The sequence below is a fragment of the Tachysurus fulvidraco genome, chromosome 14, assembly GCF_022655615.1.
Source record: "Tachysurus fulvidraco isolate hzauxx_2018 chromosome 14, HZAU_PFXX_2.0, whole genome shotgun sequence".
NCBI classification, from domain to species: Eukaryota; Metazoa; Chordata; class Actinopteri; order Siluriformes; family Bagridae; genus Tachysurus; species Tachysurus fulvidraco.
The window spans coordinates 23,971,185-24,086,184 of record NC_062531.1 but is presented as its reverse complement, the minus strand read 5'-3'; the positions used below and the strand labels follow the sequence as shown (position 1 = coordinate 24,086,184).

Here is a 115,000-nt window from a genome sequence, read left to right as displayed (position 1 = left end):
TTCAGTGAGAGACCTGTGTTTTTCCTCTGTTCGTAACCTTACACAGAATTTTAGCCGTCCAAGCTAAACACCTTCCATTTTAGATGCTTTTTAGATGAACGAGCACTGGGAGCATAGAAATGTTGTTTTGGGACTTTTATCATGAACATATTTCCCTGAGCAGACTAGAGGAAAAACTTACAATTCTTAAATCTCTTTAAATAATGATAGATTATTTGAATTGTTAACCGGGGGGCACGGTGGCTTAGTGGTTAGCACGTTCGCCTCACACCTCCAGGGTTGGGGGTTCGATTCCCGCCTCCGCCTTGTGTGTGTGGAGTTTGCATGTTCTCCCCGTGCCTCGGGGGTTTCCTCCGGGTACTCCGGGTACTCCCCCGGTCCAAAGACATGCATGGTAGGTTGATTGGCATCTCTGGAAAATTGTCCGTAGTATGAGAGTGTGTGTGTGTGTGTGCCCTGTGATGGGTTGGCACTCCGTCCAGGGTGTATCCTGCCTCGATGCCTGATGACGCCTGAGATAGACACATGCTCCCCGTGACCCGAGAATTTCGGATAAGTGGTAGAAAATGAGTGAGAGTGCGAGAGAGTTATTAACCAGAACTCTGGTGTGAGACCTGACAACGATATTCAATTATCAACATGAAGAACAACAACAAAAACGATTGCTAAATGCAGACTTTTCTCTGTAAAAGCTAGTCATCATTGCTAGATTTTGTTATCTAAATTGTAATATGCAATTGTTTAAACATTTTATTTCTTCTACACTGCAAGACACATTGACACAGGAACAGAGAGCAAACAGAGGAGGAGGATAAGACTGAAGTTGTCTGTAATTGCTTTGGTTTTGTGACGTGACGTGACTGTGGTAACATTAACGGAGCTTCGTGAACAAGCATGCCTTTACCAGCGTGTACAAAGAAACACTTTTGACTCACCTGACAAAGCGTAGCGGAAACGATCTGTTTTACTGAGTTGAAAAATGAAAAGTACAAGAGAACTTCAGCAACAACAAATTTATGATATTATTTCAGACCCTGGAGGGATGTGATGCATTTTTTTTGCATTAAAAATCCAAAAAAAACCCCAAAAAACCCCACAACCTTTGACACTTTTTCATTGTAAATTTGAACAAATGTTTTAAACTCATGGTATCTTAAGTATGTAACCTAGTGAGCCAGTATTAATGTGTTCATTGCTAGAGATTTAAGCACTTATATACGTCGCTCTGGATAAGGGCGTCTGCCAAATGCTGTAAATGTGATGCAACCAAATCATGACGAAATAAAGTTTCTTCAGGACCATGAAGGTTCTCCATGAAGTAGCATTATATCTCAGTCACTTGGAGTTTTTTTGTCATTGTCACAACCAAAAATTTCTTTGCTGTCCTTTTTCAAAAATAGTTTTTTTTAAACTCCTCCCGGTAAAGACACCTACTGTATGTAATGACTTTCTATGGTAGCTGTACTCATGTTCCACACACGTGAATCAAAGATATCTTTGGCTGAATGAAGAAGAAGACAACAGGTTAGCATCGCGACGGCTCGACCGCTCTGCTACCTCATGACGTCACATGACGCGTCTGTGCTAATTTTGAAAACTCCTAAGTTCCTCCAAAAATATGAGCTGATCTTCTAAACATGCTAACTACTGGCCTTTTTACACCCGGTCACTTCACGTGTTGTCTCTGATCCGATAGCTATCAGATTTGTTAAAACTGTTCCATTTACATCAGGCCACATAAACGCGTCTCGGCGAATCGGATATCGATCCGATCTTTCTACTCCCGCCCGAAACGCTAATATATTTGACCTCATTTCAGGGGTAATTGAAATTTGGTGTACAAAATGGCTCTTGCTACAAAAAACAGCATTTACTGTTTGCTGCATTTTCGCTGACGGCAGCAGTGCATTTTAAGACCTAACGAGACGCCTGGGTGAAAGATCGGAGCCAGCGCTGGTGGGAAAACATATTTGTTTCTGGCGCGATGCACGACTCGCAAGTGACGTACTTCCGTTTGGGAGGAGTATAGCGCTGACGTATGTGGTTTGAACAACCACATGCATTTACACCTGTCCAGTTTCATCTGAAATGCGTCCCAGACCTCCTTCTGAAGGGGTTTGAACGATCGGATTTATATCCGTCTCGAAAACGTTTCGGAGGGCATTTAGACCTGGTCTTTTTACCATCACATAGCTATCTGATCACAGAGAACGCAGGAAGTGACCAGGTGTAAAAAAGCCCCTAAAAGTGTTAGTTACCTAATGAGGAACTGATTGAACAACTCAGAAACAAATGCATATGAAGTCAACCTGAATCCATTCAATGTAAATGTGATTATACTCTATATATAGTAAATTTAGTAAATAATCAGTACATAATAATTATTAACTATTATTATTATTGCAAAAAGTTTTAGAACCCCTGTATTTAAGGCCCCCAGAAGTGCCAGAAGCAGCACAGCATTCAGATTAAGATTCTTACCCCGAACCTGCGGTGAAGCTCAGTGTGTGTAATTTATGCGTTATACACAGCCTTTCTTCTTTCACCCCCTCCAAAAAAACAGTGAATATTCTGATGATGTGATTCAAAGCGTCAGCTAATCCTGCGGACGCCATAATTGACAGATTGTGTTTGGAAGCTGAAGAGTAGAGACAGGCGCTGCAGGCGTTTGCACAGACACACGAGCGTTTTTTGGGATTTATTTATTTTTTTTTTGCCTTTTCCCGAATTTCGGCATGGGCCGAGACACGGGGAGTTTTTTTTTCCCCTCCTTTTTTTTCTTCTCAGATGTTGTCTCTTCACCCGAGGCTTGCTTCTCCCTTTCATGCAGCCACATGTGGAGCGCTTCTCCCTCTGAAGTTGTGTTTGGATTAGCCAGAACAGAGGAGCACCACTGAGGTAGCTCACACATACACACACATACACACACACACACACACACAATTTCACCGTCATTCACTGTTTATCCAAAAAAACCGAACTGTCAAATGAGACAATTCTGTTGGGAGAAAAAACTTGGCGGAGGAAAAAAAAATCAGAAAGAAAAGAAATCAGAAAAGAATTGACCGAGGTCTCGGTCCACCTTCACGACATCTTCTAGAAGAATGTCAAACAAGTGCTTTCTAGAAGAACCAAACAAGTGTTCATTTGACAGTGTTCGCACAATACAGTTCACATGCACAGAGATCTGTGACTGAGTGTGACCAGATATTGGGATTGGGACCAGATGGAAACCTTGATGCGAGAAAGACCTTGATGACAGAATGGGAGATTGTCCAGCACCGTGTTCCGAAAACATGTTGGACTTTTGTGAGTCCTGTGCCAATAATATCCAAACTCTGAGGTCTCGAGGAATCTGCTTTCCAAACCACACGTTACTGCGTCCTGCCAGTACGCTATGGTACAGTGGTAAACTTTGTGGTTAACAAATCTGCAATTAAGTGCAGAACCGCTGTGGAGAGGCGTCTTGGCTGTATGTGTACTGTACCGATGTTAGTAGAAGTGCCTCAGTGTGTGTGCAGTGGGAGACCAATAAATCTCTTCATTTTAGCTACACAATAAAAACGATAAAATAAATAAAAGTTGTAACGGATAAACTCTACACCTCGTTATTTATGCACCGATCTGGTTTGTTTAGTTTGTTAAGCAGCTAGAGGAGCAATTCACAGGACATCCACAATCTGGACACACCGCAAAACTGTGCATAATGGAAACGTGGCTAGGCAAAAAGCAAATAATGCTTCTCTGGTCTTAAATAGGCCCTTTCACAAAACACTGTGCTGTGGAAACCCAGCACTGATCCTCACTCTGAGAACACTGTTACACTTCTGCTTCTCTGTACAACCTCCATCTTGACCTTTCTCTAAGCAGTCAAGGTTCTGCAATATATTTACATCTTTTTGAAATAATAGAAATAATATTGCTAATATTAGGACACTGGTGGCTAAAGTGGTAAATGCTATGGGTTGTTTATCAGGGTTCAAGCCCGGGCAAAGGAAAAAGGTACCGAAGCAATCGGGCCCTCACGACCAGACTGCGTAACAGCTTCTTCCCACAAGCCATCAGTCTTCTCAATAACTGAACTGTACTGTACTGAGCACAACATACACACACATCATCTGTATGGACTGCACAGACCCTCACAAAACACACACACTGTTTTGCACACTTTTCTGCTGTTTTTGCACTTATTGTACAATATCTCAGCCATTTCGCACATACTATACGATATTTCAGTCATCTGCTGTTTTTTGCACAACTCTATATATTATCCAAAGGACCTTCTGCTAAGAACCTGCTGCTGTTCATTCTTTTACTGCACGAAATATTGTTTGAACATACAGTATATACACCGGTCGGTCGGTCGGCGCTGTTTCTGTTACTGTTTATTGTCTTTTGTGTATTGCATTTTTTGTACTTTTTGTATTGTCTTGTAACTATATGTCTGCACTTTTTTTTGTCCTACACTGTCTTTTGTCCTGCACTGTCTTGTTTGTCTTGTCCTTCACTGTTTGCACCAGGTTGCACAGTTGCACTTTATGTGGCTAAGACTACTTACATGTCCTTAGCCCTGTCTTTGTTTTATGTAGCACCTTGATCCTGGAGAAACGTTGTCTCATGTCACTGTGTATTGCAACAGCTATATGTGGTTGAAATGACAATAAAAGCTTCTTGATTTGACTTGACTTGAGCACTGTCAAGCTGCCACTGTTGGGCTCTTAAACAAAGCCCTTAACTCTCACTGCTCCAGGGGTGCTGTATCATGTCTGACCCTGTGCAGTGGAGGTCTTCACGGGTCCACTTAGATCCGAAAACCCGAGGTCCGACCTGAGACCTAAAAGTTCTAGGTATAAAAGTTTCACATGTGCCTTTGACACGGGTCGGGTATAATAATAGCGACATCGGGTCTCGGGTAATTTAAAATGAATATGTTTTTAACGAACGGACCTGAGAAGACCCGAACTACTGTATCTCGTGTGTGTGCATGGACTCGAGTCCTTTTCGAACCTCTCCTCTGTTTGCCAAGACCGCTTGTGACATCGCGTTGCTGGAGGTAAGCTAATTTTCGTTGAAACAGACCTGTCAATCAATTTTGAATCCATGCTGTAGTGGTTACACTAAAGTAACATTCGGGTCCAGTCGGGTTAAAAAAAAATTGCCGTCGGGTCGGATTCGGGTCTAATTTTTTCGGGGTTTGTCTCGGGTCGGGTCTTTCTTAAAAAAAAAAAAAATAAATAAATAAATATATATATATATATATATATATATGCACGTCCTTTTGGGTGCATATATGATTTGGGTCACTTCAGGTCGGGTAAATTTTTTTAGACCCGAGAAGACCTCTACTGTGCAGTAACCCCAACTTCTCATACCCAACTTGGGGTATGAGAAGAAAGAATTTCACTGTGCTGTAATATTTGTGTGACAAAATAAAGGTTTCTCTTCGTATGTGTGTTTTGATGCCTCCTTGGTCTTCATGATGCTGTTTGTTTAGGTATGTTCTCCATCATGAAGAAGACATTCCAGCAAGACTGGAGACTCCTTCCAATAGCACTAAAGAAACTCATCTTACCAGAAAACTTCAGATTTGTCGTGTGTAACTTCACCTTATGGACAATTATGTGGTAATAATCAAGAATCGTCGTCACTGGAAGCAAAAAGGGTCAGTTTCAGTCAATTCAGCATTCACTATTGAGGTCACTACAAAGTCATTTATCATGCATGTGTATTTGTCCTTCCTTTGTAGTGATTCAAAGTAAATAAAGCATTTCCTTGCAAGAGATATGGTTTTATCAGTAAGTAAACACGATAAGCAAACGTCGTTCTTTGTATTTTGCTAAAACGACTTTTTAAAGCGTTGTAGACATTTCGCTGGGACACAAAGGATCTTTGCAGAAAATAAAACCAGAGAGTGAACTAATGAGTCACTTTTTGTACCCAGATAATATGGATGTGCTTCCATTGCCTCAGAGAAACACCCTCACACACACGCACATGCACACACACACACACACACACACAGAAAGAAACATCTACGACTTGACACCTGGCTAAGTTGAAAAGAGCAGAGGAAAATGCCTTTTAATCTGTCTCAGATATGGTTTCATTGCTGTGAGCGCTTACCTCATCGCTCCCCCTGCACTCGCTCAGACACGCACACACATGTACACACGCATACACACATATACACACACCTGTGCACATTCCTCTGGCTCTCATATCAAAACACCCTCAAATCACCTTGACTCGCGCGCACACTCGTATATACACGGCAAGAAAGACCTAGCGGCTCATTCTTGAGGTGAGAGGGAGCAATATACCCCCGTAGCCATGACACCTTAGAGAGGCCGAGCCCTAAAAGATATGCTCATCTGTGCAAAGAGGTTCCTACAGTCTACTAGGTACGGCACAGTTGTTGAAACCATTAACACAGAAGGATGACTAACACAGTTTACACAGCAAACATGCTAGTTCAGTTAATTAGCTAGCTAGCTAAATAGTTTTATCCCTGCTTTAGTGAGATACATTTATAATTCACTGTTTGTCAATGAATTAGCATGTAGTAATGAATAAACATGACAGGTTATGACAAATGGCACCCGAAATGGTTTCTTTTCATTTTAAAATGCTGATTAATTCCTTCGCAAACATAGTGACAAGGAGCAGCTAACATTATATAATGTAATGAGTATATAATGTAATAGGGGGCACGGTGGCTTAGTGGTTAGCACGTTCTCCTCACACCTCCACGGTTGGGGGTTCGATTCCCATCTCCGCCTTGTGTGTGTGGAGTTTGCACGTTCTCCCCGTGCCTCGGCGGTTTCCTCCGGGTACTCCGGTTTCCTTTTTTTTAAAGCGCTGTTATACCTGACTGCGTGAAAACAAGCGTCGTCCATGTCAGATTATCATCAGCAAACCCAGACCAAAAATCACACAATGTAAACACTTATGGTGGAAACGACTTAAACTTCAGTTTCATTTAGGAGCTAATAGCCTCCATCAGCCCCCTCTGTGTGGGCGGAGTCAGGTGCTTTGATTGACATCTGTGTGACACAAATCACACAGAGACAAAGAAAGAAGATCAACAAAACCCGCCAAGACAGAAAGAAACGGCTCTTATCTGTCCGGAGCCGATGACAGCGGAGTGCCACATCAAACAAAACGAAGGATGACACTCTTTCACAGATGAATGTAAGATGCCGCTTGTTTGTGTCAAGGTTGAACGAGAGAGGCTATGTCTCGCTGACATGGGACAAAAGAGAGAGAGAGAGCAAGAGAGAGAGAGAGAGAGAGAGAGAGAGAGAGAGAGAGAGAGACAGAGAGAAAGAGAGAGAGAGAGAGAGAGAGAGAGAGAGAGAAAGAGAGAGAGAGAGAGAGAGAGAGAGGATTTCTGTGAAAGTGTTTCCTCTGGCACCTTTGACTTTGGCGGATCTCCCGAGTGTTACTTTCTCTCTGATCTCCTGAGTGGTGTCTCTCTCTCTCTCTCTCTCTCTCTCTCTCTCTCTCTCTCTCTCTCTCTCTCTCTCTCTCTCTCCTCTCTCTCTCTCTCTCTCTTTCACTCTCATATACACACACACACACACAAACATACACACACAGAAAGCTGTTAACCCTGTGGGCAATTGTGCGTCTCTAAGAGCTAATTGCTCTGCTTGCAGCCCTTTGCTAGGTGTGTTTACCTGGCCTGAAAGACAAACTGTAAAGAGTTTAACTTCTTTGGTATGAATGTAGCCTCATGTGACTTGTGACACATATAGAAGAACCTTTTTTTTTTTCTTGATACTTCTTCCAGATTGTAACATAATAATATACGGTCAGATATGTTCTATTATTATTTTTTTTTTGCTATAGATGCAACGGATACGTTTCTTTAAGTCCCTTTGAAACAAAAGTCTTTAAAATCTTCGATTACTCGTACGATAATAAGCCGATTTCCTAACCGCTTTAACGTCTTTAACGAGGACAAAATGCGCACACATCTGAGAGACACTAAAACCTAAATTTGTCAAAATACCACGCCAACAACTGGAGGGGAAGAACAAAGCAAACAGAACGATATTGTTGTCCCATCTGTGGCGGGGGCGTCAGAAATACTCAGGAGGATGTGCAGTTAATATCGTCTTCTGGTTCATATCAGATTGACAAAGTGTGAAGCCAACGCTATGCCCATATAAGGAAATCGATGAAAAACGTCAGGACGGATTATATTAGGAAAGACAACCGGGAGTAATAACAACAGGAATATAATAATAATGCATCTGTTGTCGATAATAGAGACTCTGCCTTGCTTCTGGAAATCTACATTAACCATCTTGTGAGTGAGTCTGAGGTGTCTTTGCTTTTTAACAATCAGAGGTGAGTTTTCTAGCATGGGAAAGTCTGGAATGGAAAGATTTCTGTTCTCTTTTTTTTGTTAGCATGACATGTATTTTTTTTATATTTAAATGTAATCATACAGTACTGTACAACAGACCCGTGGATGTGTTTTTACAGGAAAATAATTCATTTCCAGTGGTAACAGTAACTCTGCTAAAAATGTGTGGAAGTGGTTTGTCCGAGGTTAAAGCTTTGTGTCGAAGGTTGTGAGTTCAAATCCCAGGAATGTCTGAAGTGTCGAGTCGAGGGTTTAGAAGGACTAAGTGCTTAGAGCGGATGCTACCTCAGAGTGCTTAGATACTACCTCACACCTCACAGATCTTTTTTTTTTGCCTGTCGTGTTATTTTTATGTAGTAGATTTCTACCAAAATGGAACCAAACTGGAACCAAGCACCTGCTGCATTTACACATACACACACAGAACGGCCTGTAATGGCTATCCTGTAATGGTTCTCTTTCTTTTTGGTCTTGGTGGCTTTCTGCCACTCACATGAAAACCTCCCCTCGATAAGAACCCGCCACTTTTTTTCATCTGTTTAACAACCGACGAAAAAAAAGTCTGCGGTGCTCTGGCTTTTATCCTGAGGAAGAAAGATAAAGACTCCGGAATAAGACGGAGACTTTTTTTAAACCCTGTGAACATAAATATAACAGATAGGATGTGACATCACTCGAGAACATGTGCAATCAGCGGTGGTGATAAAGAGTGGGGCGGTGATGATGTTGTATATACCGTTTCCTGTTTCCATTTGTTTTTGACAAAGGGTGTATCTATAGACATCCAATTTCACCTTCTGTAAATGAGATCTCTTCTCCCAAATGAAGGTTATCTGAGGACTGAAAAATTTCAATCAAATTCAAGTTTCTATCTGTCCAGCATACTTGAAGATCTATTCAAGGCAACCGATAGAACAATCTCGAGACTGACCGAAGAAGAATAACTTCAAGGAGTTTAGTATTTCATCAGTGTTTCTGTTTTTACTTAGCGAGCTAGGGAAAATATATTCATAGAAAAGTTCCAAAGAAAATAACTGTCATATTATTCACACAAAAGTTTCTATCTTCAAAGTAAAGCTTGACATCAAACCCATTTCTGCTCTCTGAGACGCCTAAGTTCTTGTTCATAAACATCTCAAATTGGAAGGTGTTTATGTACAATTCCAAGTCCTGATTCATTTTAGAACAGACTTTGAGAGATAAAATGATAGAAAATAGATATAATGATGGATAATGTCCCATAAGTCAGATCCAGTACTGGTAAAAGGGGTTAAGCAAAATAATACTCTAATAATTAGTTCAGTTTAAATGCAGCTCTATAAGTTATAGAAAGGTTATGTTTCTGCCTCACGGTGTCAACCCCCATATCCTGTGTCCTCTCTACACAACTACATGACAGCTTTGTAAAAAAAACAACGTTATGTTTTTTGTTTTGATTTTCTTCTGAGAACAAATTATTCCTAGGAACGAACATGTGTCCTTAATTTCAGCAAGGCTTTCGTCCATATGTTTTTGAACCCAGAGGTCGACGTCTGCCGCTGTGGACACACACGGGGACACAGATGCTGGGACTGGCTTTGATGATGTGTAAAAAGGAGGCATCGTTTAAGGTGACACACATCTGACTTATTGGGACTGGCGGTAATGATGCAGTTAACAAGGATATACGAACAAAACACACACACACGCTTCAAAAGAAGCAGGAAGGAAGCTTTTGACTTTAGCTGGCTCTTTTATGTCTTTGTGGTTTTATTATTTGTTGTCATTAAAGTTTTTTATTGTCGCTGTTTGCCCCGTTGTGTCTCTTGTTTCTGAGCCATTGCTTTTAGGGCTGTTTTTTTTTACTTCTTGTTTTTTATTGCGATATGATCCCTCTCTTTTCAATGAGCAGCTGTTCAGATTTGAACTCTCCCGAGACACTCTGATGTCTTTTTCTGTCTCTCTAAGGCCAGTAAACACTCTTCTGTCCTTCGCTGAAAAGGGAATAAATACGCTCTGTTTGTTTTTCGGGTAGGAATCTCCTCGAGGGGATGGCTCGCTTTTGAAAAGTCGACTCCACCCGACAAAAATGAAGTTAAAGTTTGCATAAGCTCAAGATGAATAGACGCCGACGAGGAGCATTCTGTCATCGTCCGCATTCACATCCGCATGAGTCGGTGAATTCAAATAAATGCCTCTTTCAACAACATCTTGTTCAGACTCCAAATGCTGTCAGTCTGGGCGTGGGTTGTGCATTGTACACAACCTAATATATCCCAATATCAAGCCAAAATTCTAGCATTTAATCATACAAAATGATTCCACAGATCGGCAGGAGCCACCTCGGTACTGGATGGACGTGGCTCCTGCCGATCTGTGGAATCATTTTGTATGATTAAATGCTAGAATCTCATGCTAGTGTTAGTTTCATTCGATTTTTGACTGTGTGTCACAGGCATAAATAAATAATTTAGCGCACTGCATTAACTTATTTCGGTGCATGCTCAGTATTCTTTAATCAAATTTCTTTCTTTCTTTTTTTTTTTTTTTACTGATGAGTCATAATGTCAGAGTAGTTCCAAGAGGCTGAGTTAAGCATTAGCATACATTACAATGCTTTCTATCCAGTGTGTAAAAGTGTGTCTGTAGGGGGGGTTGTGTGTGTGTGTGTGTGTGTGTGTGTGTGTGTGTGTGTGCCATCATGCTCACACTTCCAATAACCGCGGTGAACACAAAAGAGGACTTCTAGCAGTGTGTCATTCCAGAGCGAATACCAGGCCATAGCAACCTGCAGGAGAAAGAAACGGGGGAGTTGGAGTTAGCTTAGCCGCGCCGCAGTGATCGACCCCCGTGTGACCCTCCAGCGCTTCACAATCGCTCTCACCCAGCTGGAGATGAGGCCTGTGAGTGCATATGTGTGTGAGAGACAGAGTGTGTAAGGGGGTTATGGGTAGGCTAGTGAATGAAACCCAATCAGCTCAAGTTCCTGCTCAGCATGAGTCCCGGACACAGAGAGAAAGAGAGCTGCACAGAGAGAGACTGAGCGCTAGCGCTGCCATGACGAGACGAGAGGCCCTCTCACACTCTTGCTGTTAAACACACAATTTCTCTCGGTCACACACATTTCAAATCTGAGTGGTTGGAATAAAAAATAAAACACTTTTACCTCATAAAATGTAGAAAACGAAAGTTTTGGCCTGTAACGATTGCTAGTTCAGCTTAGCACCGGAGCTAACGTTGCTAGTAACTGAAGTAATGGAAGTATAACTGCCTGTTTAACCATGCACAAGCTAAACGCCTTCTAGATATGTACTGTATTATCACCTCATCCTTCGGCTAACTCCACAGAATCATCTTTGCTACCTGTCAAAATACGTAGCGGCCGTGTCTAAGCTAGCCTTTCGCACGAGCAACCAAGTGACTCTGATTTCACATTTATTTGTTTTGGGCACAAAGATGAATTCAGTGATGAAAAAAACACACAGAGTAAAGTCATTTACACAGTAAATCGTACATTTTGTCTAAAACAGTTACAATTTTTTAAAAAAGCTCTTCAGGCCATACTAACAAGCATTAACCGCTGCTAACGTTTTACTGTATTATGTCGAGTACAGACATCCGTTGCTTCTTTCTAACAAGAAAGTGAAAGAAAAAAAACAAACAAGACAATAGAAATTGTGATACGTATTATTATTCCAGTCGTACATTTAGATATTACATTTGTAGTGTGTGCTCAGCTACAGATTTAAACTTTAAAGATTTTCCTTTCCATACTTTGGCAATATTGTTCTTCATATAGTTATTTAAGTAAAGCTAGTTTGAATTGAACTGCTTTGACAGAAAGAGAAAGAGTTAGAGAGAGGGAATATTAAAGCGGCTGTGTGTGTGTATGGGGCTGTAATGCCCCGCTGATCTATTAGCATATCAGAATCGTCACGCAGCGTGGGGCTGCCACGCACACACACGCTGCTAGGTGGCACTTCTGAGAGACGCTACGCTCCCTTTGAAGGCGCGAGCAAGAGTGTGTTCTGAAACCCTTAGAACATCCGAAAAAAGCCAAAAAGTTCAAACTCAAAAAATATAGAGAGTGAGAAAAAAGCATAAAAGTTTTGCTTTTTCTTTACATTATATTATATTATTTTTCCATGTGTTTTTTTTTTCCAAGCGTTTCATCTTTTGCTCTCTCGTCTTTTAAAACTAACGATTTGAAAGGTGAGGTTTAATAATTCTCTGTGATGCTGTTTACAGGCTGTATCGACGGATCCTGCGGGATTCCCATTTGTAAATCGTCAGAAGGCGTAAAAAGTGATGCTAATTTTTTTTTTTTCAAAAAAATTAAGCGATTACACAAGTGACCATTACTCTGCACGAACAAAGGGTGAAATTAGAGCTAATTCATTCTGATTGGAAGCTACCAGCGACAACAAGGCCGGTGTATTACCGTTCTGTGTTACCTAAAGAGGCTAAAAAAAAAAAAACACCTAGCTTATCAGATTTTTTTAAATGAATAAATATTCAATCCAATATGAAATCTTTTATTCACTTTTCACCATTCATGTAAACCGAAGCCTTTCCAAGATGGCTAACTGAGTAAACAGTGACGTGTCAAATTCAACATAGCATACACAAAAGATAGCATGCTAACACACTTTATGCTTAGGCTTGTGTTGAACAGTAAAGAGAAAACGGTTGTGAGTGGGACCACGTGGTGTATGTAATTGTTTGATATCTTGATTCACAGCTTTATTCAGTCCCATGAGAATTTTGCATAATTTTTTGTTGTGATGATTGATTGTGGCTTAAAATTCTTTTGCTTGAATGTGTAACTACTCAAACTGGCAAAATGGCAACCACAAGATTCCTCCTTTAAACTTCTATCAGTGAAGACACCTACTGTATGGAACGACATTCTATGAGATCTTTCTATGTGTGTTGTGGTGACATCACAATCTGAGGTAATTTTGAAACTGAAACTCGAGTTAGTTTGAGTTTGTGCGCGTTCACAAAAAACGAGCCACAGTCTATTGCTCTCTTCTGAACGTCGGTCGCTAAAATAGTTAGCTAATGAACGTGAGTGAGAGACAAACAGCTTGGCAGAAAAATAACATCACGCCATCTTGCACTAACCAGCATCTTCATCAGGCATAGAGCCTTTATTTTCATTTGCTGAAAAAAAAAAAAAAACAGGTCAGATTTCTCTCCTCTCTCTTCTTTCACCCCCTCTTTTTTCCCTTACTTTTTTTTTCAGGGTTAGCCTTGAAGTTGGTCTCCCATCAGTCACGAAGCGCAGCTCTATTGACGGACTCCGGGGTGGGTATTGACGGCTCCATAATTTGGGCAGGGGAGTACAAAAAAGCCGTGCCCCCTGCTGTGCCCAGCACGGCACCACGGGCAGCGGGAGCCCTCGCATTTTATTAGCCTGGGAGTGCAGCAAATAAAGCACATTCAGCCAGCCACTGATCTCTGTCACCGAAACAATACCGCCGTATCTCACGGCGCTCCCTCGCTCACTCTTTCACACACACAAGGAAAGAGAGAGAGAGATTGTCTAACTCTATTCTCAGCTCTACTTTCATGCGGTTCTTTTTTCTTCTCTTGTTCATCTGTCTTCTGTACTTCAAATATTAATCAATCTCCATCTCACAGTCTTTCTCTCATTCTGCCTGTACCTTTCACTCATTTGCGCCAACCTCCAACGCTCACTCTTCTCATCGTGCGGCTCTCGTGGTTTCTTTTCCACTGGCTTTGGCCTAATATATTGCAGCTCACTAAAAACAAGCAATATAAAAAAATTGTACAGTAAATATCATAACAACTAGCTTTAACCTTTCTGGGATCTTTTCTGTATATAAACATGAAGTTCAGCTGATAATGAAATGCCACTTAGTGTCCAGAGTTTCTTTCTTTCCAGTTGGTTTATCCCTGAAGCTACAAGCTAGTGTAGCTAGAAAGTAAACACATCTTATGCTAGTTTAGCAAAGCTGGTATCATCCTGCTCGAAGAAGCCAGTAGGAAACCAAGGAATGTTTCTGCAACAGTCTATCACCTGCTCCTACTAAAGCGCGGGCACACACACACACACACACACACACACACACACACACACACACACACACACACACACACACACACACACACACACACACACACACAAATGGTTAAACTTAGAAAACAATGAATTATTTTAAATTTCATTTTTGAACATGAGTTCATTATCCAAAACTTGTCAATTAAGTTAAAGAGAAGATATAAATTCACATAATATTAATCAGGTTTTACAGCGACACACACACACACACACACACACACACACACACACACACACACACACACACACACACACACACACACACACACACACACACACACACACACACACACACACATACACATGCCTACACACATTAGGGTGAAGTTACAAAAGTCACAGAAGTGAAGTGTCTCAATAACTTTGGCGTCTCTCTGTCCATTAAAAGTAAAGGTCCAGACAAACAGACAGAGGGCAAGGGGCTCGATTTTTTACACCACATGGTGTCCTTCTAAAATATTATTGGTAAAAGGATCCTGCCTATAACATACTCTGTGTGCATGTGTGTGTGTGTGTGTGTGTGTGTGTGTGTGTGTGTGTGTGTGGGTGGGTGTGGGTGCACGCATGCTCACTGAAGCACTACTCCACACACTGAGACAACTGTGTAAACAGTGACATGAAACGCCCCTGACCTGACCCGGGGGATTTCGAACATGCACATGCTTGTTCATGTCTGATGAGCGGACATGACCAACCTTTGGTTTCCTGTTGTTCTGTGTATGTTGTGTAGCTCAGGTGTGCTTTCTCACACGTACATTCAGAATGCTTTTTGGACCAGGCTTTGATCTTCAATTTAATTGCAGCTTTTTACATAAGCATCGAAACAGATTCTGTTCCTAATAGGCAAGCCGGAGGTGTAGGCTGTAAGGAAAAACTCCCTGAGATGATATGAAGAAGAAACCTTGAGTTGGGTGATTTGGAACATTTTGGTGACACTGGACAGGAAATAATGTAAATGTAAATAATGTCCTTTCTACAACAATTTGTAGTCAAGTGGAAATAAACAACCAAGTAACTAACAGATCAGCGCAAATTTTGACTTCACCATAGACCCAACACAAATTTCCTCCTTTCGAGGGCCTTAAATGATCGTTGATGATGACCCGAACAGAAAGCTGACTGACGCAAAGGTAGCTCAAAGACGGCGTGACAGTCTCCGGGCGGCCCCATCCGCAGCAATCCCATGAGTCACGGGCTGTACATGCAGATCTATCCCCAGCAGAGTGTACGCCAGGCGACGGGACTCCAACCTGGGCTAAGGCATCAATGGCCATAAAGATCATCAGCATCCAATGATGTGGGAGCCTCACTGATTGAAGGAAGGAGTCTCGAGTTTCAACGAAGGTGTAGAGAAAAAAAGTATAACTAAATCTACTAGTCACGGACCCTGCAAACATAGTCACGGACCCTGCCATACGTTCAGTTTGAAAAAAAGGACAGCTGCTTTTTCACATAAAATTGGCGGCGTAATTCAAAGTCAAAGACGGCAAAGAACTGATCTACTTGTAATTATCGAGCAGGAGTGCAGAGTAATTACAGTAAGCGCATAATTAGCATAAATGGATAATTTTCTCTATCAGGTATTAAACCTTTATAGGGAGTTGAGACTTTAAAAGCTTTTCCCAGATGATTTTTATAATAAAAACGATAATAATGTTGAACAGAGACAATTTATAAAGTATCAGTATATAGAATATATAAATCAGTACATAGAAAAGAAGAAGCGTTTATTTGTCACATATCGAAATATAAAGTGAAGTGACATACGGCTAAGTACGGTGACCCATACTCAGAATTCGTTCTCTGCATTTATCCCATCCAAGTGCACACACACACATACACACACACACACACACACACACACACACACACACACACACACACACACACACACACACACACACACACAGCAGTGAACACACACCCGGAGCAGTGGGCAGCCATTTATGCTGCAACGCCTGGGGAGCAGTTGGGGGGGATTCGGTGCCTTGCTCAAGGGCACCTCAATCGTGGCCGGCCAGAGACTCGAACCCACAACCTTTGGGTTAGGAGTTAGGAGACTGCCCCAGTCTAGCATAGACTATATAGTATACATAGTATAGCAGACTGAAATACTTTTCTTAATACTATATGCAAGAAATTAGTCTTCTTGTTAAAGGAACAAAATGTGCAAACTAATAAAACTTTTCATGGCCCGAGAAGACAACGTTGTGAGCGCTTGTGTGCTTTAGAGGCATAGCAAAAGATGGCCTTTACATTCGCTTTCCCCTGAAGGTACTTTAACCCATAAGAGCACACAGAGAAATTAAGAGAATACATTAAATAAAAATCAAAGTGACAGAGAACAAAGAAAGGTTAGGGCGAGAAAGATGGAAAGAAAAATGGAGTACAAACAGGAGTGAGAGAAGAAAACCAGGCGAAAGATTAAACAGGAGCTACAGAGGTGTGACGATAACTAGGGAAGATGAATAAAAAACCTGGCTACTGTTTTATTAATGACTTACAGAATTAACAATAAGAGACGTGTATGGAAAATACATGGTTGGATACGCAGTCCACGTTGTTCCTAGTACGCATACATTGTTCCTAACAGCCATTTTATGTCTAACATACATTTAAATTATGGTGTACACTTTAATTCTATTGGCTATGTCAGTTCTTGTAGGCTTTTAAATCCTAGAACACACCCGATTTGCAACACGAATGTTATTCCTTGTGGGCATTTAGATTGCAGCCAACACTTTGGTTCCTGAAGTTATGTATGTAAACCTAGTAAGCACTAAGATTGCTAGCAGCCATGTTCATTTCTAACAGGTGTTTTATTTACATTAGTTATTATATTTCTACTACACATTTCATTTCTCACGGTCACTACAATCTGTTTATAGTCAATCTGTAACACTTATGTTAGTATTTATTCTTTATTGATCGAAGGTTCTTTATTGATCGAAGGTACTGTATTTTATTCCGCACAGTGCCCCTAGTGGACACACCGTAGCACTACATCCATCACAAATAGACAAGTTAACAGACATAACAATTGTTAATCCATTCTGTGAACTTTTTATGCGATGATTTAAAGAATAGGATTATAGGGGGAAAAAGGCTCAGCATTTTAAATGTGATTACTCAACCCAAATCAGACGTTTTAGGCATTAAAAAAAGCAGAGAGCCTGTGAATCTATAGACATTTATTGCCATCTAGTGGCCAAACCTATCAAATGTATGATTTCAGCATTTAGCTGTTTATTCTATTCTAGTTTTGATATAGCTCAAGCAAAAGTATTATTATTATTATTATTATTATTATTATTATTATTATTATTATTATTATTATTATTATTATAGTATTTCCTCCCAAGTTATTTTATATCTTAGTTATAACTTTAATAATATTCTAGGTGTATAAAATATCACCACTGTAATTAGTATTTAGTATAATGGATACCAATGATATTTAGGATGTGTACATGCTTTAAACAGATATTGTGTGGAAAGTTGTTACTCAAGGCTTTGGCTTAGTACATTTACGGCATTTAGCAGACACTCTTATCCAGAGTGACTTTAAATTATTATTATTTTTCAGTTTATACACATGAGCAATTGAGGGTTAAGGGCCCTGCTCAGGGGCCCTGCATTGGTGGACCTGGGATTTGAGCCAATGACCTTCCGATCAGTGGTCGAACACCTTAACCACTGAGCTACCACATAGTAAAGAGGAAGGTTATGAGTACAAATTCCAGCACCACCTCAAGCTGACTTTAAACCTCAACTGCTTGGATCATGTGATATTAGACTAAGTGATAATCAAACACGTCTTTGTCAAGCTGATAACAGAGACACTGAGAGAGCTCCACTTTCTCATACACTGCAATGTTTAAAACCTGTAATCCTATCAGTGCTGAACTTTAAATTGGTTGCTATATGATATCCAAGAGTGTATCCTAAAGTGTTTACCTGTTCTGTTCTGGATTTTTTTTCTGTTGGGGCTTTTTTTTTTTCTTCCACTTTTTTCTCTTCTTTCAGGTTTCCTGTTTTTGACTCTTGCCCTTGTTTACGTTTTCTGATTATTCTGACCTCTGGACTTCTTCGATTTTTTCCCCCCTTAATAAGAAAATAGAGGGCACAAGAAATAAATTCTGGAAAAATAGAATCTGATTCGGACGATGAATCTGAGCCATGTTTTTGTGCTGCCTTCCACCTTAACCAACTGAATTAGGTTTTTAAGCTTCATCTGATCACGCCACTAAACCTGTCTGACTCCGACAGAATGTGATGCATGACCTGTTTTGGCCAAATTCCATTTTAGATCATAATCTACATCAGCATTGAGTGGTATGCATTGTGGTAAAATAAAACTGTGTATAAAAATGAGATGTTGTGGCATTAGTAGAGAAGAAAATCTGGGGAATTTGAAACATCCTGGAATGTCATACTGCTTCACCTTCCTCATTTGTGGTGGGAAAAAAAAACACCAGGGAGGAGTTTGACTCTGAAAGCAGGAAACGATGATGTTTCTTTTTGATATTTTTTTTTTCCTGAGCTATACAGTCTTATGAGCACACATGCAGACATGAAGAAACTTTTTGGTAGCGTTTTACTAAGCCTTCTCACATTTGTATCATCTGCCAATGCAGGTACGTTCTCTTTTAAATGAAATGAACTCTGAGGCTTAAATATTTGGTCTATACAGTAGTATATGTGTTAAATATAAAATACCACTATCATTTATTTCAAGACATGCTGCTATAGGAAAATAATCAATGTTTATATCACAACCTTAACTAGTTATTAGTGGTGCTACTATAACTAACAACTTTGTTCCAATGCATACTGACTAACTACAGGCACGTATTACGATAAGAAGAAGTTAATAATTGTTTGTCAGAAACAATATTGGAACACAGCCCTGATTTGTTGCCCATCACAGGTTCCCACTCTCTGTGCTCGGTGGCGACGTTCGTCATCGGAGAGACGCCTTTCCCTGAGTTCACCGTCCTGATCATGCTGGATGATATAATAGTCTCAAGCTATGATTCACACCAGCAAAAGACAGTTATGCGAATAGACAGAGCAATAAATGATGAAGAGCAGTATTTTTCGAAATTGATATTCGGAGCACTGCACAAAGAAATGCAAACACGAGCACATCATCTGAAGCAGCACTTCAACTGTTCCAAAGGTAGGTGAAGTACAGAGATACAATCTAGTTAGAAGAAACACAAGTGTAGCCTTGAATATAGGAAAAATACAACCACTGTGACTTTTTTCCTCTAGGTGTCCATGTGGAACAGAGGCTGGATTGTTGTGAATTGCTGAGCAATAACGTGCAAGGACAAATGAAGATGATCGATTCTTTCAACGGCTTGAGTGGATTTGAGATGGACTATAATATACACCAGCATTCGCTGCACGCCGATGTGACGTGGCCTATAGCCTTTGATACGTCCAAGTATGACTATCACAAAGCATTGTACCTCCATGTCCTGCAACCTTTATGCACGACAGCATTACATGAATTACTTAAAACTTTGAAGAACTATGTACTGAGGAAAGGTAAATCCACTCTCAGGAATTCTGTGTTTGTTCAATCTTTGCTTTTTATCCCCCAACTTATCATTTTCAATGGAATGGCTTTGGAGGGGTTTATCCATGAAAAGTTTTATTATAGTGAATTTATTGATTTTTATTGAAATATTTATCATATATAGTATTTTTGGAGTGGGGGGCACGGTGGCTTAGTGGTTAGCATGTTCGCCTCACACCTCCAGGGTCGGGGTTCGATTCCCACCTCCGCCTTGTGTGTGGAGTTTGCATGTTCTCCCCGTGCCTCGGGGGTTTCCTCCGGGTACTCCGGTTTCCTCCCCAGGTCCAAAGACATGCATGGTAGGTTGATTGGTATCTCTGGAAAATTGTCCGTAGTGTGTGAGTGAATGAGTGGTGTATCGTGCCTTGATGCCCGATGACGCCTGAGATAGGCACAGGCTCCCCGTGACCCGAGAAGTTTGGATAAGCAGGAGAGAATGAATGAGTGAGTGAGAGTATTTTTGGATGTTTACCAGGATTTGTTCTTTTCTTCTTCTTCTTCTTATCTACCAAGTGAAGCCCAAAGTGAGACTCATGAAACAACTCAACTCGGACTCCGGAGGTGCTCGTCTGACCTGCCTGGCCACCGGGTTTTACCCACGACACATCAACGTGGCGATACTGAAAGATGGCCAGGGCGTACCTGAGGACCTCATCACTACAGGAGATATTTTGCCTAATGCAGATGGAACCTATCAGATGAGGAAGACTGTAGAGATCAGTGCTGAAGAGCTCCAACAGAAGCACAACTACACCTGCACTGCTACGCACCTCAGCCAGGACAACAAAATGAACGTCTACTGGGGTACGGCTACATCTCTCTGTTCAGTGGCTGTCAGTTCCTCATGTATTAGACAGTCAAAGGAGGTTGTTTTGTTGCAGAAATGCTGCTCACAGATGACAGACCGGGTCCAAACATTACTGTAATCATCATCAGCGTACTATTTGTGTGTGCAATCACTTCAACAGTCGCCCTGGTTATATGGAAGAGAAGGGGTGCGGGTAAGAACTCATAATGTCATGAATATGTTCATGCTTTCTGAAGCTATGAAATATAACAAATATAACTGTCTTTTGCCTGTATTTTAACTTCTAGTTTCTCAGGCATCCTCTCAGACGGACTATTCTTCTGCCTCGAGTGAGTGATGTGTTCGCATTTGCAAGGATCTCTAACACACACACACACACATACACACACACACACACACACACACACACACACACACACACACACACACACACACACACACACACACAAAGAGTCTAACTGCCTGAAATAAAAACAGAAAGCATTATGTGCGATTTGCAAACATAAAAACGAATCAGATTATTATTTTCTTGCTAAATAAATTCCAAGTTAAATCAAATCCTGTCCTTTTTTATAGTCTTGTTCTAACAACTTGGGTAAAGCCTACAGTGGGGTAAAGCCTATTTACTTGGGTAAAGCCTATTTACTGATTTTGTATTTTATATATATATAAAACATAAATATATAATATAATGTTATATAAGGGGTCATTTAAATGAGTAACAGATCCCATCACACAGATATGTTCAACTTACTGAAAGTTTTAGATTTTGGTTTTGCTCCATTTAAAAGTTTGAAATTCATCCTTGTGTGTTTTTTAATTTTCAGCCACGGAGGATGAGACGTGTGAAAAGTAGGACAAGAATCTTTGGGACACTGCAACATATTGTATAAGCTGTGTGCAAAGCTGAAAATTAGTTTTGTATTCAGTTTTTTATGTTTCTTTTTTCTGTTTTTTCTTTTTTTTTTTAACATAAATTGCTTTATTTATTTATTTATTTATTACTTTTTAAGCTTATATGTGCACTACCTTAAGATTAATTTGGTATAACTTGCTTGTTCATATACATTTTAAAAACAGTATTAGGTTTAAGCACACGTTTAGCCAGCATTTATGTTTATTTGTAAGCAAAGTTTGCCCTAGAGCATAATAATAATACAGCTATTTGTATAATACAGCTATTATCCCTCTTCTTCTTCATCTCTTGCACTTGCATCCAATCACTTACTTCTGACCGCATGTCTGCTTGTTGCCAAGCAACAGTCTCTCTGTCGCTGTTACCTAGGTTACGGGTGTCTGGGTAGCTGCTTCTGTAAATGTCGTTGAGCTATAAGATGCTAATTGCTCGGATAAGCTGTTTTGTCAAAGCAATACAAAAGAATACAATTATTAAAGGACTTCTCTGAAAGGTTTGGTGTTCTTTCTTTTTAATAAAAAAAAAAAAAAACCCAAACAACTCTAATAATAAGTGTAACTAGGCGTCTCTAAGTTTATCATCGTCCCCGAACTTCCTCCCTCACGATTCATATGATTGGTCAGATTTCCTGACGTAACGGATCTTTTTGTAGTCGCCAGATTTATATGGATACTGCTCGGTTGCCTTGTAGCAATATTTTAAAATCCCTCCTACTCCGCGCGTTCGTTTTACAACAGTAACTGGAATAAGTGTTAAGATACAGATATAAAAGCATAATTAAGTTAATAATTTACATAATAGAAAACTCTTATATTCTCAAAAAAAAAAAAAAAAAAAAAAAAGGCCATGGAGAGTAGAGTGATATAAGGGATCGGTGCCAATCTGGCAACACGCAGCGTAACGGCAGGGTGATGCACCTGTAAGGCGGGGCGCCAGGTGACTCCCACCTGTTGTGATGCAGGTTTATCCCTCAGGAGAAAGCACAAGTCGCAACAATGCAGCTGAATAACAGCGATACGAACCGTTTATCTGTCTGTTTTTAAGGGGAAGAGTTTCACTTGAACGAGAAGTGGCTGTTAATAACAGTGTACAATGAGTGCAAATGATGAGCGACAGCTTCGAGAAGGAGGGACAGGGAGATAACGGTAAGGGTGATGCTGTGGTTCCTCCTCAGGCCTGGACCAGTCCATTTAAACATCATTACCGTCAGTATTACCCTTAGTTTAAATGCTTTAATTATGTAATGATACGTGGATAATAAAAGTAAATCATATAAAAAATAAATCTGCTTTAGTTTATTCTTAATCAACAGTTTACTCTCCAGTGAATGATTACATTTTGTATGGTGTTAATGGTGTCAGCCATTTTTGACCAGGCCTCACTGTTTACACCTTAATTAATGTTTCATAATTGTCTTTATATTAAGTGTGTTTATATTGTGTGTGTGTGTGTGTGTGTGTGGGTGTGGGTGTGGGTGTGTGATGGAATACCAAGAATACAACATTATACGTTAATAATTATGAAAAAGTGTAAAGGTGATGCTTTTTATAATATTTGAATAATTATGTTTTTTTTTTAATTTTTCAAATTTTGCAAACCTGCTAGCACAGCTTGCTAACTTCATATTATATTATATATAAAAATATACAATATTGTATATAAAAATACAATATTGTATACTATTATATTGTATATAAAACATGTACAATATTGTCCATAATATTGTATTGTATGCTATTATATTGTATATTAAAAATCTACAATATTGCATATAATATTATTGTATACTATTATGTTGTATATAAAAAAAAATCTACAATATTTTTAAATACAAAATAGACTACACAAATATTGACAGACTCTAAGTTTTAACCAATTATAGAAATGCTAGTTATGTTATGTTATGATTTCAAGAAGTAGATTTATTTCTGTTCTCGGGTTAGCTGTGACGTGAAAGGTTCTTTTCCCAGGTATCTGTCTTACTAAGATTAGATTAAAACTGCTTTGGAGGTACATTGTAGCCCAAAATAAAGTTAGTCTTCAGATTTCCATTATTTTATCCACCTCCTGTCATGATCTGTCATATTTAAGACATTATAATCATTCAGAAAGTCTTATTTATTCGATCCTATTTTACTAAATCAATGGATTTTTTTTTAATCTGTAAAACATTTTCCCGTAATAATGAATATATAATTAATTAATAACTGCTGTAGTAATAGTAACTCATTCAAGTCAGATTTAAAATGATAAAAATTTTAAGGGAGACGATCTTAATTGTTATCCTTTTTTCCCACTGAATACAGAATGTGTTGATTCTGGAGCGGAAAGAACGCCCAACTGGTGCAGCTACAAACTGCTTGTTGATCCGGTGTTGGACAGTGGAAAGGAAAAGCTCTATCGCTATGATGGACTGCATTTCAGCTCGCCTGTGAGTTTTAAACAACGTTCCTAGTAGATGATGGTTTGTTTTTTTAGGTTTTTAGCAAGACAAATACAGCTGTTTCTAGAGCTTCCAGATCATCAGGGATTTAAAAGGGAAAGCAGGAATTTACCTGAGCTTCCCTGAGCCATGACATCCCTCAGGTGCTAAACCACACTGTTACGTTTATGCTTAAAATCATCCATATGGCAGAAGGCCAGGGGAAGAGGTATTTACATTTAGTCATTTGGCAGGTGGTGGGGTCGTAAATGGTTTAAGCAAATCTAATCTAAACACAGCGCTGGTAAACAGGTCGACTGTAACCTGAGTTTCCACGAGCCGTCACTCAGCTAAACTTTTTAATGCTGCGTTCTCGATCGTGTACGAAGGCTAACATGGAGCCACTGATGACTTTCTACTCACGAATCTTTTAAAGAAGCGGCTTTCGTTTTCATCGATTTAAGTTTATGCCTAAAGAAATAAACCCTGGAAGATTTCTTCTCTAGGTTTGCATAACATATTCACTCGTTCGTTGTCTCTTATAGCATTTACGGTAGTACTTTAATTCAGCTTGTCATGGTTGCTAGTTAAATGGTTGTTTTTGTCTAATGACCACTGATTAAATGTTGTTTTGAACTTGTTAATTCGATCCTTGTTCCTTGTTCGTAAACTCCTACCTAAATAGTATTCGTCTAAATAAAACAAGTCGATGCGATTCTACGTCTAAATGCTAATCAGACCGAAAAATCTAATTTCTTTCTCGCTTTTGCTAATACGACTAGTGCAAGGTTACACATGTGATGGATGTGACATGTGAAGTTATTGACTTGCAAAATATCTCGCTGCCTAGCACCAGGTCATGTAACCGCCCGAGCTCATAAACTGAAATTCAAAACCAAGCTATTAATTTTTATGTCAAAAATGCTTCTGAGTTCTTAATTCAGAATCGGTCAGAAGGTGTTGACTAATTTCCAGGCAAATCACTGTGTATTTCAGTGCGCTTGTTTGATTATGTCACAGGTTCTGTAGTAATGCCTCATTAACAGGGAGTTTCATGGTTGTCTTTACATGTAATATAAGTGTAATAAGCAATTATTCGACACATTATATAAATATACAAATTTGTGTAATTGTTCATAAAGTGAGGTTTTATGGAGCCCCCGGTGTCAGAACAGCTTTTTAGGTTGAAGTGATATCATATACAAAATCGTTTTGCAGATGTTTCACAACATTTAATGTAACTTTAAATGGATTAAAAAAAATATGGAAGTGGTTTCCATTAAAAAAAACTGTATGGAATAGTATAGACTTCTTGTTACAGGAAAGCACACAAGCTCTGCATGCAAAATTATATATAAAGAATTCCCTTAATCATATTTAGCATCTTATACTGTACCTCATTTTAGTGTTCTGAGTCTCATTGTCCTATGTAAATAAAAGAACTCAGAGAGAGCAAAGCCTAATGAAATAACACACAAATAATTTTCCACAGAATCCTGGAATTCATCCACCAGAAGTCAGAGACCCCAGAATTGCTCGTTTTTGGACCAAATTTAAAGAGACGAATCTGCCGGTCCCCAAGTTCAAGGTTAACGCATCAAATTTGTACAATTTTTCTGTCCCATCGTTGGTGTAATTATTTGTTTATTAATAATCCGCGAGAAGGAAATGACCCGTTCACGAGTAAATTTTTTTATAGGTTGATGAGAATTATGTCGGCGCACCGAAGGAGGTGACGTTCAGCAGGCTGAACGACAACATCAAGGCCTCCTTCTTAACGGACATGTGCCGAAAGTTTGGAGAGATCCAAGAGGTGGAGGTTTTGTTCAATCCCAGGAATAAGAAACATTTAGGAATAGCCAAAGTCGTTTTTGAAACCGTCCGAGGAGCCAATGAGGCGGTGCAAAAACTACACACTACTTCAGTTATGGGAAACCACATTCATGTGGAGTTGGACCCAAGAGGTAAGAAAAGCGTTTTTGTACCCCTTAGTTTCTAGTGTTTGAATTTTTAAAGATAAAGAATTGGCAAAATTGACATTTTTACAATATTCTCGTCAGCCAAAAACACTGTTTGTTGAATATCTTGATCAGAATAATTTATGTGGACAAAATTGGACAAAAAGACCTTTGTGTATGTACATTTTGGCAAATGTATGTGCACTTCTGACATCACATAAGGGGATTAAATCCCCTTTTATCTGTTATATAATAAGCTCCACTTTTATTGGGATGGCTTTCCACTAGTTACAGGAGTGTATCTGTGCCCATTAAACAACATTCATTCATTCATTCATTCATTCATTCATTCATTCATTCATTCATTTCCTACCGCTTATCCGAACTACCTCGGGTCACGGGGAGCCTGTGCCTATCTCAGGCGTCATCGGGCATCGAGGCAGGATACACCCTGGACGGAGTGCCAACCCATCACAGGGCACACACACACTCTCATTCACTCACACACTCACACACTACAGACAATTTTCCAGAGATGCCAATCAACCTACCATGCATGTCTTTGGACTGGGGGAGGAAACCGGAGTACCCGGAGAAGAGCTCGGGGAGAACATGCAAACTCCCCAAGCGGAGGCGGGAATCGAACCCCCAACCCTGGAGATGTGAGGCGAACCATACTAACCACTAAGCCACCGTAAACCCCCCCCCCCCTCCCTTTAAACAACATGAACAGTGAAATCAGGCACTGATGTTGGGATGGTGAGGAGGTCTGATGTGCAGTCAGTGTTCCAGTTCATCATGAAGGTAGTGCTCTGTGCAAAGACACTTGAGTTCTTTGTCAACACTCTTGGCACACCATGTCTTCACGGAGCTTGCTTTGTGCACAGGTGCATTGTCATGCTGGAGTAGGTTTGCTCCTCTCGTTTCCTGTGTATGGTGTATGTATTCCAAATATGGTGATGGTCAGGGGTGCACATACTTTTGTCCATGTTGCATATGAACAAATATTCATTTGTTATATTTGATTTTTTAGTGGACTGGTTATAATAAATAAATATAGATAAATGTGATTTTTTTATTAGTGAGCCAAGAGATGGGCAAAATCCTTGGGTCAGATAGGGGAATTGTGTCAGCTTCATTTTTTAAACCTGAGATTCTACCGTAATCTTTGCTTTCAGGAGAGAAGCGGACACGATATTTCCAGCTGCTTGTCAGTGGGTTGTATACTCCCTTTACTCTTCCTTTAGGGGAAGAGGCCTGGGGACCACAGTCACCAACCTACAGCTCTGACTCTCACAACGTGAGTGTGACACGAATGCTTATCTAGCAGTGATGAGTTCTGTCAAATTAAATGGCGAGTACATAACAAAACATACCACAAAGTATTTATTCCTATCGTTAAGAAATCACAATTAAGGAAGCTATATCTTATGAGGTGTCTTAACACTTAAAACCTCACCCTTCCTGGTCGGTAGCTGTCGCATGATAGAGGAGAAATGGTCGGGAAGTGGCAGACACCAAAATGGGTGAAAACTGGGTTCGAATTTTGCACCCGCGGTTCCTCCGTTTTATTTGGAACGAGGTTCTGCACCAAAAAAGAGTCGGTAAACATCTTTAGCCATGCTGCTCACACTCATTAGCATTAATCACATCACTCTGCCTCTCATTTGCATGTAATTGTTCTATTATGTCATTCCACCCACTTCGTAAAATTTTACCGCAAAGGAAAGTTTTACTAGTTCATGACGATCGTTAACGTGTTAATTGTCGGAGCTTTTCAATTTCAGTCTTTTGCTGTATTCTATACAGGAGTATGACCCTGTGAAGCGACTGTCTCATGGATTTCTGTCTTCATCTTCTACGCTCCTCGGCTCCACCCCATTTGATTGCTCCACCCCTATGTCCATGGACACTGCCTATTCGAGCATGCATCAGGACACTCCGTGTAGTTTCTGGCAGGACACTCCACATGGCTCGCCGACATCTCACAGTAACCCGGGAACCCCGCCGCACTGCGAGAGCCTTGCGAACGAAACAACAGATACGCACACTGATACACACGCTTCAAAACAGTCAACTCCATTCATCACCTCTGAATCCCAACACACCTATCACAACCCTCACTTAGTCCAGCTAACACCACATACGCCAAATACAAGGGAGGGGTCTTTAATAAACGTTACTCAAATTTCTTGGACCTCTAAAGGGCACATGGTATCAGGAGGCCAGTCCAACAAAACAGTTGGCAGGGCTTCTCGAGGCGGGCACAAGGATCGTGTATGGGGCACTAAATACCAAAATGCATATAACCGTAGACCGGAGCATCACTATGTGCACAGACCTGTACTCAACAGATATCGCTATCGTTCGGGATGCACGAAAAATCTAGTGCCGTTAGTTACATTTCAAGGATCTTCAGCTGCTGAGACACAGCCAGATAAGTCTCTTATTCACAGTAGTAGTAGCACGAATATACCTACAGGACAAAAATCCATGGAAGCGCCTACAGGTAGTATTGACAAGGAACCAATTCAGCCAGTACCCGAGAGGGGAAACTTGTGTCAAATACAAACATTGTGCTCACAGCCATTGAGAAAATCTTTCGATGTTCTTCAAAAAACTCCTGGTAACATCTTTAACTCTCCTCTCAATGTTCCTGATGTACAAGAGCATGACAAGGCTGCAATACAAACCCCAGAACGGTGTATCTCCCCTGAGCCAGAGCAAAGTCCCTCATCAGGGTCGTTTCCTCCGGAACAAGTGCCAAGCAGCCTGGACTCTCGTATAAAAATGCTCCTGGGCACTCAGAGTTCAGATGCAGAAGAGAATGAAAACTCAGAAGATCGGGTTTCCCTAAACATTCCTCAACTGTCCTCCAAATCTCGTCCTCCTTCTCCACAATCCCCTGATTCCTCACCTACCCGGAATTTCCATGCAGCTTCCAGTCACTCTAGTTCCACGCAACACACTTCATCTATGTCGGGTTTTGAGGACGTGAGTCCATTTCCACTCCCGGACTCAGCAGAGGAAGTAGAGGAAACTCGACCAAGCAACGAGGATCTGTCAAACATACCCGTCATTTCGAATGTCTGTCCAACAACACGGCCGGCTCAGGAACCTTCTCACCAAACAGCTATGGTAAAAACTCCTTTATAGTTTTTTTTTCTATATGTGCTTGTCACTGTTGCCTGTATTAGAGATTTTACTAGAAAATGGAACCAGGGCATTAACAGGAGGCTTAGTGGTTAGCACGTTCGCCTCACACCTCCAGGGTCGGGGGTTCGATTCCCGCCTCCGCCTCGTGTGTGTGGAGTTTGCATGTTCTCCCCGTGCCTCGGGGGTTTCCTCCGGGTACTCCGGTTTCCTCCCCCGGTCCAAAGACATGCATGGTAGGTTGATTGGCATCTCTGGAAAATTGTCCGTAGTGTGTGAGTGTGTGAGTGAATGAGAGTGTGTGTGTGCCCTGCGATGGGTTGGCACTCAGTCCAGGGTGTATCCTGCCTAGATGCCCGATGACATCTGAGATACTGTAGGCACAGTCCCCCCGTGACCCGAGGTAGTTCGGAAAGCGGTAGAAAATGAATGAATGGTAGAAAAGGTCACTATTAACAAGTTTTCCTGCCAGAAAATCTTCCAGGCAGCAGATCTTGATTAAAGCTTGCAAGAAAATCCAATATATAATTAAAAAATCCGAACATTCCATGGTGTTATCCTGACACCATATTCTCCAGGAGTCTCCAAGTGTTTCTTTGCGAATCTTGATAGTGTTTTACAAGTGCTTATTTATTTATTTATTTTTTCCAGACTATGCTGCCTCTAAGACAAGAACCTTCTGAGCAGCCTATTGGACCCGGGACCTGCTCTTCCCCTGCTGCTCCTGTATTCCCGTTACTTCCTCCACCTGTTCTCCTACCTCCACCAGCCTTTCCTACTCTACCACCACCAGTTCTGCCTCCTGTACTGGTTCGAATCCCTCCTCCTCTTCCTCCTCCATCAAACCTCTCTGTATCTCTATCACCGTTCTGCTTAACACCAAAGATCCCTGTAGGACAAATGAACAGGCCCTCCAGGTGGACTAACCCTCCAGCACCTCCTCCTTCTGCACCTCTTCCTATCCCGACTAGAATAACCCAGGGGAAATCCCACACTGTTTTCCCACCTCCTTTTTCCATTCTTCCTCCCCCGACACCCTTTACAGTTGTGGATGGGGTCAGACATGCACCATGTCCAACTTTTAATACGGCTGTCATCCCTGGCTACAGGGCGCCATGGCCTCCCCCACACCTACCTGTGTTTGACCCTTCAGTGCCGCCTCCGGGTTACGTGCCTGTGACCAAGTCACTCCACAAGGCTACGGTCGATGGAGTAATGGCTGCTGTAGCTGCAGAACTCAGGCTCATAGTGAAGAAAGACATTCATCGTAGGATGGTTGAAGGCGTTGCCTTTGCAGCATTTGACCAATGGTGGGATGAGAAGGAACACGCCGCTAAGGTAAAATACATTCGTAACCGATACTCAGACCACAGGGCTGTTGAATTCTTGATTCTGATAGGTTTAAAAGGTGTTGATTCATTATCTATAGTTTGTAGCTATGTAACTACATGCCCTTTTTGTGATGGTTGTCTGAAAGATGACAATATTTTTTCATCTCTCTTTTGAATGTTGATGCAGACAACGATGGCTCCAGTGAAATCTGGAGAAAATAAAGAGAAAGAACCTGTGAAGAACAGAGTTTTGGAGCCATGGCAGACTGCAGAGGGGACAGACGGCGTAATAATAGGCACAGGACTGGGGTTGGGTCTGCGCTCTGCCCTCAAACTGCCTTCGTTTAAGGTACCACCAATCATAAAGATTTCTGTTTAAACGAATAATGCACCGCTATACAGAAAAAAAAGATGCCTTTATATTTCAATTATAATATACTTTATTTAGAATGTCCATGCAATTGGGACACAGAATAATAATATACCAAAAAAGGGCCTGTAATAATCTCAGAAACAATCGAGGTTGTGGATTGTCTTCAGTTCCAGGAAGTATTGAGACCACCAAATTCAACACCAAATTTTTGGCTGCAGTTTTAGCTGCCGTTGGCTCGAATTCATATAATCAACAAGAAGTGGGTTAATCTGCATTACTGCTAAGTTTGTTCTGAAACAAAATAAACCACAGAGTGATTTTAGGTGGGGAAACAGTCTTCTTTTCCCTTCAGGGGTCGCCACAGCGAATCGTCTCTCTCCACCTATCCCTATCTTCTGCATCCTCAACACTTGCACCCACTAGCTTCATGTCCTCATTAATTACATCCATATACCTCCTCTTTGGCCTCCTCTTTGCCTCCTGCCTGGCAGCTCCATGTCCAACATTCTCCTACCGATATACTCACTCTCCCTCCTCTGAACATGTCCAAACCATCTTAATCTGTCCCCTGACTGTCCAACATGAGCTGTCTCTCTGGTGTACTCGTTCCTAATCCTGTCCAATCTTGTCACTCCCAAAAAGAACCTCAACATCTTAAGCTCGGCTACCTCTAGCACTGACTCCTGTCTCGTAGGTGGGGAAACGGTGAATGTTTAAAAAAAGTCTAAATTTTTCAGTATTCTGCCTCCATCATTATTAACTGTGTTGGTAGGTACATTGTGTTTTACCTTTGTTTTGGGTTGCTTACATCTGGTATTCTTATTGCTATTATCGTTATGTTTAGGTGAAGCGGAAGGATCCGTCCGGCGAGGACTCCGTAGAGGCTAAAAAGTCACGTCCGTCCTCTCCGCCTGGTCACACACACTCAGAGGAAACGGGTCAGTTCAGTGGTCTCAGTCTGCAAAAAGCAGGACAGGAGACACACACCCACGATGAGGAAGCAGACGAGCCCCAGAAGGAACCGGGAGTGTCTGAGATAAAGCGGCGCCATGCCAGACCTCTGGAGCTGGAAAGCGATGAGGAGGAAGAACAGGAAGAAGAGGAGGAGATGAAGAACTCTGGGAATGAGGAGAAGTTGGGTTCTGAGCAAGAGGAGAACAAGAAAAAAAATATTTCAGATACCAATCAGGTATAACACACCTTGCTGAGATAATAGTTTTGTTTCATCAGATAACGGCACTCTTACAAGTTATTTTCTTCTCCTGGTACAAGGATGATGATGAGGGAGAAGGAGAAGGTGACAGAAAGCAGGGGAGTTGTTCAGCTGTAAAGGGAGAAGGAAGAGAAGAGAAGCTTTCAGCTGTGAGAGAGGATGAAACTCACTCAGACAAAGGTATCAATATAGCAATTACACAATACACTTGAATCTCAGGCAGTAAAAATACAAAAAGTAGTCAGCGATGTTTACACAATTCTACATTTGTCATCGTTTTTCAGAGGTAATTAGCATAGCGTCTTCAGAATCCTCCTCCATCGCAGATTATGAATCCACACACTCCTCGAGATCCGATTCCAGCTCGTCTGACGAGAGTCGTTACTCTTCCGACTGCGAGGAGTCTGAGGAAAACATCGAGGATGATGGAGAAAGTCCGTGTTCTGAAGCGCCACAGGAGGAGAGAGCAGCGGAGGAGATTTGGATCTCATCAGACGATGATGTTGAAGAATACGTATCTCACACCCCCTCTCGATCTTCCCCAAACTCCTGGGAGGACGAGCTCGCCCCGCCTCTGACTCCATCCGCTCCGCTGTCTAACGATGGTGACCCAGATGACGCGCTACTAGGTAAGAAATAGAATTCAAAGTTCTAGGACACTGTCATCTGTAACCACGAACTAAGCCGAACGCTGTATCGATCGAGAGGCAACAAGGCCGACATAACTGTCATCTTGGCTAACGGCGCTTTTTATTTTAACAAAATTAAGTTTCATATAGTGCAAGGTGGCAAGCATGTCACTATAAAACTGCCTACTTGGTGGTGGCATTTCATCACCTACAACATCTAAGGTCCTGCCTCCAAAACAACATGATTCTGAAATTCATGATTCTGGCCGGACGGAAAGTGTCGATAAATTAATATAACTCTAGAGAGCTCAATTTTTTTTTTTTTAAATGAACGACCCAATTGCCGTATACTTGACTAATACACAATAAATAGGTTTTACAAAAAAAGATTTGTATAACTAAACACACAAACAGACTTTATGTTTAATGGATGGACATTTAATGACTCGTGTTTAATGATCAATCAATAATAATAATAATAATAAACTTAGGGTCAGACATGCATGAAATGTATTTCTATCCTGGGGGCACGGTGGCTTAGTGGTTAGCACGTTTGCCTCACACCTCCAAGGTTGGGGGTTCAATTCCCGCCTCCGCCTTGTGTGTGTTGAGTTTGCATGCTCTCCTCGTGCCTCGGGGGTTTCCTCCTCCGGTCCAAAGACATGCATGGTAGGTTGCTTGGCATCTCTGGAAAATGATCAGTAGTGTATGAGAGTGTGTGTGTGCCCTGTGAAGGGTTGGCACTCCGTCCAGGGTGTATCCTGCCTCGATGCCCGATGACGCCTGAGAGGCACAGGCTCCCCGTGACCCGAGTAGTTCGGATAAGCGGTAGAAAATGAATGAATGAATGAATTTCTATACTTTACAGACATCGATCCACAGGAAGAGCTGCGAGTGGAAGTGTTTCTTCACAGCTACGGCTGCCAGGATCCAGTCACACAGCACTTGTCAAACAAACTCGAGCTGTATGACCCGGCTCTGGTTTCTCCAGCCCACGAGCCTCTGGAACTGCAGAGTCCACCATTGACAACTTATAGAGAGTTTTCCTCTGGTACGATACAAACGAAACTAGCTTCTGTAAAAAACATTGTTTATATTGTTAATAAGTGAGATAATTGAGACTACTGCATTTTTTTTTTGGCATATTCACAGATGAGGGGTCGGACACGGATACGAATGTATTACTGGAGGATTCTGTGAACCTCAGACCCCCCACACCAACAGGCTCTCTGTCAAGTGAGCCCGAGCTCGAGCTAAGGTACGGGCTATCGCTCTCTGCTCCCGATGACGTAGAACTGCCCTGTACTCCCGGAGGCAGTTGTGAAACAGAGACAGGAACTCTCGTTTTATCCCCTGCTCCTACTCCGCCTCTCCCTCCTCCACCTTCTCCTACTGGCTTCTATCTAATCTCCTCTCCTACACTGTATTTGTCTCCTCTTCCTCCTGCTCTCTCATCCTCCTATCCTGCCTATGAGGAAACTCCTAAAACACCAGGCAGAACTAACAGAGAGGAACAGTCATATCATACAGCAGCGATTACGCGAGAAGCAGTGCTTAGGATGGCGACGCACAGCCCGTTCTCTCCTTCCTTTCTCTCAGTATCACCGTACACAGGAAGCGGGGTCCCCAGAACTCCGGGACGGGAAACTAATCCGTCCTCGCCTCTTTCCGAGGACATCGACGTCCATTTTCATCAGCGGGAGCACCGGACATATCGGAGTCAAAGCTACTACTCACAACAAATCCACATCCACAGCACCAGCTCCTCTCCTCACTCCTCAAGTGATTCCTCAAGTTCAGACACACAAGATTTGAGCTTTTCTACACATCAGCTGACTCGTTTTGATGATCTCGGGAAGAGAAGAGAGCGGATGCAGCGCAAAAGGAGAATGATCCTGTCACAGAGAAACAGACGAAACAAGGACGATTTTCAACACATGCCTGTGCTAGTTTCGTCTGCTAAATCATCACCATGTGATGCGGCTCCATGTCTGAGCAAGGAACTAGCAGATCAGGCCAAAAAGCCACTGCAGGGACTCGAGAACCGATTAGAAAACAGGCTTCAACAGGAGCCACAGGAGAGCCAGAGATCCCTAAAACCGCTGTACCCGTGGAGAAAGAGAAAGTCATGGCCTCACACTTCTTTGTTTGCCCCTCGGTCCAGACGGAGAGAAAGGCTGCTTATCGATGCCGTCTGGACTAAAGGAGTGAACATGGAGGAGATCAGCCACCTGAAGGCCACATACGAGAAGATGCTCCTGCAAAACAACACCTTCGACTGGCTCAAAAGCACACACTGGGTTCCTCATCCTCATATCCTTATTTAGACTATCTGTCTGCATCCACAAACAGGGTTTCAGAGTTTCAGAATACTTATCAATGCAAGGCTAAAAATCATTCACATTTCTGCATTTAAAGATGCAAAGTTCTACATTTTAGAAACCTTTAGTCTAAATGAACTAAAATGGACTTAAATGCTACTGTATATTCAGAGTCATATCAGTAAGACCTCATATTTCCCGCCTTTTGCACGTGCAGACAATAAATGTTTATCAGACCAGAGAATGTCTGGGCAAATGACGATTCAGACTGTGCGCTGTTGTCGCCCTCTGCTGGCAGGCTGTCTGTGTTACAGCGCGGCCTGCTACATGAGCATTACATAAAACTGTTTATTTTCAAACAACCCTATTGTACTTTTTTTTTGTAGCTGAATCTCAGTGCTAATTCACAAGACCTAGTGTGTGTATATGTGTGTTCCTTGACTTCATCTCACCAAGCAGCGTTCCTCTGGAATGGCCACCAAAACTGCCATGCGGGTCTCGTTATCACACGACTGCATCCGCACGCACAGAGGGATTTTACGTCATCAGCAAGAGGGACAAACTGCGCTACCTCAGACACACACACACCGCCTCAGGAGAGCCGACTGCAGACACTCAGGTGGGAATTGTGAGTGAAAGCAAAGTTGTATTATTACTGAAGTCTATCCAAACAACCTAGACAACAAAGCCTTTGCATATCACATACCAAATCAGATGCTTGCTATTCAAATCTTATTTTTTTAAGGCTACACAACATAATATAGAATGCACTTTGCTATTTCTAATAATGTTTAATAATAACCAGCAGAACCAACTCATTTTATTTGAACTACGGTAACGTATACAAATTTGATGCAAATGAACTCACATAACCTTTACGAAACGATACATACATGGCTTTTGATTCATTTTTATCAATTCTGTGTCCATGCAATATCAGAATGTGTCAGCTCAACTTCCCTCGTCATCCCGTTCCGGTTCGGATTTCCGAGCAGAACAGCGGCGCCTGCTCTCCTCCTTCAGCTGCGACAGCGACCTGCTCAAGTTCAACCAACTGAAGGTGGTACTCACATGACAAAAGTCGCAATCCTTTACCAACACATTTTATCGTGATTAAAACAATTTTACGCTCTACTCTGTACTGGTGGTTTATTCACCCCTGTCACATATACATGTCTAGTTATTATTATTATTATTGTTATTATTGTTATTATTAAGCATACATGTATTGTGTTTTTGAATTCAGTTCCGTAAGAAGAGGCTGCGCTTCTGCAGAAGTCGCATCCATGACTGGGGATTGTTTGCAGAGGAGCCGATAGCTGCGGATGAGATGGTGATCGAATACGTCGGACAGAGCATACGGCAGGTGAGACGAATGAATGTTCATTCATTCATTTATTCATTTTCTACCGCTTATCCGAACTTCTCGGGTCACGGGGAGCCTGTGCCTATCTCAGGCGTCATCGGGCATCGAGGCAGGATACACCCTGGACGGAGTGCCAACCCATCACTGGGCACACACACACTCTCATTCACTCACACACTCACACACTATGGACAATTTTCCAGAGATGCCAATCAACCTACCATGCATGTCTTTGGTATGGCATTGGAGGAAACCGGAGTACCCAGAGGAAACCCTCGAGGCACGGGGAGAACATGCAAACTCCACACACACAAGGCAGAGGCGGGAATCAAACCCCCAGGCAAACCAATGAATGTGTCAAAGCTTATTCCTCTCTAAAAACGTTTTCCCTTTAATAAACATATCTAGAACATATATCTAGATCTTCTTCATATCCAGTTTCAAGGATAGTTTTTTGTCTGGAGTTTATATGTACAGTATGTAGGCTAATATAGCAAATTTACTATACAAAAGTCCTAGTTAGTTCAGAAGCTACACTGCATGACAACATCCTAGTACATTCTGGATGTTGGCTGAGGTTACAGAAAAGAAAGTTTTTCCAGTAAATATAGTTGGAAAAAGTTGGACTTAATGTAACTAACCCTAACAATCGGAATTGGAATTTTTATATTTCAGATTTAGAAGCTAATTCCATTTAAAGCATCTTTTATCCCCGCAGTGAAAAGAAATGTCGGCCACTCCTCTCGGACGGTGCATATAAATTAACTGGTTTATATAATATACTATTTAAGAACTAAGTTAGAAAAGATAAAAAAAGAAGAGTTAATAGAATGTAATGTTCAAGATGTTATATGTAGTAACAGTACAGAATGGAAAGTAATGTATTTAAAAGTTTTCATTGTAACTTGTGAGACTTCTCAGACGAAGTCTTGTGTGAAAGATAGTGGCTGTTTTTTTCTGGAGCTGCTGACATTTGAACGCTGTCATCAGGTGATAGCCGACATGCGAGAGAGGCGCTATGAGCAGGAAGGCATCGGCAGCAGCTACCTGTTCCAAGTCGACCAGGACACCATCATCGACGCGACCAAGTGCGGCAACCTGGCCAGGTTCATCAACCACAGCTGTAACGTGAGTGGTGATTAGTACTTTGGCTAAGATTGAACCCAGAGTCAAACTTTATCAACAATAACAAATTGAAAACCATGGGATTTTCTTAATCATCCGTTTATTTTCTCCTGTTCACCTTCAGCCAAACTGCTACGCTAAAGTCATCACTGTAGAAGCCAAAAAGAAAATAGTCATCTATTCTCGCCAGCCGATCAGCGTCAACGAAGAGATCACGTACGATTATAAATTCCCCATCGAGGACGAGAAGATCCCCTGCCTGTGCGGAGCCGAAAACTGCAGAGGAACCCTGAACTAGACCGTCGACGTAGACCGATTGTTCCGTGCTACATGACGCCATTGCTTTTTTTGCATCTGACTTTCTCTAGTACGGGACACAAACCCTCCATGACTCATAAAGACATTGCAATGCTATTTGAATCACCACACTACAAGTGATGTAAGTTACAGACTTGTAATAATGTGGTTACTTCTTTTAACTAGATGATTGTAATAATTCTTGACACAGTGTGACTCACATCTTCACAGATAGACATCCTAAAAAAGAAACGGTTATCTAATCAGAAAAATTAACCAATCGCTATCTCTCCGGAAGGATTTTATATTAAATCCATAGATTCTGTGTACGCTGTTCATTGTTATTTTTCTTTAACATGCATAAAGCATTTGAATTCACACGTGATCTTCACACATCACTGTGTGGTATTACACTTGCAGGACAAATAAAGTATATTTTCTTGCAGGAAGTGAGTTCATGTTCATCGTTTTTTCAGACAGAAAAGATACGTTCCATCGTTCAGGTTAGTCACTTTACCAAAGGCAACACATACATACTCATTCACACCCAGGGGAAATTTAGAGCTTGCCTATTGGCATGTGAGACGGAACCTGACATCTTGGAGGAAACCTACAAAAACTCGAGGAGGACTTGTAACCAGCTCTGGTGGAAACCTGGAGTATTTAGAGTTTTTTAAGGCATAATATTAAGCGTTTGTTGGTTGTGAGAAGAAAAATAAATAAGTGGAGAATGCGGGCATCGATCCCGCTACCTCTCGCATGCTAAGCGAGCGCTCTACCATTTGAGCTAATTCCCCGGATGATGGGGGTAGCTGTCGTTCTATCCTTTTTATTGCTATAGACGCATGTACGAGCTGGTTTAGGTCGCTAGGTGTGTATTAGTCTACAAAATAATTTTGAATACTATTATGAAGATAGATAGATAGATAGACTCGCATAGTGTAGTACCGTAGTACTGGAGCTGCATAAGAGCCTAATAACCAGCTAATCGTATGTTCGTATGAGTTCACTAATATACATAGCGTTATTGTAGGAATATATAAATAACTCGTGTTAGTCCACTAACAATGCATTAATCCTAACAACTTTTTAATACTAAAATGTGAAATGAGCAAAATGTGAAATGAGCAAAATGTTCATTGGAGAATGCGGGCATCGATCCCGCTACCTCTCGCATGCTAAGCGAGCGCTCTACCATTTGAGCTAATTCCCCGGATGACCGCTTAATACTACTGTTTGTACATTTAAGCTATATAAACAATATTAATTCTTAAAGTAAATTTTAAGAAATGTTTAGAATGTCCGATATGAAATTAAAACAATAAACAATGCTGTTAATTCATGTTTTATTGTTCTGTCACAATATGTCATATAATCTGTCACAATATGTCATAATCTGTCACAATATGTCATAATCTGTCACAATATGTCATATAATCTGTCACAATATGTCATAATCTGTCACAATATGTCATATAATCTGTCACAATGTCATATAATAGGTATGATTGTCCAATTAACGCAAATGTATAAATGTCCAGTATACAGAGTAAAATGGCACATGCACTGCTGATAAGACATTAATGAAGACATTAATATATTATTTTGTTTCTCATAATAACCATAAGGCTCTGTCTTTATTACTGGCAATGCTTAAAAACAGCTGTTTGGCAAAAGAGCAAGATTTGTGGATAAAATACAAGACACACACACACACACACACACACACACACACACACACACACACACACACACACACACACACACACACACACATATATAAAATCAAACCAATCTTCAAAGTTAAAATGCATCATAAACAATCAGAAACTTTTCTTTATTATTATTATTATTATTATTATTATTATTATTATTATTATTATTATTATTATTTAGCTATTTGTGATCCACTTTATCTTGCAAAGCCCTATACATTATGCCTCCACCACCATGCTGCACCATGAACTAGGTGTTAATTTCATGATGTGCTTAATTGTACCAAATTTACTTTTGAAATTATGGAAATATTCTTCTTACATGATACAAAATTGGATTGGTTCGTTCTAAACACAGTCACATCGCCAATTAGAAAATATATATTTATATAAGTGATACAGTGATACAGGCTCAGTGATAAAACAAAACATTTACAGAATCACAGCTGTCATATATATATATATATATATATATATATATATATATATATATATATATATATATACACAAAAAAGATGATTGGATTTGCTGGTAAACAAGTCCTGGGTTAGATTTCCACAGATGTCCCATTGGGCATGAGGACAGTGAGGTTCCCTCTGGCATGCTGGTCTGCCTCAATTGCCTCAAAAAGAGACTTGAAGTTTCCAGCACCGAAGCCCTTTAACATTAAAGTTTAAGACATTACATTATAACACTTCCTTCTCTCTCTCTCTCTCTCTCTCTCTCTCTCTCTCTCTCTCTCTCTCTCTCTCTCTCTCTCTCTCAGCAATTTCTTTCACTATCTTTCATTTAACATGGCAAAAAATTTATAACCATAAACTCAAGACATTCCCTTATTTGAAAACTCTAAAGAGAGTTTTTGTATACATTCTACAATAGTATGTAATATTTTTTTAACATCGTATATCTTTGTCAGTTCAGATTATACAGACCTGGTGGTTGTTCCTCTGGATGACCTCCAGGAACACGGTGGGCCGATCCTGAACCGGCTTGGTGAAGATCTGGAGGAGGTAACCGTTATCGTCGTAGTCCACCAAAATTTGCAGCTCCTAGATGAACAACAACATATAGTCGTTTCTGTGCTGCATCGTTAAATGTAGTGACTGGTGTCGAGACCAAATGACTCCTTAAGAGAAACTGACCTCTAAAGTGCTGAGGTCCTCGTTGATTTTGACCTTCGAGTTTTTTAGGTTCTCATGGAGCTGCTCGTAGTAGGTATTTGGCACAGACATGAACTCCATGCCACGCTCCTTTAGATTACGGATCTTCACACACACAAACACACACACACGTCATAAACGTGGAAGGACCGTGCTCACTAAACACATCTGAAAATATTCCCTCAGATGGTGCGTTCTCAACACAAATACCACCCAATAAATTTTCTTTTAATTTGTATTTTGACCCAAAATTTACATTTTGAGTCACATGACATGATAAATGCTTTTTTACTCACAGCTTTGATAATGTCTGAGGTGTTCATGGCAATGTGCTGAACTCCAGGACCATCGTAATATTCCACATACTCCTACACACACACACACACACACACACACACACACACACACACACACACACACACACACACGCACACACGCACGCACACACACACACACACACACACACACACACACACACACACACACACACGCACACACGCACGCACACACACACACACACACACAAATACTTCTGTAACTAATGATATGATCTTTATAGTTGCTGTAGTGATAACAGGGACATATTTTGGATGGTACCATTCTAGAAAAAAGAATGAACTTTGGAGTAGTAACAGTAACTTCAGTCCACTCTGTTGCTGATTGCTATAACAGCACTCCCAAAGTGTCACAATGACCGGAAGTGTGTGCGTGTGTGTGGTGGAGACATGTTCTACCTGCCTGGATCTGGGACTTGCGTTTACCAATGGCAGGCTCATTGATAGGCATCTTCACCGTCTCTTCGTAGTTAGCGACCACGATGGAGCGCAGGGCGCTGAACTCCGTCTGAAGCTGTTTGTCATCTACAGACCAGAATCGGTGGAACAGGAGGTTCTTCTGGTACCTGTATATACACATACACACAAACACACACACACGCAAACACACACATACATTTTGAAGAACTTTCTGTGAGCTGTATTAATAATTGTCACCCCCACCTCTGTCTGTTCTTAGAAAGTGTGTGGTTGCCTGATAACTGGTGTAAATGAGGTATGTTTAACTGCTTCCATATGCAGACTGACACCCCCGGGTTTTTGCTCAGTCAGAGCTTGATGTAGACTTGCCCCTTTCTTGAGCCCCCAGAGGCAGCTACAGAAACACACCCATCTCGCTCTTTCTCATTCTTTCTAGTCATTATCTAACTGCAGCCTGCATCACTCATCACCACTCGTTTACATCGAGTAAGCGGTTACACACAGCATACATATGTGCATTTAAACATAACCATATGACCATTTTGGAACGGACACATAAAGCTTTCAGTACGGAGAAGATTTGAGGTTAGGGAAGGTGCACGAGCTGCACTCTGATTGGTCAGGACAAGAGCGGTAGGTCTCCGCCCTTTACTTAAACCCTGCTTTCATTTATGGTTTTTAGACTTCATTGCATTTTGTTTTATGACCCAGTGATTAACACATGACCTGACTCTGAAGCCAGGGAGGTGTGGCTTTGTGACTGTCAATCACAGTGTAGTAGGTGTGGCTATATGTCTATCAGTGACTGTAAAAAAAAAAAAAAGGAGGGGTCTTTGTGTCTAAAATGATTTATAATGTTGGCAGATTTAAATATATATTACACTCTGAAATGAAATATTTAGAATTCTTCAGAATTCCTTCCAGAATAGTAGATACATGATCAAATATATGAGTCTTGCAAAAGTTAGACACATTTACTTCCTTACCATTCCACCACATTCAACATCTCGTTATCGGGCTGGTTTCCCACCACATGATCGATAAAATCTAGATGTCCGCACGGCCTGCGCAAGACGAAAGCACGGTTTAAGCCGTTATTAAACGTAAAAAATGACGGAGACAGCAACTGCTAAACATCATGATATGTCGTGTTTTCAGTGCTTTCTCACTCACAGCTGATCCAGGAGTGGATCACGGAAGAGTGGAGTGTGGAATCCTGGGAGAAAAAGTCCTGTATATCCGTTTCTTTCCACCAGTGTGTGAGTCGTGTCTCCATACTGAAGAGAGATCAGGTCGAGCAGGCAGTGTTTATATGGACCAGTTTCTTCTGCACTAATTGATTATTTATCTTTTAATAAATCCCAGAATTATTAGAACACCAGTGCTGAGTAACACACATTAAATAAATGTAAATAACTTTAATAGAAATCTGATAACTGTTGGTTTAGAAGAATAGATTAGATTAGATTAGATTAGATTAGTAGCTAATGATACAAAGCCATACATACTGTCTGCAGCACGGCCAATTTCACGCTGCCAAACTCATCCTCCAGCACATGAGGTTCCTTGAGGATGATGGCACCTCGCTCTCTGGCTTTCTGTACACACACACGCACGCACGCACGCACGCACGCACGCACACACACACACACACACACACACACACACACACACACACACACACACACACACACACACACACACACACACACAAGATGTTACACACATACACACATCCATATAAGTGCTCTCTTATTCTCACACACACACACACACACACACACACACACACACACACACACACACACACACACACACGTTATACACATACACACATATCCATATAAGTGCTCTCTTATTCTCTCTCTCTCACACACACACACACACACACACACACACACACACACACACACACACACACACACACACACACACACACACACACACACACACACACACACACAAGATGTTATACACATACACACATATCTATATAAGTGCTCCCTTATTCTCACACACACACACACACACACACACACACACACACACACACACACACACACACACACGTTATACACATACACACATATCCATATAAGTGCTGTCTTATTCTCTCTCACACACACACACACACACACACACACACACACACACACACACACACACACACACACACACACACACATTCAAAACTTTGCAGTACGTTTAGCTCATTTCAGTGAATCAAACCATTTGACTCATCTTACCAATGAGTCAACTCCTAAGTGACTCAGTTCCATTTTACCTCTTTGTTTTTGCCAATTAATCATAAATCATAAATTAAATCTATAATCTCTCTCATAAAGATGAGAAAAAAATTCTCTTACTTAAGTCTTACTTAAGATTTGCACAATATCGTCACGGTGAATGAAGAGAGCTGATGAGTTCGCAGGCGACACATCGCTAGGATGCATTTAAGGCTGTGTGCTCATCAGATAACTGAAGTGACTCGATAAAGAAGTGGAGAAGTAAAGCGATGACGATCTTTACCTGCACGAGGAAATCACAGTCCTCTACAGTGAAGGCCACGTCTTTGACTCCATCTCCGTGTTTCACCAAGTGCTCCCCCATCTCTGATTGGATTAAATCAGAGTATTATGGATTTCACTTGCACTTTCAGATCGTTTTAACACACCGAACACATTCCCATTATTCTCTGTCTATACTCCATTACATTATATCTGATTGTATTTTAATATATATTTATAACAATATTATATTATGTCTCTCATATTTGACTATATTCTATTTTCCTATATTTTATTATCTTCTGTTTCTTCATATATTTCTTTTTCTTTTCGCGTAACTAAAAAAACATTACATCCTACATATACAAAGAGCATTGAAACCTTGTCCAGAAAAAAAAACACTGTGGAATAAAAGAAAGAAAAGTTATCGCAAAATAAAGAAAGTAGAAAATAATCTTTTTGGTTTTGGGGATTTGATTATTTTCTTAAATAGTGTTTTATTCTTTACACTTTTATTGTGACGCTTGATGTTTGCAGATGCAGAAACTACTAGCATGCAGAGTTCACTAACCTTTGTTACCAGGATTGAGTGCAGAGGAGAAGACATAAATAATCTGCATTGGAGGGAAAAAAGAAATGCGAATTAACGTTGAATCAGTTTTCCAGACTTAAAAAAACGTGAATAAGGATATTAGCAGTAAGCACCACCTTGTCTTTCTCAAGCATTCTCATGCACAATGTTGATTGTCCACAATAACAATATTAATAAAGCACATTCATTCATTCATTTTCTGACGCTTATCCGAACTTCTCGGGTCACGGGGAGCCTGTGCCTATCTCAGGCGTCATCGGGCATTGAGGCAGGATACACCCTGGACGGAGTGCCGACCCATCACAGGGCACACACACACTCTCATTCACTCACACACTCACACACTACGGACAATTTTCCAGAGATGCCAATCAACCTACCATGCATGTCTTTGGACTGGGGGAGGAAACCGGAGTACCCGGAGGGAACCCCCGAGGCACGGGGAGAACATGCAAACTCCACACACACAAGGCGGAGGCGGGAATCGAACCCCCAACCCTGGAGGTGTGAGGCGAACGTGCTAACCACTAAGCCACTGTGCCCCCCACAATATAGCACATGTTTACAGAAAAAAAAAAAAAACAGGTAGGATATATTTGACAAAAAAAGCTAGAGAAAAAAATCATAAGGAAATTATAAGCAAATTTAACAAAACAGGTTTTGAAGTAAGCAAAATTATTTTTTATTTTATTTATTTATTTTTTTTTATAAAATTGAGCTAAGTATTATATTTTAGTGCTTTTTTTGACATACTGCATGTGTCCTGCTTATCTTTATAAATCTTTGAGTAATGTTTACTTTAAGCATCTTCTTCACATTCATTTATGAAGTATTAATACTGAAGTCTGTCACAATGCTGACAACATTTTACACAGAAATATGTTTCTCTTCCATAGAAATATGTTTTTATACCAAAAAAAATTTACCATCAATTAAAATATCGACTATTTATCCGCTTTTTATTTATCTTTTGCTCTGCATATTTCCGTCTCCTTTACATCTCGTATCATGAAGCGTGTTAGTGCTGAAATTTCATTACTTCTCACAGTGCTGACGTGCGTCAGTGTGAATCTAAATAAACGCTAGAGATGGTTTTTCACAACAGGAGATATTTAATGTCTGACCTTTCCCTGCTTGACCACGTGAGAGACGACATCACGGCTGCCTGTCTCCAGACCGCGGTATGCCAGAGGCTCAAATCCAAGCTTGTTGCAGTAAAAGGAAGCGGCCTGGAAAAAAAAATACAACAGAAAAAAATCATTCATGTGGAGTTACAGGTCAGAATATGTGTGTGTGTGTGTGTGTGTGTGTGTGTGTGTGTCCCCACATCCACCTCTCATTTATCCACTCGGAGTTTTTCGGTTTAATGTCTTTGACTAGATGACGGGGTTGATGATTTTAAGGAATGAAACGTGTGTGTGTGTGTGTGTGTGTGTGTGTGTGTGTGTGTGTGGTGTCTTATGATAGACTGGTGTCCCATGTTTCTTCTCTCATTAATTATAATAATAAAAAAAAATTAATGAGAAAAGAAACATGGGACACTAGTCTATCACAAGACACCACACACACACACACACACACACACACACACACACACACACACACACACACACACACACACACACACACACACTCACACACGTTTCATTCCTTAAAATCATCAACCCTGTCATCTAGTCAAAGACATTAAAACCGAAAAACTCCGAGTGGATAAATGAGAGGTGGATGTTAGAAAAACTTCCAGGATGGATCAAATTAGGCAAAGGATGGAGTTTTCTCTAACTTCGACATCTCCTCCCCTCTGGAGAGCCAATAGCATCCTTCAGCACAGAAACTCCTCTGAGGTTCACTGGGTTTAATGCACAATGAAGTAAAAACAGAAGAAACCACGTCGTTATTAATAAATAAGGCATACCTGCTTAGCATTTCCCACCCAGAAAGTGAGGTGGTCGAAGCAGATGAACTTGCCCTGCTCGTGCTGACTCAGAGAAAGAATCAAACAAATCAGTGGGGAATAAACAAAACATGGAATAAACACTGGTTCCGACAGATTCGAATTGAATTATCAATCAATAAACATGAAGGGAAAAAAAAAAACGAACTGGAATTATTTAATGACAAATAAAAAAAAGAGAAATAAAACAGATTATACAGCAGACATCATCAATGCACCTACTTTTTCACCTTTATCCGTGTAGGAAGTCTAAAAATAAATAAATAAATAAATAAATAAATAAATAAATAAATAAATAAATAAATAAATAAAAGGAATCAGACTCAGCATTTTTAAGTTCGTCTGTATCTTAGATAAAGAGAATATTTTAAAAACGCATAGAAGAGGAAAAAAAAAGTCGGCTCACCATTTTAATGTTCTGCAGCTCCTGAGATTTCAGGTGAAATTTGTGTTCTGGTCCCAAATATAAACAGAGGGAGGATCTCATAGCTCTGCCTCAGAGAGCAGAGAGGGCGGGTCATATCCCAGAGATCATATAACAGCTCAATTACTACCCTGACCACGATATTTGGATGTAAAAACATACATATTAATGTTGGGTGACTCAAAAAGTATCTATATTTTAAAGCAATAAACATTTAGATCTATCCCTGAAATCTAAAACATGTCGATCTTCGTTACGTGTTTGTCATCATCGGATTATATGCTATATATTAAAGAGGCAAAGATTACGGAGGACGTTAAGGAAGCGTCTGCATGTGTATCTTGAAATTTGATGATACTTTTCAGCCTACGTGTTTGAAAATAAGTAAAGAGAGATGGCATTTTGATTAAAAAAGCATGGATATTGTATAAGCACGGCATCTCTCTTTTTACGTCAGTAGCAGCTTTTACATGGGTTTTTATGGACATCCAGCTGTTTGCCCATATGGAGCACAGAGAAAAGAGGAGGTGCAGCTGTTCTGGTTTCTCATTGGCTGGCTGGATTTTCTCCTTTTTGCTTCGTGATGATGTGGACTATAAAAGATATAAGATACGAGTTACCCTTCAACACGTAACTTATTCTGGCAACTTTCTTCTCAGAATGCACGACTGCTTCGTTCGTTGTGTTCGCACTCGTAATACGTTCGACTTCACAGATTACGAACATGAAGAGGTTTTTGGAGGATCACAGATAGCAGATGCAGAAAGTGCAAAGTCATTCTGCAGACACACTCCTCCCAGTCACGCCACTCTTCAGCTCCATATGTGTGTTTTCTGTTGTTTTTCAGAGTGTCTATACAGTCTAATTGTCTATAATGTCTCGCATTCTGCTCCACCTGATCTCTTTTTTCTCCCCCTATTCCTCAATGTTATTCCCAGGAGCGTTTGTACCCTTGTGTATCATGGGACTTCATTATAAGCGGTTATTAAGTGCACTTCTTTCAATATGGTGTTACACTGGTTGAATTCTGCATGTGAACTTAATAACCCAGCATCACTCTGGCAGTAATCTCATTCCATCGTAATCTCAGCGATCGAGTATAAAAGCAAACAGAGATCTTAGTTCTGATGCAGAAAAGATAATGACACCATGGTCTACAGAGAGTAGAATGTAGCACAGCTCTTTATGTTGTCCTTAGAGGTCAAATTGAAAGGTCTGGAGTTGAAATGTGTATTTGAGGGGAATTAACCTTGAAGTGCATTAGGTAATGATGTATTTCCCCTGAGAAGAGTTTGTAAGCTTCTTAGAAGTGTGTTGGTTAGGTGGCATCTCTGTGGGGAATAAGTCCCTGTTTGGTTACTCCATCAGTTTTCACGCTATCACAAAGACACTCGGGAAGAAGAAAGGGATCAGTGAGCAACTCAAAAGTACGCGGAGAGAATAAAAAGATATAGAACAACTCATCATGGGTGAAAGGACGGCCGAGAACGAACTGACGACCGTCCCTGATCAGCTCGAAGTACAAGTGGAGGAAAATAGCAGAGGAGAAGTTGAAGGTGAGGAAAGGGTACAAGTTGGGAAAGAAGGCAACGTCACTGCTATTCTTGCTCTCGAACTTGACCAGATGAAGGTAGACAGTGAGGAACAGTCTGCTTCCATGTACAAACCAGGAAGAGTACAGTCTGTTTTCTCTCTAGTGAGAAATCAGATTCGAGCGCAGTCATGTCACGAGGCGAGCAAGATGGGAATGCTACAGCTGGTGCAGCAAGTCACCAGGCATCTGGACAGGACCAAAATGGAACAAGATGGCTTGGAGGACAACTCACCTAGGACGGAGGTCGAAGAAACTCAGGAAATCAGGGAAGAGACGTCAGAGGAGTTGGAGAATGAGCAGACAACGGAGGAGAGCAAAAAGGATGAGTGTGTGATTCTTCTCAAGCAGATTCTGAACAGCATAGACGGTCTGAGGAAGGAAGTGGCCGATGAGTTAACCCTGCTTAGACAGGAGTCTCGGAGCAACATGGATAAAGTGTTACAAGAACTATCTGATGCGAACACAAACACATCTGTTTCTGTCCCTCCACTTCCAGGAGGGCCCAAAAGACGCATCCTGAGACGCACCTTGACCAGCGTGGCTCCAAAGAACTCCACGGCGCAAGCATTCCGGCCTCGCTGCATGTCCGAGCCCGTGGGGGGCCGAAACGCTCAAAGCACAAACACCAGGAGTGGCACTTTACATATGTCCAATCTGCTTCCATCCCTTGTTGTTACTCAGCATGGTAAGAAGTCTGTGTACTCTAAACCACATGTGAACAAACCTGGAACTTAATGTTAAGGAGCATAAGATCTTGCTGAGAATGCAACAAAATCTCGTCACAGAGTCATCATAGTCATCTTATATGTCCATGATTTCCAGAACATGCTCCATGGTGTGGTGAGATGAAGCCTAACATGTGGATGCAAACATACAAAAATAGAGATTTACGCAGGCAAAAGTTTATATGAAGATCAGCTCACGGTGGAAGATATTTAAAAAGCCTAAATTCTGCTAAATCTTGTACGGATAAACAGGCATGTCGCATATTGCTTGTAATGACTGTGAGTCTGTGTTTGTGTTCTGTCGAGTGTCCCTTAACGCTAATTGTTTATTGAACATGATGCAATGTGTTCTGCCAGAGCTGTTTTTTCCCTGTAGTGATGTAGCGTAAAGGCTAAATATACCTAACTAGCTAATAACTACCAGCCAATAATATATCATTTTCACTAAAGACACCAATAATGATGGATAAGTATACGTTCGGAAAAGTCATTGACCGCATGGTGGACAATGTAGGTGTTTCTTTTGTCGTGAGTAGCTGTAACTTTCATTGCAAACATATTTTATAGATAATGACTAAAATAGTGCCGTTGATAGAAGAAACGTTTTAAAATAAAGCGATCACGTTGCTTGTTTTCAATCATTTTATTCGCAGTTTCGTTCACATCTTTGAATATTTTGGAAAGTAGCCAGCAGGAAAATAGTAGGTGATAATAGATGATGGTGATGGTGATAATGTTACATGGAAATAAGCTGTTTAGCAATACATTAAAAAACTGATATGTACTTTATATATATTATTTGTATTTATTTTCAATCCAAGCACAATTGTATTTTACATTTTGTGTTATTTAAGATATTTTAGTTTCACGATCGTGCTCTCGATCCGTGACTGTCTTGTTAGCTAGTGAGGTAAGTTTCCTAGCAAGAAAAGCTAACTGCGAAGAAGTTGCATTTTTATTTTTATTTTTTATGACTTTTTAGGACATGTTTTGGGTCACATTCTAGCAGAAATACAGTATAGACATTTCTAAACAAACTTTCAACCAGCACTGTAAATGTTTCAATACCATTAAATTGGAATCAGTTTAAAATGATATTAAGATGGCATTTTAAGCTTTAATTAGTTTAATAAATAATAAAAATGTACAAAACCTATATTTGGCACTGTAACAGGAAGAATGTTGATTGAATGCAATACAGCGATGTCTAGGGCGGGTAAACCTTATATACCTGCTGTGTCATATTTGATATACTTATATTCAAAACAATTTTACTATAACATTCTGAATAAAATATGACTTTAAAATGTGTTGCCTCAATAAAGTATATGTTCAAATTAAACAATCAGTATCAACATATGTTATTATCATAACTTTATCAAAATGAGCAAAGCAATTGAAAAGCAATTTAAGCAATTTAAACTTACTATTTGATTGACAAAGACCATGATTATATTTTTTAAGTAAAAGGTTTTATGTGTGTGTATATATATATATATACGTGATATAAAACGTGATATAAGAAAGCTGGCGAGCTGGATTGGTGAGCTGTCAAGTGACATGTATGATCAGTTACGCAGCAAAGCTAAACTTTTACTCTGTTGCGCTTGTGGAAAGCGCACACAAAAATGACAATGCTCAGCCGGCCATTTACGTTTTCTCATATTTTTTAAGAGTAATAGAATCAGCATATGGTGATGTACTGTACTTTTATGAGGTACTGAAAACACAGCTTATAGCAAAAATCTGTTGTAAATGGAACTTAATGACTTGCAGTGCAACTGTGAGCTAAGGGCTAAATTCAGAGAATCAAAGTTAAAACCAAAGACACGATGGGGCGGTTCCTGAAAGAATGACCTCCACGTGTGTAAATATCTGGCAACGTTAAATTTAAGTATGGTCAAGTAAAAAGTACATCTCCAAAAATATTGTGCTTTCTTTTGTGCAAATGTTACAACGACCCTCCTGCGAGATGTTAAATAAAGTACATCTCCAAAAATATTGTGCTTTCTTTTGTGTAGATGTTATAATGGCCCTCCTGCGAGATTTTAAATAAAGTACATCTCCAAAAATATTGTGCTTTCTTTTGTGTAGATGTTATAATGGCCCTCCTGCGAGATTTTAAATAAAGTACATCTCCAAAGATATTGTGCTTTTTTTGTGTAAATGTTACAACGACCCTCCTGCGAGATGTTAAATAAAGTACATCTCCAAAAATATTGTGCTTTCTTTTATGTAAATGTCATAATGTCAATCTCAGCAGTGGCCACAAGCAAATGTGAGTATGATACCCCTGGCCTAAAGCCTGCTACTGACTGCAGAGCATGGGTAATTCTACTAGGGGCAGAAGACCAGTCTCAGATTGTATACAACAGGTTTCTGAGGAAAGTATTAATAATGCAAGTCTCAGAAACTCATGTATCAAATATGATACATTTGGCGTTATAGGATTGGCGTTAAGTTTTGCTTAATTTTATGCATATTTATTTTGTAGTTCAGTCTTATTGTTTGACCTTTACACAAAGGCGACATGTCCCCACCAATATCAAGGGAACACTGAATTGTCCCTAGCAATAATTTGAGTTTTTTACTATTTTATTTAACATTTATTTAATCCAATAAACATTTAAATGTTTAAAAAGATTAAACATTTTTCACAACCACGTTCTGTGAAATAGAGCAATTTGTGGTACACAAACGGTTAATACAGTAGATCTCGTTCTCTGCAATGAGTCCAGACCTTATTTTTCTATAAGGTGTAATGTAGGCTGCAGGTATATTCTGTTCTATGAAGTGCCAAATCTCTGTCAAGACGCGATGTGAATGATTATACAAGCTACCGGTAATACCAAGGCGAGCAAGCACACTGTCCTGTAACTGGTGGTGCATTACAGATCAAAATTCTAGAAAATTCTAGATAGTGTTGATTTTCAGCTTAGGGACATGTTCAATCAACCAAATCTAGATGTTCTGCAGAAGTTAGAGGAAACTCTACTAACTGGAAAAGTGAGTGACATTGTTGATCAGAATTCAGAACTGAACAGGGACAATCTAAAAGTCCAGCTAGCCATGTTTCGCTCCTGAAACACTTTTAGATCTAGCACTGAAGTGGCTAATATCCTTAGAGGAATGTCAGTTAAATTGAGAGGCCTGTTTGAAAGGTCAAGTTGAAACCGTTGTCAGGTTGTTTCCAGCCGTCCGAGTGTCATCAGCTGATGCCGAGAGAGGTTTTTGTTCTCTAGGCCATGCACTAGGTGCCTATACAGTACAGGTCCCTAACCTGTCGACATATCCAGGTCTAAATCCTGTCTGTACAGCTCTTTCTACACAGAGACACCCACAGTATCATTTTACTATGCCACTCTAATAAATTTAACCATGCTTTTCTGAAAACTCTTACAACCTTACAATTATTTTTGCAGTTATCTCACCTCCCACGTGTCCAATTGCTCGGCTCACGGTCAACTCCCGAGTCCAATCACGCTTAGGGCCAATTTTGCGGTTTGAGGAGAAGTTAACAGCCTTCAATGCTCAAGTGCTCACAAGCCTCCCTGGGAATCTAAAAGTTTCAAAAGCAGAATCGTGTAAAAACACCACCTTCTTGTGGAAGTTTTGAGTTTTGAGAAATATAAAGTATAAAGTATCACACTGATAGGCACGGGCAAAAGTAAAAAGGTTTCACAACTTTATTGTGTGCTGCTGCACAACAGGAGCCAACACTCCTTGTGTAGCATTAGTGAGGCAGCACCCAGATCATTGATTACGTCCAGATTTTATATGCAGGATTCAAGCAAGAAACCATTTAGAGGAAAAAAAATCATTAGTCATTGGCTTACATGCACAACGCATGCTCACCTCCCGATCAAACTAATCTTATCCTTACCAAGACCTACTAGAAGACCTACTGTTTACGAACCTAAGTCATGACAACTCGTCTCCAGTCCCCTCTGTCCTTGTCATTTTCTACAAAAATAATCACTGGAAATAACAATTTCTAGTCACAAACAGCTACCGGTCACAAGCATAGAAGGATAGAGCCTTACAAACAACCACAGGTCCACCCATGGGCGTAAATTTCAAAAAATAAATATAACATTTCTCATGAGCAATTTTTGAAGGGGGACACAGATAATACTGTCTAATTGTACTTATAAAGACATGTCCCCACAGTGAAAAACTTTGCTTTTATCATTATTATTGTAGCATGGAGACATTATGCGTCATTACGGTTATTTTCTCTGGTTCACTGACAGCAGATTTTTCTTCAAAACTAATTTATTGCATTGTTTGTGTTGTTTACAGTTAAGCCATCAACATACAATAAAATATAAACATGACTGTTATTGTGAAAAATATATATAAAATAAGTAATGTTTTGTAACAAAATCAATTATCAAATAATCACTTTACAGCAACTGCTCTATGTATAAACCAACAAAACGGCTTTGGCGTGTTAGTTACAGTGTACTATGCAACAAGCTATTGTAAACAAGCTAACGTTAACTAGATAAGTAATATGTTAATCGCTAATATAGCAGATTCACGGGAAATTACATCGGTAATCAGCATTTTTGCCGCAACTAATTTATGAATGAGTCCGCTTTAATTAAAGCGAATAAAATCCCCTACTTAATGGAGTTCAACATTAATTGAGCCACACACCTGACTCGTGCGTCAGTGAACATTTTTTGCGTTTGTTTTTTTTCTACTTACACAATTATTTAGGTATACATACTGTACATATATTTTTCACAATAGATAGTGCGATATTTTTTAAATAAATTTTTTTGGGAGGACAGCCCTCGGATTGGGGGGGGACGGACATGTCCCCTCCGTCCCCCACGGGATTTACGCCCATGGGTCCACCAGAGTTCTCAGAAGAATAAAAACATGGCTCAGAACAATGATGACACAAGCGAGACTGAACAGTATTGCAGTGTGCCATGTCCACCACGGCAAACTAGACAACATTAACCCGAAACAAATATTCCAGCAGTATATTTCTGGTAATTACAAACCTACACATGTATTTGGCAAGTTCAAATAAGTAACAGTACAGTACACACTAAGCTGTCGGTTTAATTCAACTACAAAATGTATTAATTCCTTGTGATTTGTGATATAATGAGTTATTTTTTTTTAAACTGGAATAAATCTAATGGTTCAGTTTTTTACTTGACCTGTCAGGATTCTTGCGGTCTTCATCGTGTAACCCTAATAAATACGGTTATGTCACCAAAAGTACTATTTTAAACGTGCTATCCACTAAGCCACCATGTGGCCACTTTACAGGAACTAGTATTATATTTTGTTAATAAAGAGAGAAAAAATGCTTTAATAGCAGTAAAAAAAATTGAGGACCTGTCTATGTATTTAGAAAAAACGTTCACAATTTACAGAACAATCTCCCGTCTAATAATCGTTGTGATACGATGGAACAGACTCATGAACAAATCCTGAACAAACGGTGACATTGCCTAGACATTTGAGGTTGTGTTTCTGCATGCTTCATTCAGCTTGTTGTTTCCCTTTACATTTTCTTTCATGCCTACATGCTATCAGTTGTTCTTTATGGACAATTAAGGTTGTGTTTGATTAAATGAATTCTTGCACAGGCATCCAATTCCAGACCATGCCATGTCCAGGTGAAAGCTCTCAAATAAAAGTATGAGAACAAAAATTAGTAAAGAAGATTTTATAACTGTTTTTTTTTTTATGTGTAAAAAAACCCCCCAAACTATTAGGTTTCGTTTATGTTCATTTTTGAGCTGGCATTGAAATAGAAAGCATTAATACACTCTAGCGATGCTGGTTTGATGGAATGGAAGGTATAATTATGATAAAAGCTTCATGTTTGATGTTAAGGCATTGTGCTGATGAGGATGAGGAGCAGGATGATGGATGCGTGCTGGTTTAGAGCGGCTGTGCTTGCAGGGGCAGAGGCAGGGGCAGGGGCAGAGGCAGAGTCGATCTTTACTGCAGATGACACAAAGATTTGACGGTTCAAGCTCGGCTGAATGAATCGATAGTTTTCCACCAGTAACTTCTTCGCAGTGTCGCTCTTATCCGTGTAATACAGACGTGTGACGAATGGCAAATACTGAAAGAGCAAAAAGATGGGAAAATCTTTCTCACTTATTTCTGATTGACAAGCAACCAGACAGGATAATAAGGAAAAATTTAAATTTAACACTGAGGCTTCCTCAATATATTGATAAGGAGACAGTTCAATGTTTGTTGAGCCACAAAATGCTGACTGTAAAACAATAATCAATGACAAAATGGGGAAACAGAATCACAGTCTGTGAGTTCCTGTAACATCACAGGTGTTTTGTTCCTCTTACACCACAGTAATTTGTGCCGTGAAATTATTATTAATCATAAAACATGTTGCTTTATTTCTTTTCTTTTTACAAGGTACCACATCAATTTTTTATCCATTTATAGCTACAGATTTACCTCAGTCTGGTACAAAGACTAAATAAAGACTAAAATGCTAAACTAGATTTGTATAGTTTGTTGCATCAAACTTTGATGTTGGCTTTGACGGTGCAAGTATTCGCAAAGGCCGGTGCTTTTTGGAGGCGAGTGGACATACATGTAAGGGTCAGTGTTACTTTTGGAAGCTAGGGTGCCAAAACATTCGGAGGTAAGTGGAGACGACCATGTGATGTCATCCAAATACTCTTGAGAAAGTTCTCCTCATTATGCTGAGTGTTTTGATATGTTACAAGTCCATGTTGTGCTAATTTTAAATTTTCACGTGACATCACGTAACATCATCAGAATACCTGTGAGGAAGTTCCCCTCATTGTTCTGAGTGTTTTGATACATCACATGTCCATGTTGTAAAACGTTTTTTGATTTTGGGGGCATATTTTGGGGCATATTTTGGGGGCGGGGCGAAAGGCCAGTCGATACACCAATTTAAAACTTTGTTATTACCCTAAAGGAGCTGGCCGAGTTTGGTGTAGATATTTCGAAAGCTTGCAGAGTTATAAACCTCCAAAGTTTATAATGGGAGTCTATGGGAAAAAGGGCAATTTGAGACCCGGTACCGGAAGTACCGGTACTCGGATCGCTTAGAAAAGTCATAGCAACAAACTTCAAACCAGCGTCTACAACATATCCGAATTTGGTGCATGTGGCTCAAAAGCCCTAGGAGGAGTTACTCTTGATAAATTTTTGTCTAAGCTTAAATAGGAAAACAGAATGTTGGCTTCTACAAAGACAACATAATAATTCAATGTCTCTGTACCGAAAGCATCAACTATTTATTTCCTTTTCTTCCTCTGAGACAACCTGACAAGAATCGTAGGACAAATAGTTTAACGCCCCTTTAACTGGGATTCATATATAATACAATTATTTGTTCTAACCTGCTCTCTGGAGATAAAAATGGGCTTCTCAAATACAATCCAAGTCACGGTCTGGAGGCAGGGCGGAACGGTCTGGCCTCCGTTATACTGATAGAATTTATGGTCCTCAGGAAGGAGGTCTGACAGTGCTGGAGGAGTCACGTTGAAGGAATCACCTGGAAAACAAAATGATAAGTGGGCGGAGTCTACAGAGTGAACGATTAACACCGATTTGTGCTTGACACACAACGTTTCAGCTCACCTGGGTACATCACATTGGACACAGCATGAGATAATGCTTTAAACGCTTTATTCTCAGCGGAGGCGATCTAAAAAACACAAACGTTAATAAATAATGCAGCACAACCTTCATTCACGAGATAACTTTCTGACAGTCTGTGACTGTAAATGCTCATTTTAATATTACAGTTTTTTTCAGTTGCTAACAAGCACTGTTCAATACTGAAACCATAATTTCAAAACTCTTCACACAGTCTGCATTACCAGCATGATTGTGTGCCAAACAGTCAATTTCACCTACAAAACTCACTCAGACCAACATACACTGGCAACAATTCTCATTCAGAAAACTTCTCATTTCATTCACAACACACTGACCTGAAAAACACTAACAACAGGAAGCATTACATAATTGATGAACTTTTATTTTTTAAAGTTTCAATGATTTTCCACATAAATCAGTTCTTCATATAGAATACTGTAACACAATCTCATTTTATTGAAAGCATTTGTAACATGAATGAATCAGAAATTAATCCAAATTTAATTTTTTTTATATGAATATAGTACTTTTATAGTCTGACTCGTAATCCTAAGGTTACGGGTTTGAGTCTCGGGCCGGCCAAGACTGAGGTGCCCTTGAGCAAGGCACCGAACCCCCCAACTGCTCCACGGGCGCCGCAGCATAAATGGCTGCCGACTGCTCCGGGTGTGTGTTCACTGCTGTGTGTGTGTGTGTGTGTGTGTGTGTGCACTTTGGATGGGTTAAATGCAGAGAACGAATTCTGAGTATGGGTCACCAAACTTGGACGTATTTCCCGTCTGGCTTCCATCTCCATTACCCTCTAAAATGCAGACAGTTTCACAGTAATTGACATTATGCATCAATGTGTATGTACCCTGTTTGGTTACTGAACAGACATCTTACCTGGACATATTGATATCAGAGTTCTTTCACACATTTACTGTTTCTCTCAAAGGGTACAGTGTACAGTTGCTTCATCCTTATTTTATGTTTCTCTATGACTCTGACAATTGTTGTTGTGCTAATCATATTCACATTTTCAAAAGTTTTATTGCATTGTTTTCAAATACCATATCCACAATGGCAATTTCTTGTGCATCAGAACAGATTCTGCCTCTTTCTCCTCTCGTGGGTAACCTTTGGATCATTTTGTTTTTTTTTAAATTGCAATTAAATTGCATTTAGCTTGTAATGATTTTTTTTTTTTTGGCTATAAAATTGAGAATATTTTAAAATAATCACTGCATAAATGCATGGCATTTGCCATCATTCTGTTTTGAATGTGTTTTTAATAATTTTGAATGCAGTGTGTTAGCATTAGAAAAATGTGCTGAAAATACATAGTATTTTGCATGTTGCGGAGTACGAATGGGAAAAGAGTTCCTGAATTTTGAAAAGTGTGGTCACTGAATGCATTTTGTCTGAAGGCAATGAAAAATGGTTCACAGTTTGGTCTGCATTGACTTATGTTTCACTGATGTGGTTTCAGTATTGAACGATGCTTGTTAGCAAATGAAAAAAAACTGTAAATCTCGTCCGACTTCTTATTTTGAATATTAAGCCACGCCCACACACTTCTCTGATGAGTCTGATCAGAAAGATCAGCCTGTGTTTTAACTCCGCATCATAAAAACATCTGTAATATTTTACACCATACTCTCAAGAACCGGCTTGCCTCAACTGAATTTTTAAGTATTAATATTTTTCCTTTTCAGGATCTGTGAAAGTTAAAAAAAAAACATTAAAAGATCATGTTACATCAATGAAGACTCCCAGCATAAGCAGGCCTGACTGATTAGCAGAAGCGGCTTCCACATCAGCGAATCCAGGAGCGACACCGACGATTTGCATCTAATAAAAACACACACACAAACAAAACAATTTACTGATTCATGCATTGTTTGCATAGCTGAGTTAATTTGCATTCGGGTAGGCGAGAATATATCTATGTGTGTGTGTGTGTGTGTGTGTGTTTACCTCCATAGGAAACCTCCGACCATCAAGTTTATGCTCTGATCCGTTGGTGATATTCGATCCCCAGTGGAATCTCATCTCAACGATTCGGTAATTATGATTTATACTGCCACCTTTCACACTCATGCCTGCTTGAAACTCCACAACAACTAATCAAACACACACACACACACACACACACACACACACAAACACAACTTACATTTACGGTATTTGGCAGACGCCCTTTTCCAGAGCCACATACAACAGTGCTTTTAAATCTATCAATGAATACATTAACACTGGTTCAGTAGGTCAAAGACTGAGGATACCATCAAACTAGAACTCTGTTCGGGTTTGTTTGTTTTTTTTACACACATAAAACAAACAGGGAAAAAGTGCTAGTTGAAGTGTTTCAGGAAGATGAAGGTCTTCACCTGTCGTTTGAAGACAGTCAGTGACTCAACTGTTCGGACATCTAGTGGAATTTCATTCAACCACCTCAGTGCCGGAACAGAGAAGAGTCTTGCTGTATACCTACCTCTTACCCTGAGAGATGGTGGGACCAGTCGAGCAGTGCTGGTAGATCTGAGGGACCGAGGTGCAGTGTGAGGTGTGATAAGAGCTTTGAGATAAGGTGGAGCTGGACTGTTTTTGGGTTTGTAGGCAAGCATCAGTGTTTTTTCGAGGGACAACAGCAGTGGGGCGGTGTTTGAGAATTTAGGCAGGGTGAAAACAAGTCATGTGGCTGTAATTTAGATCATCTGCAGAGGACAAACTGCATTCATAAGTAGACCTGACAGCAGTGTGTTGCAGTAGTCCGGTCTTGAAATGACAAGAGGCTAACAGTTGATAGCCTATGGTTACCCGAAGGTTGCAAAATGTGGCTGAAGTGTAGATCAGATTATTGTCAAGGGAAATCGCAAGATCATGACCTAGGGATGAATTACATTTTGTTGACCAAGAGAAATCTAACCACTAACATTTTCTGTGAAAAGAAAAGAAAGCTCTATAATAAAAACAGTACCGTTTGCAACACAGTGATTATTAACATGTTAGTATTATTTCAAAAAAATGTGAAAATTCTTGTGCTTTAAATGCTACACTAAGCTTTACAGTGTTTTTACAGCCAAGACGTTAAACATTCATAAATGGTGGTGCGTACCAGTGTCACGGGCATTCCTTACAGTCCAGGAACTCTGACGTACAGCGAAGTCTCGCAGATCCAGAGGATTGATAGAGTTGTTACTAATAGCATCATGTTTCAGGTTGATGGGAGAATGCAGTGTAGAGTCTTTGGTGATGCAAGAAGGAAAGGATTTCACCCACTGATATGGACCTGTCATATAAAAAGAGCCATTTTATATCATTGGCATTCATTAGAGAATATAAAAAAGTGAAGTCTATATGAAGAAAGCAGCTAACACAAAGACATGACACGAAGATAAATAAAACTAATCATTTAATTAGAAATTTGACAAAGATAATGTGATGCGTGAATGAGTTCCAGAAATAAGTTAGCAGTAGACTTGGTTAAGTCATCAAGTCAAGAACGTTTTATTGTCATTTCAACCATATATAGCAGTACACAGTGAAATGAGACAACGTTTCTCCAGGATCAGGGTGCTACATAAAACAAAGACAGAGCTAAGGACTTAAGAAGTAAGTTAGTCCTAGATACATAAAGTGTATCTGTGTGACCTGGACCAGTGCAGGACAAGACAAACAAGACAGTACAGGACAAAAAATACAAGATGTTACACAAAAGACAATAAACAGAAACAGCACTGAAGCGTGTAAATACTGTATGTTCAAACAAAATTGCGTGTGCAAAAATACTGGAATGAACAAAGTGTTATAGCAGCAGTTACATGCAATATTGTAAAGTATTGTGCGAAACAGCAATCGACTGAAATGTGAGACAGCATGTGCAAAGAGCAAAGTAAACAGCATGTAAACAGTTTGATGGATGTATATTGGAAGTGTGTGTATTTGGTGTATGGTCTGTGCAGTCCATACAGTTGATGTGTGTGTGTGTGATGTGCTTAGTACAGTTCAGTTCAGTTATTAAGGAGTTTGATGGCTTGTGGAAGTTGTGTTCATCTGCGAGAATGCGTAAAAATCTTGTTTGGCTTTTTGTTGAGTGAACCAGGGCTCGCTTTTGACTACTGATATTATATATATTATTAAATATTTTTACTGGCTCCAAAGGGAATCAAATGACTTACCATAAAAATCATGTGTCTTCCATCAAAAGGTGCCATGCTCATCGAATTTTTTTTAACATTTTAAAATTAAAATTAAAATAAAGCTGTAATTCTGATTTGTTCTCTCATATTTCCCCAAAACAACAAGGGACTCGGCCTTGCAGTTGCAATGCTTTCGGAGGGGACTGAAATATGCACACAAATCAGAAAATCAGAAACCTGGTGGAATTTTTTTGGTTTTGCTTTAAAAAAAAAATAAAAATTAACCAATATTGTTATCATCAGTACATGGTCATGTGACTTTGTAGGGTTCTGAAATTATATATGGACTGAAATTCTGATGAAAAGTGATTAAAAAAAAAAAAAGGCTTAGGATTTAGGATTTAGGTGTTTAGGTGATTAGGATTTACCGCAGGGATCTTCTGTGTAACAGTAATTAAGAGGTGGAACTAAAAATACAAAGCAGACAGACAGGGTTAGCAAAAACAACAGCAAAATAATACTAAGATTAGGATTTCTTTTTAGCAACAAAAAAACTTCAGCTAATAAAAACTCTTTAAGTCTTTAAGGCTAATCTGGTTTTTAATGATATGTTTTATGTAAATTGATTATTTTCTACACGTGTTGAGCAATAACCAAAATCATGCACAAACCTTTATGTGCTGAAGTTCTGAATGGATTTAGTATGAGGACAGATAATAGAGCAGGTATCCAGGACTCCATACTTCACCCAAATTCCTGCTCAAAATAATGCTGTTTTTACGCATGTTGCCTCAATAAAATAACAGAATAATACTTAACATCCTGATAACAATACATTGCATACCTAAGAGTAGATTAGTATCAGGGGATTGGTTAACTAAAAGGAGATATGTTACAGTACTAAAATGATGGATTTTTCGAATGGTGCATGTTTTCTTGGCACATTTCGACGCCAAAATGTACCCATCTTCAAAATGTACCCATGTACTTCCTTAATACTACTACTTCTTTGTCTACTATGGGCTTTTCCCGTCATTGGTCTAGACACACCGAATCATCTGTTTCCACCTAACTTTATCCTCATCATCCTCTACTCTCGCACCAATTACCTTCATGTACTCATTTAACACATCCATATATCTCCACTTTGTCTTTCCTCCTGACTTCTTAGCTCCATCTCCAACATCCTTCTACCAATATAACCATCTCCTCCATCTGTACATGTCCAAACCATCTCATTCGATCCTCTCTAACCCATACAGCAGGGGTATTCAATTAAAATTCAGAGGACCAGTTACTAAAATTTCTTCCCAGCAAAGGTCCAAATCTTATATTGTCACTTAAAATAGTGTTAATAAAATCAATAATGCACATACATTTCTATATTTTATATATTATATAATTTATTGTTAAATTTCAAGTGTTTTCACAGTCTGAACTTGTATGGCACTTGAATGGAAAACAATCCTGTAGTTGTCTTTACTACATGTAGACAACAGACGCTGAATTTCTTCTGAATAAAATAAATAAAAAGTACAAACACAGCTTTGAGCAGCCTGAACTTAGGGCCTATATTTCAAGTTATGTAAAAGCTGAGCTGACCCCTTTTTTAAACTAAGATTTATATTTTTATTAATATCAAAGCGCTTATATAATCTTATAATATTATATTATAATAAGGAGATGCTTAATATGATGATATTAGCATTTTAACGGGTCCGGGCAGACCAGTCACTCGGCCCGGATCCGGACCGCGGTCCGCCATTTGGTGATGCCCGCCATACAGCATAGCTGGCCTCAAGATTGGCGACTCGAGTCATATGACTTGACTCGATTCAGACTTAAGTCGCAAATTTGAGACTTGCACATGTGTGGCTTACACATGTGTGGCTTACTCCCACCTCTGCGTATACTAATAACAATGCACCACGTCACGAAAGTCTGGGCTTCAAGCACCTATTTAAGAAGGGGACAATGTGCATAACACGGATTGAGGGGTTTTGTCTAACAGCGCATCAATTCTTCATGAAAAATAAATAAATCACACCCACATAAGTCATGTTGCCGAACGAAACGTGTTACGATTATGCGTTAAAAACAGCGGAAATCTGGGAAAACAAATGCAGCACAGAACTGATCGTATTTATAATGTAAAATCCGCTTGACTCATCAATCTCAGGGGACACGTTATGTACCCGAATGTCGCATTCGATGATAAAGACACAAAGGCACCACACTGCACAACCTATACATACTGTATCACGAGCTAACGACCTGCCCCCTCGCTGATGCATGGTTTTGCTGGTAAACCATAAAAAAAAAACATAAACCTAACCAATGCACCAAATAAAACATATCACAGACTTACTGCGCACGATTTTATAATCGCTTGTTCTGTTGACGCATATGTGCGTAAAAAATCCTCTTTTTTTTTTTTGCTTTCTATTTTCTGGCACTGAAATTAGGGACGTGGTTCTTGTAGTATTATGTTACTTACGGTAATGTTATTGGGGTTCTTTCGGTACTGTGAGAAAGGAGAATAAAAAGTAGTGATGGCCAGTTCGTGAACGAATCGTTTTTTTGAACCAGTTCTTTTCAGTGAACTGGATGAACCGGTTCACAAAATCGGACTGATTCGTGTCTTGAATCAGCGCTGATCCACAAGTTACTAAAGTTACTCACTTTCGGTCATACCTGACAGTCAGTCCGACTCTAAATAAACTAATATCCCGGAGTATATGTAACTCCTGTACACTGAACTGACATGTTGTGCTGAGAGAGAACTGTGAGCGCGAGCTGTTGATACTGCGCATGCGTGAATTACTGAACCGATACAGCGAATCATCAGTACACTGAACTGAGAACTGTTGATGCTGCGCATGCGTGAACCTTCAGAGCAAATTATACATATTGGGATATGCATAGTAACTAGTCATAGGCTATTAAACATTTTTATTAAAAAAAATCAATATATGTCACTCAATATATGTCAGTTAATTTTATCATTGACTATTGTGCAGGTTAGTCTGTATTTTTATATGCCGCTTTTTGTAAATTGATGAAGATTAGTTTATTAACTTTATATCTTGAAGACACGTAAAACATCCACGTTTGCACATAAATGCCTGTACTGCGTGTTTTAGTTGCAAAACTTAAATGTAAGAAACGTTATTCAACTAAAGTTATGATTACAAAGAACTTTTCGAATGTGTTAAATTGATTGTATTAATATCTGCCGGCAGCGGGATAATGGAATTTGCGTCATTACGTCATTGTGAATGACGTCTTTACGTCAGGACGTAAAAGTTACTTGTGAACTGGATTTTTGAACTGGTTCATTAAATCGAACTGTCCGAAAGAACCGGTTCGCGGGAAAGAACCGAACTTCCCATCACTAATAAAAAGTCCATTTCGGTTTATGTTGTACCTATTAAACGACAGAACAGTTCTGACGTTGTTCTGACGTGTTCTTTTATTTTTATTTTTTTTTTGTGACTGTGTTTAAAAAACAGCCTGGATCAGTTTTACTGTGTTTATAACTCAAATATCAAATAATGAAGGTTCTGAAGAGTGAAGGTGTAAATAATAAATTAAATAATTGTGCAGTCAAACAGGGAGGAGTAACATACCTTTGATTTTCATTTATAATATTTGACAGATGGAGATCAAGTGATAGAATTTCTGGTAGAAACCAAGTAAAAAGACTGGCACAGGTGAGACTGGCACAGTCCATCCAAAGCTGTCTGATGTTGTATGCAATACTTTAATATTTTTTAATACTTGATGCATATAAATAATAAAATAATCTTTTGCAGATGTCTAATGAACCACTAGTCGAAACCTTTCCTATAACAATAATGTTTATGCTGAAGTGTGCATTAGTCGAATATTATCAATTAATTATTATGTCCTGTTCTGTTCTTCTATCCATCTTAATCCACCAACATGCCCGGATACCTGAACAGTGTTCTAATGTATGATTATATAACTTAAATTGAACTGTCAGGTTTTTTTTTGTTTTGTTTTTTTTCAACAGCAACTTCTAGTTCTATTTTCCTCTCCAAATTTTCTGCATTTGATCTTCCATAAAGCTCTGCCATCAGGATTGAATAATTTGCCTATTCCTGATCCAATTCTCACTGAGATGTCATTTAGCATAAAATTAAACAGAACAAGGCTACAAACACCGCTTTGAGGGGTTACATTGTCTATGGACTTGCACATAATATTAAAAAAACAAAACATTATCCAGTTATTTAACCTCCCCCAATGCCAATCTGTTAATTAACGGCCTTATCATTATCAAATAATACTCCTATTAACAATCACACACCAATCACACTATTAGTTTACTTATAACTCAATTTTACACATATGGAATATAGTAATTCCTTATGCGTTTATGATCAGTGTTGAGCAGTGGTGGCTCAAGTGTTTAAGGGCTGTGGGCTGTTGATCAGAAGAACAAGGTTCGAGCTTCAGCACTGGAAAGCTGCCACTGTTGGGCCCTTGAGCAAGGCCCTTAACCCTCTCTGCTCCAGCGGTGCTGTATCATAGCTGACCCTGTGCTCTGACCCAAACCTCCACAATTTGGGATATGTTAAGAAAGAATTTCACTATAGTTTAACCATTAATGTATATTTTTGTCTTTTAAAATATGTCCAGGAGAGGGTAGTGTTGTATAACACTAAGCCCACTGGAGATTCACGATGGTTATCACTTTCAGCACCACCTTCAGGGGGTAACAGCTGTGGATGTTGTTCTAATCCCAGAGCAGGTTGAGACTCAATGGAAAGACTGATACAGATTTACTGAATTTATTTAACAAATTTTTTTATCTTTGGTCCAGTCAGGCTGGAGTGGGCCTGAAAGGATTAAACCCAAGCACTTTATCAGTGTAGTCTTATAGAAATGATGGCTTACATCTTAGTCCAATCCAGTTATCAACCCACTTAACACCAGCCTCCCAATGTGTGCGATCATATAACACATGGTTCTCCCAGCTTCTGAGTAGAGGTTTGAACGTTCTCTTACGGCTTCTTCAGTTCACTCCAACTTCTCAAGCCGGTAGGATGATTTGCACAAAGGTTTGTGAATGTGTGTGTATGGTGGTGTCCTTTAGGGGACCGGCATCCCGTCCATGGAATATTTACGCAAGAGTGCAGTTATACTGAATATTGGCATGGATCTCTGACCTCTGCCAATATTCACTATAAAGGAGCGATTGAAATGATGTTAATTTCATATGACAGTTTTATAAACAAGAATTTTAGATAGAGTAAATGACAATTTTTTTTAAAAGTTTTTGCTCCTTGAACAGAAATAGGTCCTGAGGAAGCCACATTCACTTAAACACAAAGTAGTTGAGTAGGTAACTAGCAAGTTCATTCAGGTTAAAGGTTAGACAAAGACAAACAGTGCGATACAAACAAAAGGTCACATTAGTGGACCAGAACTACCTCAAATCCCTAGATATTCTCTAGATCAACTGCCAGTTTGACTAGGATAAAGTAATTACTGAAGACAAACGAATGAATATAACACTATAATAACAGGTCACTGCATTATAATCCTGCCACTTTGGATTTGTGAAAGACTCACAAACACATCCAATGCCAGAAAAGTGCATATTTTTGAGTATACAAATTTAGTTTTGGTATACAAATCACCAAGAACACATTTTTATTTTTATTTTTATCTTTTCACAGTAATGCTAATTCTCAGTTACTGATTTACCTATTTACTAGTAATGCTAGGTATCAATTACCATGTTTACTATAATGCTAGTTTTGCTTACATTTTCACTAAAATGCTACGTTTTAGTTACCTATTTACCGTAATGCTGATTACTGGTTACTCAGTTTGCTGTAATAATTATAATAAGTAATAATAATTTTTAGTTATTTTGTTTACTGTAATGCTAGTTCTTGGATACCTGTTCAGCTTAATGCTAGCATTATTGGTCATTCATTTTTATTATAATGTAATTTCTTGGTTATCTTTTCATTATGATACTGCTTCTTGGATACATATTCACCATAATGGTAGTTTTTTGTGACAATGCCAGTTTTTGGTTGTTGTGTTCACTACAATGCTAGTTCAATACTGATTACCCTGTGCCCGATAATGCTAGTATTTTGGTTCACTTCACATATTCTTAGAAAAAAAAATACTTAAAGTTAAAGTCAGATATCACTAAGCCCTAAAGATCTGAGAGTCTCACTGCATTTTAACGGACACCACCCTTGAGATGTCTCTATTTATTCATTAATATATATTGGTATGCTACACTGGTTCTCTCTCTCTCTCTCTCTCTCTCTCTCTCTCTCTCTCTCTCTCTCTCTCTCTCTCTCTCTCTCTCTCTCACACACACACACACACACACACACACACACACACACACACACACACACACACACACACACACACACACACACACACACTTCCCCTCATTTTGCAGCTTTGATGGGGTGCCAGCCATCTCTCACACTGGAGGTCTTTTCATAGAGGCACCTGTCAGGAAGAGGGGTGGGAGGGGTTGTTGTTACAGGCAGAGGATTCACAGATGAGACAGGTGTGTTTGTGTGTGTTTGTGTGTGTGTGTGTGTGTGTGTGTGTGTGTGTGTGTGTGTGTGTGTGTGTGTGTGTGTGTGTGTGTGTGTGTGTGTGTGTGTGTGTTGCAGGATGTCTTAATAGGAAAGAGAACAAGCTGTCCTTGCAAAAGCCTCTAGCTTGTCACACCTAAAAACACTAGCTTGTCACACCTATGCAAGTCTGTGTGTGTTGTGTGTGTGTGTGTGTGTGTGTGTGTATACGCATAACATGTTAGTTATAAAATTTGCCGCATGAGAATAGAGGATTGATGAAGATGCATGAAAATGTCTCTGTGTGTGTGTGTGTGTGTGTGTGTGTGTGTGTGTGTGTGTGTGTGTGTGTGTGTGTGTGTGTGTGTGTGTGTGTGCGTGCGTGCGTGCGTGTGTGTGTGTGTGTGTGTGTGTGTGTGTGTGTGTGTGTGTGATGAGCACCGGATCTGGATGCAGAAGGAACTCATCCTCCTCCACAGTGGCCACAAAGGGTCTGTTGATGCTGTGCTGAGAGACCAGCATTATGAGCATTAAAGGGCTAAATAAGTCTCCTGTCCATGTCTCAAACCCACTGCCAGTCCAGCTGCACACACACACACACACACACACACACACACACACACAGAAACACACACACACACACACACACACACACACAGAAACACACTTCCTCCCACTAAAACCATCTCTGGATGCGAGCACATCACAATCCAGATTGGGACATGTGAATATAAAAGTGGGATCGATTGAGGAGGGATGGAGGGATGCAGGAAGAGAGAAGAATCCTGCAGAGATTAGCATATGTACTGACTAGCCTTTTTGTGCCACGTTAGTAGATACTTTGAAGGTTGAAGGACCGTTAAATACACATAAGTGCCTGTGTGGGAGCTTAACTGCTTCTAGTTTACTGACAGTTGTATTACACAATGCAGTAGACTTTCCATGTCCATGTTTAGCATCAGTTACATCTGATGAGCCAATGGAAACTTAACATTGGGTAGATGAACTACGTACCTCAGGTAAACTACTGATACGTAATGTGATTGTTAGCCAAGCTAATTATCTGGCTAATACTGGAGCTACTCTATGCTGAGGTAATTACATTTTTTATGCTAAGCAGTATGTTAAAAGTACGAGGTAAGATTAGCCTTTTATCTCAGGATCTTTAATATTTAGGTGAGTTTGCGGCCGAAATATTCTTAATGATTAATATGCTTTATCATCCAAACACACACATACACACACTGTCTGAAGTTATGCTTTAAATCGGCTTTTGGTCTTTTAACCAAGGTGCAAGTGTCCTTTGTTTTGTCCTAGACTTTTAAAAACGTTTACTTAATGATTGAACCACAGGTTTAGAAAATGTAATGAATGAGTGCATTCCAGTACTTTAGACACACAACATCGGACCCTTTTCAGCTGTGTGTGTGTGTGTGTGTGTGTGTGTGTGTGTGTGTGTGTGTGTGTGTGTGTGTGTGTGTGTGTTACCTGTCAGGTACAAATGCCACAATCCTGCCTGAGTTCATTCAGCCTGCAGGAAACTGCATGTCTAATCCATTAAGCAGCACAATGAGAGAGGAAGACCTGAGCGTTCTCAGGGCAATCGGAGAGGGACCTCTTCCCATCTTAACTTACACACACACACACACACACACACGGGTGCCTTTGGCAACATTCTTTCTTCTCTTAAACCATGCTTGGCTGTATTGATGATTAAAACAAATTAAATGGTACACACACACACACACACACACACACACACACACACACACACACACACACACACACACAGACACACACACTTTGTTTACAACCCTGTTCCAATATTTTTGCACAATGTACAGTATGCACACTGGTCTGTGCTATTTTGTCTATGTGTCCTGTGGTGTGTGTCCTGTCTGTCTGAACTTTTTTTTTATCTCACAGTTTGCACACAATGCACTTTATTTAACCTAACATACGGTTATAAATGTCTCCTAGATAAAGCATTAAATTCCTATCCGACTCTTAATGACTCTTAATCATTAAAACACTTCAGAAATCATATTATTTATTGCATTATTTTGCAAATCCGTTTGACATTCAATTCAAGTTTCAGTTCAATTCAAGTTTATTTGTATAGCACTTTTTACAATAGACATTGTCTCAAAGCAGCTTTACAGAACATAAACATAGAACAAAAGGTTAATATAAAGAATAATATGAAGATTAATAGAATGCAAAATTCAAGATAATATTAGATGGATTTAGTTCACGATATCCCCTGACATCTCATACTTGAAGTATTATTTTCCGTGAGTTGTCCGTTGTATGAAATTTTATTCCGAAATTTTTAGTCCGTTGTATGAAACACTGTAACCTGAAAAATTATGAAATAATTAATACAATTTCCTTAATAAGAAAAAAATGCCGTCATAGTGCCTGTTAAGATCCAAATTATAGACTGAATGGGAATTTTTTAAATAATATAAATCATTTAAATAATAAATTCATTTACATCACAGCTCGATAAAACAAAGCCATATGTTAATGCAAACATTTAGTGAAATGATGATTTACTGAGACTGAGATTGAAAAGTGACAGAAAACACGTTCAAAAACATAACAAGCTCAGTCCTCAGAGGCCCTCAGGTAGTTCAAAACCTTTGATCGGATGTGACCAAGCAGTAAAAAACAAAAAATATGCAGCGATTTTGAGACGCTATGCTTTACCGAGTCAGTCCTGCTGTGTTTGTGCCCCAGAGCAAGACATTTAACCCTAAAACCCAAGTCTGCTGCAACATGTTTCCGTGGCTCTTCTTGACAGGAAAGGATGCAGGCTCGTATAGTTGATTAGTTTGACAGCTTGAGATACAGCAAAGGGCAAAAGACCATGACGAGGCTGATAAAGATCTGTCCTGGAGCCAGAAGAGTACAATCAATAGAAGCACTGAATCGAACTAATGCTACTCTATGTAGTATATTCAAAGGAACCATGGATGAATTCCTGATCTTGTGCTGTAAGCCTCAGATTTGTGTCTGATAGAAGTGAAAGCCAAAGAGTTGTTCTGAGGGAGAAGCCTCTCATCCATGAGGTTTATGGTGTTATGCATTCAGAGATCTACACGACGTTTCTTCCTGTATGGCCGATGCTCACTTGATGCTTTTTTTCTTGTTTTTTTTTTTCTCCATTACACTCTTGTGTTTAAAAATCCAAGATTTAAAAATACTCAAATGAGCCCTTTTGATAGCCAATAATAAATAGAATTGTAGAGAAGAAAAAATAATAATATGGTAATATGAATATTTAAAGTCTGATAATGTAAAGTGTAAATTTGCACTCAGCTTTATAACTGTTTTCCTAAGGTAGTACACAGGCTGCAAAGAAGCTGTGTTTTTTTCCCCCCGATTTATTTTACTTAATATATTTTTCCCAAAATAACATATTAAAAATATTGTGTGCACTCCTTTACCACAGTCTCACATACACACACAATAATGTCGTCCTGTTAAGAGGTTAAAATTTAGCATGGAATATTTACCCGATCCACATCACGGTATAATCACGATAGATAAAACACACCAAGCCGAAAGGAATGGAGTGAAAGGAAGGCGTTCGCGCCTTTTTTTCTCAGACGTGAAACGACAGCAGGAGTCCAGCAGGAGAGTTAGCGGATCCCTGGATTGGTTATTCGTTCAAGTGTTTTGTCGTTGCTTTGCTTGGATCTGTCGGTATGGATGTGTGTATTGGCTCTCAGCTCTTTCTATTGTCATGGATGTGTGCAGGATAACAGATCAGCGAGCTTTCTTTTACCCTAATGGCCTATCATAGGGCGAGTCCAACTGAGAAGCCAGAGAAGCCTAGAGGGAAAAGGACAGCACTAGGGGCAGCTGTGACCCCCTCTGGCTCAGCATATGGGTCTGAACCAAGATTTGGAGTGGAAAAGTTTAATTTACGAGCGACATCTGACTCTGAGGGAGAGATAGCATATCAGGACACTCACGCTACTTGTTAAAATGGACCACGCATACACACACACACACACACACACAACTGCGAACTTATCAATGGTGCCATTTCACAATTCTTCTGGTCGCTCCACAGGTGCTCCGTAACGGCCAAAACGAATCTTTAACAAGGTATACGCTGTGAAATTGCTGGATAGTGGTCTGCTTTCAGACTCTTAAATCTTCTTCAGGACCTAGTGTTAGGGTCGTCTTTTTTCTTCGTTTTTTTGCTTCTCTTGTCCCTTTCTTCCTGTCCATGGTCATGTGGCTTGTAGCACTGCTTGTCTCTAGATTAGTGGTCTGGAAGCTCATTAGGGTGTAAACAGAGAAGGTGAAGAGCTCACATGGAACATCAAACGAAAGCCTAACCACAGGGAAGAGAAACGAAATGGTGGTAGGTTTTGGGGGTTGAGGGTGGTGTTAAAGAATGATGTTCATGAAAAAGACATGGAGCAGATGATGACGATGATGATGATGATGATGCTAACTTGATTAAGTCTCTTTTAAACTTGGATAGAAACAGTTAAATGTTCTTTACAGTTAAAAAAAGCTTTCTACAATATCTGAACCCATCTCCCAAAATGTGAATCCCTCTGTCAGTATTTCTCCACAGGTACAAACACATTTTTTATGTTAGACATCACCTTTAGTCAGTTCTTATACACGTCCAAGATTAAAGCTGTGCCGTTTCCAAAGCGTCTCCTCTCTCATAGACCTTTTCCACTGGCCCTTATGGGTTTGCTTACCAAATTACCCATAATCTTCCAAATTGCTGCTGTTTTCAGTGCTGTACTGTTTTTAAGTATTTGGTTACGCTCCTTACCCAGGTACTGTACAATGAAGCTGAAATCTTGCTTGACTAAAATCGGTCTGGATTTGCTACTTTACCAGCACATAAATCTTCAGCAGAAAGCTTTTTAAAAGTCATTTAAATGTGGTTTATTTGAAGAGAGAAAAAGGGATGATGTCGGGATAAGTTTTTATACATGTAGCTGTTTATAACCTGATTTATGTGTGTATGAAAACTGTCTACATGAAGAGAACACTCTAGTGATATTAACAACCTCATAAATAAAAAAAACAAAACAAAAAAACAAAACAAAACAAAAAAACCCAGAGGTTACAAGGGGTGAGACTCATCACTGAGACTCTTCAATATAGCAGAACTGACGAAGTTAGTCATCAATTTTAGTTTTAGCCATGAAATGTCTTTCTGTAACAATTTATCAAGACGTCTGAGGGAAATGTTTATAGGGCTCTACTCACCAGAATTTAAAAAATACTTAATGTTTAAGTGTAATCTAGCCAGCTTTTGCTAGTTGGTAGCTACTGCATTTGTACAATTAATTATCGATTATATTAAATCCGCAAATTAATTTGAACACACCTCATGGGACAGAGAACACGGCGCAGGGCATCAAGTGTCAATATTTTCTGACAATCAAAACAATAGCATGTGTGTTGAATATTAGCGTAAATCGTTAGCATAACAGCTTATCATAAATTATATAGATAAATTTATATAGATAAATTACTTCAGCTGAGTCGCCATTCTAATCTCACATTTATACAGCTGTGTAACACACACTCGCTGATTTTCCTTTCTAGCTCTGTAGGTGTGTGTGTGTGTGTGTGTGTGTGTGTGTGTGTGTGTGTGTGTGTGTGTGTGTGTGTGTGTGTGTGTGTTTGTGTGTGCTTGAACAAACTCATGATCCAGCTTGGCCTCTTTGTTTTGATGGATAAGGGGTGTGTCTAGTCTATTGTCTAGACGAGTTTTCAGCTTGGACTCACTCTCTCTCTCTCTCTCTCTCTCTCTCTCTCTCTCTCTCTCTCTCTCTCTCTCTCTCTCTCTCTCACACACACACACACACACACACACACACACACACACACACACACACACACACACACACACACACACACACAGATTACATTAAGTTATGGATACGGTTATGTGACTCAGTAATGTGGTGTGTGTATCAGATGACAGCTTGCCACTCTTTGATGTTCAAAAGTGTGTAAGTACAGAGGTCTGGGTCATCTAAACGCACACATACACACACTGTCTGAAGTTCACTTCTCTAGTTTAGCTAGTGTAGTACACTGGAACTATAAGGCTAGCCAACTAATCACAAGTTCAGTGACATCATGTATCTGAACTTTAATTATGGAGACGGCCATTTAAGAAATTAAGCATCACTTTTTGTCCAGTTTCACCATAAGCCTTTCATGTCTCCCAAACTGTAGCAGCAAAATAAATGACTAATATCACTAATTAAATTATTGGTCTGTTTCATAGTCTAACAGCGTAACTTGATGCAACTGTGTGTCTGAAATGTTTTTTAAAAAATAGCTGGGTTTGAGGCTGAGATAAATGTAATTAAAATAACTATATTAGCTTCATCACTGCAGTTTTAGAAGAACTTGGTTGATTGAACATTTGGTTCCTTTATTCCTAATAATCTGCTGTTATGCAAAAAGTGGTGACAAAACTTGAAAAATTGTTCTGTGGACGTTGATGGAGGAGGAAACATGCTTCTGGTTGTCCTCATGAGGGTTTGCAGCTGTCGAACACACACACACACACACACACACACACACACACACACACACACACACACACACACACACACACACACACACACACACACACACACACACACACACACACACACACACACACACACACACACACACACACACACACACACACTATGAGTTCACATTGTAATTGGTCTGTAATGAACCATGAAAACACACCTAACCAAGTTAACAATACAGGAGTTACTTGTTTTTAATGACTGCTTTGTTCTTTTTCTGTGTGTTTATGTTTCTTCAGATTTCTGCTGCCTCCCCTTGACTGAAACCTTCTCCTTCCATTTTATCAAGCACAGATAACGTAGCAGAAGCAGAAACTATCATGCATATACATACACACACTCACATGCACATTCAAGCCGTAGTAAGATCACTACTAAGTCCCATCGGTGCTTGGGTCTCTATTGGGTTTATGTGGAAGCAAAAAGGCAGTAGTAAATATGAACTTTACTATTTGTTTCTTATGCTGCCATCACGGTAAGATCTCCTCTGTGGGATAATAATCTATATCTCCATGCTCTGATTTTATACTACATTTGATGTTGAATCAGTCGATCCCCAACCACGTGAAGCAAAAACCTGCTTCATTTGGATGTGTATCAGAGAATATGTGATAGTTTGGCATTTGAATTTACAACCTTATAATCACTGAGAAAAGACTTTAATCACTGAGCTATCATGTCATTATGCCAGCCACTCGGTGTGAAAGTTAACGGATTAACCCCACACCGAGCTCAACATTAAGGCTTGTTTTCTCAGATGACATCACTGACCACATTTCTCGAATGATTTGATTACCTCGTTACGTCTTTGTCTCCTAAATCGCGTGTGCATGTGTGTGCTCCTCAGACAAATTGGCCAGAAACAATCCAGGCATGTTTATCTTGGGATTAACACTTCTCACCACGGCCAAGTTCTGTGACATGGGTGAGAAGCATTCTGGGTTTCTCCTTCATCACTTTGATCTGGAATTGATGGCAGGGTCTGCTTTGGTGTAGAGAGACGAGATTGCTGGGTATGCTTTTAGAGTGTGCGTGTGTGTGTGTGTGTGTGTGTGTGTGTGTGTGTGTGTGTGTGTGCGCGCGTGTGTGTTTGATCCCTCCCCCTTCTGTGCCTGCTCATTTGTCTTTTCTGTGTTTCTCAATATACATTCGTGTTTGTTTTTCTGTTCTTATGTACTAGCTTAAACACCATTTTTTCTTCTACACAAGTCTGTTTCCAGTTCTGTAGAACTTAAAACACACACACACACACACACACACACACACACACACACACACACACACACACACACACACACACACACACACACACACACACAAAATCTCAGAATCCACTGTGACAATATTTACTGATGTAGTTCTGCTTTTGATATTTAGCTAGACTAGCAGATACTTTTTGGTAATATTAGCCAGCTAGTAATAGCTTCCTGTGGTAATATTAGCTTGCTGTTAATAATCTTAAATAATATAATAATATAATAATCTTTAAAATAGTAATAATCACCTTTTGTATAAGTGGATAGTTAGTGCTAACAATCTGTTTCAATCATGTATCTATAAAGTTATAATATTAGCTACTTATTCATAAGCTCGTGTTGTAGGATTAGCTAGTAATTAGTTAGCATTATCCTTTTGTAAAAAGGCAAAGCTAGCTAGTAGCAGCTTCTTGTAAAAATTAGCTTTCTAGTAATAAGCTCCTTTGGTAAAATTGGTTATAAATACATGCCTGTAGTAGAATTATTATGCTAGCAGTAACCTCTATTTGCTAAAAATAACTAGCTAGCCATACCTGTCTGTGCTAGATTAGCTAGATTTTTCAGATTAAATGTTTTAGCTCAAGTTTCCACAGGATGAACTTGCTAGTTAATTAACATTTTTTTCTCAGGAAAGCTAAATATACATGCATTTTAGACATATCTTATACCAGAAATTCAAGTTTTAGTATCCTTGGTGTTAAGAAATGGCTGTTAACAATCAGTGATGAAAAATGCTATGTTACAATACACACACACACACACACACACACACACACACACACACACACACACACACACACACACACACACACACACACACACACTGGAAAAGGACAAGGCTCATTCCAGCTCAAATCTTTCTTAGCATGGGTGATATTAATCACTATCTTCTTGACCACATGCTGTGTGCGAGGGAGGGAGAGTCTCTGTCTACATTCCTGTTGGACCTGATCTTGACCTGGCGTCTCTGGAGAAGCAGGCTAACTACACCCATAAGGTTTCTGTCGTAGACAGGAACAGGAACGGTTTCTCTGCTACCCTTGAACACACACAGTCAAATTCTAATCAGACCTTTTAGAAACCACTGACAGAAAATAACACCAATTGTTCAAGAAATATTCCTCAAACAAACATTTGAACTGTGTTAAATTACAATAGAGTGATAGTATAGTTAAAACTAATAACTCGATTTGATCATCAGTCTAAAACACACATTACTGATTACAGCTCTAATCATGCGGTCATCAGTACTAATTTTTAGTTATTTAACTATTTACACTGAGGTTCATTCCAGAAAATATGAACTGGATTGTAGAAAAACAAAAGCACCTACAGTGTCTCATAGTGTCTCTGAATGTAACCTGCACCATCAATTGTCTTTAATTGTTAATTTTGTTAAGAATTGGTTTGTGAGTCAAAGAGACCCAGAACGAAGTCTCAGCACTTTTAAAGAATGTGTGTGCTTGCAGGACTGGATTTGATGGAGGGGGGATGCGAGAGGACTTTTAAAACAAATGACATAAACCATCCCCCTTGTAAAGCGAATGTTCCTCCCCGGTTTCTCTCTTGAAAACATTTTATATAAAATGTGCATTTTCAATAAACAATGTAAAGCAATGAGGCTTTGTCTAACAATCTTATGGATTGCCACTAATTAGGCGAACTATCTGATTCAGGTGTTTTATTTTTTTTTTATGACTGCCAGGAAACATTGCTAGCCAAAACATATTAATTGCTAACCAAAGTTTTTTACAATTCAGCTACTATATGCTTGTGGTTTTTAAACGTTCTCGCATGTCTGTGTCTGATAAATAGCCCCCTCGACCGAGGTCTTTAACCGAAACATTAACTGATGATTACACCCACACTCACACAGATGTTTTTTTATATATATGTGACACAAAAGTTGGCTTTGCTTCATAATATCTTTAATGCAGTAGTTAGTTACAGAAAGATCAGCAAAAAATAAACATTTCATGAGCCCTACTTTATCTGGAGAGCACCGCCACCCTGGCACCTCCTACCGTCCTCACCTCTCTCCCTTTCCAAGAGACATTTGTCAGCTGCCATCTGTCTGTCTGCCCCGTCTCCTCCTCCTCCTCCTCCCGTGTCTCTGACCACTCTTTAAACTATCTAATTAAGCTACAACACCTTTACTTTAGTTACTTGCCCCCCCAGCACACACACACACACACTTTGAAGCTTTCGTCAGCAAACACACAAGCAAAGGCAGGAAGAAGGGCTCATTAAGCAAACTCATACATTTCTAATCATCGTTTTACACAAGTGCTAGAGATGCTAAACGTGTTTTTTGAAGTAGGAAAATACTGTACAATTTGTATCTTAGACCAGCGTACATACACACGCATGCACACACACATTCATATACAAGCCGTAGATTTCTCTGTTATCACCTCAGTGGAGTTGAAAACTGAAGCCCAGAACTTTCCTTACAATTCCTCCTCATACAATTTGCATACATCATTGTTCCTACAGTAGATTACACAAGCCTGGGAGTATTATTTACAAGCTGTACATATAATGAACTGGTTCTTCAAAGAGACAGAGAGAGATAGACTTAAAAGTCCAAAAGTCATATAAATGTTCATGTTTGAGGCTCAGCCTGGATGAGTGAAGCCACCAGAATGGTCCAGCCGTCTGGTCGCTCCCCATTTTTTCTCTCACCTCTGTTTTTTTTTTATCTCTTTCTGTTCCCTTCTCCTCACACTTTGGTGGCAAGCGAGTGCAACTCGGACTTTTGGGTCTGTGCACTGAGTGTGGATGAGGCAGAGCTGACATGACCATGCACAGCCTTCTTCAGGCTGAGCAGGCAGAGGCACCGTGAGCGGAAACGAAGGTCGAAGAAGGCATAGAGGAATGGGTTGAGGCAGCTGTTGATGTACGCCAGGCAGGTGGCATACGGGTGCGCCAGCAGCAGGAAGTGCAGGAAACCACAAGAGGTTGGAGCCAGTCCCAGGTATGACAGCGCATCCATGCTCTTCAGTACATGGAAAGGTGTCCAGCAGAGGGCGAATACCACCACAAGAGTGGTGATGATCTTTAGGAGGCGCCGCTTCTTCTGGTCCTCTTTGCGAAGGTGGCCAAAGTGGCGTGCCACTGTACAGCCTATCAAGCAGTAGCACACAGTCATGGCCATAAAGGGGAGCAAGAAACCAAGAGCTGAGGAAGACAAACTCAATCCGGCAATCCATAGTGACTCGTGGCGCTGATTCAGAGTCACCAGGCTGAAGTCCATAGCACAGGTGGTGCGGTTGCTGATCACATCGTCCACCGTGGTGCGAAAGAGCAGCGTAGGTGCTGCGAGAGTCCCGGAAAGCAGCCAAATGGCACCGAGTGATACCATCACAGTGCCTCGTGATCGAAGATGGTTGCTGCTCAGTGAGTGCACAATGGCCAGGTAGCGATCAAAGCTCAAGCATGTGAGGCAAAAGACACTGGCATACATGTTCACCAGCACCACATAGCTGCTGATCTTGCAAAGTGCCACACCGAAAGGCCAGTGGTACCCGAGTGCCGTGTACGCAGCCCACAGTGGCAGGGTCACCACAAAGGTCAGGTCTGCCAAAGCCAGGTTGCCGATGTAGACATCTGCAGCACGGCGCTTGGACTTGGCCGAACGCCACATGGTGAAGATGACCATCCCGTTCCCGGACAGACCTAGGATGAAGATGAGCATGTAAAGGACAGGGATGAGGGAGTAGGATGGCTCCCACTCTGAGTAGTCGCAGGTCGTCTCGTTGTCTTCATAATAATCGTAGCTGTCAGGGTATTCCGTGGGATCCATTGGATAAAGGTGACGGTGTCTCGGTTCCACAAAGCTTTTAAAAAGTCCTGCTTGAAGAAGTCTTCCTTTCGTCCAGGTGCGCTTTTAAAACTGAAGAACCAAAAGTTGCTGGGCTGCAAAAGGCAACTTGTTGGCTTTCCTCTGTGAACAGAAGTCTCTCTGTGAAGTTCTGCACCGTGCACACATGGGCCGCAGGATAGAGAGAGCAAGAGAGAGTGTATGTTTAAGTGAAGGGGGGAGAACCACCCAGCCTATTTAACCTCCTTCCCCTCCTCATCCCTCCATCTCCGCCCCTCAGACCCCCCTGTTTTTCTAAAGCACTGCCCCTATATCTCACTAACCCACCCCCGAGCCCCTGAATCTCAGCCAGCGTGGAGTGGGTCAACACAGCAGGAGTTAACTCTTGTTTTTCTTCTTAATGAAAAAGTAATGGTCTGTACTTCTTTCAAGTCAGGCTTGAAATGAGAACTGACCAAAGATCCCTGGGACTCTTTAATATATGCTAAAACACTTGATTGCACTATAAGTATTTTAGGTGTCACTCAGGATCGGATTAAGATATCCAGATGCTCACAATAGTGTGTCTTTATTTCTTTTGGGAATATTTTTTTTAGCACATTGAATCTTGTTTGTCTGTTTTTAGAAATAAAATGGGGGACTGAGGGTAAAGTGGTACCTGTTCTTATTTTCTGAAATGAATGAACGAATAAATGATGAATCTGTTATCAAATAATTAAATTCAGAAATATAGCTGTAACTCTGAAGCTCTGCTTAAGCAAGCCTGGACAGGTTTCTATAACGAAACCGATCTCATTTAAATGTAAATGGTCTCTGCTCATTTCCTATATTGGCCTTTAACTTTCACATAAAGACTTGAGACTAATCTGATGTAGTTGCTGTGACCAATAAACAAATAATAAACAAACAAACAAACAAATAAATAAATAAAATCAACAATTGGCAGTTATTCCAAAAAACTCATTGCATACACATTAAAAAAATATTATAAAAGTGAAAAGACATACGGCTAAGTATTGTGACCCATACTCAGAATTCGTTCTCTGCATTTGACCCATCCAAAGTGCACACACACAGCAGTGAACACACACACACCGTGAACACACACCCGGAGCAGTGGGCAGCCATTTATGCTGCGGCGCCCGGGGAGCAGTTGGGGGGTTCGGTGCCTTGCTCAAGAGCACCTCAGTCATGGCCGGCTCGAGACTCGAACCCACAACCTTAGGATTACGAGTCAGGGCACGACTTGCCCCCATACATTATATATATATATATATATATATATATATATATATATATATATATATATATATATATATATATATATATATATATATATATATAGAGAGAGAGAGAGAGAGAGAGAGAGCATATATAGCATATATATACCCATTAAAAATAACACAGTTTAAAAGAAATAATCGGAAAACAGTTCATTTCTTTAATGAACAGCATGCTAAAATAGTAAACACTATTGCATTATAAAATAATGCTCAAACACGCATTTTTGTACTAAATAGTACGTATATATATCTATATATAAATAATAACCTACGCTCACCTGACATTAAACACTGTCACGTTGCCCACCTTCATTTTTAGTAGTTTAGTAGAGGCGTCTCAGCGTAACCATGGAAACCGACGAGGGCAAGAGCGCAGACTCGGCTTTCTCTTTTGTTATTATTTTAATGAATAAATTAAAAATAATAAATGGCAGGCGCACTTTTAAAAGTCTTAAAAGTTAGTATCGCGTGTGAGCGCTATGTCGGGGATTAATTAGCATTAGAAAGTCTTACACATTCACCTCTGAGTCAAACTAAAGGAAACGGCACATAGGAGTTACACAGAGTCGTTAAGGGAATGTTGTTCACGCGCCACACCCCAGGGCAGAAAACAACAGGAACAGAACATACAGAAACTAACAGATGTGTTTATTAAAGGGTCTATCTATCTATCTATCTATCTATCTATCTATCTATCTATCTATCTATCTATCTATCTATCTATCTATCTATCTATCTATCTATCTGTCTATCTGTCTATCTGTCTGTCTGTTTGTCTGCCTGCCTGTCTGTCTGTCTGTCTGTCTGTCTGTCTGTCTGTCTGTCCGCCTGCCTGCCTGTCTGTCTGTCCGCCTGTCCGCCTGCCTGCCTGTCTGTCTGTCTGTCTGCCTGTCTGTCTGTTTGCCTGCCTGCCTGTCTGTCTGTCTGTCTATCTATCTACCTATGCTTATTTATTTCTTTGTTTCTGTTCTTCCTCATGGGGTTGTGCTTATTTATTTGTTTGTTTGTTTATTCATTTTGTTTGCTTCCTTACTTTAAGCTATAGTGTTATAGGCTATTAATTAAGTAATTAATTATTTTTCAGTTTATTTTAATGTATTCTATTAGCCTATTAATAATAATGTGTTATTTATTTGTTTGTTTGCTTGTTTACCAACTATCTATCTATCTATCTATCTATCTATCTATCTATCTATCTATCTATCTATCTATCTATCTATCTATCTATCTATTTTTCAAAGTAATTTAAAGTGTTACATTTTTTATGTAGCTATTTTCTCATAAACAATTCATTTTATTTCCTTACTTTTTTTTTGTTTTAATAAAAACAATAATAATAAACAATATTACATAATGAATATTAACATATCTTTTGCAAGCTATTGGGTTGTAATACCTCCAGGGTTGTTGTAAGCTATATACACTCTAATCACACACTGTCATTCCTTCCAGTTTATTAAATTCTATTATCTTTTTATTTACCTAATTAATTATATGCCATTTTTTTCATTTCAATATATATTTATTTCTTTGTTTGCCATCTGTTTTTTTTCTTCCTCTTTATTATTTCCCTGAAATACTAGTGCTCTAGTGATCAGCTATAAACCGGCATCACATCAGTAATCACCCATGAGCTCATTACAGTCTGTATGGGCGAGGAGATCATCTTTATATCATCTTTAACCCCAATCATGATCCTCTCTGATCCTCTTCATGTGCTTCAAGGACTCGAGGCTCTTTTTCTAATGGTGTTTTTCCATGGAAAATTCATTGCCTTACTGTAGCACTTCATAGCATTACAAAATTAGGGTCTCAGTTACAATAAATATGATAGTAACTAACTAATAAAGCACAGAATTACACAGAGAGGTAAAGTAATTCAGCTGTGTTGCAGTGAAGGGGTGAAAATTGGTATGTTGGCGTTAGCGGTAAGCGTGTGAGCGGAAACAAGAGTACGAGTTTACTGAGAGAGGAAAGTAACAAAGCTGCTTATTGTAACTTTAAAATCCCGCTTGGGAATTCCTGAAAACGCGAACCCACATTTAGCTCTGAGTTTCTATAACAGAGAACCTGGTAAACTTACATAACCTTTATTTAAACATGGATCAGTTGCAGGTTTATGATTATTAGCTATTTTAGGCAATATAGAAACAATCAAAAGTTTTACTGTTTATTATCTATTATTAACCCTTACAATATTCCTTTTATGTCTTATTAAAATCAGACCAGGACTAAGATCACATGAATTGAGTCAATATATAATCCTCTACATTATGCATCTAAACAGGTTGCTAAAAAAATATTTTAAAACAAGATTGAAAAAAAAAGCTAATACATTTGTCAAGTACACCTCTAATTAATTGCCAAGTAATTCTGTATATTTATAATTGTTGTAACTGTAAAACTTTAAAGTTTGTGACTTTATATTGTTGACCAAAATAAAAAAAAAATAAAAAAACATTTGGCAGCGTAAATCAGCGTGAAAATGTACACGTATCCTGTGCGAATGTAGAATCGGACCGATCCAGAATATTTTTCTCTACATCATATGACAATTTCCAGGAACTGCGCAGACCAAGTGGTATTGTAAAGCTTTTCGTGACAGTTTTCCTGTCACACATGACAGGTGAGACGTGCGTTCGATGTTAGCAGCAGCCAGTTTAGCATTCGTAGATAGCCAAATAGTGTCAATGTGTCCCTGTTTATTGTCATGGGTAAGCTAGAAACATTATGACACTGCAAATGAACCTAGACATAATAATAAAATAGACAGAAATCATATCCATATTATGTCATGTTCACGATTATCCCAAGATTTTGCTCGGGTGCGAGTTTGACTATGTTCTTGACGCAAAACATCCAGGAGGGAATTTTTTTTGGGATTGTTTTATAATCTCACAGGTGAAATCCGTCTTTACATGTTGATTCTTGTATTTGTCGTGTGTATGTATATATAGTCTATTGCTATGTAAATCCCAAGCAGCTCTTTTCATGAATTCGGCTCAGAGTCATTTCCCTTACATAATCAACCCGGTATTTACCCTTTTTTTATCTCACTTCTTTTTAAATGCACAGTATGAATTACAGGTCGGTCCCGTTTATGATCAGCTCTCCAGCCAGAACTAGTTCCTCTTGGATTCGGATTCAAATGACGCTCTATTGTAGTTGAACTGCTCATGAGGGTGGATGCATAACCGAGTCGTACGTGTGAACGACGTGGTGTGTATCAGAATGGAGCAGAGCACAAAGAAAACACAAAGTATCAAGTCAGACAAGTATAAAATGATCAGCTATTTAGTCGAACACTTTAACTTGTGAGGTCCTCGACCTTTCAAGGGTCTGCCTTAAACAGTAGCAGCGCTCGTTAATCGTAGGGGAAAAGAAGGCGAGTGTGTTATAAATCATGTCAGTCTCTCTGAAACCTGTGTAAAATCACTGGAGGATTGGTGCAGCATGGAATCGGGCGGCTTACACCCAGTGACCCTGTTATCCTTTACTATGGCCCTGCGTGCAAACCCCATTCCCATGCACGCTGTTTTTGTTGGCTCTCGGCACTCTGTATCGGGAGAAAATAAAACACACACACACACACACACACACACACACACACACACACACACACACACACACACACACACACACACAAACACACACACACAGAGCAGACAGCTTGGTAAAAACAACACAGTGCTTCCTGCTTCAGTGGGGTTGGCAGAGTGCCAGGACAGAGATCCCCCTCTAGTGGAGGGACATTCTGACATTCATACAAACGTGCACACACATACACACACATATATAAAAGATTTTATACGCACAGAGCCACACATCACATTTCCCCAGGCACACAAGAGAAGAAAACTTGTCACTCACTTTTCAGACTTGGGACACACACACACACACACACACACACACACACACACACACACACACACACACACACACACACACACACACACACACACACACACACACAAACATGTTGGTGGCTTCTGGTGCTATCTAACTCCCTGCAGTGTTGGAGAGGATGCCTGCTGTTCGCATGGATCTTTTGGGCAAATAAATAAATTTGCAAATTTAAAAAAATAAAAGGGGACCTGATAAGAAACAGATGGTCAGATTAGCCAAGTGACTCTCAACCCCACACACACACACGCACACACACACACACACACACACACACACACACACACACACACACACACACACACACACACACACACACACACACACACACACACACACACACACACACAGACACCTCTAACTGCCAGAATAAGCAGATGAATTGGAAATCCCTAAAGAGATCCCACTGCTATTACATTATTACACACACCTCTCCTTCACTCTTTACTAAAGTATCAGAGAAGAAGCTCTAACACACACACATATAACACACACACATAACACAACACGGAACTTCAATATCACCGCTTTGGCACTAGAGATCTCTGCAAAAATCTCCACATCAGGACCGACGCACACAGATCAACCAAATCTCTTCGTTCATCACGTCATCCTTTCGTGGCTAAAAAAAAGCAAACCTCAGATTTTCAGCCTCGACTGTAGATTGTAGGTTCTGCAGAATATGTTTCATTGAAAAATCAGAGTAAATGTTTACACTTTAATCTATGTGACTTTGTGTATTGGATGTCAGGAATTAAACACTTGGTGGATGTGCTGTTACAGGCAAATAATGAACAGCAGTGTGATGAGATGCATCCTTATGCCTGATATCGAAGAAATTTTCCATCGATTCAAAATTTATAATTCAAGAACAACGCAAAAATCCAATATCCAAATCCAAATATTTTAAAATATTATAAAATCGGTCTATATTTACATTTAGTGTTGTGGTAATGCCCACAAAACAAGTGTGTGGTATGACTTAATATCACTTAGTACCATTCCTGTGCTCAGTTTCTCCTTTCTAAAAAATTATACTAAATAAAATGAATTAAAAATATCATCCTAAGTAAAAACAAACTGAATAATTATTACGAGTTAAAGAAAAATATACAAAGTGAAATGGAATTAAAACTCATAATAATACAATGATTATAATGAATACAAATTATAATAACAAAAACAATTATAATAATTAAAAGGAAGGAAAAATATACAAATTAAAATCAGAAAAATCCAATTATTACAATTAAAATAAGTACATATATATATATACACACATAAATAAATAAATAAATAAATAAATAAATAAATAAATAAATAAATTTTCAGGTAGTTGCTGGTTTAGTTTAGTACATTCAGAATGTACACCATCGGAAATACGAGCCGGGGTTTTTCTCTCTTCTGTGTCTCTGTGTGTTGTGTCTAGTCTTTTCACACTCCATTTTCTCCTGCTGAAGTGTTTTCCACTATAAAGTGTGTGTGTGTGTGTGTGTGTGTGTGTGTGTGTGTGTGTGTGTGTGTGTGTGTGTGTGTGTGTGTGTGTGTGTATTTCCTCTCCGTGGTAAAAGCCTAAACCGGCCGACGTGAGGGGGCTAATGGTGTTTTGTTTTTCCCCCCGCATCACTTAAGAGCCTCTATATTCAGAGTAAGACCACACAAGTAAGAGAAACTGAAGTGTTCGTGTGTATCTGATTGTGTCTGAGTGTGTGTCTGTGTGTGTGAGAGAGAGAGAGAGAGAGAGAGAGAGAGAGAGAGAGAGAGAGAGAGAGAGAGAGAGAATAAGATGGGGGAGTTCAGAGCAGCTGTCTGCTATTTACTTCTAAGCAATCAAAGAATGTCTGCATGCTACAAGATAGCGTTAAAGTGTAATCAGTGTGTGTTATTTAGTTTGAGTTCCAACAAGACAGTAGCACACACACACACACACACACACACACACACACACACACACACACACACACACACACACACACACACACACACACACACACACACAAACTCAGGTTCAATTTCAGAGTAGAGTGATCATGCTATCTTGAGTCGGGGTTACATGACCTGTAGCTCTGTGGCTACGGCAAACATAAAGCTGTCAGACAGAGCTGATCAGCCGTCGTCGCTTGATTTGTGAGGCCCTGAAGCATTGAATAAACTAGCAGCATCTGAAAAGGTGTGTGTGTGTGTGTGTGTGTGTGTGTGTGTAATACCTGAGTAGGCCCGGGGTGGGGTGAGACTCAGGGCATGTACCTGAAGGATCTTGGGGCAAGGAGTAATAATAACACTTATAAACCACACGAGAGCACATGATACGTGGTAACAGTTACGACGACATACAACAGGGGATGTCAAAATCTTTTGAAAAAGTTCCAAAAGACGGGAATATTTAATGAAACTGTAAAAGGAAGTACCTCAGAGAGTTAGCATTTAGCACTCTGTGTGAGACCGAAGGGTTGTAAAGATCCTTTATTGATGGAAAAGCTAATAATAATTTATATTCCACAAACGAGCATCTTGTGCAGGGATTAAAAATTTTGCATAACCACAGGTCCGGGTTCAAGTGGCTAAAAATTGCTAGCAACATTTGTACTTTCATTGGAGAATAAAACAAAATAGTTTTACCTCAAAAAAATGTTAAAAGATCGAGGGTCATTAGCTAGCTAGGAGTTTGTTCACTTCTGTTTTTAATGCTTTGTCTTTGATGTTTTCATGCTTCCGTATCGATATTTGTTAATCTAGCTAGCTGTTAGCTAAGCCAAAGTCCGGCTATTAGCAGTCCCTGTGAACCTTTGTTATAACTAGCTAATTGTGATATTAGCTAGATGTATATTTAAAGCTGCTGCTGTTTATGTGTGTGTGTGTGTGTGTGTGTGTGTGTGTGTGTGTGTGTGTGTGTGTGTGTGTGTGTGTGTGTGTGTGTGTGTGTGTGTGTGAGCTGGGGTTTAATCAGACATCGAGATGGGAATGCTATTAGCAATGCTATTATTATGCTAATAGCAAGACCAGTCTTCCTAGATAAAATCACACGCATGTGGCATTTTCCAACCTCCACTCTACAAACACACACACACACACACACACACACACACACACACACACACACACACACACACACACACACACACACACCACACACACACCTCGGCATCTGATTATTAGCTTATGCGAGTAGTCTGATGCCCTGAGATTTGAAAGGCAGTGATTTGAGCTTTATAGCGATCAGGCTTCAGCTTAGCATTAGCACACTGATAACAGCTCTTTGATGTCTGTGATCCTGATCACCTGGACCTCGATAAGTTCCTTTAACACTAAAAACTCATTTAATGAACACGATCGTCAGAGATCGACTTCAGGTTGATGATTTAGCTGCTGCTCACAAACACAGGTCTTGAACTGCAGCTATGAAGCTAATGTAGTTAACAAGTAGAAAAAGCTTATAGTTACTAGCATTGGCACTTCATACAAACTACTACAAAGTCTGCTAACTAAATCCTCACAAAAACACCTCAGAAATGGCCAGAAATGGCTTGTTCAGATAAGTAACATCTTTCCTATGGATTATATGACTCTATTTATTATTTAGATTTAAGACGGCCGCCGATTCGATTCAAAGACGATTCACATGTTTATTTATTTTACAAATGATTCATTAATTCAAACCATTGTATTTGTTTGTATATTTATTCATTTGTTTAAATTTATTCGAATTAAATTTTTTATTCTTTTTTTTATTTATTTTTTTTAACAGGTGATTCTTTTTTCAGGCGTGATTATTGACAGAATAATTTTTTTTTACATGGTTCATTTGTTTTCATGCATAATTAACATGTTGAGATTGGATTGTAGGAAGTTTTTCCCCCATACGAAATCGATTACATTAAGAAATAAATCGAGATGTTGGATAAATGTTTAATTTAGTTAAATGTTTAAATTTAAACACACAATTCTATAAGGAATTAAAATATAGCACACCAACATTCACACACTAGATAGACACTACTGCAAGTACACACCCATGTACACGCTTGGCACAGTGTGTGTGTGTGTGTGTGTGTGTGTGTGTGTGTGTGTGTGTGTGTGTGTGTGTGTGTGTGTGTGCGTGTGTGTGTCCTGGGTATATCATACCTAATCAGCATGAACAATAGAAGAGAGTCTAACAGAACCCAAACATCACGTATTCAGGACTCCAGTTTCTGTTACTAAGGGATACACTCATGTGTTTACGTCGTATCTGTCTTCCTCACAGGATGCCACCGAAGACAATGAGATATTTAGACGATTGGCTTTAATCGCAGCTTGATTATGACCCTGAGTTCAAGAGATGATTAAATCATGTTCAGAACTTAGGGTGCCCTCTGTACATTAATTAGATAATGCTAAACTTTTATATAACAGAGCCGATGAAGTCTCGAATGTGATTGGTCAGAAGATGTAGCTTACTTTTCTCTAGAAGCAGCACACAGTGCATTCGCAGAATCTACAAAATGTTCATAACTGTGCAAAATTGCCTTTCCAGCATCGGTAAATGTTTGCACCTTTTGTGAAGGTTGTGTACGAGTCCCTCAGTTGTCCTCGGGGTGAAAAGATAATATAGCAGCTGTTGGAAAAAGGGGCGGAGGATGAACAATGGGGTCATAACAAAATAAGCATCATAACACCACGCATGAACACCACGCATGAAGAGTGTGTAAAGATTTGAACTGGTTCATTTGTGTAAATTCAGATATTATTATGTCTCTGTGAGTAAATATAAACATGTAAATAGTTTATTCAGTGTAGAACAAAAAAAAATATATATATATACTGTAATTGCTCTCTCTCTCTCTCTCTCTCTCTCTCTCTCTCTCTCTCTCTCTCTCTCTCTTTAATTGTTAACATTTTGTTGTTAATATAATAATATAGAATATTATTACAATATGAAATACATTTTTTATGTTATTTATTTATTCATATTATTTTTGAATCTGGATTTTTTTTCAGACAAATTTTGTGATTCTTTCCAGATTCCTTTATTCTTACGTGACCGAATAATAATTTGTACACGTTTTTAACAGGTCTGATTATACGTTCGATCTCGGTTTATACTGTGTTCCTACTTACAGTAGATTAGATTCAATTAAGATTTGAGTAGTTTTATATTTGTAGCATTAAAATGATACACAGGTAAAATAATTTTTTGAATATTGATAATAATTATTCTTTATAAACTCCTACGGTTTTTAATCTTGCATTGTTTTTTTTTTTTGTTTTTGTATTTTTTTGCTAAGTAAAGCAATATTTCTTTGTGCCTCTTGTTTTCCTCACACACACACACACACACACACACACACACACACACACACACACACACACACACACACACACACACCCACTCCTCCGTCTCTGTCTGTCTCATCAGTAGTAGAGTTCCTTCCTGTAGTAGTGCATTGTGCGTGACCATGTGTTTGTGTTTTTCTAAGTGTGCGTGTGTGTGTTTGAAAATTCAGGAAGAACACAGGGGTTCACAAGGTGTTTTCCCGCTCACGCCGAGGACCTGCTGACCTTTGACCTCGCTTTTCTCTTTCCTGACTTCTCTGCTTTTTAAATGGTCTAAGCAGCAAGATGAAGGATTCAGGATTAAACATGCTTTCAGAGACACACTGGATTATTATTATTATTATTATTATTACTATTATTATCAGTAGTAGTAGTAGAAGTATTATTAGTAGTATTAATTATTTAACTCTAGTAGGTTTTAGCTTTGCATATAGACAAGATGTCATTGTATTAGCATTTTATTTAAAATACAGTTTATGTTTAAACACATAGATTCATTCATTCATTCATTCATTCATTTTCTACCACTTATCCAAACTTCTCGGGTCACGGGGAGCCTGTGCCTATCTCAGGCGTCATTGGCCGTCGAGGCAGGATACACTCTGGACGTAGTGCCAACCCATCACAGGGCACACACACACACTCTCATTCACTCACACACACACACACACTACAGACAATTTTCCAGAGATGCCAATAAACCTACCATGCATGTCTTTGGACCGGGGGAGGAAACCGTAGTACCCGGAGGAAACCCCCGAGGCACGGGGAGAACATGCAAACTCCACACACACAAGGCGGAGGCGGGAATCGAACCCCCAACCCTGGAGGTGTGACGCGAGCGTGCTAACCACTAAGCCACCATGCCCCCCACATAGATTCAATGTAGCATGAATAATTAAACTGTTATTATAACTTTCAATAAATCTAAAAAAAAAATTAGATCCTTATGTGGATTTTGTGCAATATTTTCTTCCACATGTGAATAGTCTAAATGCTCTGTATAGTCTAAATAACTCTGATAGTAAAGCATCACTTTAAAATGTAGAGTTTTATCTAATTACGTAGCAATCAGCCATTAGTAGGTCACATGACCATGAACACGGACAATGTTGTGTATATTTTATCTTAAACTTGATGAGAGATAAAAGAAAAAGTGCAAAAAGAGAATGATTGAATTCGATTTCATAGTTTAGATTAGATTCATGAATTCGATTGGATTCATTTGTAAATAGAAGGGTTTTTACATAGGATTAACATAGTTTACATTTAGATTAAATATGTAAAAGCAAATCTCTGTTGTTTTTTTTACTCGTTTTATCTGATAAAATAATAATAATAATTTCTTTATCCGATCCATACCTGTAAAAACAATGTGATCCGAATAGGGCTTAAGATTCACTCCTGTAAAGTTTCGTTTAGAAAGAGAGAAACGACTGGTGAATCACTCCTCCACCTGCATTATAGGCAAAAAAAAGTACAATACATTATAGCTGAAAGCTTTTTTATTTTCTCACTACAATGGATTAAAAGAAACACTGTTTATTCTACTCAGGGTTTATATGGAGCCCTGAAGGAAGGATAGACAAAATGACAAATGAGAGGAAACAGGAGGGAAAATGTGAGACAGCAAAACACAGAGAAGGAAAAAGAGGGCTGAAGATAAAGGTGATGAGAAGCTGGAGCGGATAATGAGAGGGATTAAAGAGCAAGGATGGACACGCTCACAGGAGGGATAAGAGCTGAAAGCCACCTACTTACCACCTTTTCCTAGGGGGCCAGACAGGAATTTGGCGACATCTGGACCCAAAGCCCACTGAAAACAAAAGTTCTGCCAAAGCTATGCAACACACACACACACCTTTCAAACAAAGTAGATATAACCAGGTTATACAGCACAAAACAAAGCATCATTTAATACCACAATCTTTTATACTGCTCTAAAATATCTAACACTCACTTCATCCTCAGTGCTTTATTCGTTTAGTAAAGATTGTAAAAGAATGACTCCTGGGAAGCCTGAGGGATGTGGAGAACACGTAACTGTATACGTCCAGCACTGGATTTATCCAGAGGGCATTTTAATCCCGTACTCCGTTCCTTTTTTAAGAAAGGTTAAAAATCAGGAGAAAGGATTAAGGATAAAAGCAATTTTGCAATTATTTAGTGGTTATTATTTAATCACAGGCAGCAGATGAACAGTGGAAGTCATAAGAAGAAACATTAATAACTAGTAAATAAATAAATAAATAAATAAATAAATAGTTTTTCTTATATAGTTTATACTTATCTATCTATCTATCTATCTATCTATCTATCTATCTATCTATCTATCTATCTATCTATCTATCTATCTATCTATCTATCTATCTATCTATCTATCTATTTTATTTTATTCTAATACCGGACAGTTGCATAAAGCATTTCACTGCATGTCGTACCCCTGTATGTATGTGTATGTGACAAATAAAATTTGATTTGATTTGATTTGAACATTAATAAAATAAGAGGGATCATAAAAACCGCATCGTGTTTATTTCGTTCTGCTGTAAATAAACTAATTCACACAACAGATGTGTACATCTAATCCACAAAACATACATGCAACCGAAATTACACAAAATTAACCAGTTCAAACGTTTACACACACTTTATCCTCAATCTCGTTTCCTACACTTCGATCTTCGTGTTCGATTGCTAACTAAATTGTAAAGCAGCTATCAGAAGCTGTCAAGAGTTTTAAATACAACATACAGGGTTTATTTAAATAGCAAGCTGAGATTTTTACTATGTTTACAGAACAAACAGAACATTTTCTGTATTTTACTTTAGTCGCTAGCAGCTAAGTGAACCAGCTAGTTTGTACTGTCTGTATTAGTTAGCTAATAGAGTTAAAATCAATTTAATATGCTGTCGTTATCATTTGGTATTTGAGATATTTAATCTGTCCAGCTATAGTTAGATAACTAGCGTAGAAATTTGTTTTAGTTTAAGCTTATACGGGAAAGATTACGGACGTTATTGAAGTATGCTAGCTATGTGGTGACATAGCCAGTTCCAAGCTGTTCGCTTTACATGCAAGCTCTTGTGCCACAATATCTACTGTAACCACTTCACCTGGGGAAATGAATATTTCTGATATTTGGCGCCGCATGAAGCACATGTTGGCCATGTGGTTCAGATCACATGTAAGAAGGATCGGCTGGGTGAAGCGCTTGATATCGGAACATCTTGCGCCAACATGGTTTTATCCAAAGAATTCAAAGCTTCTCAGAAGTTTCTCACTGCTTTATAAAGAGAATTAGCGTGTCGCTAAAAGCTTTTACGGCTCAGACGTTGTGTTTTGCGGTAAAATATCTGGAAAGACAGCTCGTCATTTGTCATTTGATTTGAACATGATAGCTAAGCGTGTTCAGGGTTATCTTTTGTCGCCATGTTTATTATCTAAAACTAGTATTGAACCAGATATTAGTCAAAGTTTCTGCTCAAAAATGTAAGAGGTCTTACTATGGAAACGGGTTCGGTAAGCTGAGTCGAGGAAGGCAAGCGGTTGGAATCACACACCTGTTTTTAAACGTATTAAAGAAAGCTGCACTATGAATTAAAAAAAAAGTGAAGTGAGAGCTTGATCACATAGAGCTGTGTGTGTGTGTATTTATATAGTGATGATTCAAAAAAATGAATCAAATAGGTTCAATTTGAATACATTCACTTGGCTGGTGTACAGATACTGCTTGTGGCTCTCGGGATGGTATACAGAATGTATTGCCCCACATTCAACCCCACCCCCAACCCACCCCCTCTTGTACCTCATCCATCAATGAAACAGGACCACTTCTGGACCACCAGTGATATTATTTGACTGGTGAAGCACGCAGGCAGAGACTGATAGCTAGAGATACGCCAACATACAAGCATTAACATAGCTCATATTAAAATACCAGAGTGATGAGAGACAAGAATCCTCCTGGGAATGATGTAGTTCATAACCACAGCTCATTCCCACCAAAGAATTCCTGAATTCGTGTCTGTGTGAGCGTTGCTCCTGCAAAGGGTCGTGTCTATTAAAAGGAAATGGTAGCTCAGGAATGTTTTTGCACTCTGTCAAAACTCTGTTCACCATATGGTTTACAATCCTAAACGTGGCTGCGTGTGTGTGTGTGTGTGCGCGCGTGTGTGTGTGTGTGTGTGTGTGTGTGTTCAGTCAAACCCCTGTTGTGAAGCTCCAGTGTGAGCTGGCGGTCTAACTGTTTGATTGACAGACATGTGGCCCAGAATAAATGTGTCAGGAGGTGGGATATCCCAAAGATTTACCAACAAAAAAAAAGGTCAAATTGAGAACCTTTAGGAGTTCTCGAGTTGTTCCTCTGGCTCGAGTTGTTCCAAACTACCGTGTGCTTATATATCAGAAAGTAAAAGCATTCTTGTAGGAAGCTAGAAGCCTGGAACGGGGTGAAATTTTTTTTGTCTTTTCATTTTTACGGGTACTTACGTAGCTACCTAAATAGTTTCTAGTCTGTTTCAGAGGGAAAAACAAGCCCAAACACACGACACACTGGGTTGCCAGGTTTAATCCCATTTAAGAAACGCTTTCTTTTCGGAGAGCCCTGTTTGAAAAAGAACGTTTTTATGTTTAATTCTGAAATTAAACATAAAGAATCCTTTATTATCACCACATAACAGTGGAATTCTGCTCTTCACATATCCAAACAGGAGGTTGGGGTCAGAGTGCAAGGGAAGCTGTGATACAGTACTCCTTGCTCAATTGCCCAAAAGTGGCAGCTTGGCAGTGCCGGGGCTTCAACCCCAACCTTCCGATCAACAACCCAGAGCCTTAAACATTTGAGCAACCGCTACTCACTATACCACTCGATGTGTCACTCGGTGTGTCACTCCATGCTGATTTGAACTCAGTTGAACTAAATTGACCTTCTGACAATTAAAGAGCTGCAATATTTCATACTGTATGTAAGACTCAAACTCAAGCATGATGTAATTCAGTATAATTGCATTATAGGATCCAAAGAAAAAGCCATTGTGTATTTTAACAGGTGCATCAGGACATTAAATCCTGACCATTTGGTCGGGTTATCGTGTAACACAAGAGGTACGAAGAGCTTAGCTGATATTTCCCGTGTAATTACAGTAACAAGATTCCTAGCAAGCACAGTATTTAACCACACAGACACCTAGTGTATGGCAGAGGATGAGTCAGCAAGATGTGTTTCAGATGTGCACCAGATGTGTTTGGCAAAACTTAGATTGTCGCATCTCTGGAATCTTTTATTACTCATATGTAATTACGTACGAGCGAGACTCTTAGGTGAACATAAACCGATTCACGGTGCAGCCAAAAGATGTTCACCTGCTGATGGTATAGTGTAACTTTAACGGGGCAAGCTGTGGCCTAATGTTTAGAGAGTCTGACTCGTAATCCTGAGGTTGTGGGTTCGAGTCTCGGGCTGGCCACGACTGAGGTGCTCTTGAGCAAGGCACCGAACCCCCCAACTGCTGGCTGCCCACTGCTACAGGTGTGTGTTCATGGTGTGTGTGTGTTCACTGCTGTGTGTGTGCACTTTGGATGGGTCAAATGCAGAGAACGAATTCTGAGTATGGGTCATTGTACTTAGCCGTATGTCACATCACTTAAATGATGTGGTTTTTATGACTTCTGACATTCACAAATTAGGATTATTACACTGAGTTTATTTAGGAACAGTAATCGGTATTAGAGGTGAGTGGTGGCTCAAGTGGTTATAGCACTAGGCTGTTTATAAGGGGCTCAGGGTTCAAGCCCCATGCACTGCCAAGCTACCACTGTGGAGCCCTTGAGCAAGGCCATTAACCCTCTTTGCTCCAGGAGTGTTGCATGCAATCATAGCTGACCTCAACCTCCAAAAGGTTAGGAAATGAAATGTGTAAAGGAAGAATTTCACTGTGCTGTAATGTAGATGTGACAAATAAAGGCTTCTTGTTATCCTCTGAGGCTGGAGTTCTTGTTAGTGAGAGTACACATGTTCAAGATGGCTGTCGTGTGATTCACAGACCGTCTTAATCAATGCAGCTGATATATTTTCTTCGATATCAAAGCCAACTCAACTGCGAGGTTCAGAGACGATGCCGGTCGAGGGACGTACGTAGATGCGGGTCGAGGAGCGGTTCTACGCTGACTCGACCACTCGTCGACAGAACTTTAAATCCTGCAGCCGTGACGAAGGTATGACGGAGGGATGCAGGTGACAATGCGAACGATGTCGCTTCAGAGGCTTTGCAGTGTTGGTGGTGATAAAATCAGAGAATCATTTAGCCTGGTCTGAGGATTCTGTTTTGTTTTTAAATCTCTCCTCATTCTAACTTGAATATAAGTGGAATACAGTAATAAGATTCAGAAAATCAGTGATTGAGGGGAAAAAACAATAAACAAAAAAACCTCATGCACACCTCAAGTCTGGTGGTCCATTGGCCCAGTGTGTTTGTGTGTATGTGTCTACGTTTTTGTGTGTGTGTGTGTGTGTGTGTGTGTGTGTGTTCAATACCTCAGCAGGCAGCTTGAAGCTCGAAAACTCCATCAGCACATTATGCACACACACACACACACACACACACACACACACACACACACACACACACACACACACACACACACACAAACACGCACGCACACACACAGCCAGATAATGACCTGTGGCACACACTGCTCTCTGCTCATGTGGGAAAATATTTGCCAATTTGACAATGACTCTCTGTTGGTTTACACAAATATATATATCTCGTCACACACACACACACACACACACACACACACACACACACACACACACACACACACACACACACACACACACACTTCATAATTTTGCAGAAGAAATCTAATTATTTTTTCTTTTTTATACTTACACCTTAGCACCAAAGGAAAACCAGATTACATTCACACACACTCACTCTCCCTCACTCCTTATTTTCCTGTGTGTGTGTGTGTGTGTGTGTGTGTGTGTGTGTGTGTGTGTGTGTAGCTTAAGTCTCTGGGAGTTTCCTGAGGTGGCTCTGTGTGATTAATCTGACCTTCCCGCCCTCTTGCCAGTAAAACTAAGGTCTTGGGGTTTTTAACAAAAGATGCTGCTCCACCTTTCCTTTACACACTTACACACAGATATAAACACTCCAAGAGAACACATGCATACACGCATACATGCACACACTCATCAAAAATACACACACAAACGCACGAGTACACACGAATGCTCCGGTGTTCACTCACTCGCTTCATTACCTACACACAAACAGAAAAATATTCATATACACACACTCAAGCAAGCAAACACATACACACACACACACACACACACACACACACACATACACAAAACATGTTATACACATACACACATATCCATATAAGTGCTCTCTTATTCACACACACACACACACACACACACACACACACACACACACACACACACACACACACACACACACACACACACACACACACACACACACACCATAACAAATGGCAACACATGCAAACACACACACCCAGTAACCGGTCTATGTCTGCTCATTAGCACAATAGCAGGATGGGCACTCTGACACACGATGCTTTGTTTAGCTTAGTTATGTGTGTGTGTGTGTGTGTGTGTGTGTGTGTGTGTGTGTGTGTGTGTGTGTGTGTGTGTGTGTGTGTGTGTGTGTGTCTAGCATTTGCAAATGCATGGCAATTTAAACAGCAAGAATGCCACTAGCTAAAGACTAAGGTTAATGTTTTTTTGTCTTTATATGTTTGTAAATAACTCAAAAACCTCTCCGCCTTAAATTCGGTCATTTTGACCTGTTTGCTCGTGACCCCAGACCTGTCGGAAAGGTCATAAATGCCACGAGCGAGTCATTTATACAACGTTCTCATCAACGTGGTGAACACACGACCCCAATAAATGCAGAAAAGATCTAATTCTGAATGACAGCAGAAACTGTAAACCTTTCATAGTTTTTTAAATCTATGATCGAATCGAATACTGAATCGACCGAATCAGAAAAGTGATTCACACTGAGTCATATTCAATACTGAATCAGGAGTCATTTCAAGTCAAGGGAGTCTTTTCTATTAAAATTCATCTTCTAAAGTCATTTGTTTGGTTGAAATGTTCTGTTAGTTCTTAAGAACTGTGTGTTTACACTAGCATGTGCGCTGAAGGTGTGTTTAAAGAGCTACTAGTGCATTTGTCTCTGAAAGGTCTTTAATTGTGCGTTTGAGTAAAGTGAGCTTTAAGTAGAACAGGTTGAGACTCCTGCTTGTCTATCCCTGTTCCCTCGTTCCGTCACCTTAACACACACCTTTAATGGAGCAGAAAGATGGAGTGGCTTCTGACACACTGTTTGTTTATCATTGTGTGTGTGTGTGTGTGTGTGTGTGTGTGTTGTACCGTGCCTCGCATTCTTTTTCCCAGATTTGACCTCTCACCTGCAGGCTAATCCATAAAGAGAGGTTAGACAGAGACAAGTCTCCACAACACACCTGCTTTATTGCCCCCCCCAAACACACACACACACACACATACACACACCATTTGGCCTGAGATTCTCTTAAAAGGCACCCTGATGTGTGTGTGCGCATGTGTTTTTGTAGAATGCGATTTCCTGATGATGGCAGGCCATTAGCTACCATCCACAACACACCTATTAAATCACCGCATACAGATAAGGGACCTGTGCTTGTGAATCCTGACCTCATCCTGTACACCACATCGCCCAAAAGTTTCATCCCCCCTCCATCAACATTCCTTTAAACAGAAGACCTCTGAACAAATCCCTGTTCGGAATAAGACAGTGATTAAGAGCGAGACACTCATGGTGAAAGTCCAGTATAGAGACAGAGTAAGTGGGAATGATAGAGAGATTAAGGGTAGAGCCTGAGAGAAAGACAGACGGAGAGCACCAGAGATAGAGGTCAGTGTGTGTGTGTGTGTGTGTGCGCGCATGTGTGTGTGTGTGCGCGTGTGTGTGCATGCATGCGTGTGTGTGGTTGTGTGTGTGTGCGTGTGTGTGTGCATGTGTGTGCGCACGCGTGTATGTGTGTGCACGAAAGAAAGAAAGAAAGAAAGAAAGAAAGAAAGAAAGACACCTGGATATAATTTATCTATAAAACAGTGGCCTTGTTCTTTCTTGAAAAGTTTAGAAAGTTTATGGCAGAAGCCGAGGAGGAAACTGAAGTTATGCAGCAGCTGAGGCAGAATCTGAGGCAGAAGTACAGGCTGTATCTGAAGTGGAAACAGAAGAAGAGGCTAAAGTCTAGACAGAATCTGAGGCCGAAGTTAAGGCAGAAGCTGAGGAGGAAACTGAAGTTCATGCAGTAGCTGAGATGAAAGCTGAGGTGGACATCGAGGCAGAAGCCAAGTAGAAGTAAAAGCCAAGGCTGAGGAGAAAGTTGAGGCAGAAGATGAACCTGCGTCTGACGCTCAACCTGAAGTCTCAGGTCCGCAGATCCGTTCATGTGGTCCACTGGTATTAGTGCTGTTATAAACCCCTGAATGTTAACTTATTCAACAACTGGGATGCTGAAGGAGCGAATCGTAGTTAATATACTTTATATTCATCCATCCAAGTGTCCCACACACTCATCTAATCAACCTCAGGATCAAACTTTACTCTCTAAGTATGATGGTTTGTGTTGAATTCTGGGAAACAAGCTCACATGGTGTTTTCTCTCCTTCTGTCCCACAGCTTCAGAGGGAGCAGAGAGACAGGAGAGTGCCGAGAAGATCAGCTTCAACGGCACATGATTCATCACCACACACACACACACACACACACACACACACACACACACACACACACACACACACACACACACACACACACACAAATCCTAATACACAAAAACATAAATAAAATCGTTAAACTTTATGATGGGGGGCACGGTGGCTTAGTGGTTAGTACGTTCGCCTCACACCTCCAGGGTCGGGGGTTTGATTCCCGCCTCCGCCTTGTGTGTGTGGAGTTTGCATGTTCTCCCCGTGCCTCGGGGGTTTCCTCCGGGTACTCCGGTTTCCTCCCCCGGTCGAAAGACATGCATGATAGGTTGATTGGCATCTCTGGAAAATTGTCCGTAGTGTGTGTGTGTGTGTGTGAATGAGAGTGTGTGTGCCCTGCGATGGGTTGGCACTCCGTCCAGGGTGTATCCTGCCTCGATGCCCGATGACGCCTGAGATAGGCACAGGCTCCCCGTGACCCGAGGTAGTTTGGATAAGCGGTAGAAAATGAGTGAGTGAGTGAGTGAGTGTTCAATGAGGAAAGTTCCTCTGGTTCCTCACCAATTTGTAAGTTGTAAAAAACTGGAGAGTAAATACTGCTACCGTTATCAGCAGAAATATTAATGATAGGTCGTGAGGGTAAATCATGGAGGATAAACTATTACACGGCAATATTTCATTCAACTAGCAGTACGCAGGAACTAGTGTTTGTAATGGGGAACAGAGCCGCTGTGAGATTTCCGTCCACTCGCCTTCACTATCATTACTCATTATTCATTATCATCGACACCGTATTAAAGCTCGTTCCACAAATCTCCTGAGCTCCAAATTATACTGAACAGATGTCTCAACACAAGATAAATCACTCTCTGATATAACTAGAAGAAGGTTTTGGTGCCAGATTAAACCCTGAACTGTGAAGAGTAGCTGATTTGGATTAGTCTCAGATGCTTTATTGTGTCATGAAGTGCAACTTTTTCTGTCATGAGGATTTCACAAAGTCCAGAGGAAATAAATGCTCACCTGTCGCTGTGCTCAAAAACGGTGGTTTGTACTGTACAGTGGGCGCAAATCCAGATGTTGTACTTGCCTTTTCTTCTGTGATGTGAGACAGAACAACATCTGGAGCCCGTTCAAGACCGGAGCCGGAGCGCCACTGTACACTTAAATCTTCACACACACTCGAAGCTAATTATTTTTTTTTTTCAGCTATATTAGTAGCCATATGTTTGTGTGTAGGTCTCTGGACACTAAAAGGGGTCTTATAGAAAAGACCCCAGTGTGCATATGTGTGTGTGTGTGTGTGTGTGTGTGTGTACCAGCATAGAAGAATAAATGGGGCTTCAGTAGCAGACAAATCTTTGGTCTTTGTTCTGCTGATTACAGGCTGCGTGTGTGCAAATGCACGTGTGTGAACTAGCGTAACTTGCTCTACTTCTGAACACCAGATGACTCCACTTTATGGTCAGCTGAGTGCATGGGCTCAATCACACACACACACACACACGCACACGCACACACACACACGCACACCGAGACCCGTAATCAAGCTCACACACTTGCACAGTAAAATTTAAAAGATAGCAGCCCATATGTCCAACACGTGTGTGTATTCAAGAGGAGAGAACGTATTAAGAACGTGAGAAGAATAAATACAGGTAACGCTGAAAGTCTAAGCGAGTGTGTTCCTGTGTGAGAGCATGAGAGAGAGTGTGGGAATGCACCTGTTAGAGATTTATGCCGATCTCTCTATTGCAGATCTTCCTCTGAGGATAAAGGATGCATCATGAATTAAATAATTTAGCATCTGTGTGTGGGAAAGATGCTAACAGGAAACACCTCTTGTCCTGTCTCATTATTAATGCTATTATTAAAGGATTTACACACACACACACACACACACACACACACACACACACACACACACACACACACACACACACACACACACACACATCTGTCTGTCATTAGTACTAATGCTACGATGTATAGTTTCTCACCACGTTAAATTTGCTAACAAATAAAGAAAGCCTATAGCTACCAGTTTAGATTAGATTAGATTAGATTAGATTCAACTTTATTGTCATTACACATGTACAAGTACAAGGCAACGAAATGCAAGTTAGGTCTAACCAGAGTGCAATAGCAGCAAGCACAGCATGTACAGTGTTTACATGAGATAAAGAAATTAAATAAAGTGGTAATATAGGAGTAAAAATGGTAATATAGAAGGACAGAGACACAGATCCTCAGATGAATCATTCTGAGGACATTAGCACCGGTCAAACCGCCACAGAAACTCGATCGAAACATCTGGTACCTCTACAGTCGTGTGACGCAGGCTAATTCACTAAGGGTCTCTTTCCAAATGACCTCGGAATGATTCATTTGAGGATCTGTGTGAAAAAAAAAGTTTAGTCATGTGACTGAGAAACTGCAAAGAGATTAAAATTCATTCATTCGTTCATTCATTCATTTTCTACCGCTTATCCGAACTACCTCGGGTCACGGGGAGCCTGTGCCTATCTCAGGCGTCATCGGGCATCTAGGCAGGATACACCCTGGACGGAGTGCCAACCCATCACAGGGCACACACACACACTCTCATTCACTCACACACACACACACTACGGACAATTTTCCAGAGATGCCAATCAACCTACCATGCATGTCGTTGCACCGGGGGAGGAAACCGGAGTACCCGGAGGAAACCCCCGAGGCACGGGGAGAACATGCAAACTCCACACACACAAGGCGGAGGCTGGAATCGAACCCCCAACCCTGGAGGTGTGAGGCGAACGTGCTAACCACTAAGTAACCGTGCCCCCCCTTTATCTGAACTTTATAATGTTTAATAGAAATCTTCAGACAAGCTTAAAGAGACACATTTAATTACTTTAATAGACTTTTATTACTCATAAATACATGTTGCTGCTATAGAAACAAGAACCTGTTAAGAACGAGCAAGCTGCTGTTAAACAAATCAAAATCGACACCATCGGACAATTCAGAATCGACAATTCGACACGGCTGCACGAGAGAGAGAGATTAACAACTCTACACGCGACTGTTTAAGGACCTCGGTCTTAAACACACAACGTTAGCGTCTTAGCTCTACACCAAACGCGTCTCGGATGTTGGACTACTACAGGTGCTCGAGAATTACATACACAGTTATAGCGACACGCAATAACAGGATGTTCCCACAGATTCATCATGAACAGAGCCATGAGCATCTTCACGAAGACTCCTGGCCAGCGCTGGCCGATTACTGCCGCTCATTACACCGTGTCTCTGCAAGCTGTTTCCTTTTGTCTTTGCTTATTGTCCTGCTTCACAACCAACACACACACACTCCTCATTGCCCACTCTATATCCGCTATGTCATCCTTCACAATGCTACCAGGATGACCTTTGAACTCACCTCCGGTGAAATGGTGTTTGATGCAGTAGGAAGATCTCAGTCACACGTGTACAGAATGGGCACCGACCGACCGGTTAATTTAGGGAAAAGGGAAGACGAGCATCCTGCAGGAAGAGACTTTAAAGTGTGTGACTACCTCACACTTTCACCACACACCTTGGCGTGTAACGTTTATATTATACTATAGAGCCATAAATCAGCTAACAATCTCCGATAACAGCGGAAGAATGAGATGAGAGGAAGGAGTAATGAGATGAGCAGACTGAAGGGAAACTCCTCGCAGGATGTTTCTCAGAAGAGCTGATCGCACTCTGACCGTGTCCTCGACTTAAACCCGCGCTGCCATTTTTAGACTCTAAATGTTAAACACCAAAAAAAAAAAGTCATTAAAAAATAAGAGCATGTTATTCAGATTTAATTCAATAACATTTCACTTATAGCGCAATACATTACTGACTTATCAGCTAATCAGTCACGATTACTTTAAACAAATAACATGGTTAGGCACGGTGAGACAAAGGCGAGTGAGGATCCAAATGCAGTTTAAAGTTTTAATAAACAAAACACAAATGAACAGGCAGGCAACACAAGGCAGAACACCGAACAAAACAAGAACCGGGGACATGGACATGGACATGGACATGGACACACCACATACCAACAACGACTAACACCAGGGAAGTGAACAAACAGAGTAAATGTAGTAAACAGGAACCAATCACAAAGCAGAGACAATCAGAGACAAAGACAAAACACCTTGAGTCCAATTAGTGTCCATGGTAACAAATGAGTGGGCGGGGCCAACAATTAACAGCAGGGCAAGACAGCAAACAGAAACAGGACAAAACCACAGACAGACTTATTACACCTACAAACTAAAGTAGCGAGTTATTTTATTTTTTACTCATTGTAAAAAAACAATTGTAAATAAAAGGTACAAAATAACCACAGACTCTCACTAAAAACACTTCTATGCTAAAATTGTTTTGGGTGCGAGATCGTTTTTAACAATTTTACAATCGACTCTTTCAGGGATCGACTTACATACAACAAATAACGGTTGTACGTAATATATACGATATTTAGATACACATTTAATTATGAAATTCAGGTTGATGAACCAACTAGCCATGTAGTCTGTATTTACAAACATTAGTTGGTGATAGAGAGGAAAAAAGATATATAAAATGGAAACTTTGAGGAACAGCTGCAACTCTGCCATGAATTAGAAGTCAATAGAGAGGAAAAAAGACAATTTTCCAGAGATGCCAATCAACCTATCATGCATGTCTTTGGACCGGGGGAGGAAACCGGAGTACCCGGAGGAAACCCCCGAGGCACGGGGAGAACATGCAAACTCCACACACACGAGGCAGAGGCGGGAATCGAACTCCCAACCCTGGAGGTGTGAGGCGAACGTGCTAACCGCTTAGTGCCACCGTTCCCCCCCATTGAACACTGAATGTATAATCGCGGTCAGAGAACCAGCACAGTTTCTGTTCAACCAATAATTTCACATCACAAGAGATTCAACTCACTGTTCAAGCACAAGATTAACACACTAGGAACCAAAACAAATCACTAGTTCTCCAAACAAAGTTCTTCATCATCGTGTCTACTTGTGAGTTTGTTCCTATGACATAACACAAGTCGAGAACATTCTGGCCAAGAAGCAAATCAGACCTTCACGGTACGAGCGCCGATACACTCACGTATCATCAACTTTAATTAACCACAATCCCCCAGACCAGATGAAACTGCACACACATACACCAACCACTAAGATACCATCATCACTGTACAGGATGCAATTACGTCGCCTAGAGCGACACGTCGTTCTAAAAAAGGTACGATACCTGGCTTCTGAAAACTCTATACAATTGTATACACATTTCAGCCTCGGTTCCACCATCTGATTCGAGTTAAGCCTCGCTGCAGGATCCTGATTAACCCAATCAGGTGTGTTTGTTTAGGGAGCGAGCCAGAGCCTTCACCGGTGCCTTTTCCGGAAAAACAGAACAGCGGTATCATGAAGCAAAACCTTCCTGTGAAGGTTTTTTTCTTTAAAACAAACAAACTCACACCTTCAACTCTATATTTTTCTATATGAACGTCTCAACAGCAGGAGAGAGAGATTAAGAAATGAGATGTGAGGGAAAAGAAAAGAAAAAGATGGAGGGAGGGAATGAGGGAGGGAAAATTCTTGTTTGTCAAGCTGGAAAAAAATACGGGGAAACATTTCAGACGTCCCTCATTACGTGCTCTTATATTTATACTCGTAAAAGCGCCGTGATGAACATCTGATCCCGTGTGACGTGTATGATGTCACACTAATGACAAATAATAAGAGAAGAATGATAACACAGTTAACGATCAAAGCAAACGTTTGTCCTTTTTCCTAAACGTCAACTGGCTGGTTGTTATTGACTACCTGAGTAACCAATCAGAGTCAGGTTTAACCCTGAACGATCTATGGTCAACAAACACAGCAAAACCAATCAAAGGAAGCATAAAGTGTTGACACACTTTAAAGGACAAAGCGGTCGAGCATTTCTGTAGTACTCTGCATATCAGGTAACCGTTAGGAATGTCAAGTAATGCTACATTCCCACATCCAGTGACTCGCAGCGACAAACCGGAGAATATTCATTTTCAAAGAGAGCTGCCGACTTCTGATGACATGAGCAACGGCGAGAACTGATGGCTAGATGTGGGATGGAACAAAGCTGAGAAAAGTTTAGCTTCATGCAAATATGGAGCGACTTATGGGAACGTGCTACGTGCTTTGGCGTTTATCTCGTATCATACACGAAGGTGAATATTATACACAACAAAACTCATAGCAGAATGTTTTATTTTAGCAGCAAGAAAACTTCATTAAAAGTGGAATGCTAGCTACTCCACCCACAGGGGAACATTATTACTATGGCAACCATTAGTAAGAACAAGCTGCAGAACAAGCATTGGAGAAACAAGAAGCAGTAGAACAAGCAGCCGAAAAAACAAGAAGTAGCAGAACATTCATTCATTTTCTACCGCTTATCCGAACTACCTCGGGTCACGTGGAGCCTGTGCTTATCTCAGGCGTCAACGGGCATGGAGGCAGGATACACCCTGGACGGAGTGCCAACCCATCACAGGGCACACACACACTCTCATTCACTCACACACTCACACACTACGGACAATTTTCCAGAGATGCCAATCAACCTACCATGCATGTCGTTGCACCGGGGGAGGAAACCGGAGTACCCGGAGGAAACCCCCGAGGCACGGGGAGAACAAACTCCACACACACAAGGCGGAGGTGGGAATCGAACCCCCAACCCTGGAGGTGTGAGGCAAACGTGCTAACCAATAAGCCACCGTGCCCCCCAGCAGCAGAACAAGCAGCCGAAAAAACAATGAGCAGCAGAAAAGCAGCAGAACAAGCAGCAGAAAAAAATAGCAGCAGCAGAACAAGCAGCGGACAAACAAGGATCAGCAGAACAAGCAGCAGACTAAAAGGAACAAGGAAAAAGCCAAACAGGAACAAGCAGTAGAACAGGAGCAAGCAGAACAAGGAGCAGAATGAGCAGCAGAAGAACCACAAACATTCTTTACAGTGAATTTGACTTAAAGGTATTTTTCTATATAAAGAAGAAAGAAATTTCAGAACTTTAGTCTATAAAACCAAAGGATATTCACTCCATTTGTACATGTATAAGAATGTATGGAGGTAAAACACACCCTCCTCAATGGTTTTACACAAATCTTTATTCTGTGAAATAACTGCTAAGTCTTAACTAAAAAATCTTCTCTTGTTACTTCCTCAATTCCTTCCTTACTTACACTGCCGTTCGGCCTCTTCCCACCCCCCACCCCACACTACTAAAAACAGGATTTGGAGAAACATAATGCTAAAAATCCCGTGGAATACCATCATCGTCCCATGTCCGTCAGCAGCTTTTCTTTTTCTTTTGAAGGCTTAAACTTAAACGAGTCTAAACACAGCTTTGTCTGGACAAACAGTCATATTAATAGCCATGATGTTAATATTACTGCTAATGAAAACAGAATTAAAGACCACAGCTACCGCCTGAGGCACACAAGACACAAAGCAGACCTCTGAGAACAGAAGCAGTCTTAAAATAAGTGTTTACATTAGAGTATAGAAAGCCAAAAAGACACTCAAATATAGCACTAAGTGGAGATCTGCATGGCCCGAGCACCCATCACTTTAAAAGCTGCACAGCAAGAGACCAGAGATCATCTCACACCACGTCCGAGTCGTGTCTATGACTGTAGATCGTTGCAAACTCTTAAAAACTTCCTAATGGCACATTAATTATTTAATACCCCATAAATTAACACTCTTTTTTATAGAGGTGTTATAACCTTGCATCTGCATCTACATGATGTAGCATCTACATGAGCTGAAGGTGACCGGGTTTGTGGACACGAGCTATGACCTGTGTGTGTTTGTGCTACAGCAGACCGAAGCTGTGCTCCATACATAGACACCTGTATGAAAAAAAAACAAACACCTGGTTAGTACATGAAACTAACATAATATAACGTTCTGTAAAAAAATAAATAAAATGAAATAAAAATAAATTCTCATGATTATCACATGATTCACATGCAGTTTTCTTGCAGGTACAGGACATACAAAGATGATAAAAAGTGTATTAAGCAGGGAATACAAACACAATGGTGCAGATGAAATAAATATTCAAAAGAAAAATCTAAAGATAATCAAGAGAAGGGGAAAAAAAGCTAAATGATTTGAATCTATTAAAATCTATATTGTCATTTATATATAATAATGAATAAAATCACTAAACATATTATTTGTTTTGAAAAAAATCGCTGTGGACATTGACACGAGTCTTAACACGGTGTATTAATTAATTATTGTGCTATTTAAATACTTATTGATTAAGTTTTGATAATTAAACGTAACAAAAATGAATATTAATTGACACGTGATACTAAATTTAAGGGAATTATAATGCAGAAATTGTGTGTGTGTGTGTGTGTGTGTGTGTGTGAGGATGTGGTAGCCTAGAGGTTAAGGCGTGGAATTACTTTTCGGAAGGTCATGAGTTTGATTCCCAGGTCCACCAAGCTGCCACTGCTGGGCCCCTGAGCAAGGCCCTTAAGCCTCATTTGCTCAGTTGTAAATGTTGAAATAAAATGTAAGTCACTCAGGACAAGGGAGTCTGCTAAACGCCAGAAATGTAATATAGTAAATGTAATAAATAAAATGTGTGCATGCAAAATAAGGGAGATCAGTGTGCAGTACAAATTGGCCAGAGGTGATCTGCTTCGTGTGTGTCAATAACCGTAATATTACATTATAATAATAATACAGTCAGTCTTCACTAGAAATCAACTTACAGATGAGCAACGGAAAATTTCAGCTTTATCAGACCTTCTGAAAACTTGACCCCGCCACCATCGAGGATGGACGACAACGTCCCACATCCAAGATTTGTTTTAATATGTCTATCATCAGTTTCTAGAGGTGTAACGATATTCTCCGGTCACGATTCGATTCACGATACTAGATCCACACAAACTGATTAATTTCTATTTTTTAGTTGTATTTATTTATTTATTGTTTTCGTGCATTTTTGTCGGAATAAAACTAAATCAGTTTAATATTGTAAACAAAATGTACTACATGTTCGGCATATCTCAGAAAGTTATCGTGAACAAAACAATTAAAAAAATAAAGATTCGGAGTAAGAGTCTGGTACTGACTAAAAACTTATAAAATTCTCTTTCACACTATTAGAATGTGACTGTGACCCAGGACACACTCGTTAAAGCAGATTGGGACCTCTGGTGTTCAAACCATGTAAGTGCATTTAAATAGATTATTAATAAAAGGCTGATTCCTACTAGCTTATGCATTAGAATAGTATAAGTTAAATTAAAACTCTGATTTGTCTTGCAGCTACAATATTATTAAGAAATCAGTCAACGCCTTTTGACCAATCAGAAACCGGAATTCGATAGTGTTGTAATATAAAACTAAATTGAATGATTTGCTTTCAATAATGGATTTATTCGGTACACTTTGAACAGAGAGTGAAAATGAACACGGTCCCCGAACCAATCAACATCTTTGTCGCTGATACCTGAAAGTCAAAAGCAATGCAGACTGAAATGCCCTGAAATTTTCGGCTGTAAATAAAATCGCAGTCAACCCCCGTGACCTTTTGACCCTCATCGTTTCCCACAAGCAGCACAGAGTTAAACTGAGTTACCCAAACACCACATAACACACATTTATACCACCAAAAAAAAAAGCAAAACAACCCACACTTTTGTCTGGTTATTGTTTTTATTTAGATAGCATCTGATTGTACAACATCTACAGAATGAAATTTATAGATTAGACATAAGTGCCATGTTGTTGTTGTTGTGAACATCTCCATGAACATTCAAATGCCACCATAACAGAGTATGTGATGGTCTCGAGATGAAGTCTGTCTTAATAAACAATCTGTCCTGTAGTTTGTCCCGTGCGACATCTCGAGAGTCCGTCTCATAATTCTGATGACGAGTCGAGTCGTTTCTCGGTACAGTTTATTAGAATATTGCAAATCGTTAAAGTTTAGCAGTTATGCTATTGAACGTAATATGCTCGGCTTTGACGAAAAGAAAAGGAACGGAAGAAATCTGAACCAAAGCTTTAGGAATGTTTACGAAAAACAATGTTGTGTAGGAAATTCTATAATAATCATTTAACAAAAAAAACTGTGTTAAAATTCTCTGAAAAAAAACAAACAAACAAACAAACAGCGTCACAAAGCTTCAGTAATAAGATTAGAAAATTTATATATGTACAAAAAATAAAGTAACAGCTCCCATTAATGTAAGAATGAGTGTAACTAGATGTAATACTAGATGTGGGCAAAACTTGAAGAAAAAAAAAAATATCTAGGATAATTTTATTTATTTGGTAGATTTTTTTCCCCCCTCCCTCAAGGCAACATAACAGAAAAAAAAAAAAAACCTCAGAACAAATGAATTATCAGGTGAGTTGAGGGCTGGAGGATTGATTCGGGATCTCGAAGGTCTGGGATTAAAACTTTTACAGCTTTAAATCCGTGCAAAACTGCGTTTTTAAATGCAGCTTGTGATGTGACAATGAAACCGTAAAGCACGCACTGAAAAAACGTACTGCGCTGACACTGGAGACTCCTTCCCCAAGTCTCAAACTCCGTGCTGAAGACCACGGGCTTTTCATAGCTCGAAAGTATCCGATTGTGTAACTCGTCTATCGTAGAGTTCCCTGTCTGATTTGTTACTACAGAAATAAAGTAATCATAGCAAATTAGTGAGAAGTTGACAGTAGTGTGGTATGAATTATATCATATCATATATATAGCAGACATTTCATTGAGAAAACTATGAAACTATTTTACAATTATGTCAGACGATTCGTGTGTTGCATAGAGAGCAGAATGAAAAAAAATCCGCCAAATGAATACATGTGCGTTAGTGTAACAGAAACAAAGTGTTTTGTATGAGATTCGTTCGTTAAAAAGACTTCTCGGTGCACTTTAGGGTGTTTGTGGACAGTGTGCACGCATCTGAATAAAGTCTGCCGTCTAGTGGCCGAGAAGAAAAAGGTAAGACGGTGTTCAGTTGAATAATCAGCCGATATACAATTCTACAACATATCACGCTGTTAAACACACGAGACGAAGAAAAAAAAAAAAAAAAAAAAGACATCCGCGCTGTGCGTTCGGGTCTGAAAGAGGCGGTTTTGATAGCAGCGTTGAAAGATTACTTAAATTTGCACTGTGAATGAAGCGTTACTGAATCTAGTGTGTCACGTTTGATGACTTTAGGCATGTGTGTGTAAAATAGTTCAAATAAGACGTCATCGTATTGTACAGTCGTCAGATTGTACTAATTCTCTTTACCTTATTAAACACAGTGTGTTTGCATTGTATTTAAAAAACAAAACAAAAAAAACATTAAAATTAAAACTGTTGTTAAACATCAGTGCTGCTCTGTTTTGGGTTGCCTCAGCGGATCATCTGGTCTGCATCTGCCTCAGCGGATCATCTGGTCTGCATCTGCCTCAGCGGATCATCTGGTCTGCATCTGCCTCAGCGGATCATCTGGTCTGCATCTGCCTCAGCGGATCATCTGGTCTGCATCGGGTTTTACATTTTATCCGGGCTTGGGATCCGGCACTGAGATTCGGGACTTGAACCCGGGCTGTGTCGATGAAAGCGGGGATCCTGCCACTTGAACACTACGAGCCTAATGAATGAGTAATTAAAATAACGAGAGGAAATTCTTATAAATCACCCAGATCTACTAGGCAGGCCAACATTTCCTAAGCTGAGCGTGATATAAAAACTGAATATTAGCACATGTCCATTATGTAGTTTTAACTGAAGTCCATTAAGGTACAAACGTGTTAAAATGATATAAGTGAAGAACAGAAAGCAAAGTCCGAGCCTCAGAAGTAAAGCCTGAGATCCCGAGCCTCGGACGTCAGATCCCAGGACGTGTGGACTCACGGGTAGAGCTTTTCAGACGCAGAGACTCAGATGTAGAGCCTCAGACACACGAACCTCAGAACCTGAGTTGGTCTTAAAGTAGTGTGAAGCTCCACTTTCCATCAGGTTTAATGACTCTTGTGTCTGAGTACTGGAAAACATTCTGGCATTTTTAGGTCTATAAATAGTAACTGTAGCTCATCAATTTGCCAGTGACGCTCTACACCGTCCATCGAGGGAAAGGTAAGCTGATTCGACCGGCGCTGAGCAGGTTCGTTAGGGTGCTGGATCATTTCTCAGCACCGCAGGGACACTGGCATGGCGGAATGTGAGACGCTGATGATGTGTTTTTACGGGAATTTCTCTGACGCCACTGATCCGAGTTTTTTTCATAGTGAAAAATGGAAGAAATACAAGTTTCTTAATTAAAAAAGAAAAAGAAAAGAAAAGAACAAAAATTTGCACCGTTTCACTTTCATCCTAATTTTAGTCGATAAGCCGCGACGTGTTTGCAGTCTGACTTTCGACACCAAACATCTCGGCTGCCTCTCGGGTGAAAATGTGTGAATTTGAGTTTAAGAAAAAAAAATAACTGATCCCATGTTCTTACTCAAATAAACAACTGCATGTAAAAAAATAATGTAAATATTTCTCCCGAATCTGCAGTGTCGTGTTTCTTCGAGTCGCCAAGTGTGCGAAAGTTACAAGTAGGTGTCCTCCGAGCTGCAGATGCTCTCTGCGGAGTTATGCAGCACACCGTTTTTGTCCTGGAGCACCGCAGTCGAGTCTTCGTTGTGTGTAAGCGGAGTGCTCGGGTCTGTAGACTGACCCTGAATGGCAGCAGACTTTTCTGTATTATTAGGAAGGTCGTCGTGGTCGGGGACGGGTTTTGGAAATAGGACGCGAGGGGAGTCCAGCAGGTGAGGACGCCACCCGGGAGTTGATTCGTGTGCGAGAGAAGGTAGGAGTGATAGATGCTGAAGAGGAAGCGATCCCGGTGTCGGACTGACGGTGGAATTCGGTAATGACTGCACGAGTCGCTCTGTAGAAACCTTCGTCTCCCTGACTTGATTTTTCTGCTCTTTAGAGAGCGAGGCTGGATGTGATGGAGGATTTGGAAATACGACATATTGGTTTTCATTGTTCAGAGGCTGTGTTTCCGATATCGAACTAAGTTTAGACTCTGTGGGTAGGGCGTAGGGGTTAGGGATGTTGAGGGGTTGGTTTCTTTTCATGGAACCTCTCTTCTTTCTGAGGCTCGTCTCGGATATTTCCTCAGGGATCGATGGGAATGGGACGATGATGGAGGGGTTTTGGTGGAGGTCTTGGCGTGTATGAGGCTCGTTGGATATGATGGCACGAGCACTGTGCATTCTCAGAGGGGGTTTGCGGGTTGGCTCGCCACGCTTCTTCTTCCAGCGCTTCAGCTGCCTACGGTGCGCACGCTCCACGTCCCGTGCAGAGACCTGCATTTCTAGAACCTACAGCAAAAAAAACAAAACAAAAAAAAAAACAAAAACAGACTTATTGTAATACATTCTACCGTACTCAATGTATCTACATTACTATGGTTTATAACATATAATACAGAAATAAGAGACCATTTCGTCATCATCCTTTTCTCTGTTGTTTCCTGGTGTGTGTTACCTGGTGCACTAAGAAGGCCTCCTGCATGTATTTGGGTTCAATCGCTCGGAGAACCTCCATGGTCTCATACTGACCCGGACAAGCCTTTAGCTTTTCCCGAGATCCCAGCATGGACTTCAACAACACCAAGCCTACACGGAATATAATCTTTACTCCTACAGAGAGAGAGAAAGAGAGAGAGAGAGAGAGAGAGAATGAATACATTTAAACAGGACCAACTCCACACTGAAAGAAAAGAGTGACGAGTATATATATATATATATATATATATATATATATATATATATATATATATATATATATATATATATATATATATATATATATATATATCGGTGTGTTTGTGTGTGTATCTGACCGTCACAGAGGAACATGTCCCACACTCTGAGGACCGAGGCCCAGGGCAGAGTTCTGGAGAAGGCACACATGAACCACTCCATCATGTAGAGCACAGGTTCGATCTTGTGCTTGTCCAGGTGTCGATACGCCGTCGGACAAACCCGCTTCAGCAGCGCGTGCAGGATCTCTCCGTCCAGCTGAACGGCCTCCTGCGCAGACGTAACCGTTTACAATAAGGGTTAGAACTGGTTAACAGAGAAACCAGCTGAATGAATATTTCATTTAGACTGCTTTTCACTTACACCAAGAATCCATTAATGTGCGGTCCAAAAAATACACAAAAAACTGGCAGCAATATAAAGAAGGAACGGATCAAAGCGGAAACGCACACAAACACAAGATGGCGGTGTTGAGTCACCTCATACGGAGGTACAGGGTGGGGTTTGCTGGCTCTGAAGTATAATTTTTAACAGACCCTATGATTACAAAACAACTAAATACCGAGTGTTTCCTCTCCCACTTCAGGCTGAACTGAACTTCATACGTTAAAAATTATTTCAGGTCCTTTTTTTCTCTCTAACTGATAAAGTTTCTAACTTCACTGATAAAAAGCTTCTACTTTACTTGACATCCCTTGATAAGAGCCCTGACTCAAGGGACTGTTTAGCAGCTGTACTGACTCAACTCATAATAAATAGACTTTTATTATTAAGTGACTTTGACGGCTAAATAAAACCATCACTCGCTGGAGAAAGTATGAATCGATCGGCTCGGCTTCCTGGCCGCACTTACAGTAATAAAAGCTCTAACGAAGCCTTGGTAAAGGTGCGTGACGTCTTGTATTGTGGAGGAATTAGCATGGCCTCGTTCCAGGACATGTATACAGCTCATATTTGTGTTTCAGATGGCTTTTCTGGAACGGCTTTATCTTGTTGATTTAGCTGAAAGGAAAGTTGGTTGGACTTTTTTCCCACTTTTTTTTTATTCAATATTCACGATGTTTAAAAAAGGGAAATAAAGCACCTCATGCTCTACTTTCTGGATCTTGCAGGTGCTGTTATATATTGCATAAGATAAACAGTAATGTTGTTGTTGCTTCCGCTGCTCGCTGTACGAGGTCGTCGTCATCTGGGCCACGTATTTGCTTTGGCAAAGGTTTTACACCAGATGCCCTTCCTGATTTTAAAAGCTCTTAGGTTTTAAAAAGTAAATGTGGAAAATATTCCTATCTGTTAGTGTTTTTATAGCGAGCGTACTCGTTCGGATAGACACGAACCTCGACGCAGGCCGGGTTTGACCGATGATGTTCACTTTATTACGTTAAATTTGTGTGTGTGTGTGTGTGTGTGTGTGTGTGGGGGGGGGGGGTTTCAGGGTTGGCGCGCTTCAAGCATGGCGCTTGAAATCTGCCTCACACAAATCCTCAGCCTGAGCCACATCACTCAAGTTA

General features: G+C 40.0%; 6 protein-coding genes and 2 non-coding genes across 13 annotated transcripts in view; 2 read left to right on the top strand and 6 right to left on the bottom strand.

The window, feature by feature from the left end:
* The first annotated feature begins 18,937 nt into the window (after positions 1-18,937).
* Positions 18,938-22,244, top strand: LOC113646893 (T-cell surface glycoprotein CD1c2-like). The gene is made up of 7 exons (XM_027153413.2): positions 18,938-19,078; positions 19,372-19,623; positions 19,719-19,997; positions 20,542-20,832; positions 20,910-21,029; positions 21,124-21,165; positions 21,664-22,244. Exons 1-7 carry the CDS (start codon positions 18,997-18,999, stop codon positions 21,690-21,692), a joined length of 1,095 nt encoding a protein of 364 aa, XP_027009214.2. The 5' UTR covers positions 18,938-18,996; the 3' UTR covers positions 21,693-22,244.
* Positions 22,245-22,659: 415 nt separating this feature from the next.
* Positions 22,660-38,389, top strand: setd1bb (SET domain containing 1B, histone lysine methyltransferase b). 2 transcript variants are annotated; one of them, XM_027151817.2, is made up of 18 exons: positions 22,660-22,897; positions 24,059-24,183; positions 25,667-25,762; positions 25,874-26,138; positions 27,311-27,432; positions 27,942-29,270; positions 29,937-30,623; positions 30,804-30,965; positions 31,834-32,178; positions 32,262-32,382; positions 32,487-32,831; positions 33,700-33,882; positions 33,984-35,144; positions 35,605-35,771; positions 36,093-36,212; positions 36,399-36,518; positions 37,509-37,646; positions 37,768-38,389. In XM_027151817.2, exons 1-18 carry the CDS (start codon positions 22,855-22,857, stop codon positions 37,939-37,941), a joined length of 5,703 nt encoding a protein of 1,900 aa, XP_027007618.2. In that variant the 5' UTR covers positions 22,660-22,854; the 3' UTR covers positions 37,942-38,389. The 2 variants fall into 2 exon arrangements, with proteins under 2 accessions (XP_027007618.2, XP_027007544.2); XM_027151743.2 differs by having other exon boundaries at positions 35,605-35,780.
* Positions 38,390-38,664: 275 nt separating this feature from the next.
* Positions 38,665-38,737, bottom strand: trnaa-agc. The gene has a single exon. It is a non-coding gene; the product is annotated as a tRNA-Ala (tRNA).
* Positions 38,738-39,080: 343 nt separating this feature from the next.
* Positions 39,081-39,153, bottom strand: trnaa-agc. The gene has a single exon. It is a non-coding gene; the product is annotated as a tRNA-Ala (tRNA).
* Positions 39,154-40,162: 1,009 nt separating this feature from the next.
* hpdb (4-hydroxyphenylpyruvate dioxygenase b) lies at positions 40,163-50,431 on the bottom strand. The gene is made up of 14 exons (XM_027149935.2): positions 47,031-50,431; positions 46,847-46,873; positions 46,586-46,648; positions 45,795-45,899; positions 44,650-44,692; positions 44,101-44,183; positions 43,080-43,169; positions 42,745-42,848; positions 42,558-42,635; positions 41,555-41,717; positions 41,113-41,184; positions 40,799-40,921; positions 40,589-40,705; positions 40,163-40,314 (listed from the first exon to the last, which is right to left on the bottom strand). Exons 1-14 carry the CDS (start codon positions 47,109-47,111, stop codon positions 40,204-40,206), a joined length of 1,260 nt encoding a protein of 419 aa, XP_027005736.2. The 5' UTR covers positions 47,112-50,431; the 3' UTR covers positions 40,163-40,203.
* A 455-nt stretch (positions 50,432-50,886) lies between these two features.
* LOC113645232 (carbonic anhydrase 2-like) lies at positions 50,887-63,787 on the bottom strand. 4 transcript variants are annotated; one of them, XM_047799825.1, is made up of 9 exons: positions 63,630-63,785; positions 61,804-61,888; positions 61,561-61,599; positions 60,109-60,282; positions 58,968-59,113; positions 58,749-58,841; positions 56,988-57,054; positions 56,747-56,901; positions 50,887-55,467 (listed from the first exon to the last, which is right to left on the bottom strand). In XM_047799825.1, the coding sequence occupies exons 2-9, from the start codon at positions 61,871-61,873 to the stop codon at positions 55,228-55,230; spliced, it is 984 nt and encodes a 327-aa protein (XP_047655781.1). In that variant the 5' UTR covers positions 61,874-61,888; positions 63,630-63,785; the 3' UTR covers positions 50,887-55,227. The 4 variants fall into 4 exon arrangements, with proteins under 4 accessions (XP_047655781.1, XP_027007694.1, XP_047655782.1 ...); XM_027151893.2 differs by having other exon boundaries at positions 63,501-63,636; XM_047799826.1 differs by lacking the exon at positions 61,561-61,599 and having other exon boundaries at positions 63,630-63,787.
* A 13,576-nt stretch (positions 63,788-77,363) lies between these two features.
* On the bottom strand, positions 77,364-79,640 carry aplnra (apelin receptor a). Its single transcript, XM_027151175.2, has one exon. The coding sequence runs from the start codon at positions 79,362-79,364 to the stop codon at positions 78,282-78,284; it is 1,083 nt and encodes a 360-aa protein (XP_027006976.1). The 5' UTR covers positions 79,365-79,640; the 3' UTR covers positions 77,364-78,281.
* Positions 79,641-109,371: 29,731 nt separating this feature from the next.
* The window catches only part of tbc1d10aa (TBC1 domain family, member 10Aa), a 17,687-nt gene continuing 12,058 nt past the window's right edge, over positions 109,372-115,000 (bottom strand). For both annotated transcript variants that reach the window (XM_027151562.2, XM_027151563.2), the window contains exons 8-10: positions 113,570-113,759; positions 113,212-113,366; positions 109,372-113,045 (exon numbers count right to left, since the gene is read on the bottom strand). In XM_027151562.2, coding sequence (XP_027007363.1) covers positions 112,266-113,045; positions 113,212-113,366; positions 113,570-113,759 — 1,125 coding nt within the window. In that variant the 3' untranslated portion in view covers positions 109,372-112,265. The remainder of the gene's footprint in view (positions 113,046-113,211; positions 113,367-113,569; positions 113,760-115,000) is intronic.

What these genes read in the sequence shown, in the direction of transcription:
- LOC113646893 (XM_027153413.2), top strand. Translation starts at nt 18,997, where the DNA reads ATGAGCACACATGCAGACATGAAGAAACTTTTTGGTAGCGTTTTACTA. An exon ending in CAAAATGAACGTCTACTGGG is followed by an intron (nt 20,833 to 20,909) that starts GTACGGCTACAT and finishes GTTTTGTTGCAG; the next exon opens with AAATGCTGCTCACAGATGAC. An exon ending in GGACTATTCTTCTGCCTCGA is followed by an intron (nt 21,166 to 21,663) that starts GTGAGTGATGTG and finishes TTTAATTTTCAG; the next exon opens with CCACGGAGGATGAGACGTGT.
- setd1bb (XM_027151743.2), top strand. Translation starts at nt 22,855, where the DNA reads ATGATGAGCGACAGCTTCGAGAAGGAGGGACAGGGAGATAACG. An exon ending in GGAGGGACAGGGAGATAACG is followed by an intron (nt 22,898 to 24,058) that starts GTAAGGGTGATG and finishes CACTGAATACAG; the next exon opens with AATGTGTTGATTCTGGAGCG. An exon ending in GACTGCATTTCAGCTCGCCT is followed by an intron (nt 24,184 to 25,666) that starts GTGAGTTTTAAA and finishes AATTTTCCACAG; the next exon opens with AATCCTGGAATTCATCCACC.
- hpdb (XM_027149935.2), bottom strand. Translation starts at nt 47,111, where the DNA reads ATGAGATCCTCCCTCTGTTTATATTTGGGACCAGAACACAAATTTCAC. An exon ending in ACACGGATAAAGGTGAAAAA is followed by an intron (nt 46,649 to 46,846) that starts GTAGGTGCATTG and finishes TCTCTGAGTCAG; the next exon opens with CACGAGCAGGGCAAGTTCAT. An exon ending in AGGACCTCAGCACTTTAGAG is followed by an intron (nt 40,706 to 40,798) that starts GTCAGTTTCTCT and finishes TTGTTCATCTAG; the next exon opens with GAGCTGCAAATTTTGGTGGA.
- LOC113645232 (XM_047799825.1), bottom strand. Translation starts at nt 61,873, where the DNA reads ATGGAGTCCTGGATACCTGCTCTATTATCTGTCCTCATACTAAATCCA. An exon ending in AAGGAATGCCCGTGACACTG is followed by an intron (nt 59,114 to 60,108) that starts GTACGCACCACC and finishes GTGTTTGATTAG; the next exon opens with TTGTTGTGGAGTTTCAAGCA. An exon ending in TTTTTATCTCCAGAGAGCAG is followed by an intron (nt 55,468 to 56,746) that starts GTTAGAACAAAT and finishes TTGCTCTTTCAG; the next exon opens with TATTTGCCATTCGTCACACG.
- aplnra (XM_027151175.2), bottom strand. Translation starts at nt 79,364, where the DNA reads ATGGATCCCACGGAATACCCTGACAGCTACGATTATTATGAAGACAAC.